This window comes from Oncorhynchus keta, chromosome 3 (genome assembly GCF_023373465.1).
Source record: "Oncorhynchus keta strain PuntledgeMale-10-30-2019 chromosome 3, Oket_V2, whole genome shotgun sequence".
Lineage (NCBI taxonomy): Eukaryota > Metazoa > Chordata > Actinopteri > Salmoniformes > Salmonidae > Oncorhynchus > Oncorhynchus keta.
This window is the reverse complement of record NC_068423.1, coordinates 24,795,472-24,939,650: the sequence shown is the minus strand read 5'-3', so window position 1 is coordinate 24,939,650 and position 144,179 is coordinate 24,795,472. Positions and strand designations below refer to the sequence as shown.

Genomic DNA, 144,179 nt, shown 5'->3' with positions numbered 1-144,179 from the left:
CTGTCATTTATAATAGAGACAATAGATCTAGCTGGTCTGTCATAATATAATAGAGACAGTAGATCTAGCTGGTCTGTCATAATATAATAGAGACAGTATATCGACCTGGTCTGTCATAATACAGAAGAGACAGTAGATCTAGCTGGTCTGTCATAATATAATAGAGACAGTAGATCTAGCTGGTCTGTCATAGTATAATAGGGACAGTAGATCTACCTGGTCTGTCAAAATATAATAGAGACAGTAGATTTAGCTGCTCTGTCATACCATAATAGAGACATAGATCTAGCTGGTCTGTCATAATATAATAGACAGTAGATCTAGCTGGTCTGTCATAATATAATAGACACAGTAGATCTGGCTGGTCTGTCATAATATAATAGAGACAGTACATCTACCTGGTCTGTCAAAATATAATAGATACAGTAGATTTAGTTGGTCTGTCATAATATAATAGAGACACTAGATCTAGCTGGTCTGTCATAATATAATAGAGATAGTAGATCTAGCTGGTCTGTCATAATACAATACAGACAGTAGATCTAGCTGGTCTGTCATAATGTCATATTATAATTGAGACAATAGATCTAGCTGGTCTGTCATAATATAATAGAGACAATAGATCTAGCTGGTCTGTCATAATATAATAGAGACAGTAGATCTAGCTGGTCTGTCATAGTATAATAGGGACAGTAGATCTACCTGGTCTGTCAAAATATAATAGAGACAGTAGATCTAGCTGGTCTGTCATAATATAATAGACCAGAGACAGTAGATCTACCTGGTCTGTCAAAATATAATAGAGACAGTAGATTTAGTTGGTCTGTCATAATATAATAGAGACACTAGATCTAGCTGGTCTGTCATAATATAATAGAGATAGTAGATCTAGCTGGTCTGTCATAATACAATAGAGACAGTAGATCTAGCTGGTCTGTCATAATGTCATATTATAATTGAGACAATAGATCTAGCTGGTCTGTCATAATATAATAGAGACAGTAGATCTAGCCGGTCTGTCATATTATAATAGAGACAATAGATCTAGCTGGTCTGTCATATTATAATAGAGACAATTGATCTAGCTGGTCTGTCATAATACAATAGCGAGAATAGATCTAGCTGGTCTATCATTTTATAATGGAGTCGGTATATCTACCTGGTCTCTCATAATATAATAGAGACAGTACATCTAGCTGGTCTGTCATAATACAATAGAGACAGTAGATCTAGCTGGTCTGTCATATTATAATAGAGACAGTAGATATAGCTGGTCTGTCATATTATAATAGAGACAATTTATCTAGCTGGTCTGTCATAATACAATAGCGAGAATAGATCTCGCTTGTCTGTCATTTTATAATGGAGTCTGTATATCTACCTGGTCTCTCATAATATAATAGAGACAGTAGATCTAGCTGGTCTGTCATAATACAATAGAGACAGTAGATCTAGCTGGTCTGTCATAATACAATAGAGACAGTAGATTTAGCTGGTCTGTCATACCATAATAGAGACATAGAGACAGTAGATTTAGCTGGTCTGTCATAATATAATAGAGACAGTATATCTACCTGGTCTGTCATTTTATAATAGAGACAGTAGATCTAGCTGGTCTGTCATAATATAATAGAGACAGTAGATCTAGCTGGTCTGTCATAGTATAATAGGGACAGTAGATCTAGCTGGTCTGTCATAATGTCATATTATAATTGAGACAATAGATCTAGCTGGTCTGTCATATTATAATAGAGACAGTAGATCTAGCTGCTCTGTCATATTATAATAGAGACAATTGATCTAGCTGGTCTGTCATAATACAATAGCGAGAATAGATCTAGCTGGTCTGTCATTTTTATAATGGAGTCGGTATATCTACCTGGTCTCTCATAATATAATAGAGACAGTAGATCTAGCTGGTCTGTCATAATACAATAGAGCCAGTAGATCTAGCTGGTCTGTCATAATAAAATAGACAGTTTATCTAGCTGGTCTGTAATAATATAATAGACAGTAGATCTAGCTGGTCTGTCATAATATAATAGACACAGTAGATCTGGCTGGTCTGTCATAATATAATAGAGACAGTACATCTACCTGGTCTGTCAAAATATAATAGATACAGTAGATTTAGTTTGTCTGTCATAATATAATAGAGACACTAGATCTAGCTGGTCTGTCATAATATAATAGAGATAGTAGATCTAGCTGGTCTGTCATAATACAATAGAGACAGTAGATCTAGCTGGTCTGTAATAATATAATAGACACAGTAGATCTAGCTGGTCTGTCATAATATAATAGAGACAGTATATCTACCTGGTCTGTCATAATATAATAGAGACAGTATATCGACCTGGTCTGTCATAATATAATAGAGACAGTAGATCTAGCTGGTCTGTCATAATGTCATATTATAATAGAGACAATAGATCTAGCTGGTCTGTCATAATATAATAGAGACAGTAGATCTAGCTGGTCTGTCATATTATAATAGAGACAGTAGATCTAGCTGGTATGTCATAATACAATAGAGACAATTTATCTAGCTGGTCTGTCATAATACAATAGCGAGAATAGATCTAGCTGGTATGCCATTTTATAATGGAGTCTGTATATCTACCTGGTCTCTCATAATATAATAGAGACAGTAGATCTAGCTCGTCTGTCATAATATAATAGACACAGTAGATCTAGCTGGTCTGTTATAATATAATAGAGACAGTAGATCTAGCTGGTCTGTCATAATACAATAGAGACAGTAGATCTAGCTGGTCTGTCATAATACAATAGAGACAGTAGATTTAGCTGCTCTGTCATACCATAATAGAGACATAGAGACAGTAGATTTAGCTGGTCTGTCATAATATAATAGCGACAGTATATCTACCTGGTCTGTCATATTATAATAGAGACAGTAGATCTAGCTGGTCTGTCATAATACAATAGAGACAGTAGATCTAGCTGGTCTGTCATAATAAAATAGACACAGTAGATCTAGCTGGTCTGTTATAATATAATAGAGACAGTAGATCTAGCTGGTCTGTCATAATACAATAGAGACAGTAGATCTAGCTGGTCTGTCATAATATAATAGAGACAGTAGATCTAGCTGGTCTGTCATAGTATAATAGGGACAGTAGATCTACCTGGTCTGTCAAAATATAATAGAGACAGTAGATCTAGATGGTCTGTCATAATATAATAGAGACAGTAGATCTAGCTGGTCTGTCATAATACAATAGAGACAGTAGATTTAGCTGGTCTGTCATAGCATAATAGAGACATAGAGACAGTAGATTTAGCTGGTCTTTCATAATATAATAGAGACAGTATATCTACCTGGTCTGTCATTTTATAATAGAGACAGTAGATCTAGCTGGTCTGTCATAATATAATAGAGACAGTAGATCTAGCTGGTCTGTCATAATATAATAGAGACAGTAGATCTAGCTGGTCTGTCATAATACAATAGAGACAGTAGATCTAGCTGGTCTGTCATAATACAATAGAGACAGTAGATTTAGCTGCTCTGTCATACCATAATAGAGACATAGAGACAGTATATCTACCTGGTCTGTCATAATATAATATAGACAGTAGATCTAGCTGGTCTGTCATAATATAATAGAGACAGTAGATCTAGCTGGTCTGTCATAATATAATAGAGACAGTAGATCTAGCTGGTCTGTCATATTATAATAGGGACAGTAGATCTACCTGGTCTGTCAAAATATAATAGACACAGTAGATCTAGCTGCTCTGTCATACCATAATAGAGACATAGAGACAGTAGATTTAGCTGGTCTGTCATAATATAATAGAGACAGTATATCTACCTGGTCTGTCATTTTATAATAGAGAGAGTAGATCTAGCTGGTCTGTCATAATATAATATATCTAATAGATATAGATATCATAGATCTAGCTGGTCTATATCTAGCTGGTCTGTCATAATATAATAGAGACAGTAGATCTAGCTGGTCTGTCATAATATATTATATTATATTATATTATATTATTATTATATTATTAGAGACAGTAGATCTAGCTGGTCTGTCATAATACAGAAGAGACAGTAGATCTAGCTGGTCTGTCATAATATAATAGAAACAGTAGATCTAGCTGGTCTGTTATAATATAATAGAGACAGTAGATATAGCTGGTCTGTCATAATACAATACAGACAGTAGAACTAGCTGGTCTGTCATAATACAATAGAGACAGTAGATTTAGCTGCTCTGTCATACCATAATAGAGACATAGAGACAGTAGATTTAGCTGGTCTGTCATAATATAATAGAGACAGTATATCTACCTGGTCTGTCATTTTATAATAGAGACAGTAGATCTAGCTGGTCTGTCATAATATAATAGAGACAGTAGAACTAGCTGGTCTGTCATAATACAATAGAGACAGTAGATCTAGCTGGTCTGTCATAATACAATAGAGACAGTAGATTTAGCTGCTCTGTCATACCATAATAGAGACATAGAGACAGTATATCTACCTGGTCTGTCATTTTATAATATAGACAGTAGATCTAGCTGGTCTGTCATAATATAATAGAGACAGTAGATCTAGCTGGTCTGTCATAATATAATAGAGACAGTATATCGACCTGGTCTGTCATAATACAGAAGAGACAGTAGATCTAGCTGGTCTGTCATAATACAATAGCGAGAATAGATCTAGCTTGTCTGTCATTTTATAATGGAGTCTGTATATCTACCTGGTCTCTCATAATATAATAGAGACAGTAGATCTAGCTGGTCTGTCATACCATAATAGAGACATAGAGACAGTAGATTTAGCTGGTCTGTCATAATATAATAGAGACAGTATATCTACCTGGTCTGTCATTTTATAATAGAGACAATAGATCTAGCTGGTCTGTCATAATATAATATATCTAATAGATATAGATATCATAGATCTAGCTGGTCTATATCTAGCTGGTCTGTCATAATATAATAGAGACAGTAGATCTAGCTGGTCTGTCATAATATATTATATTATATTATATTATATTATTATTATATTATTAGAGACAGTAGATCTAGCTGGTCTGTCATAATACGGAAGAGACAGTAGATCTAGCTGGTCTGTCATAATATAATAGAAACAGTAGATCTAGCTGGTCTGTTATAATATAATAGAGACAGTAGATATAGCTGGTCTGTCATAATACAATACAGACAGTAGAACTAGCTGGTCTGTCATAATACAATAGAGACAGTAGATTTAGCTGCTCTGTCATACCATAATAGAGACATAGAGACAGTAGATTTAGCTGGTCTGTCATAATATAATAGAGACAGTATATCTACCTGGTCTGTCATTTTTATAATAGAGACAGTATATCTAGCTGGTCTGTCATAATATAATAGAGACAGTAGATCTAGCTGGTCTGTCATAATATAATAGAGACAGTATATCTACCTGGTCTGTCATTTTATAATAGAGACAGTAGATCTAGCTGGTCTGTCATAATATAATAGAGACAGTAGATCTAGCTGGTCTGTTATAATATAATAGAGACAGTAGATCTAGCTGGTCTGTCATAATACAATAGAGACAGTAGATCTAGCTTGTCTGTCATAATACAATAGAGACAGTAGATTTAGCTGGTCTGTCATAATATAATAGAGACAGTATATCGACCTGGTCTGTCATAATACAGAAGAGACAGTAGATCTAGCTGGTCTGTCATAATATAATAGAGACAGTAGATCTAGCTGGTCTGTCATAGTATAATAGGGACAGTAGATCTACCTGGTCTGACAAAATATAATAGAGACAGTAGATTTAGCTGCTCTGTCATACCATAATAGAGACATAGATCTAGCTGGTCTGTCATAATATAATAGACAGTAGATCTAGCTGGTCTGTCATAATATAATAGACACAGTAGATCTGGCTGGTCTGTCATAATATAATAGAGACAGTACATCTACCTGGTCTGTCAAAATATAATAGATACAGTAGATTTAGTTGGTCTGTCATAATATAATAGAGACACTAGATCTGGCTGGTCTGTCATAATATAATAGAGATAGTAGATCTAGCTGGTCTGTCATAATACAATACAGACAGTAGATCTAGCTGGTCTGTCATAATGTCATATTATAATTGAGACAATAGATCTAGCTGGTCTGTCATAATATAATAGAGACAATAGATCTAGCTGGTCTGTCATAATATAATAGAGACAGTAGATCTAGCTGGTCTGTCATAGTATAATAGGGACAGTAGATCTACCTGGTCTGTCAAAATATAATAGAGACAGTAGATCTAGCTGGTCTGTCATAATATAATAGACCAGAGACAGTAGATCTACCTGGTCTGTCAAAATATAATAGAGACAGTAGATTTAGTTGGTCTGTCATAATATAATAGAGACACTAGATCTAGCTGGTCTGTCATAATATAATAGAGATAGTAGATCTAGCTGGTCTGTCATAATACAATAGAGACAGTAGATCTAGCTGGTCTGTCATAATGTCATATTATAATTGAGACAATAGATCTAGCTGGTCTGTCATAATATAATAGAGACAGTAGATCTAGCCGGTCTGTCATATTATAATAGAGACAATAGATCTAGCTGGTCTGTCATATTATAATAGAGACAATTGATCTAGCTGGTCTGTCATAATACAATAGCGAGAATAGATCTAGCTGGTCTATCATTTTATAATGGAGTCGGTATATCTACCTGGTCTCTCATAATATAATAGAGACAGTACATCTAGCTGGTCTGTCATAATACAATAGAGACAGTAGATCTAGCTGGTCTGTCATATTATAATAGAGACAGTAGATATAGCTGGTCTGTCATATTATAATAGAGACAATTTATCTAGCTGGTCTGTCATAATACAATAGCGAGAATAGATCTAGCTTGTCTGTCATTTTATAATGGAGTCTGTATATCTACCTGGTCTCTCATAATATATTTAGAGACAGTAGATCTAGCTGGTCTGTCATAATACAATAGAGACAGTAGATCTAGCTGGTCTGTCATAATACAATAGAGACAGTAGATTTAGCTGGTCTGTCATACCATAATAGAGACATAGAGACAGTAGATTTAGCTGGTCTGTCATAGTATAATAGGGACAGTAGATCTACCTGGTATGTCATTTTATAATAGAGACAGTAGATCTAGCTGGTCTGTCATAATATAATAGAGTCAGTAGATCTAGCTGGTCTGTCATAGTATAATAGGGACAGTAGATCTAGCTGGTCTGTCATAATGTCATATTATAATTGAGACAATAGATCTAGCTGGTCTGTCATAATATAATAGAGACAGTAGATCTAGCCGGCCTGTCATATTATAATAGAGACAGTAGATCTAGCTGCTCTGTCATATTATAATAGAGACAATTGATCTAGCTGGTCTGTCATAATACAATAGCGAGAATAGATCTAGCTGGTCTGTCATTTTATAATGGAGTCGGTATATCTACCTGGTCTCTCATATAATAATAGAGACAGTAGATCTAGCTGGTCTGTCATAATACAATAGAGCCAGTAGATCTAGCTGGTCTGTCATAATAAAATAGACAGTTTATCTAGCTGGTCTGTAATAATATAATAGACAGTAGATCTAGCTGGTCTGTCATAATATAATAGACACAGTAGATCTGGCTGGTCTGTCATAATATAATAGAGACAGTACATCTACCTGGTCTGTCAAAATATAATAGATACAGTAGATTTAGTTGGTCTGTCATAATATAATAGAGACACTAGATCTAGCTGGTCTGTCATAATATAATAGAGATAGTAGATCTAGCTGGTCTGTCATAATACAATAGAGACAGTAGATCTAGCTGGTCTGTAATAATATAATAGACACAGTAGATCTAGCTGGTCTGTCATAATATAATAGAGACAGTAGATCTAGCTGGTCTGTCATAATATAATAGAGACAGTATATCTACCTGGTCTGTCATAATATAATAGAGACAGTAGATCTAGCTGGTCTGTCATAATGTCATATTATAATAGAGACAATAGATCTAGCTGGTCTGTCATAATATAATAGAGGCAGTAGATCTAGCTGGTCTGTCATATTATAATAGAGACAGTAGATCTAGCTGGTATGTCATAATACAATAGAGACAATTTATCTAGCTGGTCTGTCATAATACAATAGCGAGAATAGATCTAGCTGGTCTGTCATTTTATAATGGAGTCTGTATATCGACCTGGTCTCTCATAATATAATAGAGACAGTAGATCTAGCTGGTCTGTCATAATGTCATATTATAATAGAGACAATAGATCTAGCTGGTCTGTCATAATATAATAGAGACAGTAGATCTAGCTGGTCTGTCATAATACAATAGAGACAGTAGATCTAGCTGGTCTGTCATAATACAATAGAGACAGTAGATTTAGCTGCTCTGTCATACCATAATAGAGACATAGAGACAGTAGATTTAGCTGGTCTTTCATAATATAATAGAGACAGTATATCTACCTGGTCTGTCATTTTATAATAGAGACAGTAGATCTAGCTGGTCTGTCATAATACAGAAGAGACAGTAGATCTAGCTGGTCTGTCATAATACAATAGAGACAGTAGATCTAGCTGGTCTGTCATAATACAATAGAGACAGTAGATTTAGCTGCTCTGTCATACCATAATAGAGACATAGAGACAGTATATCTACCTGGTCTGTCATTTTATAATATAGACAGTAGATCTAGCTAGTCTGTCATAATATAATAGAGACAGTAGATCTAGCTGGTCTGTCATAATATAATAGAGACAGTATATCGACCTGGTCTGTCATAATACAGAAGAGACAGTAGATCTAGCTGGTCTGTCATAGTATAATAGGGACAGTAGATCTAGCTGGTCTGTCATATTATAATTGAGACAATAGATCTAGCTGGTCTGTCATAATATAATAGAGACAGTAGATTTAGCTGCTCTGTCATACCATAATAGAGACATAGAGACAGTAGATTTAGCTGGTCTGTCATAATATAATAGAGACAGTATATCTACCTGGTCTGTCATTTTATAATAGAGACAATAGATCTAGCTGGTCTGTCATAATATAATATATCTAATAGATATAGATATCATAGATCTAGCTGGTCTATATCTAGCTGGTCTGTCATAATATAATAGAGACAGTAGATCTAGCTGGTCTGTCATAATATATTATATTATATTATATTATATTATTATTATATTATTAGAGACAGTAGATCTAGCTGGTCTGTCATAATACAGAAGAGACAGTAGATCTAGCTGGTCTGTCATAATATAATAGAAACAGTAGATCTAGCTGGTCTGTTATAATATAATAGAGACAGTAGATATAGCTGGTCTGTCATAATACAATACAGACAGTAGAACTAGCTGGTCTGTCATAATACAATAGAGACAGTAGATTTAGCTGCTCTGTCATACCATAATAGAGACATAGAGACAGTAGATTTAGCTGGTCTGTCATAATATAATAGAGACAGTATATCTACCTGGTCTGTCATTTTATAATAGAGACAGTATATCTAGCTGGTCTGTCATAATATAATAGAGACAGTAGATCTAGCTGGTCTGTCATAATATAATAGAGACAGTATATCTACCTGGTCTGTCATTTTATAATAGAGACAGTAGATCTAGCTGGTCTGTCATAATATAATAGAGACAGTAGATCTAGCTGGTCTGTTATAATATAATAGAGACAGTAGATCTAGCTGGTCTGTCATAATACAATAGAGACAGTAGATCTAGCTGGTCTGTCATAATACAATAGAGACAGTAGATTTAGCTGGTCTGTCATAATATAATAGAGACAGTATATCGACCTGGTCTGTCATAATACAGAAGAGACAGTAGATCTAGCTGGTCTGTCATAATATAATAGAGACAGTAGATCTAGCTGGTCTGTCATAGTATAATAGGGACAGTAGATCTACCTGGTCTGTCAAAATATAATAGAGACAGTAGATTTAGCTGCTCTGTCATACCATAATAGAGACATAGATCTAGCTGGTCTGTCATAATATAATAGACAGTAGATCTAGCTGGTCTGTCATAATATAATAGACACAGTAGATCTGGCTGGTCTGTCATAATATAATAGAGACAGTACATCTACCTGGTCTGTCAAAATATAATAGATACAGTAGATTTAGTTGGTCTGTCATAATATAATAGAGACACTAGATCTAGCTGGTCTGTCATAATATAATAGAGATAGTAGATCTAGCTGGTCTGTCATAATACAATACAGACAGTAGATCTAGCTGGTCTGTCATAATGTCATATTATAATTGAGACAATAGATCTAGCTGGTCTGTCATAATATAATAGAGACAATAGATCTAGCTGGTCTGTCATAATATAATAGAGACAGTAGATCTAGCTGGTCTGTCATAGTATAATAGGGACAGTAGATCTACCTGGTCTGTCAAAATATAATAGAGACAGTAGATCTAGCTGGTCTGTCATAATATAATAGACCAGAGACAGTAGATCTACCTGGTCTGTCAAAATATAATAGAGACAGTAGATTTAGTTGGTCTGTCATAATATAATAGAGACACTAGATCTAGCTGGTCTGTCATAATATAATAGAGATAGTAGATCTAGCTGGTCTGTCATAATACAATAGAGACAGTAGATCTAGCTGGTCTGTCATAATGTCATATTATAATTGAGACAATAGATCTAGCTGGTCTGTCATAATATAATAGAGACAGTAGATCTAGCCGGTCTGTCATATTATAATAGAGACAATAGATCTAGCTGGTCTGTCATATTATAATAGAGACAATTGATCTAGCTGGTCTGTCATAATACAATAGCGAGAATAGATCTAGCTGGTCTATCATTTTATAATGGAGTCGGTATATCTACCTGGTCTCTCATAATATAATAGAGACAGTACATCTAGCTGGTCTGTCATAATACAATAGAGACAGTAGATCTAGCTGGTCTGTCATATTATAATAGAGACAGTAGATATAGCTGGTCTGTCATATTATAATAGAGACAATTTATCTAGCTGGTCTGTCATAATACAATAGCGAGAATAGATCTAGCTTGTCTGTCATTTTATAATGGAGTCTGTATATCTACCTGGTCTCTCATAATATATTTAGAGACAGTAGATCTAGCTGGTCTGTCATAATACAATAGAGACAGTAGATCTAGCTGGTCTGTCATAATACAATAGAGACAGTAGATTTAGCTGGTCTGTCATACCATAATAGAGACATAGAGACAGTAGATTTAGCTGGTCTGTCATAGTATAATAGGGACAGTAGATCTACCTGGTATGTCATTTTATAATAGAGACAGTAGATCTAGCTGGTCTGTCATAATATAATAGAGTCAGTAGATCTAGCTGGTCTGTTATAATATAATAGAGACAGTAGATATAGCTGGTCTGTCATAATACAATACAGACAGTAGAACTAGCTGGTCTGTCATAATACAATAGAGACAGTAGATTTAGCTGCTCTGTCATACCATAATAGAGACATAGAGACAGTAGATCTAGCTGGTCTGTCATAATACAATAGAGACAGTATATCTACCTGGTCTGTCATTTTATAATAGACACAGTAGATCTAGCTGGTCTGTTATAATATAATAGAGACAGTAGATCTAGCTGGTCTGTCATAATACAATAGAGACAGTAGATCTAGCTGGTCTGTCATAATACAATAGAGACAGTAGATTTAGCTGCTCTGTCATACCATAATAGAGACATAGAGACAGTATATCTACCTGGTCTGTCATTTTATAATAGAGACAGTAGATCTAGCTGGTCTGTCATAATATAATAGAGACAGTAGATCTAGCTGGTCTGTCATAATATAATAGAGACAGTATATCGACCTGGTCTGTCATAATACAGAAGAGACAGTAGATCTAGCTGGTCTGTCATAATATAATAGCGACAGTAGATCTAGCTGGTCTGTCATAGTATAATAGGGACAGTAGATCTACCTGGTCTGTCAAAATATAATAGAGACAGTAGATTTAGCTGCTCTGTCATACCATAATAGAGACATAGAGACAGTAGATTTAGCTGGTCTGTCATAATATAATAGAGACAGTATATCTACCTGGTCTGTCATTTTATAATAGAGACAATAGATCTAGCTGGTCTGTCATAATATAATATATCTAATAGATATAGATATCATAGATCTAGCTGGTCTATATCTAGCTGGTCTGTCATAATATAATAGAGACAGTAGATCTAGCTGGTCTGTCATAATATATTATATTATATTATATTATATTATTATTATATTATTAGAGACAGTAGATCTAGCTGGTCTGTCATAATACGGAAGAGACAGTAGATCTAGCTGGTCTGTCATAATATAATAGAAACAGTAGATCTAGCTGGTCTGTTATAATATAATAGAGACAGTAGATATAGCTGGTCTGTCATAATACAATACAGACAGTAGAACTAGCTGGTCTGTCATAATACAATAGAGACAGTAGATTTAGCTGCTCTGTCATACCATAATAGAGACATAGAGACAGTAGATTTAGCTGGTCTGTCATAATATAATAGAGACAGTATATCTACCTGGTCTGTCATTTTATAATAGAGACAGTATATCTAGCTGGTCTGTCATAATATAATAGAGACAGTAGATCTAGCTGGTCTGTCATAATATAATAGAGACAGTATATCTACCTGGTCTGTCATTTTATAATAGAGACAGTAGATCTAGCTGGTCTGTCATAATATAATAGAGACAGTAGATCTAGCTGGTCTGTTATAATATAATAGAGACAGTAGATCTAGCTGGTCTGTCATAATACAATAGAGACAGTAGATCTAGCTTGTCTGTCATAATACAATAGAGACAGTAGATTTAGCTGGTCTGTCATAATATAATAGAGACAGTATATCGACCTGGTCTGTCATAATACAGAAGAGACAGTAGATCTAGCTGGTCTGTCATAATATAATAGAGACAGTAGATCTAGCTGGTCTGTCATAGTATAATAGGGACAGTAGATCTACCTGGTCTGTCAAAATATAATAGAGACAGTAGATTTAGCTGCTCTGTCATACCATAATAGAGACATAGATCTAGCTGGTCTGTCATAATATAATAGACAGTAGATCTAGCTGGTCTGTCATAATATAATAGACACAGTAGATCTGGCTGGTCTGTCATAATATAATAGAGACAGTACATCTACCTGGTCTGTCAAAATATAATAGATACAGTAGATTTAGTTGGTCTGTCATAATATAATAGAGACACTAGATCTAGCTGGTCTGTCATAATATAATAGAGATAGTAGATCTAGCTGGTCTGTCATAATACAATACAGACAGTAGATCTAGCTGGTCTGTCATAATGTCATATTATAATTGAGACAATAGATCTAGCTGGTCTGTCATAATATAATAGAGACAATAGATCTAGCTGGTCTGTCATAATATAATAGAGACAGTAGATCTAGCTGGTCTGTCATAGTATAATAAATAGGGACAGTAGATCTACCTGGTCTGTCAAAATATAATAGAGACAGTAGATCTAGCTGGTCGGTCATAATATAATAGACCAGAGACAGTAGATCTACCTGGTCTGTCAAAATATAATAGAGACAGTAGATTTAGTTGGTCTGTCATAATATAATAGAGACACTAGATCTAGCTGGTCTGTCATAATATAATAGAGATAGTAGATCTAGCTGGTCTGTCATAATACAATAGAGACAGTAGATCTAGCTGGTCTGTCATAATGTCATATTATAATTGAGACAATAGATCTAGCTGGTCTGTCATAATATAATAGAGACAGTAGATCTAGCCTGTCTGTCATATTATAATAGAGACAATAGATCTAGCTGGTCTGTCATATTATAATAGAGACAATTGATCTAGCTGGTCTGTCATAATACAATAGCGAGAATAGATCTAGCTGGTCTATCATTTTATAATGGAGTCGGTATATCTACCTGGTCTCTCATAATATAATAGAGACAGTACATCTAGCTGGTCTGTCATAATACAATAGAGACAGTAGATCTAGCTGGTCTGTCATATTATAATAGAGACAGTAGATATAGCTGGTCTGTCATATTATAATAGAGACAATTTATCTAGCTGGTCTGTCATAATACAATAGCGAGAATAGATCTAGCTTGTCTGTCATTTTATAATGGAGTCTGTATATCTACCTGGTCTCTCATAATATATTTAGAGACAGTAGATCTAGCTGGTCTGTCATAATACAATAGAGACAGTAGATCTAGCTGGTCTGTCATAATACAATAGAGACAGTAGATTTAGCTGGTCTGTCATACCATAATAGAGACATAGAGACAGTAGATTTAGCTGGTCTGTCATAGTATAATAGGGACAGTAGATCTACCTGGTATGTCATTTTATAATAGAGACAGTAGATCTAGCTGGTCTGTCATAATATAATAGAGTCAGTAGATCTAGCTGGTCTGTCATAGTATAATAGGGACAGTAGATCTAGCTGGTCTGTCATAATGTCATATTATAATTGAGACAATAGATCTAGCTGGTCTGTCATAATATAATAGAGACAGTAGATCTAGCCGGCCTGTCATATTATAATAGAGACAGTAGATCTAGCTGCTCTGTCATATTATAATAGAGACAATTGATCTAGCTGGTCTGTCATAATACAATAGCGAGAATAGATCTAGCTGGTCTGTCATTTTATAATGGAGTCGGTATATCTACCTGGTCTCTCATATAATAATAGAGACAGTAGATCTAGCTGGTCTGTCATAATACAATAGAGCCAGTAGATCTAGCTGGTCTGTCATAATAAAATAGACAGTTTATCTAGCTGGTCTGTAATAATATAATAGACAGTAGATCTAGCTGGTCTGTCATAATATAATAGACACAGTAGATCTGGCTGGTCTGTCATAATATAATAGAGACAGTACATCTACCTGGTCTGTCAAAATATAATAGATACAGTAGATTTAGTTGGTCTGTCATAATATAATAGAGACACTAGATCTAGCTGGTCTGTCATAATATAATAGAGATAGTAGATCTAGCTGGTCTGTCATAATACAATAGAGACAGTAGATCTAGCTGGTCTGTAATAATATAATAGACACAGTAGATCTAGCTGGTCTGTCATAATATAATAGAGACAGTATATCTACCTGGTCTGTCATAATATAATAGAGACAGTATATCGACCTGGTCTGTCATAATATAATAGAGACAGTAGATCTAGCTGGTCTGTCATAATGTCATATTATAATAGAGACAATAGATCTAGCTGGTCTGTCATAATATAATAGAGGCAGTAGATCTAGCTGGTCTGTCATATTATAATAGAGACAGTAGATCTAGCTGGTATGTCATAATACAATAGAGACAATTTATCTAGCTGGTCTGTCATAATACAATAGCGAGAATAGATCTAGCTGGTCTGTCATTTTATAATGGAGTCTGTATATCTACCTGGTCTCTCATAATATAATAGAGACAGTAGATCTAGCTCGTCTGTCATAATATAATAGACACAGTAGATCTAGCTGGTCTGTTATAATATAATAGAGACAGTAGATCTAGCTGGTCTGTCATAATACAATAGAGACAGTAGATCTAGCTGGTCTGTCATAATACAATAGAGACAGTAGATTTAGCTGCTCTGTCATACCATAATAGAGACATAGAGACAGTAGATTTAGCTGGTCTTTCATAATATAATAGAGACAGTATATCTACCTGGTCTGTCATTTTATAATAGAGACAGTAGATCTAGCTGGTCTGTCATAATATAATAGAGACAGTAGAACTAGCTGGTCTGTCATAATACAATAGAGACAGTAGATCTAGCTGGTCTGTCATAATACAATAGAGACAGTAGATTTAGCTGCTCTGTCATACCATAACAGAGACATAGAGACAGTATATCTACCTGGTCTGTCATTTTATAATATAGACAGTAGATCTAGCTGGTCTGTCATAATATAATAGAGACAGTAGATCTAGCTGGTCTGTCATAATATAATAGAGACAGTATATCGACCTGGTCTGTCATAATACAGAAGAGACAGTAGATCTAGCTGGTCTGTCATAATATAATAGAGACAGTAGATCTAGCTGGTCTGTCATAGTATAATAGGGACAGTAGATCTACCTGGTCTGTCAAAATATAATAGAGACAGTAGATTTAGCTGCTCTGTCATACCATAATAGAGACATAGAGACAGTAGATTTAGCTGGTCTGTCATAATATAATAGAGACAGTATATCTACCTGGTCTGTCATTTTATAATAGAGACAATAGATCTAGCTGGTCTGTCATAATATAATATATCTAATAGATATAGATATCATAGATCTAGCTGGTCTATATCTAGCTGGTCTGTCATAATATAATAGAGACAGTAGATCTAGCTGGTCTGTCATAATATATTATATTATATTATATTATATTATTATTATATTATTAGAGACAGTAGATCTAGCTGGTCTGTCATAATACAGAAGAGACAGTAGATCTAGCTGGTCTGTCATAATATAATAGAAACAGTAGATCTAGCTGGTCTGTTATAATATAATAGAGACAGTAGATATAGCTGGTCTGTCATAATACAATACAGACAGTAGAACTAGCTGGTCTGTCATAATACAATAGAGACAGTAGATTTAGCTGCTCTGTCATACCATAATAGAGACATAGAGACAGTAGATTTAGCTGGTCTGTCATAATATAATAGAGACAGTATATCTACCTGGTCTGTCATTTTATAATAGAGACAGTATATCTAGCTGGTCTGTCATAATATAATAGAGACAGTAGATCTAGCTGGTCTGTCATAATATAATAGAGACAGTATATCTACCTGGTCTGTCATTTTATAATAGAGACAGTAGATCTAGCTGGTCTGTCATAATATAATAGAGACAGTAGATCTAGCTGGTCTGTTATAATATAATAGAGACAGTAGATCTAGCTGGTCTGTCATAATACAATAGAGACAGTAGATCTAGCTGGTCTGTCATAATACAATAGAGACAGTAGATTTAGCTGGTCTGTCATAATATAATAGAGACAGTATATCGACCTGGTCTGTCATAATACAGAAGAGACAGTAGATCTAGCTGGTCTGTCATAATATAATAGAGACAGTAGATCTAGCTGGTCTGTCATAGTATAATAGGGACAGTAGATCTACCTGGTCTGTCAAAATATAATAGAGACAGTAGATTTAGCTGCTCTGTCATACCATAATAGAGACATAGATCTAGCTGGTCTGTCATAATATAATAGACAGTAGATCTAGCTGGTCTGTCAAAATATAATAGACACAGTAGATCTGGCTGGTCTGTCATAATATAATAGAGACAGTACATCTACCTGGTCTGTCAAAATATAATAGATACAGTAGATTTAGTTGGTCTGTCATAATATAATAGAGACACTAGATCTAGCTGGTCTGTCATAATATAATAGAGATAGTAGATCTAGCTGGTCTGTCATAATACAATACAGACAGTAGATCTAGCTGGTCTGTCATAATGTCATATTATAATTGAGACAATAGATCTAGCTGGTCTGTCATAATATAATAGAGACAATAGATCTAGCTGGTCTGTCATAATATAATAGAGACAGTAGATCTAGCTGGTCTGTCATAGTATAATAGGGACAGTAGATCTACCTGGTCTGTCAAAATATAATAGAGACAGTAGATCTAGCTGGTCTGTCATAATATAATAGACCAGAGACAGTAGATCTACCTGGTCTGTCAAAATATAATAGAGACAGTAGATTTAGTTGGTCTGTCATAATATAATAGAGACACTAGATCTAGCTGGTCTGTCATAATATAATAGAGATAGTAGATCTAGCTGGTCTGTCATAATACAATAGAGACAGTAGATCTAGCTGGTCTGTCATAATGTCATATTATAATTGAGACAATAGATCTAGCTGGTCTGTCATAATATAATAGAGACAGTAGATCTAGCCGGTCTGTCATATTATAATAGAGACAATAGATCTAGCTGGTCTGTCATATTATAATAGAGACAATTGATCTAGCTGGTCTGTCATAATACAATAGCGAGAATAGATCTAGCTGGTCTATCATTTTATAATGGAGTCGGTATATCTACCTGGTCTCTCATAATATAATAGAGACAGTACATCTAGCTGGTCTGTCATAATACAATAGAGACAGTAGATCTAGCTGGTCTGTCATATTATAATAGAGACAGTAGATATAGCTGGTCTGTCATATTATAATAGAGACAATTTATCTAGCTGGTCTGTCATAATACAATAGCGAGAATAGATCTAGCTTGTCTGTCATTTTATAATGGAGTCTGTATATCTACCTGGTCTCTCATAATATATTTAGAGACAGTAGATCTAGCTGGTCTGTCATAATACAATAGAGACAGTAGATCTAGCTGGTCTGTCATAATACAATAGAGACAGTAGATTTAGCTGGTCTGTCATACCATAATAGAGACATAGAGACAGTAGATTTAGCTGGTCTGTCATAGTATAATAGGGACAGTAGATCTACCTGGTATGTCATTTTATAATAGAGACAGTAGATCTAGCTGGTCTGTCATAATATAATAGAGTCAGTAGATCTAGCTGGTCTGTCATAGTATAATAGGGACAGTAGATCTAGCTGGTCTGTCATAATGTCATATTATAATTGAGACAGTAGATCTAGCTGGTCTGTCATAATATATTATATTATATTATATTATATTATTATTATATTATTAGAGACAGTAGATCTAGCTGGTCTGTCATAATACAGAAGAGACAGTAGATCTAGCTGGTCTGTCATAATATAATAGAAACAGTAGATCTAGCTGGTCTGTCATAATACAATAGAGACAGTAGATTTAGCTGCTCTGTCATACCATAATAGAGACATAGAGACAGTAGATTTAGCTGGTCTGTCATAATATAATAGAGACAGTATATCTACCTGGTCTGTCATTTTATAATAGAGACAGTATATCTAGCTGGTCTGTCATAATATAATAGAGACAGTAGATCTAGCTGGTCTGTCATAATATAATAGAGACAGTATATCTACCTGGTCTGTCATTTTATAATATAGACAGTAGATCTAGCTGGTCTGTCATAATATAATAGAGACAGTAGATCTAGCTGGTCTGTTATAATATAATAGAGACAGTAGATCTAGCTGGTCTGTCATAATACAATAGAGACAGTAGATCTAGCTGGTCTGTCATAATACAATAGAGACAGTAGATTTAGCTGCTCTGTCATACCATATTAGAGACATAGAGACAGTATATCTACCTGGTCTGTCATTTTATAATATAGACAGTAGATCTAGCTGGTCTGTCATAATATAATAGAGACAGTAGATCTAGCTGGTCTGTCATAATATAATAGAGACAGTATATCGACCTGGTCTGTCATAATACAGAAGAGACAGTAGATCTAGCTGGTCTGTCATAATATAATAGAGACAGTAGATCTAGCTGGTCTGTCATAGTATAATAGGGACAGTAGATCTACCTGGTCTGTCAAAATATAATAGAGACAGTAGATTTAGCTGCTCTGTCATACCATAATAGAGACATAGAGACAGTAGATTTAGCTGGTCTGTCATAATATAATAGAGACAGTATATCTACCTGGTCTGTCATTTTATAATAGAGACAATAGATCTAGCTGGTCTGTCATAATATAATATATCTAATAGATATAGATATCATAGATCTAGCTGGTCTATATCTAGCTGGTCTGTCATAATATAATAGAGACAGTAGATCTAGCTGGTCTGTCATAATATATTATATTATATTATATTATATTATTATTATATTATTAGAGACAGTAGATCTAGCTGGTCTGTCATAATACAGAAGAGACAGTAGATCTAGCTGGTCTGTCATAATATAATAGAAACAGTAGATCTAGCTGGTCTGTTATAATATAATAGAGACAGTAGATATAGCTGGTCTGTCATAATACAATACAGACAGTAGAACTAGCTGGTCTGTCATAATACAATAGAGACAGTAGATTTAGCTGCTCTGTCATACCATAATAGAGACATAGAGACAGTAGATTTAGCTGGTCTGTCATAATATAATAGAGACAGTATATCTACCTGGTCTGTCATTTTATAATAGAGACAGTATATCTAGCTGGTCTGTCATAATATAATAGAGACAGTAGATCTAGCTGGTCTGTCATAATATAATAGAGACAGTATATCTACCTGGTCTGTCATTTTATAATAGAGACAGTAGATCTAGCTGGTCTGTCATAATATAATAGAGACAGTAGATCTAGCTGGTCTGTTATAATATAATAGAGACAGTAGATCTAGCTGGTCTGTCATAATACAATAGAGACAGTAGATCTAGCTGGTCTGTCATAATACAATAGAGACAGTAGATTTAGCTGCTCTGTCATACCATAATAGAGACATAGAGACAGTAGATTTAGCTGGTCTGTCATAATATAATAGAGACAGTATATCTACCTGGTCTGTCATTTTATAACAGAGACAGTAGATCTAGCTGGTCTGTCATAATATAATAGAGACAGTAGATCTAGCTGGTCTGTCATAATATAATAGAGACAGTAGATCTAGCTGGTCTGTCATAGTATAATAGGGACAGTAGATCTACCTGGTCTGTCAAAATATAATAGAGACAGTAGATTTAGCTGCTCTGTCATACCATAATAGAGACATAGAGACAGTAGATTTAGCTGGTCTGTCATAATATAATAGAGACAGTATATCTACTTGGTCTGTCATTTTATAATAGAGACAATAGATCTAGCTGGTCTGTCATAATATAATATATCTAATAGATATAGATATCATAGATCTAGCTGGTCTATATCTAGCTGGTCTGTCATAATATAATAGAGACAGTAGATCTAGCTGGTCTGTCATAATATATTATATTATATTATATTATATTATTATTATATTATTAGAGACAGTAGATCTAGCTGGTCTGTCATAATACAGAAGAGACAGTAGATCTAGCTGGTCTGTCATAATATAATAGAAACAGTAGATCTAGCTGGTCTGTTATAATATAATAGAGACAGTAGATATAGCTGGTCTGTCATAATACAATACAGACAGTAGAACTAGCTGGTCTGTCATAATACAATAGAGACAGTAGATTTAGCTGCTCTGTCATACCATAATAGAGACATAGAGACAGTAGATTTAGCTGGTCTGTCATAATATAATAGAGACAGTATATCTACCTGGTCTGTCATTTTATAATAGAGACAGTATATCTAGCTGGTCTGTCATAATATAATAGAGACAGTAGATCTAGCTGGTCTGTCATAATATAATAGAGACAGTATATCTACCTGGTCTGTCATTTTATAATAGAGACAGTAGATCTAGCTGGTCTGTCATAATATAATAGAGACAGTAGATCTAGCTGGTCTGTTATAATATAATAGAGACAGTAGATCTAGCTGGTCTGTCATAATACAATAGAGACAGTAGATCTAGCTGGTCTGTCATAATACAATAGAGACAGTAGATTTAGCTGCTCTGTCATACCATAATAGAGACATAGAGACAGTAGATTTAGCTGGTCTGTCATAATATAATAGAGACAGTATATCTACCTGGTCTGTCATTTTATAATAGAGACAATAGATCTAGCTGGTCTGTCATAATATAATAGAGACAGTAGATCTAGCTGGTCTGTCATAATATAATAGAGACAGTATATCGACCTGGTCTGTCATAATACAGAAGAGACAGTAGATCTAGCTGGTCTGTCATAATATAATAGAGACAGTAGATCTAGCTGGTCTGTCATAGTATAATAGGGACAGTAGATCTACCTGGTCTGTCAAAATATAATAGAGACAGTAGATTTAGCTGCTCTGTCATACCATAATAGAGACATAGATCTAGCTGGTCTGTCATAATATAATAGACAGTAGATCTAGCTGGTCTGTCATAATATAATAGACACAGTAGATCTGGCTGGTCTGTCATAATATAATAGAGACAGTACATCTACCTGGTCTGTCAAAATATAATAGATACAGTAGATTTAGTTGGTCTGTCATAATATAATAGAGACACTAGATCTAGCTGGTCTGTCATAATATAATAGAGATAGTAGATCTAGCTGGTCTGTCATAATACAATACAGACAGTAGATCTAGCTGGTCTGTCATAATGTCATATTATAATTGAGACAATAGATCTAGCTGGTCTGTCATAATATAATAGAGACAATAGATCTAGCTGGTCTGTCATAATATAATAGAGACAGTAGATCTAGCTGGTCTGTCATAGTATAATAGGGACAGTAGATCTACCTGGTCTGTCAAAATATAATAGAGACAGTAGATCTAGCTGGTCTGTCATAATATAATAGACCAGAGACAGTAGATCTACCTGGTCTGTCAAAATATAATAGAGACAGTAGATTTAGTTGGTCTGTCATAATATAATAGAGACACTAGATCTAGCTGGTCTGTCATAATATAATAGAGATAGTAGATCTAGCTGGTCTGTCATAATACAATAGAGACAGTAGATCTAGCTGGTCTGTCATAATGTCATATTATAATTGAGACAATAGATCTAGCTGGTCTGTCATAATATAATAGAGACAGTAGATCTAGCCGGTCTGTCATATTATAATAGAGACAATAGATCTAGCTGGTCTGTCATATTATAATAGAGACAATTGATCTAGCTGGTCTGTCATAATACAATAGCGAGAATAGATCTAGCTGGTCTATCATTTTATAATGGAGTCGGTATATCTACCTGGTCTCTCATAATATAATAGAGACAGTACATCTAGCTGGTCTGTCATAATACAATAGAGACAGTAGATCTAGCTGGTCTGTCATATTATAATAGAGACAGTAGATCTAGCTGGTCTGTCATATTATAATAGAGACAATTTATCTAGCTGGTCTGTCATAATACAATAGCGAGAATAGATCTAGCTTGTCTGTCATTTTATAATGGAGTCTGTATATCTACCTGGTCTCTCATAATATAATAGAGACAGTAGATCTAGCTGGTCTGTCATAATACAATAGAGACAGTAGATCTAGCTGGTCTGTCATAATACAATAGAGACAGTAGATTTAGCTGGTCTGTCATACCATAATAGAGACATAGAGACAGTAGATTTAGCTGGTCTGTCATAATATAATAGAGACAGTATATCTACCTGGTCTGTCATTTTTATAATAGAGACAGTAGATCTAGCTGGTCTGTCATAATATAATAGAGACAGTAGATCTAGCTGGTCTGTTATAGTATAATAGGGACAGTAGATCTAGCTGGTCTGTCATAATGTCATATTATAATTGAGACAATAGATCTAGCTGGTCTGTCATATTATAATAGAGACAGTAGATCTAGCTGGTCTGTCATATTATAATAGAGACAATTGATCTAGCTGGTCTGTCATAATACAATAGCGAGAATAGATCTAGCTGGTCTGTCATTTTATAATGGAGTCGGTATATCTACCTGGTCTCTCATAATATAATAGAGACAGTAGATCTAGCTGGTCTGTCATAATACAATAGAGCCAGTAGATCTAGCTGGTCTGTCATAATAAAATAGACAGTATATCTAGCTGATCTGTAATAATATAATAGACAGTAGATCTAGCTGGTCTGTCATAATATAATAGACACAGTAGATCTGGCTGGTCTGTCATAATATAATAGAGACAGTACATCTACCTGGTCTGTCAAAATATAATAGATACAGTAGATTTAGTTTGTCTGTCATAATATAATAGAGACACTAGATCTAGCTGGTCTGTCATAATATAATAGAGATAGTAGATCTAGCTGGTCTGTCATAATACAATAGAGACAGTAGATCTAGCTGGTCTGTAATAATATAATAGACACAGTAGATCTAGCTGGTCTGTCATAATATAATAGAGACAGTATATCTACCTGGTCTGTCATAATATAATAGAGACAGTATATCGATCTGGTCTGTCATAATATAATAGAGACAGTAGATCTAGCTGGTCTGTCATAATGTCATATTATAATAGAGACAATAGATCTAGCTGGTCTGTCATAATATAATAGAGACAGTAGATCTAGCTGGTCTGTCATATTATAATAGAGACAGTAGATCTAGCTGGTATGTCATATTATAATAGAGACAATTGATCTAGCTGGTCTGTCATAATACAATAGCGAGAATAGATCTAGCTGGTATGCCATTTTATAATGGAGTCTGTATATCTACCTGGTCTCTCATAATATAATAGAGACAGTAGATCTAGCTCGTCTGTCATAATATAATAGACACAGTAGATCTAGCTGGTCTGTTATAATATAATAGAGACAGTAGATCTAGCTGGTCTGTCATAATACAATAGAGACAGTAGATCTAGCTGGTCTGTCATAATACAATAGAGACAGTAGATTTAGCTGCTCTGTCATACCATAATAGAGACATAGAGACAGTAGATTTAGCTGGTCTGTCATAATATAATAGAGACAGTATATCTACCTGGTCTGTCATTTTATAATAGAGACAGTAGATCTAGCTGGTCTGTCATAATATAATAGAGACAGTAGATCTAGCTGGTCTGTCATAATATAATAGACACAGTAGATCTAGCTGGTCTGTTATAATATAATAGAGACAGTAGATCTAGCTGGTCTGTCATAATACAATAGAGACAGTAGATCTAGCTGGTCTGTCATAATATAATAGAGACAGTAGATCTAGCTGGTCTGTCATAGTATAATAGGGACAGTAGATCTACCTGGTCTGTCAAAATATAATAGAGACAGTAGATCTAGATGGTCTGTCATAATATAATAGAGACAGTAGATCTAGCTGGTCTGTCATAATACAATAGAGACAGTAGATTTAGCTGGTCTGTCATAGCATAATAGAGACATAGAGACAGTAGATTTAGCTGGTCTTTCATAATATAATAGAGACAGTATATCTACCTGGTCTGTCATTTTATAATAGAGACAGTAGATCTAGCTGGTCTGTCATAATATAATAGAGACAGTAGATCTAGCTGGTCTGTCATAATATAATAGAGACAGTAGATCTAGCTGGTCTGTCATAATACAATAGAGACAGTAGATCTAGCTGGTCTGTCATAATACAATAGAGACAGTAGATTTAGCTGCTCTGTCATACCATAATAGAGACATAGAGACAGTATATCTACCTGGTCTGTCATTTTATAATATAGACAGTAGATCTAGCTGGTCTGTCATAATACAGAAGAGACAGTAGATCTAGCTGGTCTGTCATAATATAATAGAGACAGTAGATCTAGCTGGTCTGTCATAGTATAATAGGGACAGTAGATCTACCTGGTCTGTCAAAATATAATAGAGACAGTAGATTTAGCTGCTCTGTCATACCATAATAGAGACATAGAGACAGTAGATTTAGCTGGTCTGTCATAATATAATAGAGACAGTATATCTACCTGGTCTGTCATTTTATAATAGAGACAATAGATCTAGCTGGTCTGTCATAATATAATATATCTAATAGATATAGATATCATAGATCTAGCTGGTCTATATCTAGCTGGTCTGTCATAATATAATAGAGACAGTAGATCTAGCTGGTCTGTCATAATATATTATATTATATTATATTATATTATTATTATATTATTAGAGACAGTAGATCTAGCTGGTCTGTCATAATACAGAAGAGACAGTAGATCTAGCTGGTCTGTCATAATATAATAGAAACAGTAGATCTAGCTGGTCTGTTATAATATAATAGAGACAGTAGATATAGCTGGTCTGTCATAATACAATACAGACAGTAGAACTAGCTGGTCTGTCATAATACAATAGAGACAGTAGATTTAGCTGCTCTGTCATACCATAATAGAGACATAGAGACAGTAGATTTAGCTGGTCTGTCATAATATAATAGAGACAGTATATCTACCTGGTCTGTCATTTTATAATAGAGACAGTAGATCTAGCTGGTCTGTCATAATACAGAAGAGACAGTAGATCTAGCTGGTCTGTCATAATACAATAGAGACAGCAGATCTAGCTGGTCTGTCATAATACAATAGAGACAGTAGATTTAGCTGGTCTGTCATAATATAATAGAGACAGTATATCTACCTGGTCTGTCATTTTAAAATAGAGACAGTAGATCTAGCTGGTCTGTCATAATATAATAGAGACAGTAGATCTAGCTGGTCTGTCATAATATAATAGAGACAGTATATCGACCTGGTCTGTCATAATACAGAAGAGACAGTAGATCTAGCTGGTCTGTCATAATATAATAGCGACAGTAGATCTAGCTGGTCTGTCATAGTATAATAGGGACAGTAGATCTACCTGGTCTGTCAAAATATAATAGAGACAGTAGATTTAGCTGCTCTGTCATACCATAATAGAGACATAGAGACAGTAGATTTAGCTGGTCTGTCATAATATAATAGAGACAGTATATCTACCTGGTCTGTCATTTTATAATAGAGACAATAGATCTAGCTGGTCTGTCATAATATAATATATCTAATAGATATAGATATCATAGATCTAGCTGGTCTATATCTAGCTGGTCTGTCATAATATAATAGAGACAGTAGATCTAGCTGGTCTGTCATAATATATTATATTATATTATATTATATTATTATTATATTATTAGAGACAGTAGATCTAGCTGGTCTGTCATAATACAGAAGAGACAGTAGATCTAGCTGGTCTGTCATAATATAATAGAAACAGTAGATCTAGCTGGTCTGTTATAATATAATAGAGACAGTAGATATAGCTGGTCTGTCATAATACAATACAGACAGTAGAACTAGCTGGTCTGTCATAATACAATAGAGACAGTAGATTTAGCTGCTCTGTCATACCATAATAGAGACATAGAGACAGTAGATTTAGCTGGTCTGTCATAATATAATAGAGACAGTATATCTACCTGGTCTGTCATTTTATAATAGAGACAGTATATCTAGCTGGTCTGTCATAATATAATAGAGACAGTAGATCTAGCTGGTCTGTCATAATATAATAGAGACAGTATATCTACCTGGTCTGTCATTTTATAATAGAGACAGTAGATCTAGCTGGTCTGTCATAATATAATAGAGACAGTAGATCTAGCTGGTCTGTTATAATATAATAGAGACAGTAGATCTAGCTGGTCTGTCATAATACAATAGAGACAGTAGATCTAGCTTGTCTGTCATAATACAATAGAGACAGTAGATTTAGCTGGTCTGTCATAGAGACAGTTTAGCTGGTCTGTCATAATATAATAGAGACAGTATATCGACCTGGTCTGTCATAATACAGAAGAGACAGTAGATCTAGCTGGTCTGTCATAATATAATAGAGACAGTAGATCTAGCTGGTCTGTCATAGTATAATAGGGACAGTAGATCTACCTGGTCTGTCAAAATATAATAGAGACAGTAGATTTAGCTGCTCTGTCATACCATAATAGAGACATAGATCTAGCTGGTCTGTCATAATATAATAGACAGTAGATCTAGCTGGTCTGTCATAATATAATAGACACAGTAGATCTGGCTGGTCTGTCATAATATAATAGAGACAGTACATCTACCTGGTCTGTCAAAATATAATAGATACAGTAGATTTAGTTGGTCTGTCATAATATAATAGAGACACTAGATCTAGCTGGTCTGTCATAATATAATAGAGATAGTAGATCTAGCTGGTCTGTCATAATACAATACAGACAGTAGATCTAGCTGGTCTGTCATAATGTCATATTATAATTGAGACAATAGATCTAGCTGGTCTGTCATAATATAATAGAGACAATAGATCTAGCTGGTCTGTCATAATATAATAGAGACAGTAGATCTAGCTGGTCTGTCATAGTATAATAGGGACAGTAGATCTACCTGGTCTGTCAAAATATAATAGAGACAGTAGATCTAGCTGGTCTGTCATAATATAATAGACCAGAGACAGTAGATCTACCTGGTCTGTCAAAATATAATAGAGACAGTAGATTTAGTTGGTCTGTCATAATATAATAGAGACACTAGATCTAGCTGGTCTGTCATAATATAATAGAGATAGTAGATCTAGCTGGTCTGTCATAATACAATAGAGACAGTAGATCTAGCTGGTCTGTCATAATGTCATATTATAATTGAGACAATAGATCTAGCTGGTCTGTCATAATATAATAGAGACAGTAGATCTAGCCGGTCTGTCATATTATAATAGAGACAATAGATCTAGCTGGTCTGTCATATTATAATAGAGACAATTGATCTAGCTGGTCTGTCATAATACAATAGCGAGAATAGATCTAGCTGGTCTATCATTTTATAATGGAGTCGGTATATCTACCTGGTCTCTCATAATATAATAGAGACAGTACATCTAGCTGGTCTGTCATAATACAATAGAGACAGTAGATCTAGCTGGTCTGTCATATTATAATAGAGACAGTAGATATAGCTGGTCTGTCATATTATAATAGAGACAATTTATCTAGCTGGTCTGTCATAATACAATAGCGAGAATAGATCTAGCTTGTCTGTCATTTTATAATGGAGTCTGTATATCTACCTGGTCTCTCATAATATATTTAGAGACAGTAGATCTAGCTGGTCTGTCATAATACAATAGAGACAGTAGATCTAGCTGGTCTGTCATAATACAATAGAGACAGTAGATTTAGCTGGTCTGTCATACCATAATAGAGACATAGAGACAGTAGATTTAGCTGGTCTGTCATAGTATAATAGGGACAGTAGATCTACCTGGTATGTCATTTTATAATAGAGACAGTAGATCTAGCTGGTCTGTCATAATATAATAGAGTCAGTAGATCTAGCTGGTCTGTCATAGTATAATAGGGACAGTAGATCTAGCTGGTCTGTCATAATGTCATATTATAATTGAGACAATAGATCTAGCTGGTCTGTCATAATATAATAGAGACAGTAGATCTAGCCGGCCTGTCATATTATAATAGAGACAGTAGATCTAGCTGCTCTGTCATATTATAATAGAGACAATTGATCTAGCTGGTCTGTCATAATACAATAGCGAGAATAGATCTAGCTGGTCTGTCATTTTATAATGGAGTCGGTATATCTACCTGGTCTCTCATATAATAATAGAGACAGTAGATCTAGCTGGTCTGTCATAATACAATAGAGCCAGTAGATCTAGCTGGTCTGTCATAATAAAATAGACAGTTTATCTAGCTGGTCTGTAATAATATAATAGACAGTAGATCTAGCTGGTCTGTCATAATATAATAGACACAGTAGATCTGGCTGGTCTGTCATAATATAATAGAGACAGTACATCTACCTGGTCTGTCAAAATATAATAGATACAGTAGATTTAGTTGGTCTGTCATAATATAATAGAGACACTAGATCTAGCTGGTCTGTCATAATATAATAGAGATAGTAGATCTAGCTGGTCTGTCATAATACAATAGAGACAGTAGATCTAGCTGGTCTGTAATAATATAATAGACACAGTAGATCTAGCTGGTCTGTCATAATATAATAGAGACAGTATATCTACCTGGTCTGTCATAATATAATAGAGACAGTATATCGACCTGGTCTGTCATAATATAATAGAGACAGTAGATCTAGCTGGTCTGTCATAATGTCATATTATAATAGAGACAATAGATCTAGCTGGTCTGTCATAATATAATAGAGACAGTAGATCTAGCTGGTCTGTCATATTATAATAGAGACAGTAGATCTAGCTGGTATGTCATAATACAATAGAGACAATTTATCTAGCTGGTCTGTCATAATACAATAGGTCTCTCATAATATAATAGAGAATAGATCTAGCTGGTCTGCCATTTTATAATGGAGTCTGTATATCTACCTGGTCTCTCATAATATAATAGAGACAGTAGATCTAGCTGGTCTGTCATAATATAATAGACACAGTAGATCTAGCTGGTCTGTTATAATATAATAGAGACAGTAGATCTAGCTGGTCTGTCATAATACAATAGAGACAGTAGATCTAGCTGGTCTGTCATAATACAATAGAGACAGTAGATTTAGCTGCTCTGTCATACCATAATAGAGACATAGAGACAGTAGATTTAGCTGGTCTTTCATAATATAATAGAGACAGTATATCTACCTGGTCTGTCATTTTATAATAGAGACAGTAGATCTAGCTGGTCTGTCATAATATAATAGAGACAGTAGATCTAGCTGGTCTGTCATAATACAATAGAGACAGTAGATCTAGCTGGTCTGTCATAATACAATAGAGACAGTAGATTTAGCTGCTCTGTCATACCATAATAGAGACATAGAGACAGTATATCTACCTGGTCTGTCATTTTATAATATAGACAGTAGATCTAGCTGGTCTGTCATAATATAATAGAGACAGTAGATCTAGCTGGTCTGTCATAATATAATAGAGACAGTATATCGACCTGGTCTGTCATAATACAGAAGAGACAGTAGATCTAGCTGGTCTGTCATAATATAATAGCGACAGTAGATCTAGCTGGTCTGTCATATTATAATTGAGACAGTAGATCTACCTGGTCTGTCAAAATATAATAGAGACAGTAGATTTAGCTGCTCTGTCATACCATAATAGAGACATAGAGACAGTAGATTTAGCTGGTCTGTCATAATATAATAGAGACAGTATATCTACCTGGTCTGTCATTTTATAATAGAGACAATAGATCTAGCTGGTCTGTCATAATATAATATATCTAATAGATATAGATATCATAGATCTAGCTGGTCTATATCTAGCTGGTCTGTCATAATATAATAGAGACAGTAGATCTAGCTGGTCTGTCATAATATATTATATTATATTATATTATATTATTATTATATTATTAGAGACAGTAGATCTAGCTGGTCTGTCATAATACAGAAGAGACAGTAGATCTAGCTGGTCTGTCATAATATAATAGAAACAGTAGATCTAGCTGGTCTGTTATAATATAATAGAGACAGTAGATATAGCTGGTCTGTCATAATACAATACAGACAGTAGAACTAGCTGGTCTGTCATAATACAATAGAGACAGTAGATTTAGCTGCTCTGTCATACCATAATAGAGACATAGAGACAGTAGATTTAGCTGGTCTGTCATAATATAATAGAGACAGTATATCTACCTGGTCTGTCATTTTTATAATAGAGACAGTATATCTAGCTGGTCTGTCATAATATAATAGAGACAGTAGATCTAGCTGGTCTGTCATAATATAATAGAGACAGTATATCTACCTGGTCTGTCATTTTATAATAGAGACAGTAGATCTAGCTGGTCTGTCATAATATAATAGAGACAGTAGATCTAGCTGGTCTGTTATAATATAATAGAGACAGTAGATCTAGCTGGTCTGTCATAATACAATAGAGACAGTAGATCTGGCTGGTCTGTCTGTCATAATACAATAGAGACAGTAGATTTAGCTGGTCTGTCATAATATAATAGAGACAGTATAAAATCGACCTGGTCTGTCATAATACAGAAGAGACAGTAGATCTAGCTGGTCTGTCATAATATAATAGAGACAGTAGATCTAGCTGGTCTGTCATAATATAATAGGGACAGTAGATCTACCTGGTCTGTCAAAATATAATAGAGACAGTAGATTTAGCTGGTCTGTCATAATATAATAGAGACATAGATCTAGCTGGTCTGTCATAATATAATAGACAGTAGATCTAGCTGGTCTGTCATAATATATATAGACACAGTAGATCTGGCTGGTCTGTCATAATATAATAGAGACAGTACATCTACCTGGTCTGTCAAAATATAATAGATACAGTAGATTTAGTTGGTCTGTCATAATATAATAGAGACACTAGATCTAGCTGGTCTGTCATAATATAATAGAGATAGTAGATCTAGCTGGTCTGTCATAATACAATACAGACAGTAGATCTAGCTGGTCTGTCATAATGTCATATTATAATTGAGACAATAGATCTAGCTGGTCTGTCATAATATAATAGAGACAATAGATCTAGCTGGTCTGTCATAATATAATAGAGACAGTAGATCTAGCTGGTCTGTCATAGTATAATAGGGACAGTAGATCTACCTGGTCTGTCAAAATATAATAGAGACAGTAGATCTAGCTGGTCTGTCATAATATAATAGACCAGAGACAGTAGATCTACCTGGTCTGTCAAAATATAATAGAGACAGTAGATTTAGTTGGTCTGTCATAATATAATAGAGACACTAGATCTAGCTGGTCTGTCATAATATAATAGAGATAGTAGATCTAGCTGGTCTGTCATAATACAATAGAGACAGTAGATCTAGCTGGTCTGTCATAATGTCATATTATAATTGAGACAATAGATCTAGCTGGTCTGTCATAATATAATAGAGACAGTAGATCTAGCCGGTCTGTCATATTATAATAGAGACAATAGATCTAGCTGGTCTGTCATATTATAATAGAGACAATTGATCTAGCTGGTCTGTCATAATACAATAGCGAGAATAGATCTAGCTGGTCTATCATTTTATAATGGAGTCGGTATATCTACCTGGTCTCTCATAATATAATAGAGACAGTACATCTAGCTGGTCTGTCATAATACAATAGAGACAGTAGATCTAGCTGGTCTGTCATATTATAATAGAGACAGTAGATATAGCTGGTCTGTCATATTATAATAGAGACAATTTATCTAGCTGGTCTGTCATAATACAATAGCGAGAATAGATCTAGCTTGTCTGTCATTTTATAATGGAGTCTGTATATCTACCTGGTCTCTCATAATATATTTAGAGACAGTAGATCTAGCTGGTCTGTCATAATACAATAGAGACAGTAGATCTAGCTGGTCTGTCATAATACAATAGAGACAGTAGATTTAGCTGGTCTGTCATACCATAATAGAGACATAGAGACAGTAGATTTAGCTGGTCTGTCATAGTATAATAGGGACAGTAGATCTACCTGGTATGTCATTTTATAATAGAGACAGTAGATCTAGCTGGTCTGTCATAATATAATAGAGTCAGTAGATCTAGCTGGTCTGTCATAGTATAATAGGGACAGTAGATCTAGCTGGTCTGTCATAATGTCATATTATAATTGAGACAATAGATCTAGCTGGTCTGTCATAATATAATAGAGACAGTAGATCTAGCCGGCCTGTCATATTATAATAGAGACAGTAGATCTAGCTGCTCTGTCATATTATAATAGAGACAATTGATCTAGCTGGTCTGTCATAATACAATAGCGAGAATAGATCTAGCTGGTCTGTCATTTTATAATGGAGTCGGTATATCTACCTGGTCTCTCATAATATAATAGAGACAGTAGATCTAGCTGGTCTGTCATAATACAATAGAGCCAGTAGATGTAGCTGGTCTGTCATAATAAAATAGACAGTTTATCTAGCTGGTATGTAATAATATAATAGACAGTAGATCTAGCTGGTCTGTCATAATATAATAGACACAGTAGATCTGGCTGGTCTGTCATAATATAATAGAGACAGTACATCTACCTGGTCTGTCAAAATATAATAGATACAGTAGATTTAGTTGGTCTGTCATAATATAATAGAGACACTAGATCTAGCTGGTCTGTCATAATATAATAGAGATAGTAGATCTAGCTGGTCTGTCATAATACAATAGAGACAGTAGATCTAGCTGGTCTGTAATAATATAATAGACACAGTAGATCTAGCTGGTCTGTCATAATATAATAGAGACAGTATATCTACCTGGTCTGTCATAATATAATAGAGACAGTATATCTACCTGGTCTGTCATAATATAATAGAGACAGTAGATCTAGCTGGTCTGTCATAATGTCATATTATAATAGAGACAATAGATCTAGCTGGTCTGTCATAATATAATAGAGACAGTAGATCTAGCTGGTCTGTCATATTATAATAGAGACAGTAGATCTAGCTGGTATGTCATAATACAATAGAGACAATTTATCTAGCTGGTCTGTCATAATACAATAGCGAGAATAGATCTAGCTGGTCTGTCATTTTATAATGGAGTCTGTATATCTACCTGGTCTCTCATAATATAATAGAGACAGTAGATCTAGCTCGTCTGTCATAATATAATAGACACAGTAGATCTAGCTGGTCTGTTATAATATAATAGAGACAGTAGATCTAGCTGGTCTGTCATAATACAATAGAGACAGTAGATCTAGCTGGTCTGTCATAATACAATAGAGACAGTAGATTTAGCTGCTCTGTCATACCATAATAGAGACATAGAGACAGTAGATTTAGCTGGTCTGTCATAATATAATAGAGACAGTATATCTACCTGGTCTGTCATTTTATAATAGAGACAGTAGATCTAGCTGGTCTGTCATAATATAATAGAGACAGTAGATCTAGCTGGTCTGTCATAATATAATAGACACAGTAGATCTAGCTGGTCTGTTATAATATAATAGAGACAGTAGATCTAGCTGGTCTGTCATAATACAATAGAGACAGTAGATCTAGCTGGTCTGTCATAATATAATAGAGACAGTAGATCTAGCTGGTCTGTCATAGTATAATAGGGACAGTAGATCTACCTGGTCTGTCAAAATATAATAGAGACAGTAGATCTAGATGGTCTGTCATAATATAATAGAGACAGTAGATCTAGCTGGTCTGTCATAATACAATAGAGACAGTAGATTTAGCTGGTCTGTCATAGCATAATAGAGACATAGAGACAGTAGATTTAGCTGGTCTTTCATAATATAATAGAGACAGTATATCTACCTGGTCTGTCATTTTATAATAGAGACAGTAGATCTAGCTGGTCTGTCATAATATAATAGAGACAGTAGATCTAGCTGGTCTGTCATAATATAATAGAGACAGTAGATCTAGCTGGTCTGTCATAGTATAATAGGGACAGTAGATCTACCTGGTCTGTCAAAATATAATAGAGACAGTAGATCTACCTGGTCTGTCATAATATAATAGAGACAGTAGATCTACCTGGTCTGTCAAAATATAATAGAGACAGTAGATTTAGTTGGTCTGTCATAATATAATAGAGACACTAGATCTAGCTGGTCTGTCATAATATAATAGAGACAGTAGATCTAGCTGGTCTGTCATAATATAATAGAGACAGTAGATCTACCTGGTCTGTCAAAATATAATAGAGACAGTAGATCTAGCTGGTCTGTCATAATATAATAGAGACAGTAGATCTACCTGGTCTGTCAAAATATAATAGAGACAGTAGATCTAGCTGGTCTGTCATAATATAATAGAGACAGTAGATCTAGCTGGTCTGTCATATTATAATAGAGACAGTAGATCTAGCTGGTCTGTCATTTTATAATGGAGTCTGTATATCTACGTGGTCTCTCATAATATAATAGAGACAGTAGATCTAGCTGGTCTGTCATTATATAATAGAGACAGTATATCTACCTGGTCTGTCAAAATATAATAGAGACAGTATATCGACCTGGTCTGTCATAATATAATAGAGACAGTATATCGACCTGGTCTGTCATAATACAGAAGAGACAGTAGATCTAGCTGGTCTGTCATAATATAATAGACACAGTAGATCTAGCTGGTCTGTTATAATATAATAGAGACAGTAGATCTAGCTGGTCTGTCATAATACAATAGAGACAGTAGATCTAGCTGGTCTGTCATAATACAATAGAGACAGTAGATTTAGCTGCTCTGTCATACCATAATAGAGACATAGAGACAGTAGATTTAGCTGGTCTGTCATAATATAATAGAGACAGTATATCTACCTTGTCTGTCATTTTATAATAGAGACAGTAGATCTAGCTGGTCTGTCATAATATAATAGAGACAGTAGATCTAGCTGGTCTGTCATAATATAATAGAGACAGTATATCTACCTGGTCTGTCATTTTATAATAGAGACAGTAGATCTAGCTGGTCTGTCATAATATCACAGAGACAGTAGATCTAGCTGGTCTGTCATAATATAATAGAGACAGTAGATCTAGCTGGTCTGTCATAATATAATAGACACAGTAGATCTAGCTGGTCTGTTATAATATAATAGAGACAGTAGATCTAGCTGGTCTGTCATAGTATAATAGGGACAGTAGATCTACCTGGTCTGTCAAAATATAATAGAGACAGTAGATCTAGATGGTCTGTCATAATATAATAGAGACAGTAGATCTAGCTGGTCTGTCATAATACAATAGAGACAGTAGATTTAGCTGGTCTGTCATATGGAAGTAGGCCTTGGGGTTTGGGGTGGGTTTGGTAGTAGGCCTTGGGGTTTGGGGTGGGTTTGGAAGTAGGCCTTGGGGTTTGGGGTGGGTTTGGGAGTAGGCCTTGGGGTTTGGGGTGGGTTTGGAAGTAGGCCTTGGGGTTTGGGGTGGGTTTGGAAGTAGGCCTTGGGGTTTGGGGTGGGTTTGGAAGTAGGCCTTGGGGTTTGGGGTGGGTTTGGAAGTAGGCCTTGGGGTTTGGGGTGGGTTTGGAAGTAGGCCTTGGGGTTTGGGGTGGGTTTGGAAGTAGGCCTTGGGGTTTGGGGTGGGTTTGGAAGTAGGCCTTGGGGTTTGGGGTGGGTTTGGAAGTAGGCCTTGGGGTTTGGGGTGGGTTTGGAAGTAGGCCTTGGGGTTTGGGGTGGGTTTGGAAGTAGGCCTTGGGGTTTGGGGTGGGTTTGGAAGTAGGCCTTGGGGTTTGGGGTGGGTTTGGAAGTAGGCCTTGGGGTTTGGGGTGGGTTTGGAAGTAGGCCTTGGGGTTTGGGGTGGGTTTGGAAGTAGGCCTTGGGGTTTGGGGTGGGTTTGGAAGTAGGCCTTGGGGTTTGGGGTGGGTTTGGTAGTAGGCCTTGGGGTTTGGGGTGGGTTTGGAAGTAGGCCTTGGGGTTTGGGGTGGGTTTGGAAGTAGGCCTTGGGGTTTGGGGTGGGTTTGGTAGTAGGCCTTGGGGTTTGGGGTGGGTTTGGGGTTTGGGATGGGTTTGGAAGTAGGCCTTGGGGTTTGGGGTGGGTTTGGTAGTAGGCCTTGGGGATTGGGGTGGGTTTGGAAGTAGGCCTTGGGGTTTGGTGTGGGTTTGACTTAAGGAAGTGGATGGCTGCAAACGTTCCACCAAGAAACAAAGGGATCTTCTGTTGAATCTGACAATTCATCTTGATGGTTGTACAGTCGTCTCAAATAAAACTGTGAAGGACCTCGGCGTTACTCTGGACTCTGATCTCTCTTTTGATGAACATATCAAGACTGTTTCAAGGACAACTTTTTACCATCTACATAACATTGCAAAAATCAGAAACTTTCTGTCCAAAAATAATGCAGAAAAATGAATCCATGCTTTTGTTACTTCTAAGTTAGACTACTGCAATGCTCTACTTTCCGGCTACCCGGATAAAGCACTAAATAAACTTCAGTTAGTGCTAAATACGGCTGCTAGAATCCTGACTAGAACCAAAGAAATTTGATCATATTACTCCAGTGCTAGCCTCCCTACATTGGCTTCCTGTTAAGGCATGGGCTGATTTCAAGGGTTTTCTGCTAACCTACAAAGCATTACATGGGCTTGCTCCTACCTATCTATTGCTGATTTGGTCCTGCCGTACATACCTACACGTACGCTACGGTCACAAGACGTAGGCCTCCTAACAGTCCCTAGAATTTCTAAGCAAACAGCTGGAGGCAAGGCTTTCTCCTATAGAGCTCCATTTTTATGGAATGGTCTGCCTACCCACGTGAGAGACGCAGACTCGGTCTCAACCTTGAAGTCTTTACTGAAGCCTCATCTCTTCAGTGGGTCATATGATTGAGTGTAGTCTGGCCCAGGAGTGTGAAGGTGAATAGAAAGGCTCTGGAGCAACGAACCACCCTTGCTGTCTCTGCCTGGCCGGTTCCCCTCTTTCCACTGGGATTCTCTGCCTCTAACCCTATTACAGGGGCTGAGTCACTGGCTTACTGGTGCTCTCTCATGCCGTCCTTAGGAGGGGTGCGTCACTTGAGTGGGTTGAGTCACTGACGTGATCTTGCTGTCTGGGTTGGCGCCCCCCCTTGGGTTGTGCTGTGGCGGAGATCTTTGTGGGCTATACTCGGCATTGTCTCAGGATGGTAAGTTGGTGGTTGAAGATATCCCTCTAGTGGTGTGGGGGCTGTGCTTTGGCAAAGTGGATGGGGTTATATCCTTCCTGTTTGGCCCTGTCCGGGGGTATCATCGTATGGGACCACAGTGTCTCCTGACCCCTCCTGTCTCAGCCTCCAGTATTTATGCTGCAGTAGTTTATGTGTCGGGGGGCTAGGGTCAGGTTGTTATATCTGGAGTACTTCTTCTGTCTTATCCGGTGTCCTGTGTGAATTTAAGTATGCTCTCTCTAATTCTCTCTTTCTTTCTCTCTCTCGGAGGACCTGAGCCCAGGACCATGCCTCAGGACTACCTGGCATGATGACTCCTTGCTGTCCCCAGTCCACCTGGTCGTGTTGCTGCTCCAGTTTCAACTGTTCTACCTGCGGCTATGGAATCCTGACCTGTTCACCGGACGTGCTACCTGTCCCAGACCTGCTGTTTTCAACTCTCTAGAGACAGCAGGAATGGTAGAGATACTCTTAATGATCGGCTATGAAAAGCCAACTGACATTTACTCCTGAGGTGCTGACTTGCTGCACCTTAGACAACTACTGTGATTATTATTATTTGACCATGCTGGTCATTTATGAACATTTGAACATCTTGGCCATGTTCTGTTATAATCTCCACCCGGCATAGCCAGAAGAGGACTAGCCATCCCTCATAGCCTGGTTCCTCTCTAGGTTTCTTCCTAGGTTTTAGCCTTTCTAGCTAGTTTTTCCAAGCCACCGTGCTTCTACACCTGCATTGCTTGCTGTTTGGGGTTTTAGGCTGGGTTTCTGTACAGCACTTTGAGATATCAGCTGATGTACAAAGGGCTATATAAATCAATTTGATTTGATTTGATTGGTTTTGTTTGGAAGTGAGCACAGCTGTCCTCAGGAAGGGTTCAGAGTCAAACCCATATGACTGCCTCTACATGGTGAAACCCACGGGTTTCTCTATCATCCTCTTTCACGTCTTTACGTGAATATAGGAAGAGGGGTGTTGAATTCTGTCCTGCGGTAGACACCTTATCCCAGGTTCATTCCTCAAATGTAGAACTTGTGTTACACTGCGTTTACTAGAGTTTAAATATTTGCTATTTGATAACATCATATTGAGATATGATTTCTGTTTGTCAATGATACACAAACATGATTTGAACTTAAAATATTGTACATCACAAACCATATCACAGACTGCAGTACAAAACAATCACATATTGTGTATTTTCTATTTTATTTAACTAGGCAAGTCAGTTAAGAACAAATTCTTATTTACAATGACGGCCTACCCCGGCCAAACCCTAACGACGCTGGCCCAATTGTGCACCGCCCTATGGGACGGTTACTCCAGTTACTGATGGCCTCTCTCTCTCTCTCTCTCTCTCCCTCTCTCTCTCTCTCTCTCTCTCTCTCTCCCTCCCCCTCTCTCTCCCTCCCCCTCCTCTCTCTCTCTCTCTCTCTCTCTCTCTCTCTCTCTCTCTCTCCCTCCCCCTCTCTCTCTCTCCCCCTCCTCTCTCTCTCTCTCTCTCTCTCCCTCTCTCTCTCTCTCTCTCTCTCTCTCTCTCTCTCTCCCCTCCTCTCTCTCTCTCTTCCCCCTCTCTCTCTGTCCTCTATTCCCCCTCTCTCTCCTATCCCCCTCTCTCTCTCTCTCTCTCTCTCTCTCTCTCTCTCCTCTCTCTCTCTCCTCTATCCCCCTCTCTCTCCTATCCCCCGCTCTCTCTCTCCCCTCCTCTCTCTCTCTCCTCTATCCCTCCCTCTCTCTCCTATCCCCCCTCTCTCTCTCTCCTCTATTTCCACCCCCCTCTCTCTCTCCTCTATCCCCCCCTCTCTCTCCTACCCCCTGATATTTCAAACTTTTTTAACAAATCAAAAACTGAAAAATTGGGCGTGCAAAATTATTCAGCCCCTTTACTTTCAGTGCAGCAAACTCTCTCCAGAAGTTCAGTGAGGATCTCTGAATGATCCAATGTTGACCTAAATGACTAATGATGATAAATACAATCCACCTGTGTGTAATCAAGTCTCCGTATAAATGCACCTGCACTATGATAGTCTCAGAGGTCCGTTAAAAGCGCAGAGAGCATCATGAAGTACAAGGAACACACCAGGCAGGTCCGAGATACTGTTGTGAAGAAGTTTAAAGCCGGATTTGGATACAAAAGATTCCCAATGAGCACTATGCAAGCGATAATATTGAAATGGAAGGAGTATCAGACCACTGCAAATCTACCAAGACCTGGCCGTCCCTCTAAACTTTCAGCTCATACAAGGAGAAGACTGATCAGAGATGCAGCCAAGAGGCCCATGATCACTCTGGATGAACTGCAGAGATCTACAGCTGAGGTGGGAGACTCTGTCCATAGGACAACAATCAGTCGTATATTGCACACATCTGGCCTTTATGGAAGAGTGGCAAGAAGAAAGCCATTTCTTAAAGATATCCATAAAAAGTGTTGTTTAAAGTTTGCCACAAGCCACCTGGGAGACACACCAACCATGTGGAAGAAGGGGCTCTGGTCAGATGAAACCAAAATTGAACTTTTTGGCAACAATGCAAAACGTTATGTTTGGCGTAAAAGCAACACAGCTCATCACCCTGAACACACCATCCCCACTGTCAAACATGGTGGTGGCAGCATCATGGTTTGGGCCTGCTTTTCTTCAGCAGGGACAGGGAAGATGGTTAAAATTGATGGGAAGATGGATAGAGCCAAATCCATGACCATTCTGGAAGAAAACCTGATGGAGTCTGCAAAAGATCTGAGACTGGGATGGAGATTTGTCTTCCAACAAGACAATGATCCAAAACATAAAGCAAAATCTACAATGGAATGGTTCCAAAATAAACATATCCAGGTGTTAGAATGGCCAAGTCAAAGTCCAGACCTGAATCCAATCGAGAATCTGTGGAAAGAACTGAAAACTGCTGTTCACAAATGCTCTCCATCCAACCTCACTGAGCTCGAGCTGTTTTGCAAGGAGGAATGGGAAAACATTTCAGTCTCTCGATGTGCAAAACTGATAGAGACATACCCCAAGCTGTAATCGCAGCAAAAGGTGGCGCTACAAAGTATTAACTTAAGGGGGCTGAATAATTTTGCACGCCCAATTTTTCAGTTTTTGATTTGTTAAAAAAGTTTGAAATATCCAATAAATGTCGTTCCACTTCATGATTGTGTCCCACTTGTTGTTGATTCTTCACAAAAAAATACAGTTTTATATCATTATGTTTGAAGCCTGAAATGTGGCAAAAGGTCGCAAAGTTCAAGGGGGCCGAATACTTTCGCAAGGCACTGTATATATATATATATATATATGTATATACACACACTACCGGTCAAAAGTTTTAGAACACCTAGGGTTTTTATTTATTTTTTACTATTTTCTACATGTAGAATAATAGTGAAGATGTCAAAACTATGAAATAACACATGAGGAATCATGTTGTAACCAAAAAAGTGTTAAACAAATCAAAATATATTTAATATTTGAGATACTTTAAATAGCCACCCTTTGCCGTGATGACAGTTTTTCATAGTCTTGGCATTCTCTCAACCAGCTTCATGAGGTAGGGACCTGGAATGCATTTAAATTAACAGGTGTGCTTTCTTAAAAGTTCATTCATGAAGGTCAGTCAATATGGAACATTTCAATGCAGTCACAAAAACCGTCAAACGCTATGATGAAACTGGCTCTCATGAGGACCACCACAGGAAAGGAAGACCCAGAGGTTACTCTGGTGCAGTGGATAAGTTAGAGTAACCAGCCTCAAAAATTGCAGCCCAAATAAGTGCTTCATGGAGTTCAAGTAACAGACACATCTCAACATCAACTATTCAGAGGAGACTGCGTGAATCAGGCCTTCATGGTTGAATTGCTGCAAAGAAACCACTACTAAAGGACACCAATAAGAAGAAGAGACTTGCTTTGGCCAAGATGAGTAATGGACATTAGACTGGTGGAAATTTGTCCTTTGGTCTTGAGTCCAAATTGGAGATTTTTGGTTCCAACCGCTGTGTCTTTGTGAGACACGGTGTGGGTGAACGCATCATCTCTGCATGTGTGGTTCCCACCATAAAGCATGGAAGAGGAGGAGGTGTTATGGTGTGGGGGTGCTTTGCTGGTGACACTGTCTGTGATTTATTTATAATTCAAGGCACACTTAACCAGAATGGCTACCACAGCATTCTGTAGCAATACGCCATCCCATCTGGTTTGGCCTATCATTTGTTTTTCAACAGGACAATGACCCAACACACCTCCAGGCTGTGTAAGGGATATTTTACCAAGAAGGAGAGTGATGGAGTGCTGCATTAGATGACCTGGCCTCCACAATCACCTGACCTCAACCAAATTGAGATGGTTTGGGATGAGTTGGACCGCAGAGTGAAGGAAAAGCAGCCTAGGAAAAGTGCTCAGAATATGTGCGAACTCCTTCAAGACTGTTGGAAAAGCATTCCAGGTGAAGCTGGTTGAGAGAATGCCAAGAGTGCAAAGATGTCATGAAGGGATAAGGTGGCTACTTTGAAGAATCTCAAATATAAAATATATTTAGATTTGTTTAACACTTTTTTTGGTTACTGTATGATTCCATATGTGCTATTTCATAGTTTGGATGTCTTCGCTATTATTCTACAATGTAGAAAATAGCAAAAATAAAGAAAAACCCTTGAATGAGTAGGTGTGTCCACACTTTTGTCTGGTACTGTATATAAATATATATAAATATTTATTTCCAAAAAAATATATGGGTGATTGGAAATGATGAAGATACGTACATAGAAGCCAACATCTATCTGCAATATAGAAGCTGATCTACCCCTTTAAAAATAAAAACAATTGTTCAACGCAGAAACAAGAGACTTCCACCTTGAACAGGGATAATACCACAGTTAATTCAATCCATCCCTCTCTCTCTATCAGGTTTCAGGTAAGACCCAAGTGCAGACTGTGTCGAAGTAACAACGTTTATTGCAACAACAGGGGCAGGCAAACGACAGGTCAAGGCAGGCAGAGGTCGGTAATCCAGAGTAGCGAGGCCAAGGTACAGGACCTCAGGCAGGCCCAGGGACAGGTAAAGCAGAGGTCGGTAATCCAGAGTAGGGGTAAAGTCACAGGATGGTAGGCAGGCTCAGAGTCAGGACAGGCAAGGGTCAAAACCAGGAGGACGAGGAAAAAGAGAGCCTGCGGAAAAGCAAGCGCTGAGACAACCGGTGGTTGACTTGAACAAACAAGACAAACTGGCAGCAGACAGACAGAAAACACTGGTATAAATACCCAGGGGACAAGTGGGGAAGATTGGCGACACCTGGAGGGGGGTGGAGACAAGCACAAAAACAGGTGAAACGGATCAGGGCATGACACTTTCTCTCCCACTCCTTTCTCCCTCCATACCTCCCTCCCAGTCCAGAGTGCTTGTCTCTTCCATAAGGGTGGTGCCAAGTTGATTCTGTGTGGGCCCAGCTGGGACAAGATGTAGTCTCTGTACAACACTTTGGCTGATCCCAGAGTGGTGAGTCATTAACCAGCAGGGCTGATCCCAGAGTGGGGAGTCATGAACCAGCGGGGCTGATCCCAGAGTGGGGAGTCATGAACCAGCGGGGCTGATCCCAGAGTGGGGAGTCATGAACCAGCGGGGCTGATCCCAGAGTGGTGAGTCATTAACCAGCAGGGCTGATCCCAGAGTGGTGAGTCATTAACCAGCAGGGCTGATCCCAGAGTGGTGAGTCATTAACCAGCAGGGCTGATCCCAGAGTGGTGAGTCATTAACCAGCAGGGCTGATCCCAGAGTGGTGAGTCATTAACCAGCAGGGCTGATCCCAGAGTGGGGAGTCATTAACCAGCGGGGCTGATCCCAGAGTGGTGAGTCATTAACCAGCAGTGCTGATCCCAGAGTGGTGAGTCATTAACCAGCGGGGCTGATCCCAGAGTGGTGAGTCATTAACCAGCGGGGCTGATCCCAGAGTGGTGAGTCATTAACCAGCGGGGCTGATCCCAGAGTGGTGAGTCATTAACCAGCGGGGCTGATCCCAGAGTGGTGAGTCATTAACCAGCGGGGCTGATCCCAGAGTGGTGAGTCATTAACCAGCGGGGCTGATCCCAGAGTGGTGAGTCATTAACCAGCAGGGCTGATCCCAGAGTGGTGAGTCATTAACCAGCGGGGCTGAACCCAGAGTGGTGAGTCATTGACCAGCGGGGCTGAACCCCAGAGTGGTGAGTCATTGACCAGCGAGGCTGAACCCAGAGTGGTGAGTCATTGACCAACGAGGCTGAACCCAGAGTGGTGAGTCATTGACCAACGAGGCTGAACCCAGAGTGGTGAGTCATTGACCAGCGAGGCTGAACCCCAGAGTGGTGAGTCATTGACCAGCGAGGCTGAACCCAGAGTGGTGAGTCATTGACCAACGAGGCTGAACCCAGAGTGGTGAGTCATTGACCAACGAGGCTGAACCCAGAGTGGTGAGTCATTGACCAGCTGATCCCAGAGCTGAAGTCATTAACCAGCAGGGCTGATCCCAGAGTGGGTGAGTCATTGAGTCATTGGTGAGTCATTAGCAGGGTGGTGAGTCATTAACCAGCAGGGCTGACCCCAGAGTGGTGAGTCATTGACCAGCAGGGGCTGAACCCAGAGTGGTGAGTCATTGACCAGCGGGCTGATCCCAGGGCTGAACCCAGAGTGGTGAGTCATTGACCATCTCCATCTCCCCTGGTCGAGTCATTCCCAGCAGGGCTGATCCCAGAGGACAGACAATGGCTGATCCCAGGTTATCCCAGGGCTGATCCCAGAGTGAGTCATTAACCAGCAGTGCTCATTAACCAGCAGGGCTGATCCCAGAGTGGTCCTGGGCAGGGCTGATCCCAGAGTCCGGGTGTCCCAGAGTGGGGAGTCATTAACCAGCAGGGCTGATCCCAGAGTGGGGAGTCACAGGGCAGAGCAGTGATCCCAGAGTGGGGAGTCATTAACCAGTGATCCCAGAGTGGAAAAGCAGGGCTGACCCATATGTCATCAACACCAACACTAGAAAGGGGGAGATATGATGATGAGCAAACCAGACTGATCCCAGAGTGTTATGGAGTGATCCCAGGTGAATTAACCAGTGATCCCAGAGTGTGACACCCACCAGCCTTCATTAACCAGCTGATTGGCGCCCAGCAGGGCTGATCCCAGAGTGTCATTGACCAGCGACTGAACCCAGGTGTTCAGCGTTTGCCGGCCTAGCTGCTGCCGAACCTGCCAGCGGGGCTGAACCCCAGGGTGGCAAAAGCCTTTCTCTCATCAATCCCAGAGTGGAGTCATTGTCCAGCGAGGCTGAACCCAGTCATCACAACACAAACCTGCTTCTTATCAAGTTTTATGCCCCACTCTGTCACATGTATAGGACAGACAATATACCCCTCTCTGTCATTTGTATTTGTCGGTCATTGTATCACACCAACACTAGAAAGGGGAGATTGTTTTCCTGAGAGGTTAATCTTTGGCTCCTACTATTTCCTTTGCCGAGGAATCTCAAAAGCCTCTCTCATCACCCTATTTCTCTGAGAGGAATCTCTCCTAATATATCCTGAGAGGAATCTCTCCTACTATTTCCTGAGAGAAATCTCTCCTAATATTTCCTGAGAGGAATCTCTCCTAATATTTCCTGAGAGGAATCTCTCCTACTATTTCCTGAGAGGAATCTCTCCTACTATTTCCTGAGAGGAATCTCTCCTACTATTTCCTGAGAGGAATCTCTCCTTATATTTCCTGAGAGGAATCTCTCCTAATATTTCCTGAGAGGAATCTCTCCTAATATTTCCTGAGAGGAATCTCTCCTACTATTTCCTGAGAGGAATCTCTCCTACTATTTCCTGAGAGGAATCTCTCCTACTATTTCATGAGAGGAATCTCTCCTACTATTTCCTGAGAGGAATCTTTCCTACTATTTCCTGAGAGGAATCTCTCCTATTATTTCCTGAGAGGAATCTCTCCTATTTCCTGAGAGGAATCTCTCCTACTATTTCCTGAGCACTTTATTATTTAGCACTTTGGAGCTTTAATAAATTCAGTATTTCTAAACCTGCGACTGCCTCCACCTCTCTACTTGTGACAGTGTAAGAGGAGTTTAAAGTTAGGGTAAGAGGTTAAATAATCATTTATTTCTAGCACTAGCAAGCGCCAGCTGTCTTTAGAACTTCACACCCATGTTGCTATTGTATTGCTTAATGTAAAGTTGTCCTAACAGTATAAAGTCCCTCTCCTGTCCTTGCTTCTCTCATCCATATGTTATTTTCATTTTGCATCCCTCTTTCCTCTGCTCAGACATTCCCTCCCAAGCTGGTGCTGCTGGACTTCAGTGACAAGGACAGTATGCCTGAGGTGGTGGATGAGGTGGTGGAGTGCTGCAGCTGTGTGGATGTCCCGGTGTGTAACAGCAACACGAAGCTGAAGGCCCCCGTACACACCGTCTCACTTGAGCTGGACAGGAACATCATGGACATCAACTACCACCAGCACATTGGCCAAAGGTAAGAAGGAAAATACAGTAACACGTTGTTTGAGTTGCAGGTGATTGATTCAGTTATTGATTGAATTACTGATTGATTGATGCTGCAGTTGATTGATTCAGTTATTGATTGAATTACTGATTGATTGATGCTGCAGTTGATTGATTCAGTTATTGATTGAATTACTGATTGATTGATGCTGCAGTTGATTGATTCAGTTATTGATTGAATTACTGATTGATTGATGCTGCAGGTGATTGATTCAGTTATTGATTGAATTACTGATTGATTGATGCTGCAGTTGATTGATTCATTTATTGATTGAATTACTGATTGATTGATGCTGCAGTTGATTGATTCAGTTATTGATTGAATTACTGATTGATTGATTGATGCTGCAGGTGATTTATTCAGTTATTGATTGAATTACTGATTGATTGATGCTGCAGTTGATTGATTCAGTTATTGATTGAATTACTGATTGATTGATGCTGCAGGTGATTGATTCAGTTATTGATTGAATTACTGATTGATTGATGCTGCAGGTGATTGATTCAGTTATTGATTGAATTACTGATTGATTGATGCTGCAGGTGTCCTTACAGCTATGATCTCTAGGAGGTCCGGTCACATTCTATTGGTCAACAGCATCCGGGGAGGACTGGTTCCACTTCAGAACCTCCTGTATGGATGTTTTACATAGTTCCCCTTTAGAACCTCCTGTATGGATGTTTTACATAGTTCCCCTTTAGAACCTCCTATATGGATGTTTTACATACTTCCCCTTTAGAACCTCCTGTATGGATGTTTTACATAGTTCCCCTTTAGAACCTCCTATATGGATGTATTACATACTTCCCCTTTAGAACCTCCTGTATGGATGGATTACATAGTTCCATGCCTTTGCCAAACGTTACACCACCCTACTAGCGTCAAAACTCACTTGTTTGGCTCTCACTTTAAATATAATTGTTTCTATTGGATATGCAGTGCAAGCATTCTTTTACTGCCTGCAAGCCGAGGTGGAGGAGTATAGGACACTAGTCAGCACATTTTGGCCACACCTTCATCAACGCAGCTGCCCGCTCCAAGTCCCCTGCTAAACCTCAGAAGAACCAGTTTGCATGTAAGTACACACATACACCGTACTGTACATGCACCATACTGTACAGACACCATACTGAACAGACACCATACTGAACAGACACCATACTGTACAGACACCATACTGAACAGACACCATACTGAACAGACACCATACTGAACAGACACCATACTGAACAGACACCATACTGAACAGACACCATACTGTACAGACACCATACTGAACAGACACCATACTGAACAGACACCATACTGAACAGACACCATACTGAACAGACACCATACTGAACAGACACCATACTGTACAGACACCATACTGAACAGACACCATACTGAACAGACACCATACTGAACAGACACCATACTGAACATGCACCGTACTGTACAGACACCATACTGAACAGACACCATACTGAACAGACACCATACTGAACAGACACCATACTGAACAGACACCATACTGAACAGACACCATACTGAACAGACACCATACTGAACATGCACCATACTGTACAGACACCATACTGAACAGACACCATACTGAACAGACACCATACTGAACAGACACCATACTGAACAGACACCATACTGAACATGCACCATACTGAACATGCACCATACTGAACAGACACCATACTGTACAGACACCATACTGTACAGACACCATACTGAACAGACACCATACTGAACAGACACCATACTGAACATGCACCATACTGAACATGCACCATACTGAACATACACCATACTGAACAGACACCATACTGAACAGACACCATACTGTACAGACACCATACTGTACAGACACCATACTGTACATGCACCATACTGAACATGCACCATACTGTACAGACACCATACTGTACAGACACCATACTGTACAGACACCATACTGAACATGCACCATACTGAACAGACACCAGACTGAACATGCACCATACTGAACATGCACCGTACTGAACATGCACCATACTGAACAGACAGTGTACTGAATAGACAGCTCTCTCTGTCTAGTGTCTCCAAACACATGCATACTGTATGCACCTACTGGTTTCCAAACAAAAGGAGGGTGTGGCAGTATGTGAGTAGACAAATATACAAATATACATTCATAGACTTCAGTCTAGAAAGACGTTCAGTAAAATCATTAGGCTATATGGTATATGTTTTGAGTTTAAAAATTATATATTCATTCTGGACATTCTGAGGTCTCCTTCTCTCCTCAGTTGGCGTGCACCGGGACGATCTGGCCAATGAGATTGTGTGAACAGTGAGCAGGAAAAATAAATACGTTCTGCTGGCCACGCCCATCCCCAGGGTCACTCGCTACCTCCTCTCCTTCTTCCCCTCGTTCTTCTTTGTCACGGTTGCCGGGGGCGCGAAGGACTCTGTTATGGAAGAACAGATGCAGTAGAAGGAAGGAAGGAGAGAAGAAGAGAGTAGAAGGGAAGAGAGAGAACGTAAGAAGGATAATAGAAGGTATAGCATATTACAGCACAGTTCAATACAATGTAATCTAACCCATCAGGGTAGAAGCATATAGTCTACATGTCCACGGCCTCTGATGACATTGCAGTTCGCCTTTGTTCCTGTAGGTGGCAGCATTTAACTGTTCTTGTATTCTTACAATGTGCCTGTGCCAAACGTTACACCACCCCTACCACTATCAAGATTCACTTGTTTGTCTCTCACTTTAAATATAGTTGTTTCTATTGGTTATTTCAGTGTGTAGACTAGCCACATTATATGGCCTCATGTGAAGATGTAGTTCGGTAGGTGATGGTTGTCTTTTCATTTGACATTATTCTTTATCCAATACACTTGTCTGCCTGAATGACTTTATTTGTCTTTTTACAGAAAACATTTCTGTAAATATTTGGTTGACTTCATTTATATTTCAACGCTATTGCATATGGCACTAATGTCGAGCAATAATACAGACTTGGGATTGATTTTGTTTACAACTTGGGGCTGCAGGTAGCCTAGTGGTTAGAGCATTGGGCCAGTAACCAAAAGGTTGGTAGATTGAATCCCTGGGCTGACAAGGTAAAAATCTGTTATTCTGCCCCTGAACAAGGCAGGTCGTCAGTGTAAATTAGAATTTGTTCTTAACTGGCTTACCTAGTTAAATAAAAAAATACAACATGCACACATGTGACCACCATGTCTGGGATGACCCCTCCCTTGCGTGCACACACAAAGCATTGTGATGACCCCTCCCTGTGAAATTGTCATGCAAATTAAGTAGTCAGAAAGAAGGTTGGGCATCCACTAGTTTAGTGGATCCATGTCTGTGACATGTTGTCTATGTTAATTATAAATTAAAATCATACCCCCCAAAAAAACATTTAGTCCGAGACTGAGGTTGTCATCTCCAAGCCTGTGTGTGCTGTATTCAAGTGTGTGTGTGTGTGTGTGTGTGTGTGTGTGTGTGTGTGTGTGTGTGTGTGTGTGTGTGTGTGTGTGTGTGTGTGTGTATCCGTATTTAAGTGTGTGCATGTGTCCCAGTCTGAGGTCCAGCTGGTCTGCAGGTCTCTCTCCCTAGGGAACCCTCTTCTCTCCCTCTGTCCTGGAGAGGAATCTAACTCTGACACACACATGAATAAATGCAACTCGCTGATAGACCAGAGGGATGTATTTGAGTGATCAGCTGGACCTTCCAAATTGGCCTTTTAATCTGCAGTATTTACATCTGTCATGTAAGGATGGTGGAATTATCTATGTTTTATTGTATGCAATAAAGGTTATACAATTCACTTATCCATGTTTCATGAGTGAGAGTGGATCATGTATGAAGAATTAAATGACATACATGTATAGACATTATGGAGAGTATGTGGATAGAATATGTAGTATAGCTGAAGAATACATCGGATGTAGTGGTATATTGAATAGTGGAAGTAGTGGAATATTGAATACGCTATACAAATAGAAACATAAATTTAAAATGCAGAGACTTATTGAGTGTTTTTGAAGTGACAGGTTGGCGCGAAATCTGTAGCCTATCTACGCTGCACTGTATCAACATAAAAGCAGTCATAATGACCAAGATTCAGCAGGAGGCAGGCAGATAGCGGTGCCAATGATTTTGGGATTTATTTACACAGAGATGATGTTTCAAAGATGAAGTTGACAGGCTATTTACAAATATATGTATATACAAAATATTGACTTCAAAAGGTCAGCATTCAAAGAAGAAAAACTCTCCTCAGGTCAAATCTGTTTTAACCAATAAACCATAGGCGGTGTCTACCAGGCTCAAATACAGCCTCCCCTGAATTACCCAAAAGTGAACTAACTACAAGAACATCCTCAAAACCGTCACATAAATACATTTGTGAGCTCTCCAAACAACGTTTCCACTTGGAGAATGAGAATGGTATGAATGTATATTATATTTACTGAATAATCAACATTTCCGTAACCAAACATTCGAAATGAATGGGGTAAAATGTTCGTTTCGGTGCAATTTTATAAATGCTTACAGATAATTTGTTCTTTAGACATGGTGGGATCTTTTTGTGTCTGTAAAACTAAATGCACAAGCATTTCGCTAACCCGCATTAAAATCTGCTAACCATGTGTATGTGACAAATAACATTAGATTTCATTTGATATAGTGACCATCATTTGGAAGTAACCTCCTCCTCTCACTACGACTCGGGGAATACATGCAGTTTATTAGGCTACATATTATATAAATGATGATTAACTTCACAATAGTGAAGTAGTGCACTGTGAACCTCATGCACCTTTCCAATAAATATCAAGGTTCTTACTCTGGTGACTTGACGATCGATGCTAGTTTAACAGGTGTTGTGCCGAAAAGCTCCCCCCTGCCAGAATCTATGTTTAATATTAAAAAAAACATACATTCATTATTAATTTCGGTTGACAAGCCTGACGTGAAGTTTATTCTATAGAAAGTATTTGACTCTGGTGTGTGTCGTAGAAAATATTTGACTCGAGCCACAAAATTAAGGAAATTAGAAGAGGGGGGGATTTCGGCAAGGCCATTTTCTTGCCGCTTGTTTCCTTTCGGGCAATAGTACAGAGTAGGACCGGAAACATTTTACAGCGAATAAGGAAGCGAACTAGCCGGCTAGCAGTCATGTCGAGCAAAAATATATTTCAGACAGAGTTATCCCACATTATGGGGTTATACGTTGAAACAACTGTTAGGGAGATGGAGAGACTCCTCGACGAGTGTGCTGCTGTTTTGGAGAATGAAGAGAATAGTTTACTGAAGAGAGAAATGGAGCGTGTGAATACAACCAACACGGTGAGTCCATCATTAGCCCTACTGCCGCCAGTATTATTAATATTATTCCTTACGTCGTTTGTAATTTGTTTGTAATACGTTATCCGTATTTCAGTCAGTTGTTCTCAATCTTTCAGATGAAATTTGCGTCATTCGTGGAAGTGTTGAGTGAAGGCTTGATGGAGAAAATATCCCTGCTGATGATGGTGGACGAAACGGAGGTAAAAACTGTGGAGAAGACTGGTGGAGGTGGTGAAGATGGGCGCTTCATTCGGGAACTAGCAACACAAAAAGTAGCAGTAGAGGGTGAGTAGCTTTTATTTAGATTTTTGTATTTATTGTTGGGTGTTCCAAGTACCCATTTCAAACATAACATTTCCGTTTCCTGTGTAAATTCAATGATATCATGACAGTGTTTTACTCTTCTTTTTTTTTCAACAATCAGATGATTTATCTTAGTGTTTTTTTTCTGCATGTGCACAGCAACAACCAAGATGACCCTCTCTGTTACAGATGTGGTGTCTTCTTCTTGGTCTGATCATCAGGAGGAGGACCTTGACCCCTTGTCCTCACCTTCATCGGACGAGGAATGCCTGGTTGAGGTTGATCCCAGTCAGCATGCTGACCCATCTGCATCAGACCCAGATAAACAAGGCCCAGCTCGGGATGGAGAGGATGTCCAATGTGGGGATTCTGGACCCCTCACCTGTTCCCATTGTGGAAAATGTTTCAGGAAGAAAGGGTTTCTGACGAGACACATTCAGTCCCGTAAAAAACCCTACAGCTGTTCTCCGTGTAGGAAAGGTTTTGATCTGGCCAAACAGCTTGAGGAGCATTCTGTTAAACCACGCATAGAGAACACCTTCAGTTGTAACGACTGCAGTGCGGTGTTTCACCGTAAATGTACTTTGCAGTCCCACTTGAAGGGTCACCTAATGGAGGAAACGGTCACATGTACAGTTTGTGAAAGAAAGTTTCTAGGGGAAAAAAGACTGGAGTTGCACAAGTGCAATGGACGGAAAATATTCAGCTGCTCATCCTGCCCGGAGATCTTAAAGACCAGGGAAGGGTTGTCTTATCGTGAGGAGACTCATTCAGAGGAGAGGAAATATAGCTGTGAAACATGCAGCAAAACGTTCTTAACCACTGTGTCCTTAAAAACCCATATGATGTCTCATAAAGAGAAGGATCATAGTTGTACTGTATGTAGCCAACATTTCAGCCATGCACCTGCTCTCAGAAAGCATATGTTGGTCACCCATCCTGGAGAAATGCCTGAAAAACATTGCATCTGCAGTGTGTGTGGTAGATGTTTCACCAAAAGGAACAATCTGTATAAACACATGAGGACACACAAGGAAGAGAGGCCTTTTTCTTGCCACATTTGTGGCAAGAAGTTTAATTCTTCTGGTAATCTCAGCAGACACAATAGAACTCACACGGGTCAGAAATTGTATTCCTGTGACCTTTGTGACAAAAGCTTTACCCAGTCCGGAACCCTGAAGACTCATAAACTAAACGCTCACACTGAAGGTGAAGAAAAGCCTTCTTTCAAGTGTGAGATTTGCGGGGATGTTTGTTCAAGTCGTTATACTCTAAAGAATCATATGGTCACTCACACAGGGAAGAAACCCTATCATTGTAGCGTGTGTGGCAAAGGTTTCTTTAGCAATCATCTTCTTAAAGTTCACATTCACATTCACACAGGGGAGAAACCCTTTGAGTGTGATCAATGTGGGAAGAGGTTCAGTCAGAAAAGTCATCTAAAATATCACGAGCGTGTGCACACTGGTGTCAAAGCATTCGTGTGCGGCGTGTGTGGGAAGGCCTATGCTAATAGACAGAATCTGAAACTCCACAAGTGCAGCATTTCTGCAAAACTGTAGTTCTTTAGCGCCACAGCTAATTAACCATTTTAATTTTTTTCAATTGGACTCGTTCATTCATGTTCCTCCATTGTGAAGTGAAAATACAGAGGATCAATCTAAGGAAAATGATTGGTTGTTCCTGTTGTCATGACTGCTCCATTCTGTGTCCTAGCGCCAGACAGACGGTGCAGTAGCTTGCTCTTTATCGCAATGTCACTGTGGGTCACTGTGAATGTATTGATCCTGCTGATTCTAATAAGAGACCTTTCATATTGTTGGAGTCTCTTATTGATTATTTTTGTTCTGTACTCATTATCAATCAATATTTCAGCTCAATTTCCAATGTCATCCAGTCGGCGTGTATTTTGTTTTACTGAGGTTATGAATTTAACTCTCTTAGGCTGATGTCTTGTTTGCTTTGTTATCTAGATGATAGCAATGTTTTCCTGCTTAAATATATATATTTTTATTTTTTGACAATCAACAGAGAAATCAGATGACAGCATTAGTGATTTTTACCCCAGTGTCATTGGTTAGGCTTTAAAGTATTATTTGTAAATAATGCATAAACCAATTATTCTTTTTATTCATTTATCCTTCAAGTCACACTGTATTGAGTTATCTCTCGCAGCGTGTTATGAGTACAATGGGATTCTATAAGATCTCTGGCAACATATTATACTGAACAAAAATATAAACGTGACATGTAATGTGTTGGTCCCATGTTTCATAAGCTGAAATAAAAGATCCCAGAAATGTTCCATGTGCACAAAAAGCGTATTTATCTCAAATTTTGTGCACAAATTTGTTTACGTCCCTGTTAGTCAGCATTTCACCTTTGCCAAGATAATCCATCCACCTGACAGGTGTGGCATATCAAGAAGCTGATTAAACAGATGATTCCACAGGTGCACCTTGTACTGGGGACAATAAAAGGCCACTCTAAAATGTGCAGTTTTGTCACACAACACAATGCCTCAGATATCTCATGTTTTGAGGGAATGTCCACCAGAGATGTTACCAGAGAATTGAGTGTTAATTTCTATACCAGAAGCCGTCTCCAAATGTCATTTTAGAGAATTTGGCCAGCTGGCCTCACAACCATGTGTAAACTCGCCATCCCATGACCTCCACATCCGGCTTCTTCACCTGTGGGATCGTCTGAGACAAGCCATCCGGACAGCTGATGAAAATGTGGATTTGCACAAACTGAAGAATTTCTGCACAAACTGTCAGAAACCGTCTCAGGGAAGCTCATCTGCATGCTCGTCGTCCTCACCAGGGTCTTGACCTGACTGCAGTTCGCCGTCATGACCGACTTCAGTGGGAAAATGCTCACATTCGATGGTCACTGACACGCTGGAGAAGTGTGCTCTTCATGGATGAATCCCGATTTCAACTGTACCGGGCAGAGTGTGTCGTGTGGGTGAGTGGATTGCTGATGTCAACGTTGTGAACAGAGCACCGCATGGTGGCGGGGGGGTTATGGTATGGGCAGGCATAAGCTACGGACAACACACAATTGCATTTTATGTTGCAATGATCTGTACACAATTCATGGAAGATGAACATTTCCCAGTTCTTCCATGGCCTCCATACTCAGCAGACATCTCACCTATTTGAGCATGTTTGGGATGCTCTGGATCGAAGTCTACCACAGCATGTTCCAGTTCCCGCCAATATCCAGAAACTTTGAACAGCCATTGAAGAGGAGGTGGGACAACAATCAACAGCCTGATCAACTCTATGTGAAGGAGATGTGCTGCGCTGCATGAGGCAGATGGTCGTCACACCAGATACTGACTGGTTTTCTGATTTTACGCCCCTCACTTTTTCTTAAAGATACAGTATCTGTAACCAACAGATGCGTATCTGTATTCCAGTGGAGGCTGCTGAGGTGAGGATTGCTCATATTAATGGCTGAAACTGAGCAAATGTAAACCATGTATTTGATACAATTTCGCTCTAGCCATTACCACAAGATCGTCCTCCCCAATTAAGTTGCCACCAACCTCCTGTGCTGTGTTCCCAGTCATGTGATTAGGGACAGAGATTAGGGCCTAATTAATTTATTTCAATTGACTGATTTCCTTATATGAACTGCAACTCAGTAAAAATCTTTGAAATTGTGGCACATTGCATTTATATTATTGAATAGAAGGGCCACTGAGCTGGGAAACCTGGTTAGAGTGTAGGGACAGCAGGTAGCCTAATGGTTAGAGTGTAGGGGGGGCAGGTAACCTAGTGGTTAGAGTGTAGGGGGGCAGGTAACCTAGTGGTTAGAGTGTAGGGGGGGCAGGTAACCTAGTGGTTAGAGTGTAGGGGCGGCAGGTAGCCTAGTGGTTAGAGTGTAGGGACGGCAGGTAACCTAGTGGTTAGAGTGTAGGGACGGCAGGTAACCTAGTGGTTAGAGTGTAGGGACGGCAGGTAGCCTAGTGGTTAGAGTGTAGGGACGGCAGGCAGCCTAGTGGTTAGAGTGTAGGGACTGCAGGTAGCCTAGTGGTTAGAGAGTAGGGACGGCAGGTAGCCTAGTGGTTAGAGAGTAGGGACGGCAGGCAGCCTAATGGTTAGTGTAGGGACGGAAGGTAGCCTAGTGGTTAGAGTGTAGGGGCGGCAGGCAGCCTAGTGGTTAGAGTGTAGGGACGGCAGGCAGCCTAGTGGTTAGAGTGTAGGGACGGCAGGTAGCCTAGTGGTTAGAGTGTAGGGGCGGCAGGCAGCCTAATGGTTAGTGTAGGGACGGCAGGTAGTCTAATGGTTAGAGTGTAGGGGCGGCAGGCAGCCTAGTGGTTAGAGTGTAGGGACGGCAGGTAGCCTAGTGGTTAGAGTGTAGGGACGGCAGGTAGCCTAGTGGTTAGAGTGTAGGGACGGCAGGTAGCCTAGTGGTTAGAGTGTAGGGACGGCAGGTAGACTAGTGGTTAGAGTGTAGGGACGACAGGTAGCCTAGTGGTTAGAGTGTAGGGACGGCAGGCAGCCTAGTGGTTAGAGTGTAGGGACGGCAGGCAGCCTAGTGGTTAGAGTGTAGGGACGGCAGGTAGCCTAGTGGTTAGAGTGTAGGGACGGCAGGTAGCCTAGTGGTTAGAGTGTAGGGACGGCAGGTAGACTAGTGGTTAGAGTGTAGGGACGGCAGGTAGTCTAATGGTTAGAGTGTAGGGACGGCAGGCAGCCTAATGGTTAGAGTGTAGGGACGGCAGGCAGCCTAATGGTTAGAGCGTAGGGACGGCAGGTAGTCTAATGGTTAGAGTGTAGGGGCGGCAGGCAGCCTAGTGGTTAGAGTGTAGGGACGGCAGGTAACCTAGTGGTTAGAGTGTAGGGACGGCAGGTAGCCTAGTGGTTAGAGTGTAGGGACGGCAGGTAGCCTAGTGGTTAGAGTGTAGGGACGGCAGGCAGCCTAGTGGTTAGAGTGTAGGGACGGCAGGCAGCCTAGTGGTTAGAGTGTAGGGACGGCAGGCAGCCTAGTGGTTAGAGTGTAGGGACGGCAGGTAGCCTAGTGGTTAGAGTGTAGGGACGGCAGGTAGACTAGTGGTTAGAGTGTAGGGACGGCAGGTAGCCTAGTGGTTAGAGTGTAGGGACGGCAGGCAGCCTAGTGGTTAGAGTGTAGGGACGGCAGGTAGCCTAGTGGTTAGAGTGTAGGGACGGCAGGTAGACTAGTGGTTAGAGTGTAGGGACGGCAGGTAGACTAGTGGTTAGAGTGTAGGGACGGCAGGTAGCCTAATGGTTACATTACATTGCATTTATATTATTGAATAGAAGGGCCACTGAGCTGGGAAGCTGGGAATAGGAAGCCTTGCAGCCTGTCTGAGTTGTACGATCTGATTTTCAAACCAGAAGGTCATCCTTAATAGGAACAAATATGATCAAATACAGACATCACCATGTCAAATCTGCAATAGCTCCAACAAACTAAATTCCTTTTGTTGTCAGTAACCTACTGACAACAAAAAGGCTGCCTGCCGTCCTACACTCCTTCTGTAGCTCAGTTGGTAGAGCATGGCGCTTGTATCGCCAGTTGTCAGTAAAAAGCCTGCTAAATGGCATGAGGTCTGCAGTAACCTACTGAGGTCTGCAGTAACCTACTGAGGTCTGCAGTAACCTACTGAGGTCTGCAGTAACCTACTGAGGTCTGCAGTAACCTACTGAGGTCTGCTCTGTTGTACTCTTCAAGGCTGTGTTTGGATTCATCAGCGTTGAATTGGTGCGACTCAGCCCAAAGTACAGTTGACTGACTGGGCCTGTCATAACGGACACAGTGCATTCGGAAAGTAAAAGTAAAATGCAAATTAATTACTTAAAAATCATACAATGTGATTTTCTGGATTTTTGTTTTAGATTCTGTCTCTCACAGTTGAAGTGTACCTGTGATAAAAATTACAGACCTCTACATGCTTTGTAAGTAGGAAAACCTGCAAATTTGGCAGTGTATCAAATACTTGTTCTCCCCACTATATATATATAGATATATAGATAGGTAGTCTGAGAGAGTGTGTGTATGTAGCCAGAACAGGGGGGGGGGACACATTATAACGTGACACCAGGTCATATTAAAGGTGAATCCAGAGGAGGACAAGCAGGGATTACCACCCATATCGCCACACTCCCTAATCTACCTAATCAGATAACAGATTTATCTGGGATAACAGACGTGTCGTGACCTCGTCTCCCCCTCCCTGAGCTCCTTGTAATTCTCTCTCTCTCCATGAGAGTAACATTATACAAGGCTAGCAGATGTGTTATGAGTCCCAGGAAATCAGGGCAGACATTTCAGCAGGTAGTAATCCTGTTCTAACTCTTAATGGAGATTAGTGAGCTCTGAGCCCTGAGCTTGGAACAGACATTAACCTGCTTTCTACTGGGGCTGCATGGGGTCCCACTGTGTGTGGGTTCATGTGGTGAGGTAGGTATGTGTATGTTGAATTGAAAATTATTCTATTCTATTCGTGTACCTAAAGAAAAGTGTTTAGTCCTGACCGATACTGGTCTCATGTGTTGGTCAAACGAGTCTAATCCATCCACTGTCACTAACCTAAAGAGGTTGGACTCTAGATTCTCTGGGTCTCTGGATCTTTTCACAGAAGTGCAGATCAGATAAGGTGATTAGTCTCTGCCCTACTGCAGCCTGGAGACTCAGCCATGATAACCTGGCAAAGGGCCTTATGGCCGATTAGGGTCAGCCTAGCCAATTAGCCTCCAGTCTGTCTCTGAGACTGAAGGAGATGACGTGGAGAGACATGGATCCGATGGGCTGATAGGAAGGATGGCCATCTACTGGAAGAGACGATGGCTTTATGAGGTCAGGGAGAAAGGTATATACTGAGCAAGGATGTAGGTAAGGAAGGATATATAAGGAAGGATGTGAGGAAGGAGGGATTTAAGGAAAGTTGGGGAGATATGAGGGATGGAAGGAAGGAAGGATATAAGGAAAGGATGTGAGGAACTACACTAGTTCTGCACTACATGGCCTAAAGTATGTGGACACGTGCTCGTCGAACATCTCATTCCAAAATCATGGGCATTAATATGGAGTTGGTCCCCCCTTTTCTGCTATAACAGCCTCCACTCTTCTTGGAAGGCTATCCACTAGATGTTCACTGGAACTAAGGGGCCAAGCCCGAACCATGAAAAACAGCCCCAGACAATTATTCCTCATCCACCACTCCAGCCGACGCTTGGCATTGCTCATGGTGATCTTAGGCTTGTGTGCGGCTGCTCGGTCATGGAAACCCATTTTATGAAGCTCCCGACGAACAGTTCTTGTGCACGGTAGTGGAACTCGTGAGTGTTGCAATCGAGCGATTCTTATGCGCTACGCCCTTTAGCTCTCAGCGGCCCTGTTCCGTTCTGTGAGCTTGTGTGGCCTACCACTTCGCAGCTGAGCCGTTGTTGCTCCTAAACACTTAAGAGTTGACCGGGGCCACTCTAGCAGGTCAGAAATTTAACGAACTGACTTGTTGGAAAGGTGGTATTCTATGGCGGTGCCACTTTGAAAGTTACCAAGCTCTTCAGTACGCGCCATTCTACTGCCAATGTTTGTCTATGGAGATTGCATGGCTGTGTGCTCGGTTTTATACACCTGTCAAACGGGTGTGGCTGAAATAACCGAATCCACTCATTTGAATTGGTGTCCACATACTTTAAGGACTGAATGCAAACTCAAGTTATGGTTCGGCCCATAGTAACGAACGACTTATGATTGTCATTCATTTATTCACTAAGAATATGATTGAATAAGCCAGCAAATTAGGAATGGCCCTTGGCTTTGTTCAAACAGAAACATCCCAGTTGATTGTTGGACCGTGACCTGTATTTCCCTACAACACAATGAGACCGCTACAGCGGATATGATTGGTTTGGAGAGGAATACACCTCCCTCATTATAAACCCCACCCATAAACACACAAGATGTGGATGACGGATGACAGGATCTACAGGGTAACCATGGACACGTTTATGGCTAAAAGCACACCCCCTTCCCCCCACAGTGGCATAAGAAGAGCTTATCCTTTCTTATCCTTTCCTTAAGTGTCTGGTTTTATCTCTTACCTCTTCACTTCACACCAGTTTCATCTGGTGCACACACACACACACACACACACACACACACACACACACACACACACACACACACACACACACAGTGTGTTTGGCACACTCTCTGAACCCTCTGTGAATCTCTAAAACTAATTCAGGTTAGGAGCAGCCCCCCCACTGGCTGCTCCAGGGTGTGTCTCTCTGGATGGAACAGCCTTCGAATATTATTATAGATAATTAGTTATCTAGTCTGATGAACTCCAGGTCCATATTATTATAGAGACTATAATTAGTTACCAGTTTGAATGCTGATGCCGCCCTGTGATAAGCGGTGCCCACTTTGTCAAAGGCAGGGCCGCAAAATGTTTTGCTTGTCCATTCCAACCCGCGTCTTGCTGGGTGCTGTTGGAGAGACCCATCGCTGTGGCGCTCCACCAACGTTCTGGAGAGACCCATCGCCGTGGCGCTCCACCAACGTTCTGGAGAGACCCATCGCCGTGGCGCTCCACCAACGTTCTGGAGAGACCCATCGCCGTGGCGCTCCACCAACGTTCTGGAGAGACCCATCGCCGTGGCGCTCCACCAACGTTCTGGAGAGACCCATCGCCGTGGCGCTCCACCAACGTTCTGGAGAGACCCATCGCCGTGGCGCTCCACCAACGTTCTGGAGAGACCCATCGCCGTGGCGCTCCACCAACGTTCTGGAGAGACCCATCGCCGTGGCGCTCCACCAACGTTCTGGAGAGACCGCTCCACCAACGTTCTGGAGAGACCGCTGTGGCGCTCCACCAACGTTCTGGAGAGACCCATCGCCGTGGCGCCCACCAACGTTCTGGAGAGACTCATCGCTGTGGCGCTCCACCAACGTTCTGGAGAGACCCATGGCGCTGTGGCGCTCCACCAACGTTCTGGAGAGACCCACCCGCTCCACCAACGTTCTGGAGAGACCCATCGCTGTGGCGCTCCACCAACGTTCTGGAGAGACCCATCGCTGTGGCGCTCCACCAACGTTCTGGAGAGACCCATCGCTGTGGCGCTCCACCAACGTTCTGGAGAGACCCATCGCTGTGGCGCTCCACCAACGTTCTGGAGAGACCCATCGCCGTGGCGCTCCACCAACGTTCTGGAGAGACCCATCGCTGTGGCGCTCCACCAACGTTCTGGAGAGACCCATCGCTGTGGCGCTCCACCAACGTTCTGAGAGACCCATCGCTGTGGCGCTCCACCAACGTTCTGGAGAGACTGCTGTGGCGCTCCAGAGACCCATCGCTGTGGCGCTCCACCAACGTTCTGGAGAGACCCATCGCTGTTCTGGAGAGACCCATCGCTGTGGCGCTCCACCAACGTTCTGGAGAGACCCATCGCTGTGGCGCTCCACCAACGTTCTGGAGAGACCCATCGCTGTGGCGCTCCACCAACGTTCTGTCAAAAAAAATCACAGAGCAGAAATTATGTGGCAGAAACAGCCCATGGTAGAAAGAGTATTTTGTATTTTCTCTAGCTTATCCTGGAGATAATATTGGATGACAATATAATGAGACACTCACTTTCTTTACATCATGCAAGTTTCTCAGATCAAATAGCTTAACCTAAATGGTTCCCAGCGCGACATGTTAACAAACACATTATGCTTAAAGCAGGACAGGTCAAAGTCAAAGGGACGTGTGTGTGTGTGTGTGTGTGTGTGTGTGTGTGTGTGTGTGTGTGTGTGTGTGTGTGTGTGTGTGTGTGTGTGTGTGTGTGTGTGTGTGTGTGTGTGTGTGTGTGTGTGTGTGTGTGTGTGTGTGTGTGTGTGTGTGTGTGTGTGTGTGTGCGTGCGTGTCTATAAATGACATATTTTCACCTTTCATTCAGAACAGAAAATGAACCTGATTTCAATGTCCGAAAATACCTGTTTTCACCTTCCAGAAAATATGTATTTTCAACGTCAGGATAAAGATGAATTTTAAACGTTTGGAAAATGAACCTGACTTCAACATCTGTAAAATACGTATTTTAGATGTATTTTCAAAATCATTTTCCTTACTTTGACTATTCTAGTTTTGCAAGGGTGGAATTGTTTTTTAGTTGTTTTCTTGCTTATTGTGTCAGAATGGCCAGGACAGGCAATTTATGGCTGATTTCACATGAAATCATCAACCCTGTTGTGGTCAATCCTATTACTAGACACTTACTATAGTATTTTCAATTTTTATTTAACCTCTTGAGATGGGAAAACATGTTTTTTATATGATGTTGAACATGTGCTCTTTTTGACAGAAAGTTCAAATCAATTTTTTATTTATTTTTAAACTTTTTTTTTTAACCTCTTTTCACTTCTCAAAAGGCACCGAATTGGTAGAACGACCCTCCTAGTTAATCTCGAATCCCAATAGACCTCAGAGTCTCAGTGTGGCTCTCAGAGAGAGAGATAAATACAGTAACTGGAACTTGGAACTCAGAACTACTGATGGCTCCATGTCTGCGTTCCATAATGTCTCCATCCGCTGTCTGTAGGATCATAAATCACTCCGTCACACTCCAGCCCTGACCTCAGGGTCATTCTTTTATAGACGACCCCTTCATCACGGAACAATCTGCTCCACAGAACGGCTGCAGACAAAAGACACATAACCTGGATGCTGTCCTCCCCTCCTCGCCCCTCCCCCTCTCCTTTCCGCTCCTCTCCGCTCTCCTCTCCTCTCCGCTCTCTACTCTGCTCTGACCTTGGTCTCTCATCCATGGAGGCAGGTCAAAACATAACATCAACAAGGAAACTGAGCATAAAATATCTCTGAATCAATTTGATCTGTAACTTTAATCTAAATCTATAACCTGTCTTCACTTCTTTATGGATTCAGCGATGTTGTGTTAATCAAAGGAAAAGTTGCAGCGATGAGGGGATATGATGGTGGTATTGAAATATCGTACGGGTGATTACGGTCTTATTTCAGGGTCAGTTGAGAGTTGCTGAGCGCTTTTATTTGGCTTGATAGACCACAGCCCGTATCCGTGTGTGACATCATCGTCATACATGATCAGAACAGTCAACATCGGTGTCTCTCTCTTCTCCCAAATGTTCATAGCCAGAGATGAGCAGAGATTGTACCTGTTATTCACAAAAAAAATATGAACACATTATTAAAGGAAGAACAAAAAAGGGGGAACAAAAAAAATGTACAATAAAAGTTACTGTTCTTAAAACACATTTTTTATTCCTGATTTGATTTGATTTGAAGTAAATAACAGGAAAAAGTCTCTGTCTTTACGTGTCTCTCTCTGGAAATTAACGTGTTAGCGCGCCGGGGGTAGACTTTTCAATAAATCTTTAGTAAGACAGGAAATGGGATTTTGACAGGCTTACTTTTGTCACTCCGTGATCTTATCAAATCTCACCGTAACCCTCAATGATCCAGTTATGGAATAAGTCATCAAAGACTCCCCCGATCATAATATTTGATCTGTTTTTTTTGCATTAATGTCTGTGTTGTGTTCTTGCAAAAGAGATGCAAATCAAGTGATTTTATCCAGCACAAATCTTTTAATATATAACAATGAATATTGCATCGGTTATTGGTTTTGCACTTTTACAGTCCAAGACAACGTACAACCTAATGACTTAGATCACATCTGCTGTGGTCTGATGACTGGGATAAACCATGTGTAACATAAAGTGTGTGTGTGTGTGTGTGTGTGTGTGTGTGTGTGTGTGTGTGTGTGTGTGTGTGTGTGTGTGTGTGTGTGTGTGTGTGTGTGTGTGTGTGTGTGTGTGTGTGTGTTACAACCCTAACGACTCTCCAATGAGCTCTTAACTGTACCTTCAGTCCAGCTGCCTTTATTTTACAACAATAAAACGTAATGGCCCGTAAGTAGCTCCCTAACCTCCTGTAACATCAGCACTGCTACAGAGACCTGCTTAAACAGGATAGAAAAGAACACACATATCAACATGTATTGCTTCATATCAACATGTATTGTAATATCACAATAAGCTTTTGATTTATGACTCTGCACTGTGATTTCTGTTCTTTCAATAAAAACGCACAACCTTGTTGTCATGGGGCGGCAGGCAGCCTAGTGGTTAGAGTGTAGGGGCGGCAGGCAGCCTAGTGGTTAGAGTGTAAGGAGGCAGGCAGCCTAGTGGTTAGAGTGTAGGGGCGGCAGGTAGCCTAGTGGTTAGAGTGTAGGGGCGGCAGGCAGCCTAGTGGTTAGAGTGTAGGGGCGGCAGGTAGCCTAGTGGTTAGAGTGTAGGGGCGGCAGGTAGCCTAGTGGTTAGAGTGTAGGGGCGGCAGGCAGCCTAGTGGTTAGAGTGTAGGGGCGGCAGGTAGCCTAGTGGTTAGAGTGTAGGGGCGGCAGGCAGCCTAGTGGTTAGAGTGTAGGGGCGGCAGGCAGCCTAGTGGTTAGAGTGTAGGGGCGGCAGGCAGCCTAGTGGTTAGAGTGTAGGGGCAGCAGGTAGACTAGTGGTTAGAGTGTAGGGGCGGCAGGCAGCCTAGTGGTTAGAGTGTAGGGACGGCAGGCAGCCTAGTGGTTAGAGTGTAGGGGTGGCAGGCAGCCAAGTGGTTAGAGTGTAGGGACGTTAGGTAGCCTAGTGGTTAGAGTGTAGGGACGGCAAGTAACCTAGTGGTTAGAGTGTAGGGACGTTAGGTAGCCTAGTGGTTAGAGTGTAGGGACGGCAGGTAGCCTAGTGGTTAGAGTGTGGGGACGGCAGGCAGCCAAGCGGTTAGAGTGTAGGGACGTTAGGTAGCCTAGTGGTTAGAGTGTAGGGACGGCAGGTAACCTAGTGGTTAGAGCGTAGGGACGGCACGTAGCCTAGTGGTTAGAGTGTAGGGACGGCAGGTAGCCTAGTGGTTAGAGTGTGGGGACGGCAGGTAGCCTAGTGGTTAGAGTGTAGGGACGGCAGGTAGCCTAGTGGTTAGAGTGTAGGGACGGCAGGTAGCCTAGTGGTTAGAGTGTGGGGACGGCAGGTAGCCTAGTGGTTAGAGTGTAGGGACGGCAGGTATCCTAGTGGTTAGAGTGTAGGGACGGCAGGTAACCTAGTGGTTAGAGCGTAGGGACGGCACGTAGCCTAGTGGTTAGAGTGTACTGACGGCAGGTAGCCTAGTGGTTAGAGTGTGGGGACGGCAGGTAGCCTAATGGTTAGAGTGTAGGGACGGCAGGTAGCCTAGTGGCTAGAGTGTTGGGCCAATAACCGAAATGTTGCTAGATCTTATTCCTGAGCTGACAAGGTAAACATGTGTCGTTCTGCCCCTGAACAAGGCAGTTGTGTCAGGGTTTACCAGAATTGGACCCAGAAGCAGACCAGGACAAGGTGAGTATACGGAAGGAACCCGCTCCCGAATCGGCAGGTGATATGGGTGAAACAGGTGGTGGATGATCCGCCGGCAACCTGAGCTGATCCTGGATACTCATTGATCTATCCGATAAGTTCCGGATTGAACCCGCTATCTCGTGTAGCGCCGTGTTGTGTTGTCCCAACATCTTCTCCTGCTGGGTAATTGTATGGCAAACGGAGTCCAGGTCCGCTGGGTTCATCACTGGCCGGATCGTTCTGTCAGGGTTTACCAGAATTGGACCCAGAAGCAGACCAGGACAAGGTGAGTATAAAGATGGTGAGTATTTATTAATCAATGAGAACGTGGAGGTAGATAGTTCTGGGTGGAGGAGCGGGCAGCGGAGGTGGGTTGATGGGAGTGGATAGGCTGATCCAATGGATAACAACACACTGGTGACGAGCAGACAGGGATGGGGTATGTCAGGGATGGGGTATGACAGGGATGGGGTATGTCAGGGATGGGGTATGTCAGGGATGGGGTATGACAGGGATGGGGTATGTCAGGGATGGGGTATGACAGGGATGGGGTATGTCAGGGATGTGGTTTGACAGGGATGGGGTATGTCAGGGATGGGGTATGTCAGGGATGGGGTATGTCAGGGATGGGGTATGTCAGGGATGGGGTATGACAGGGATGGGGTATGTCAGGGATGGGGTATGACAGGGATGGGGTATGACAGGGATGGGGTATGTCAGGGATGGGGTATGACAGGGATGGGGTATGACAGGGATGGGGTATGACAGGGATGGGGTATGTCAGGGATGGGGTATGACAGGGATGGGGTATGTCAGGGATGGGGTATGTCAGGGATGGGGTATGTCAGGGATGGGGTATGTCAGGGATGGGGTATGTCAGGGATGGGGTATGACAGGGATGGGGTATGTCAGGGATGGGGTATGTCAGGGATGGGGTATGTCAGGGATGGGGTATGACAGGGATGGGGTATGACAGGGATGGGGTATGTCAGGGATGGGGTATGTCAGGGATGGGGTATGACAGGGATGGGGTATGACAGGGATGGGGTATGTCAGGGATGGGGTATGACAGGGATGGGGTATGACAGGGATGGGGTATGACAGGGATGGGGTATGACAGGGATGGGGTATGTCAGGGATGGGGTATGACAGGGATGGGGTATGACAGGGATGGGGTATGACAGGGATGGGGTATGTCAGGGATGGGGTATGACAGGGATGGGATATGACAGGGATGGGGTATGTCAGGGATGGGGTATGACAGGGATGGGGTATGACAGGGATGGGGTATGTCAGGGATGGGGTATGTCAGGGATGGGGTATGACAGGGATGGGGTATGTCAGGGATGGGGTATGTCAGGGATGGGGTATGACAGGGATGGGGTATGTCAGGGATGGGGTATGACAGGGATGGGGTATGTCAGGGATGGGGTATGACAGGGATGGGGTATGTCAGGGATGTGGTATGACAGGGATGGGGTATGTCAGGGATGGGGTATGACAGGGATGGGGTATGTCAGGGATGGGGTATGACAGGGATGGGGTATGACAGGGATGGGGTATGGGTTCCGGGTGAATGGTGTTCATGGCTAACGATCCGGCAGGGAATGGATGTGTGAGGTCAGAGCTTTTGAAGGGGAGAGGTGATGATCAGGACAGGTGTGCAGATTACTGATGGGATACAGGTGCGGGTGAACATCGATCTCCCAACAAGCTAATTCGCCCGGCAACCAGACAGGGTGCGTTCCAGGACACCGGAAACACACTCCAGGACAGAAACACAGGCAAACACAGACTCAGGAAGCGGGATTCGTGACAAGTTGACCCACTGTTCCTCGGCCGTTATTGTAAATTAGAATTTATCCTTAACTGACTTGCGTAGTTAAATTTAAAAAATGTTTTTGTTCAAATGTGTTAAGAGAGAATATCTATGTTAATTTACCGGTACCCTCCTGTTTCCTTGTTGTCTGATTTATCTAAGGTTTTTAAATTGAACCTTTGTTCTTTAGTCTCATGAGACTGGAGATTTGGTCGATAGGACTTGGGAGTGTCCATGCCAGGACAGAATCAGAAGGCTTTGGCCAATGCCAGTCACAGCAACTCGACTAAAACTAACCAATAAACCCATGGTGTTCTCAGCTATGTCCTCGCTTATAAAGGGACTCGCCACCATTGGGATGTGATAGACTCTATATCGCCCTATATCCCATTTTGCAGACTAATGAGGTTGTGTGTTTTTGTGAATAAAATATGTACACCGTAATCCCCAATGTATCATTAGGTACATTTTTTTTTTTTATTAAATCCGTTGCACTTACTATGTTTGAGTAGTTACTTAAAGTTATGTTGTAGTCATCAATCAAACCGAAAGAGTCACTGTGACCCTGTCGGGCACCTGTCAAACTCATTCCACGGAGGGCCGAGTGTCTGCGGGTTGTCGCTCCTCCCTTGTACTTGATTTACTAATTAAGGTCACTAATTAGTAAAGAACTCCCCTCATCTGGTTGTCTAGGTCTTAATTTAAAGGAAAAAACCAACAACCCACAGACACTCAGCCTTCCGTGGAATGAGTTTGATATCCCTGCTGTAGGGGGGTCCAGATATGAGTAACGCCCCTACTAAGCCACGCCTCCAACACAAGTTCCAGTGAATGGTAGAGTCACCACTCGTGACTGTATTTGTTTGTGACAGAGACATGGTTGTTAAATTCATTAGTGAGTCCCGAGGTCGAATGTTAACATTATAATTAAACTCGTTATGACAATACCTTAAATATCTCATATATCAAACGCTCTAATCTAAGGCCATATTTTGAGGCCTAGTTTTACCCTTATACATTGGCCTGAAACTCCTGGTTTATAGACCACATCAGGCCTGCAAGTAGGGTTGCAAAACTCCAGTAACTTTCCAAAAATGTACAGATTTTCAACAAATCATTGGTTGAAGGAATTCCAGGAATCTTCTAACCTAGATTTCAGGGACACCTGGGAAATTGACCAGAATATTGCAAATTTACCTGCGAGTCCCCGTTATGCAGGCTTGCAAAGTGATGTGTTGTTCCTATTGGAATCCAGCCAGGATATACAACAGTTGGAAATTCTAGTCACCCGCAACTTGCATTCATAATGACTGCCAGGGTTAGGAACAGTGTGAGCCAGGGGTTCCCAAACCTTTTTGGCCCACGACCCCATTTTAATATCTGTAAGTTCTCGTGACCAAAACCATGTGAAAAAAAATGATGTAATTAACAGCCATGTTAACTTTTTTTGAAAAACATTCTATTCTAACATTCTCTTTTTTCACATCACCATCATATACTTTTAATGTGGTGCTATCACAGTCAAATTCAAATGAGTCTGACATAATGTATCTGATCTCACCACCACTAATGAGATGGGTGTGTTTGATCGCATCAGAGCTTCTCAAAGTCAGGGGGCGTGGCTTCTCAAAGTCAGGGGGCGTGGTCGACAGTGAGCACCACATCTCTGCTGTCACATCCAACCTGGATCCATATTTGGTTTTAATGCAGACGAAAGCACTGAATCCAGCTTCACACAGATATGAGCTGGTGAAGGGTACCATGAGTTTTATGGTGCTTTCAAGACAACTGGGAACTCTCTATTTTGGAAATGAATTTTCTCAATGTACATGCAAAAACACAAATATATATATATACAAATATATATAATTTGTTATAACTTTAAAACATTGAGTTGCTTTGAGTTCTCATTTAGTTCTGAGTCAGTACCACATAAACATTTTAATAAGTAATAGTGAGTTTTCCTGGACTTTGAGATCAATTTACTAGAAGTATTTTAGTTAAAAATGCCTTGGGGTTTACAGTGTATAGTTTGCTAGTTAAAATCATGAAATGGCTCTCTAAAGTGACAACCAAGTTAACTGTGTAGACTATGACATGTATTGCACAACTGGTTGTGAATAAACTGGAGAACAGGTCTACATAAAACTCAAAATGCCAACAAAAACAATCAGTGGATAAATGATGACTTATTACATTGAAAAGCGTCATGATCTGTCGGGTACGCGCAGCATAACCACTCTCTCCTCTCCTCCGCGTGCACGCGCATCGTATTCATCTCCGTTTTCCAATAAAATCCGTTGGAATTAAATAATCAAAGACGGTTAAATGCGGAGTGCAGCGCACACTTTCCTGAATGATTGACACTAGAGAGAGAGAGGGAGAGAGAGAGAGAGAGAGAGAGAGAGAGAGAGAGAGAGAGAGAGAGAGAGAGAGAGAGAGAGAGAGAGAGAGAGAGAGAGAGGGGGGGCGAGAGGGAGAGAGAGAGAGAGAGAGAGAGAGAGAGAGAGAGAGAGAGAGACCCCATGACGCGCAGTCTCTGGAGACCCATGGAGGGAGACAGCGGGTAATCCCAGGGAAAAGGATCACTCCAGCCATGCGCCGCGGATATTAAAAGCCTTAGACTATACTACATGCCGGTGGGATCAACTAAGTGGGTGGATATTTGGACATAACACAGGAATTGATCCCTTGACGCGCAGAATGAACCGCGAAAGGGACAGATGGGACGCGGGCAAACCGGCGACTTTGTTGGCAATTTTGTGGAATCCACGTAGCGTCACTATGGAGCCTTTATCTTCTCTGAGCTGCTCAGAAAGCCTTCGTGTCTTCACAGAGGTGAAGGAAGTTAAGTGAGCTGAGCTTGTAGTAGAATGGTCCTCCTCGGCTGGGACTCTGAGGGAAGGCGATGGCAGCTTTTCACCACAGCAACCCAACGGACAGGGACATCAGGAGGGTTCTCCAAAAACTTCTAATCATGCTCTCTCTGGGAATAATCTGTGTCTCTCTTTTCTACTTCCTCGCGGGATGCTGCGAGTCGGACATAAGGGACAACTCCATCTCTCAAAGACCCGCCAGTGAGTTTCTTTTATCAGGATGGTATCATGACAGAAACGGGACGTTGTATAAGGACGTTGTAATGGTACAGAATGAAGATGGATACCCAGTAGCCGGGGAGAGGAGCACAATAACTCCGGTTTTGGAGACGAATAACTCGGTTAAAGATTTGACGGCGACACGGCGGTTACCCCAAGCCCTCATTATAGGGGTAAAGAAGGGTGGCACGAGGGCTCTTTTGGAGTTTCTCAGGCTGCACCCGGACATCCGCGCGCTGGGCTCTGAACCGCACTTCTTTGACCGGCATTACGCACGAGGTTTGGACTGGTACAGGTACATATCATGGTTGTCACTAGTTACCACAGCCACAAAGTCATGAACCCCGCCCATTTATACAATTCAGTTTCTTAAAAGTAATTATTTTTAATCCTAACCTTAACCTTAAATTAAGACCAAAACGAAAATGTAAGTTTTCATCAATTCTTAAGATATTGCTAATTTGACTTTGTGGCTGTGCTATCTAGTGGAAACCACATCGTATGGACGTGTCTGTTTTTTATAGAATGGGAGTTGATGTCCAATGAATTTTGGTTGAGTGCATTTCAGTACATATAACTCCATAGACTCAGTGCCTCAGTGCACCTGCACTTGTAAATCAGAAGGTTATTGTTTATTGCTGTATAATGCATGCATGGTAGAATTGGTCGGTCTTTCATTTTTACACAACGATTTGCATATACAGTGCCTTCAGAAATTATTCACACCTCTTACAGTTATTATGACATTTAGATGTTTTGTCGATGGCCTAAACATAATACCCCATAATGTCAAAGTGGAATTATGTTTATTATGTTTTTTTGAGTCAATAAGTGTTCAACTCCTTTGTTATGGCAAAGCCTAAATCGGTTCAGGAGTAAAAATGTGCTTAAGTCACATAATAAGTTGCTTCACTTCCTGTTTAAAGAGGAATGAGGGAGAGCTCGGTTTGTTGTTTTGGAAAGTTTTGAAAGTCTATTGTCTGTTGGCATCAGTTTCTGGACCCACAACTATCTGTCAACTGATTCTGCCGACCAAGGCCAGGTCTGAGGAGCTGTTTGGCATGGCAGCTAGCCTAGCTGCTAACTAGCTGCCTATTGTGGCTGGAACTGCAGATTGTCCCTGGCTTGTGGCTGTCTAGATCCCTGCTGTTTATTGTTGTTGTTTTCCATCTTCCCTGTGACCTGCCCTGTCTGAAACTATGACGAGTAACAGCATAACCTATGTTGCTACCATGACAACGACCAAAGCTGGCGGGAGTACCGTTGAGGACAGTGAAGGTGAACGATCTTTTAAATGAACAAAAATAGTTCCACAAGCAGTTGTTACAAAAACAAGAAAATAGCTTCAAGTGTTTTGTCCAAATACTTGTGGAGTCAATTGATAAAATAATGGACGACCTGACCAGAGAGGTCCAGGACCTGAAGAACAGTTTGCAGTTCTCCCAGGGTCAGCTCGATGAGTTGAAACTGGAGAACGGCAAGATGACAGCAATCTGTAAATCATTGAGAGAGGACATCAGTTCTGTCCGTGACTCTATGATAACAATGACAGAGAAATCAGATTATCTTGAGGAACAATCAAGATGTGACAACTTTGTTGTGGACGGAATTGCAGAATTTCCACATGAGACCTGGATGGAGTCTGAGAACAAAGTGAGGGACATTATCTTGGAGAAACTGATGATGGACCAAAGGAAAAATTGAGGTGGAGCACACCCACAGGACTGAAAAACCCACCACCAGCACAAGTGACAGGCCCAGGCCAATAGTGGTCAACTTCCTGACGTTCAAGGACAAGGTAGCTGCTCTGGAAAGAGCCAAGAACTTGAGAGGAACGTATATCTTCCTCAACGAGGACTATCCTAAGTGTGAGGATCGACGCTGGAGACAGGAAACAGGTACATGGAGAACATTTAATAGAAAACGGACATGAAACAGGACAGGACTAGCGTCTGGACAGGGGACAAAATAACAACATCAATGTTGACACAGGGATGCAACAGAGGAAACAGACAGATAAGGCAATCAAATAATGATGGAGTACAGGTGGGTCCAATGAGGTGCAGGTGCGCGTAACGAAGGTGCAGGTGCGCGTAATGAAGGGGACAGGTGTGCGTAATGATAGGCAGTCTGGCGTCCTCAAGCGCCAGTGAGGGAGAGCGGGAGCAGGCGTGACACTAAAGCTGCCAGAAGGCTCCACCCTCCCTCCCAAAAGCCTAGAAGGATGAGGGAGCCAAGCTAATGGGTTCATAGCTTCAACCCCTTAGCACACACACACGTACATACACCAACTGATTAATGGACTGCTGAATGGATATTGTTTTCTCTTGCTTTGTTTTCTCTTTTCCATATTATTTCTATCTCTGAGGCTTCCCAGGAAAGGATTGAAAATAGCCAATATTAATATATGTAGCCTTAGAAATAAGGTTTTTGAAATCAATAATTTGCTAACATCAGATAATATTAATAAAGTAGCAATTTCTGAGACTTACTAAGATAATTAATTTGATAATACAGCAGTAGCAATACAAGGATATAACATATATAGAAGAGACAGGAATGTTTATGGGGGAGGTGTTGCTGTATATATTCAGAGACACATCCCTGTATTGCTTAGAGAATATCTTACATCAATTGTTATTGAAGTGTTGTGGTTGCAGGTTCACTTGGCACATCTAAAGCCGTTTCTTTTGGGGTGTTGCTATAGGCCACCAAGTGCTAACAGTCAGTATCTAAATAATATTTGTGAAATGCTTGATAGTGTATGGGATGTGAACAGACTACTTTCTTGAGGACCTGACTATTGACTGGTTTTCATCAAGCTGTCCAATCAAGAGGAAGCTTCTCACTGTAACCAATGCCTGTAATCTACCTACGAGGGTGTTTACAAACACTACAGGAACAAGATAATCCACATTCATCGATCACAGTTTTACTAATACCATAGAAATCTGTTCTAAAGCTTTATCCATACCCATTGGATGCAGTGATCACAGTTTAGTGGCTATATACAGGAAAACCAAAGTTCCAAAAGCTGGGCCTAAAATAGTGTATAATACAAAATATTTTGCTGTGACTCTTATGTGGATGATGTAAAACACATTTGTTGGTCTGATGTGATCCAGACGCTGCACTTGATGCATTTATGAAATTGCTTCTTCCACTTATTGATAAACATTCATCTGTTAGAACTGTTAAGGCTCCATGGATTGACGAGGAATTGAAAAACTGTATGGTTGAAAGAGATGGGGGGAAAAGGAGTGGCTAATAAGTCTGGCTGCACATCTGACTGGCTGACTTACTGCAAATGGAGAAATGATGAGACTAAACTGAACAAAAAGAAGAAGAAACTGTATTATGAAGCCAAGATCAATGATATGTTTACATACCCTACATTATTCATCTCATATGTCTACGTATATACTGTACTCTATATCATCTACTGCATCTTTATGTAATACATGTATCACTAGCCACTTTAAACTATGCCACTTTGTTTACATACTCATCTCATATGTATATACTGTACTCGATACCATCTACTGCATCTTGCCTATGCCGCTCTGTACCATCACTCATTCATATATCTTTATGTACATATTCTTTATCCCTTTACACTTGTGTGTATAAAAGGTAGTAGTTTTGGAATTGTTAGGTTAGATTCCTCGTTGGTTATTACTGCATTGTCGGAACTAGAAGCACAAGCATTTCACTACACTCGCATTAACATCTGCTGTGTATGTGTATGTGACAAATAACATTTGATTTGATTTGATTTATAAATAATGATGGGGGAAAAAAACAATGTTTTAAATACAATTATGGTCAGAAAGACAAATACAACTTTCATCGAATCAGATGGCTTATTTATCACACTTCATTGGCAAAGTGGGACGATTTAGGCAGGGAATGTCAACAGCGAGCAGTGACTCAAATATTATAATTATAATTATAATATCGTACTCAAATATTGTTATCGGTCAGAAATGACAAACATCCTGGCGTTGACAACTCAGATGGAAAGCTACTGAGAATGGTAGGTGACTCTATAGCCACTCCTATCTGTCATATCTTTAATCTGAGCCTAGATAGTCTTTGTTCTCAGGCCTGGAGGGAAGCCAAAGTAATTCCGCTACCCAAGAATAATTAAGTGGCCTTGACTGGTTCTAACAGCAGACCTTTCAGCTTCCTGCCAGCTCTTAGCAAACTGTTGGAAAAAATTGTGTTTGACCAAATACAATGCTATTTATCTGTAAACAAAGTAACAACAGACTTTCAACATGCTTATAGAGAAGGGCGCTCAACATGTGCTGCACTGACACAAATTGAAAGAAATTTATAGTAAGAAGATTGTGGGAGCGGTACTGTTAGATTTCTGTGTGACCTTTGATATTACTGACCATAACCTGTTGTTGCAAAAACCTATGTGTTATGGACTTTCAACCTCTGCCATATCGTGGATTCAGAGCTATCCATCTAATATACGTAACTCGGACGGTTTTCTTTAATGGAAGCCTCTAATGTCAAACATGTAAAGTGTGGTGTACCGCAGGGCAGCTTTCTAGGCCCTCTACTATTTTCTATTTTTACCATTGACCTGCCACTGCCATTAAACAAAGCATGTGTATTCATGTATGCTGATGATACAATCATATACACATCAGCAACCACAGCTAATGAAGTCTATGAAACCCTTAACAAAGAGTTGCAGTTTGTTTTGGAATCTTTGGCTTGTAATAAACTGGTCCTGAACATCTTTAAAACTAAGAGCATTGCATTTAGTACAAATCATTCCCTAAGTTCTAGACCTCAAGTCTTCCGAGTGGCTCAGCAGTCTAAGGCGGTGTCAATACAGGTCCGGGTTCGATCCCGGGCTATGTTGTCGCCGGCCGCGACCGGGAGACCCATGAGGCGGTGCACAGTTGGCCCAACATCGTCCGGGTTAGGGGAGGGTTTGGCTGGCCGGGATGTCCTTGGCTCTAGTTTTATCTTGTCTTCATTATTGTCCAGTCATTTGGTCAAGCGCTGCAAAGAAAGGCCTAGGTAAGCTGCAGCTGGCCCAGAACAGAGCGGCACGTGTTGCTCATCATTGTAATCAGAGGGCTGATATTAATACTATGTATGCCAATCTCTTTTGGCTAAGAGTTAAGGAAAGACTGAGAGCGTCACTTCTTGTTTTTAGAAGAAATGAATGTGTTGGAAATTCCAAATGGTTTGCATAGTCAACTTACACACAGCACTGATACACAGCAGATATGCCACCATGGGTCTTTTCACAGTCTCCAGGTCCAGAACACACTTACCCCACCAGATATGCCACCATGGGTCTTTTCACAGTCTCCAGGTCCAGAACAAATTCAAGAAAACATACAGTGTTATACAGAGCCATGAGTGCATGGACCTCCCTCCCTTCCATCTTATATATCGGAAGTGAACAGCAAACCTGGTTTCAATAAACAAATAAAGCAACCCCTCTCCCCCATGTGACCGACTTGTTGCGTGTATATACTGACATATATGTGTAACTGGTAGATCCGCACACACTACATGTAAATTGTGAAGTCTTTTGTCTGTAATGTCTTTTTGGTTATGTGTCGGACTAGCTGTTACTATTGGAGTTGGCTAATGGGGATCCTAATAAATCAAATGCATGGACTCACTCTGTGTGCAATAATAGTCTTTAACAAGATTTCTGAATGAGTACCCCATCTCTGTACCCCAGACATACAGATAATTGTAAGGTCCTTCAGTCGAGCAGTGAATTTTAAACACAGATTCAACCACAAAGACCAGGGAGGTTTTCCAATGCCTTGCAAGAAAGGACACCTATTGGTTGATAGGTAGAAATAAAAAAGCAGACATTGAATATCCCTTTGAACACAGTGAAGTTTTTAATTACACTTTGGATGGTGTATCAATATACCCAGTCATTACATAGATAAAGGCGTCCTTCCTAACTCAGTTGCCCGAGAGGAAGGAAACCGTTCAGGGATTTCAACATGAGACCAATGGTGCCATTAAAACAGTTACAGAGTTGAATGACTGTGATAGGAGAAAACTTGAGGATGGATCAACAACATTGCAACAAGGCAGTAATGTAAATACTGCAAATAATGTGGCAAAGTAATTCATTTTTGTCCTGTGTTTTGTTTGGGGCAAATCCAACACAACACATTACTGTATACAACTCTTCATGTTTTCAAGCATAGTGGTGCCAGCATCATCTTATGGGTATGCTGAAAACGGTTGCCTAGCAGTGATCAACAACCAATTTGACAGAGCTTGAAGAATTTGAAAATAATAAATGGGCAAATGTTGCACAATCCAGATGTGGAATGTTCTTAGAGACGTACCCAGACAGACTCACAGCTGTAATCACTGCCAAATGTGATTTTGTGTGACTACTTATGTAACTGAGATATTTCTGTATTTCATTTTAAATACGTTTGCAAACATTTCTTAAAAACATATTTTCCCTTTGTCATTTTGGGGTATTGCTGTAACACAACAAAATGTGGAATAAGTCAAGGGTAATAACTACTCTCTGAAGACACTGTACAACCACTGTACAACCACTGTACTACCATTGTACAACCACTGTACAACCACTTTACAACCACTGTACAACCAATTTACAACCACTGTACAACCACTTTGCAACCACTGTACAACCATTGTACAGCCACTGTACAACCATTGTACAACCATTGTACAACCACTCTGCAACCACTGTGCAACCACTGTACAACCACTGTACAACCACTGTGCAACCACTGTACAACCACTGTACAACCACTGTACTACCATTGTACAACCACTGTACAACCACTTTACAACCACTGTACAACCACTTTACAACCACTGTACAACCACTTTGCAACCACTGTACAACCATTGTACAGCCACTGTACAACCATTGTACAACCACTGTACAACCATTGTACAACCACTCTGCAACCACTGTGCAACCACTGTACAACCACTGTACAACCACTGTACAACCACTGTACAGCCACTGTGCAACCACTGTACAACCACTGTACAACCATTGTACAACCACTGTGCAACCACTGTACAACCACTGTACAACCATTGTACAGCCACTGTGCAACCACTGTACAACCACTGTGCAGCCACTGTGCAACCACTGTACAACCACTGTACAACCACTGTACAGCCACTGTACAACCACTGTACAACCACTTTACAACCACTGTACAACCACTTTACAACCACTGTACAACCACTCTGCAGCCACTCTGCAGCCACTCTGCAGCCACTCTGCAGCCACTCTGCAGCCACTCTGCAGCCTGCAACATGGAAAGATCTCATGAATAATGTTTGTTGTTGTTGGCGTATTCAAACATACCCACTGCAAGCTGGTCTAGGTGACAGGCAGAGGGAGACACTGCCAGCTGGCCATGCTAATCGGAATGTGGGTGTGTGGGTGTGTGTGTGTGTGTCTATGTTTGTGTGTATGTCTATTCTTGTGTGTGTGTGTGTGTGTTTATTCGCAGGGAGGGTCAGGATGAGTTATCACAGAGCAATCATCTCTCCAGCTGAGGCCAGATGTTACCATAGTCAGCTCCTACTGATCCTAGAGTCACACACACACACACACACACACACACACACACACACACACACACACACACACACACACACACACACACACACACACATAATTTACATTCCCCAACACAGGGTTATAGTGTGTGCATGTAACATAAACTCTAACTACATAACAGATGAAACACAGGATTAAAATCTCATCATCTAGGTTAGAGAGGTTGCGTGGAACTGAACGGTTGGTTTAGGATGCAGTGATGCACATTGGTGTAAAGTACTTAAGTAAAAGTACTACTTAAGTAGTTTATGGGGGTATCTGTACTTTTAGTTTGACTCCTCTACATTCCTATAGAAAATAGTGTACTTTTTACTGCCTATACATTTTCCCTGACACCCAGAAGTAGTTGTTACATGTTGAATGCTCAGGCAGAATTATGGTCCAATTCACACACCTATCAATGCATTGTCATCCCTACTGCCTCTGATTTGGCAGACTCAATAAATACAGGGTAGCAGGGGCAGAGCAGGGCAGCCTAGTGTTTTTTTAAATTTTTATCTTTATTTAACCAGGCAAGTCAGTTAAGAACATATTCTTATTTACAATGACGGCCTGGGAACAGTGGGTTAACTGCCTGTTCAGGGGCAGAACGACAGATTTGTACCTTGTCAGCTCGGGGGTTTGAACTCACAACCTTCCAGTTACTAGTCCAACACTCTAACCACTAGGCTACGCTGAGGTGGACTGACTGGTTGTGGACTTTGCCCCTGAACATGCAGTTAACCCACTGTTCCTAGGCCATCATTGAAAATAAGAATTTGTTCTTGACTTGCCTAGTTAAATAAAGGTCAAAAAAAAAAATATTGAGTTCTTAAATTATGTCTGGGTGTTGGAGTGTGCCCGTCTGTCCATTACATTTTTGAAAACATTTTTTTTAGTTTTTACAATCGCTAGGACCCATTTCTCAATACTTAGGTCACTTTCTCAAAACTCTTCACACAGTTCTCCTAATCCAACTTTCAGCCTGGCACAACAGTCCATTTCACATCCAAAATGCACTAAAACGACCAAAACACTTCATACAGGTCTCAAATCAACTCATTCTTACAGAACACTTTTTGTCAAAACAAGCACACTTTGTCACTCATAAAACAATGAGCTTTTAGCATTACACCATGTTTAATTTAGTGACATTTCTTTACAAAACAAGAATGACACCTTTCTACTGTTTAGAATTCACTGCAGTATATGTTACAGGAATGAATCAGACATGTTGCAATATGCTTCAATATCTTTTATGTCATTTTTTGGCATTGAGTGATTCCAAAATACAATAATTTGTATATACACCATCTACCGATACAGATCAGTAGCAATGCTAGTCAACCCTGTCTTCTGCATTTGGCAGGTTCTCATCCACATCACATCTTATGTCATCTTGGGCAATACACCTAGGAAATAATCTTTTGGCATGCACGGTCCATCCCTGGCAATCTTCTGCAGATATGTCCAGGCATCCAGCATTCCTTGCGTCCAGGAGGGACATCATGTGGATGGTGGTCATAAACCTTCCACCTCAATGAGGAAAATAATTCCTCTATGGGGTTGAGGAATGGAGGGTAAGGTGGGAGGAAAAGTGACATCATCCTGGGATGGGCTGTAAACCACTTTGTGACTGCATGGGAGTGGTGAAACGCCACATTGTCCCATACAATTACAAACGTTGGCTGATTTCGCCTCACTGCAACCCTTTCCTCACCTGACCCAACCCTTCCATAGAGGTCATCCAGGAATGTAATGAGACGCTCGGTGTCGTACGGCCCAACCCTTCCATAGAGGTCATCCAGGAATGTAATGAGACGCTTGGTGTTGTATGACCCAACCCATCCATAGAGGTCATCCAGGAATGTAATGAGACACTCGGTGTTGTACGGTCCAACCCTTCCATAGAGGTCATCCAGGAATGTAATGAGACACTCGGTGTTGTACGGCCCAACCCTTCCATAGAGGTCATCCAGGAATGTAATGAGATGTGTTGTAAACCCTTCCATAGAGGTCATCCAGGAATGTAATGAGACGCTCGGTGTTGTACGGCCCAACCCTTCCATAGAGGTCATCCAGGAATGTAATGAGACGCTCGGTGTTGTACGGCCCAACCCTTCCATAGAGGTCATCCAGGAATGTAATGAGACGCTCGGTGTCGTACGGCCCAACCCTTCCATAGAGGTCATCCAGGAATGTAATGAGACGCTCGGTGTCGTACGGCCCAACCCTTCCATAGAGGTCATCCAGGAATGTAATGAGACGCTCGGTGTTGTACGGCCCAACCCTTCCATAGAGGTCATCCAGGAATGTAATGAGACGCTCAGTGTTGTACGGCCCAACCCTTCCATAGAGGTCATCCAGGAATGTAATGAGACGCTCGGTGTTGTACGGCCCAACCCTTCCATAGAGGTCATCCAGGAATGTAATGAGACGCTCAGTGTTGTACGGCCCAACCCTTCCATAGAGGTCATCCAGGAATGTAATGAGAAGCTCAGTGTTGTACGGCCCAACCCTTCCATAGAGGTCATCCAGGAATGTAATGAGAAGCTCAGTGTTGTACGGCCCAACCCTTCCATAGAGGTCATCCAGGAATGTAATGAGAAGCTCAGTGTTGTACGGCCCAACCCTTCCATAGAGGTCATCCAGGAATGTAATGAGAAGCTCAGTGTTGTACGGCCCAACCCTTCCATAGAGGTCATCCAGGAATGTAATGAGAAGCTCAGTGTTGAACCCTTCCATAGTCATCCAGGAATGTAATGAGAAGCTCAGTGTTGTACGGCCCAACCCTTCCATAGAGGTCATCCAGGAATGTAATGAGAAGCTCAGTGTTGTACGGCCCAACCCTTCCATAGAGGTCATCCAGGAATGTAATGAGAAGCTCAGTGTTGTACGGCCCAACCCTTCCATAGAGGTCATCCAGGAATGTAATGAGACGCTCGGTGTCGTACGGCCCAACCCTTCCATAGAGGTCATCCAGGAATGTAATGAGACACTCGGTGTTGTACGGCCCAACCCTTCCATAGAGGTCATCCAGGAATGTAATGAGACGCTCGGTGTCGTGCCCAACCCTTCCATAGAGTCATCCAGGAATGTAATGAGACGCTCGGTGTTATGCCCCAACCCTTCCATAGAGGTCATCCAGGAATGTAATGAGACGCTCGGTGTCGTACGGCCCAACCCTTCCATAGAGGTCATCCAGGAATGTAATGAGACGCTCGGTGTTGTATGGCCCAACCCTTCCATAGAGGTCATCCAGGAATGTAATGAGACGCTCGGTGTTGTACGGCCCAACCCTTCCATAGAGGTCATTCCAGTGTTGTACGGCCCAACCCTTCCATAGAGGTCATCCAGGAATGTAATGAGACGCTCGGTGTTGTATGCAGGGAATGTAATGAGACGCTCAGTGTTGTACGGCCCAACCCTTCCATAGAGGTCATCCAGGAATGTAATGAGAAGCTCAGTGTTGTACGGCCCAACCCTTCCATAGAGGTCATCCAGGAATGTAATGAGAAGCTCAGTGTTGTACGGCCCAACCCTTCCATAGAGGTCATCCAGGAATGTAATGAGAAGCTCAGTGTTGTACGGCCCAACCCTTCCATAGAGGTCATCCAGGAATGTAATGAGAAGCTCAGTGTTGTACGGCCCAACCCTTCCATAGAGGTCATCCAGGAATGTAATGAGACGCTCGGTGTTGTACGGCCCAACCCTTCCATAGAGGTCATCCAGGAATGTAATGAGACGCTCAGTGTTGTACGGCCCAACCCTTCCATAGAGGTCATCCAGGAATGTAATGAGAAGCTCAGTGTTGTACGGCCCAACCCTTCCATAGAGGTCATCCAGGAATGTAATGAGACGCTCGGTGTTGTACGGCCCAACCCTTCCATAGAGGTCATCCAGGAATGTAATGAGACGCTCGGTGTTGTACGGCCCAACCCTTCCATAGAGGTCATCCAGGAATGTAATGAGACGCTCGGTGTTGTACGGCCCAACCCTTCCATAGAGGTCATCCAGGAATGTAATGAGACGCTCGGTGTTGTACGGCCCAACCCTTCCATAGAGGTCATCCAGGAATGTAATGAGACGCTCGGTGTTGTACGGCCCAATTAGCGGTTTGTGTAACAGCCATCCAACAGAGGATACTGCTGGACACATTGTGATGTTGTCCCCTCTGGCCCGGGACATCCACTGTGGCTCTTTTTCCAATCACATTCCTTCCTCGCCGTCGTGTTCTGGCCAAGTTGAAACCAGCCTCATCCACAAAGATGAATATGTGGGGTGTTTGCAACATAAGAGTTAGGCTTTTACGGTAGTTTCATTATACCTAAAAACATGCCGTTGTTGTGTCTCTGCCCTGTTTGGTTTAGTTCTAAACCAGTTCTGTATTTTATAGTCATCTTACCTGGACTTATTGGTTCCTGAGTTGCTTGACTCGTTCAGAGTTCCTCTCCAAGGGGGACAGTGAACAACTGCTTCATCCTGACTTTATGTTGTTTCAGGACTCTAGAAATAGCTGTTATGCTTACATTGTGAATATTTACAAATGTAATGTTGTCTGCCGACACTGTCTCGAATCTCTGTGAGTTTTATGCCATTGTTTCTGATGACAATATCAACGATTGCACTTTCCTGCACAGCAGTGAAAATCCTACCTCCTGCCTGTAGGAGGTAACCGTTGGGTCCCAGGCAGAAATACAAAAACAATTACACACAAGTTGGTTTGGAGGATTTGCTCAATTGACTTCTGTAATGTGCAGTTCAGTCAGATGCCCTTGCAGAATGCACATCTTACCTGGTGTTTTGCCAGAAATTTCTCACAATAGATGCCACTGTTGAGCGTTGCAGATTTGTCTGCACTCTCAGACCAGCCTCTCTCATTGATAGACCATGATCTATTACATGATCACTTATAGTAGCTCTAATCTCATCTGAGACGACAGCTCTTGATCTTCCTCTCAGTCTTCTTCCACCACGCATACGTACTCCTCTACCTCTCGCAGCCACTCTTCTTCCTTTGTAAGCCACTCTTCTTCCTCTGTCAGCCACTCTTCTTCCTCTGTCAGCCACTCTTCTTCCTCTGTCAGCCACTCTTCTTCCTCTGTCAGCCACTCTTCTTCCTCTGTCAGCCACTCTTCTTCCTCTGTCAGCCACGCTTCTTCCTCTGTCAGCCACTCTTCTTCCTCTGTCAGCCACTCTTCTTCCTCTGTCAGCCACTCTTCTTCCTCTGTCAGCCACTCTTCTTCCTCTGTCAGCCACTCTTCTTCCTCTGTCAGCCACTCTTCTTCCTCTGTCAGCCACCCAAATTCCTCTGTCAGCCACTCTTCTTCCTCTGTCAGCCACTCTTCTTCCTCTGTCAGCCACTCTTCTTCCTCTGTCACCCACTCACCTTCCTCTGTCAGCCACTCTTCTTCCTCTGTCAGCCACTCTTCTTCCTCTGTCAGCCACTCTTCTTCCTCTGTCAGCCACTCTTCTTCCTCTGTCAGCCACTCTTCTTCCTCTGTCAGCCACTCATCTTCCTCTGTCAGCCACTCTTCTTCCTCTGTCAGCCACTCTTCTTCCTCTGTCAGCCACTCTTCTTCCTCTGTCAGCCACTCTTCTTCCTCTGTCAGCCACTCTTCTTCCTCTGTCAGCCACTCTTCTTCCTCTCCCAGCCACTCTTCTTCCTCTGTCAGCCACTTCTCTATCTCTGTCTGGGTCCATGTTTACAATACACTACAGCATTATTCCTAATATGTCCCCTTTTGTATAGATGGTAATGTGATTGAAAGACTAACACCTGGGTAGGTGTTCTGCTACAATGGGAATCAGCTGTGGTTGGTCTAATTGTTTTGATAGTATTTCATTTTTTACATTTGGAATATATTTCAAAACGGTATTACTGCAGAAATGTAGCAAATTGCTTTCTTATTCAATGTTGTGTTATGTTAGGTTTTGAACTTAAGTTTAACAGTTTTGAAAAGAGTATGTAAACATGTGCAAATTGGCCAATAGGTACACAGGGTTTTGTGTCTGAGTGAGAAAAGAATTCATGACATTTGAAAGATGTAGTCATTGAATGTGTTTTGAGCCAAAGCAATGAAACACGATCCACAGTTTAGCCCACATAGACTGCTGTTGTGCTCACTGTGTGAAGGGTTTTGAAAAAGTGACCTAAGTATTGAGAAATGGATCCTAGCGATTGTAAAAAAATAAATAAAAACCTGTGTGCCGTCTGGCTTGCATTAATATAAGGAATGTGGTGTAGAGCATTTACTTCTGTTTTTACTAAAGTATGACAAAGTAGTCCTTTTTCCACCACTGTACTAAAGTATATTTAAAACCAAATACTTTTAGACTTTTACTCAAGTAGTATTTTACTGGGTGACTTTCACTTTTACTTGAGTCATTTTCTATTAAGATATCTTTAATTTTACTAAAGTATTAATGTTCGTACTTATCTACCACTGGTGATGCAGTATTGGTATTCTGTAACCTCTGACAGTGTGATTTAATGGTTACAGGGTCAGTAGGTGAGATTGATTGAAAGTCAGAGGTGTGTTTTCTGTGTTTTACCAACATGATATTGGTCACAAACACGTATGGACGCACACACACACACACCTCTTTTTCTCTCTTTCTCACACACACACACACGCACACGTGCACACGCGCACACGCACGTGCACACGCACGCACACGCACACACAAACACACACACGCACACGCACGCACACACACACACACACACACACACACACACACACACACACACACACACACACACACACACACACACACACACACACACACACACACACGTACCATGTCTCCATTGTGCGTGTGTGTATCAGTGACGTCCCAGAGTGACAACAGATTGTCCCATCCCCAGGACCAGATGGGGCTCTGAGAGTGTCAGGCCACTTGACATCGCTGCCAGGCCTGGCAGGTTGACCCCTGACACCAGGTCAGTTTACGCTCACAGATAATGATGAGCTCCCAATTACACCACATAATTAACCATATATCATTATGCTTATGCTTCATATATCATTATGCTTCTGGATGAGCATTTTCTTGTTTGCTTATATACAGCTCGTTGAGCGCAGTCTTAGTGCCACCATCGGTTTGTAGTGGTAAATAGACAGCTATGAAAAATGTAGGTGTGAACTCTCTTGGTAGATAGTGTGGTCTACAGCTTATCATGAGGTAACTACCTCAGGTGAGCAATACCTCGAGATGTCTTTAATATTAGACATCGCGCACCATCAGTTATTGACAAATAGATACACAACCCCGCCCCTCGTCATACCAGATGTAGCTGCTCTGTCCTGCCAATGCACAGAGAAGCCAGCCAGCTCTATATTACCTGTGTCGTTGTTCAGCCACGTTTCAGGGAAACATAAGATATTACAGTTTTTAATATCTGGTTGGTAGGATTAGCCTTAATCGTAAATCGTCCAGTTTGTTTTCCAATGCACGTTAGCCAATAATATGGAGTGAAGTGGTGGTTCATCTGCAAATTCTAACAAGGCACCCCGCCCTCCTCCCATCTTTTCCTTCGTCTTTTATTCACGCTGATGATGGGGATTTGGCCCTTATCTTGACAAAGCAGTAAATCCTTTGCGTTGCACTCACTGAAGAAAAAATCCTTGTTCAGTTTGAGGTGAGTGATCGCTGTTCTGATGTCCAGAAACTCGTTTCGGTCATAAGAGACTGTAGCAGCAACATTATATTCAAAATTAGTCACAAACAATGCGAAAAACTAACAAAATAGCACAGTTGGTTAGGAGCCCGTAAAACGGGCAGCCATGCGTTACTTTAATAAGAAATAAAGAATATTGAGGATAGGTTGGTGTGACTGTGCAGATGAAAAGCAGAGATTAGAGGTTAAAGGGTAAACTTAGTGTTACCACAACCACACATATCTCCACCGACCTTTTGACCTTTCCCTCACCCCAGGGGAATATCATGGGAGGTCTACTCTATACCCCCAGGGCTGGAGACTGACTGGTTGTTCAGTGCTGTCTGTCTGTGTGGAGACTGGCTGGTTGTTCAGTGCTGCCTGTCTGTGTGGAGACTGGCTGGTTGTTCAGTGCTGTCTGTCTGTGTGGAGACTGGCTGGTTGTTCAGTGCTGCCTGTCTGTGTGGAGACTGGCTGGTTGTTCAGTGCTGTCTGTCTGTGTGGAGACTGGCTGGTTGTTCAGTGCTGCCTGTCTGTGTGGAGACTGGCTGGTTGTTCAGTGCTGTCTGTCTGTGTGGAGACTGGCTGGTTGTTCAGTGCTGTCTGTCTGTGTGGAGACTGGCTGGTTGTTCAGTGCTGCCTGTCTGTGTGGAGACTGGCTGGTTGTTCAGTGCTGTCTGTCTGTCTGTCTGTGTGGAGACTGGCTGGTTGTTCAGTGCTGTCTGTCTGTGTGGAGACTGGCTGGTTGTTCAGTGCTGTCTGTCTGTGTGGAGACTGGCTGGTTGTTCAGTGCTGCCTGTCTGTGTGGAGACTGGCTGGTTGTTCAGTGCTGTCTGTCTGTGTGGAGACTGGCTGGTTGTTCAGTGCTGCCTGTCTGTGTGGAGACTGGCTGGTTGTTCAGTGCTGCCTGTCTGTGTGGAGACTGGCTGGTTGTTCAGTGCTGCCTGTCTGTGTGGAGACTGACTGGTTGTTCAGTGCTGTCTGTCTGTGTGGAGACTGGCTGGTTGTTCAGTGCTGCCTGTCTGTGTGGAGACTGGCTGGTTGTTCAGTGCTGTCTGTCTGTGTGGAGACTGGCTGGTTGTTCAGTGCTGCCTGTCTGTGTGGAGACTGGCTGGTTGTTCAGTGCTGTCTGTCTGTGTGGAGACTGGCATTGTTGTTCAGTGCTGTCTGTCTGTGTGGAGACTGGCTGGTTGTTCAGTGCTGTCTGTCTGTGTGGAGACTGGCTGGTTGTTCAGTGCTGTCTGTCTGTGTGGAGACTGGCTGGTTGTTCAGTGCTGCCTGTCTGTGTGGAGACTGGCTGGTTGTTCAGTGCTGTCTGTCTGTGTGGAGACTGGCTGGTTGTTCAGTGCTGCCTGTCTGTGTGGAGACTGGCTGGTTGTTCAGTGCTGCCTGTCTGTGTGGAGACTGGCTGGTTGTTCAGTGCTGTCTGTCTGTGTTCCTGTGAGGTCATAGGATAACATTCTGTCCTGCTGCAGTGACATGTATTGATGCTAAATGACCACACTGTAAATACAGTAAATATACAGTGCATTCTGAAAGTATTCAGACCCTTTGACTTTTCCCACATTTTGTTACGTTACAGCCTTATTGTAAGGGTTTGCGGAACTGGTGGCAGTGAAGTCAGACACAGGAGAGCAGAAATAGCAGGAGCGGGTTCATTTCAAAACCAACGGCAATAAAAAAAAGAACCTACATGGGTACAACACCCGGCGCACCAGTAACATAGTACACAAGCACTTACGAACAAACAATTACACACAAGGACATGGGGGGGCAGAGGGTTAAATACCCAAAACTTAATGAGGGAAATGGAAACCAGGTGTGTAGGAAAACAAGACAAAACAAATGGAAAATGAAAAGTGGATCGACGATGGCTAGAAGACCGGTGATGCCGACCGCCCGAACACCGTCCGAACAAGGAGAGGAAACGACTTCGGTGGAAGTCCTGACACTTATTCTAAAATAGTATATATCAATTGTTCTTCCCCTAATAAATCTACACACAATAACCCATAATGACAAAGCATTATTTTTAATAAATCTGCAAACAAATCTTAAACCTGTTTTCGCTTTGTCATTATGGGGTATTGTGTGTAGAGTTTTAAGTTTGAATCAATTTTAGAATAAGGCTGTAACATATCAAAATTTGTAAAAAGTCAAGGGGTCTGAACACTTTCTAAATCCACTGTAATCACTGAACAGAAATGACTGGGAATGATTGGTCTGTTAGTCACAGATACCTTTTTAAGAAATATAGGAGCATGGATCAGAAATCCAGTCAGTATCTGGTGTGACCACCATTTGCCTCATGCAGCCTGTCACATCTCCTTCGCATAGAGTTGATCAGGCTGTTTATTGTGGCCGGTGGAATGTTGTCCCACTCCTCTTCAATGGCTGTGTGAAGTTGCTGGATATTGGCGGGAACTGGAACACGCTGTCATACACGTCAATCCAGAGCATTCCAAACATGCTCAATGGGTGACATGTCTGGTGAGTATGCAGACAGTGGAAGAACTGGGACATTTTCAGCTTCCAGGAATTGTGTACAGATCCTTGTGACATGGGGCCGTGCGTTATCCTGCTAAAACATGAGGTGATGGTGTTGGATAAATGGCATGACAATGGGCCTCAGGATCTCATCACGGTATCTTCAAATATCTGTTATAACTTAACCAAGATAGACCACAGCCTGTCGTGTCAAATGGGAACACATTTGTCATAATGGGCAGAACAAGCAAGGAGGTGGGCAGAGCCAAGCATGAGCTGGCGAGATCCTATTGGTGTGTTCTAGCATTAATTAGCATATTTCCGTTAGGGAACGTCTACTCTGTGAGGTGCGCGTGTGTAATAACTCAGTTCGCCTTTGCACTCCTTCTAAATAACACACGTTTAAAAAACTTTGGCTAAGGCTAAAGTCTTCAAAATGTAGTACACTCTGTTCGTAACATATTCTAGCTTTGGGAACAGAAAACTGTACTGAGATCAAATGTTTCATCGATGAGAAAATGTGCAGAACGTCGGCCAAAATCTGTCTGGTTCCATCTTCTCCCACTGCCGGCCACTGGGCTTCCTCTCAATACCATATTTGGTAGTGAGTGGAAACACCAAGCGGATGCTTCATATCTATACATCCGGTGAAATATCTCTCATTGTTCTATCTGTGGTATCTGTGCATTCAAATTGCCATTGATGAAATGCAATTGTGTTCGTTGTCCATAGTTTATGCCTGCCTGCACCATAACCCCACATCCACCATGGAGCACTCTGTTCAAAACGTTGATATCAGAAAAATTGCTTGTCCACTTGTCCACACTACAGTTGAAACCGGGATTCATCCGTCAAGAGCACACTTCTCCAGCGTACCAGTGGCCATCGAAGGTGAGCATTTGCCCACTGAAGTTGGTTACGACACCGAACTACAGTCAGATCAAGACCCTGGGGAGGACGAGCATACAGATGAGCTTCCCTGAGATGGTTTCTGACAGTTTGTCCAGAAATCCTTCAATTGTGCAAACTCACAGTTTCATCAGCTGTCCGGGTGGCTGATCCCGCTTGTGAAGAAGCCAGATGTGGAGGTCCTGGGCTGGCGGGGTTACACGTGGTCTGCGAATGTGAGGGCGGTTGGACGTACTGCCAAATTCTTTAAAACAACATTGGAGGCAGATTATGGTAGAGAAATAAACATTCAATTCTCTGGCAACGGCTCTGGTGGACATTCCTACAGTCAACATGCCAATTACATGCTCCCTCAAAACATGAGGCATCTGTGGCATTGTGTTGTGTGACAAAACTGCACATTTTAGAGTGGCGGTTTATTGTCCCCAGCACAAGGTGCACCCGTGTAATGATCATGGTGTTTAATCAGCTTCTTGATACACCACACCTGTCAGGTGGATAGATTATCTTGACAAAGGTGATATGCTCGCGGACAGGGATGTAAACAAATTTGTGCACAAAATTGGAGAGAAATAAGCTTTTTTCGTGCGTATAGAACATTTCTGGGATCTTTTATTTCAGCTCATGAAATATGGGACCAACACTTTACATGTTGCGTTTAAATATATTTTTTTTGTTCAGAGCTACCTTTAGAGATAACGGATTGTATAGTTTTGTCTCATCCTCTTAACCAGTCATTAAATATGTTGCTGTATTTGTCTTTTGATATAGGAATTGTGTTTCTCTTACTGTGTACGAATCTGTCTTTACAAATCCTGTGGTCAGTATCACAAGTATAGATGACAGTGTTGCAATCAATTTGTTGTTTACTAATAATTCAACATGGCAGCCATTCAGAGGTTTAGATAGGTAGTTCTGTTCACATCCGGAGAAGAAGGCATCCCCGATGACGGATTCCAATTCATCGGTCTTTCCCACAGTCAGATGTTCTCACGTGGGCTTAGGTTCATTTGCAATTCAGATTAACTCGTTAAAAGCAGCGTATCAATTTATACCAATGGATTCCCTGTGCTTGACGTTGCACATGTGTTTTTACACAGGAATATAATTGCCGTGCAAATGGCTGAAGAACGGCTGCCAAAACATGCGATCTTCAGAAGTGGTGTGTTAGGTGAGATCACGTCTGACAGGAAAGGGAATCTAGTGGATTCTTTGAACGCAGGGTTTTGGAATGGGAGAGTGAAACCTGGGCTAAGAGTAGGGGAGTCTGATTTCTGTTATGACATAGACATAGTGTCATAAAGGGGGAAAACAAAAGTGTCTCTTGATTACTGTGTGTGTGTGTTTGTGTGTGTGTGTGTGTGTTTGTGCTCCAACACATGTATATATCTATATTAAATCAGGTGTGGCCCATCCAGCCATCCCATCCCAGTACTGTACAGTGTGATCTGATCTCCATAAGGCCTAGACGACCGGGGTGATCTAGCCCTCATTAAGGCTCTCTCTGGGGGGTTGAAGAGGGGAGGCAGGGCGGTCTGGGCCCAGCTATGATGGATGTCTGCTGGAAGTGGACAGGGCAACGCTACAATGGATTGGAGGGTCCCCAGTGCAGCGAAATGGATGAGTGGGCGCTCAGTCCAACACACACACATATATATATACACACACACACACACACACACACACACACACACACACACACACACACACACACACACACACACACACACACACACACACACACACACACACACACACACACACACACACACACACACACACACACACACACACACACACACACACACACACACACACACACACACACACACACACACACACACACACACACACTCATTCACTCACACATACGAATGCACACACTGTGTTGGTATCAATAAGAGAACAATTTCAATGTTTTGACACATTGGTTGTTAATGTACTATATACAGACTAAATAGATTTGGTAGTTGATGCCAGTTTATTCTGTCACATAAAAAAATGTCTTTATGTAGTTTTACTCCACCATCCCACATCTGTTCTCACACACACACACACACACACACACACACACACACACACACACACACACACACACACACACACACACACACACACACACACACACACACACACACCACCCAGCATGGGGGTGATGGGACTCCAGAGGCTTCCCCGAACCCCACCTGCTACCCTCGGCCCAGCTGAGACCCAGGCTCATCGTTCCCCCAACTCCCACACACTTTACCCCCCACTCCTCCAGGATCAATACCTATGGCTGCTTGGGCTTGTCCCCGTGGCCTAGGAGTGTGTGTGTGTGTGGGGGGGGGGTATGGAGCTCAACAGAGAGATGGAGAAAGGGATGATTAAAGATTGCTCTTCAAAGACAAAAACAAGTGACAGGTTGTAAACATGCTAAATCTCTCTTTTCATCCAGAGCATCTACAAAATGGATGCCACGATTACTGCAACACAATAGACATGGAGAACTGGGTCTCTATGACAACAATAGAGAGAATACAGAGGGATATGCTCTGTGATAATGTTAAGGTATCGTAATGCTAAGGTGATGGAGTTCTGTTCCATTCTCACTCCATGGTCCTCTATGAGAGCAGCCTAATGGAAGCAGGGTTGAAATGCAGAAATGGATTGTTGACAATAAGTCTGTGGCCTTATCTCATTCTAGCTCACAGATCTGGTGGTGTAGCTGCACTGTAGCAGGAAGTTGCTAGTAACCATGAGGTTATGATTTCAAATCCCATTTAAGGCTAAGTCCCAATTTTGTTCACAGTACAAAATTATACAAGATCTTAGAGTAATTTATATCATACTACAGCAGCATACAGTCATTTTATAGAGAAGACACCTTCAAGTTGTTGTATATATTTAATTTATTTTTTACAAAAGCTTTAGGCAAAGTGCAGAAATATTTTCTTGGCAATAGATATATGCACTAACTTTCCCTTAGACCTGGTGGCTCAGCATGATAGTTTGCACTCAAGAGGTTGTGAGTTCAAATCCCAAGGGATATTGAGTACCAAGTAATCATTATGCTGTCAATTAACACCTTAATTTAGCTGTAAAAATACAAGAATGTTGTAGATGTACCATATTTTCACCGCAACTAGACAAAAACCTCCATGGGACAATGACACAACGTTCTAGCGGCATCCCTGGAACAAAGCGGGAACTAGACAGAACCTGCGGGGACCTTTACTGTTTAAATTAAATTAATATCAATAATGCCAATTAAAGTAAAGTATTCTAATTGGCATATGACATCTCGGCTTTCACATGTGCTCAGATGTTGTCACGTAATTTCATGTTGTCACATGTGGAAATGTTGCATCCCTGATGCTGTAAACAATAACAATCACAAGAGATTGTGTTTTCAAATGTGCTCAAAAGTTGTCACATGTGTAGTGTCATGGTATCACCTTGTCACATTAATTTCACATGAGATCGTGTTTTCACATCTGCTCGCTCACATGTTGTCACACTATCACGTTAACTTCACATTAAATCATATGTGTTTTTCTCCTTAAGGGGTGTGTGTGTGTTAGGGTTAGGGGTTAGGGTTAGGAGTTAGGGGTTAGGGGTTAGGATTAGGGTTAGGGTTGGGGTTAGGGTTAGGAGTTAGGGGTTAGGGGTTAGGATCAGGATCAGGGTTAGGAGTTAGGGTTAGGGGTTAGGATTAGGGTTGGGGTTAGGGTTAGGAGTTAGGGGTTATGGTTAGGGGTTAGGGTTAGGGGTTAGGGTTAGGGTTAGGAGTTAGGGGTTAGGTTTAGGGGTTAGGGTTAGGAGTTAGGAGTTAGGGACAAGGGTTAGGGTTTTTAATGGTCAAACATGTTTACAACCCAAAAGGTCTTGACATTTTACAAAAATAGAGTTGTGTGTGTATCTGTGTGTGTGTGTCTGTGTGTGTGTCTGTGTGTGTGTGTGTGTGCGTGTGTGTGTGTCTGTGTGTGTGTGTGTGTGGGGGGGGGGGTATAAAATCAAATAAAAATCTAATCAAATATTATTGGTCGCATACAAATATTTAGCAGATATTTTTGCGTAATGCTTATGTGTATATGTGTTTGTAGGTAGACTAAAGTGTGTGTGTGTGGTGTGTGTGTGGTGTGTATGTGTGTGTGTGGTGTGTACGTGTGCGTGTGATGGGGCCAGGTTGGGGGAATGGATCTATTGATAGAAGGTCATATTGCAAGGGAGGCAGAGGGGGGTGGTAGACTTTTCAGTGCTGAAACCTGATTCACAAGCATCCTGTCCTCTGTTTGTTCCCTCCATCCCTCCATCTCTCCATCTCTCCATCCCTCCATCTCTCCATCTCTCCATCCCTTCATCCCTCTATCCCTCTATCCCTCCATCCCTCCATCTCTCCATCCCTCCATCCCTCCATCTCTCCATCTCTCCATCTCTCTATCCCTCTATCTCTCTATCCCTCCATCTCTCCATCCCTCCATCTCTCCATCTCTCCATCTCTCCATCCCTCCATCTCTCCATCTCTCTATCCCTCTATCCCTCCATCTCTCCATCCCTCCATCCCTCCATCTCTCCATCTCTCCATCCCTCCATCCCTCCATCTCTCCATCCCTCCATCCCTCCATCCCTCCATCCCTCCATCTCTCCATCCCTCCATCCCTCCATCCCTCCATCTCTCCATCCCTCCATCCCTCCATCCCTCCATCCCTCCATCCCTCTATCCCTCCATCCCTCCATCTCTCCATCCCTTCATCCCTCCCTCCATCCCTCTATCCCTCCATCCCTCCATCCCTCCATCCCGTCATCCCTCCATCTCTCCATCCCTCCATCCCTCTATCCCTCCATCCCTCCATCCCTCCATCCCTTCATCCCTCCATCTCTCCATCCCTCCATCTCTCCATCTCTCCATCCCTCTATCCCTCCATCTCTCCATTTCTCCATCCCTTCATCCTTCCATCCCTCCATCCCTTCATCCCTCCATCCCTTCATCCCTCCATCTCTCCATCTCTCCATCCCTCTATCCCTCCATCTCTCCATTTCTCCATCCCTTCATCCTTCCATCCCTCCATCCCTTCATCCCTCCATCCCTTCATCCCTCCATTTCTCTATCCCTCCATTTCTCCATCTCTCCATCCCTCCATCCCTTCATCCCTCCACTAGGCTACCCTGGGGCAGCAGGGTAGCCTTGTGGTTAGAGCGTTGGAAGGTTGCAAGTTCAAACCCCTGAGCTGACAGAGTGCAAATCTGTCGTTCTGCCCCTGAACAGGCAGTTAACCCACTGTTCCTCGGCCCTCATTGAAAATAAGAATTTGTTTTTAACTGACTTGCCTAGTTAAATAAAGGTTTTAAAAAAATAATCTCTTCATCATCCTGTCCTGTCTCTGTCCCCCCACCATCTCCTCAAAAGGGATCCCATAATTCTTAGTGAAATATGACGCAGCAGCCGGGGGGGAAAACAGATGTGGTCAGCGAGGTGTGTGGCAGCTGTACCTGGGTCTCCATGAGGTCTGGTGGGGCCCAGGAGTCATTGCTGCTAAATGAGGTCCATCTGTCGAGGTGATAGAATGTGGTGTGATGTTTATATAGCCCTGTGTGTGTGTGAGAGAGTTTACAATACTAAGACCAGGGCGTGACAGTCTTTTTGTTTTTGTATATATTTCAATATATTTCAATCTCTTTTTCCATTTTTAAATGAAATATTCCTTCCGGCAACCCGCCTCACCCAATGTGATACGGATCTGCTATTTTTTAGACGTTATAGCTAGAACCTCCATCAGAAGCTAACCAGCTAATTAGCTACTAGCTATTTAGTAATTGTTAGCCACTGGTAGAGGCCTTTACCTTTAACTCAGACACCAGACGCTTTTAGCCTGGATAATACAGTACAAACTTTTTCCAACATCAGCTTTAACCTGGTTGTACAGGTTTGGGATTTCAGGCTTCGGAAAATAATGTTTGTGATGGCCACTTTGTAGTGAGGCACGGCAACCTTCATCAGCCTCAGAAAGACAGGACTCTCAACAATATGAAATGGCATCATGTCCTTTGCAATGTAATATGAAAGGGCTGCAGTGAGGTCTTGAGCATGTTTTGATGTGGGTCCATAACCAGCCTGCCTTTTAAATGCTTGCTGGAGTGTCTGTATCACAGCTGTAGATGAGGAGGGACCAATAGCATCGCTGGGTTTGCCTGCTGCACGCCTACTCTGTAAACAAGGGAATAGCAAATGTATTATTATTATTATTGGTGTTGTTACATTGTAATTATTCACTCACTCACTCACTCACTCAAACTAACAAACACACACACACACACACGCACGCACGCACACGCACACGCACGCACGCACGCGCACGCACGCACGCACGCACGCACGCACGCACACACACACGCACGCACGCACGCACGCACGCACGCACGCACGCACACACACACACACACACACACACACACACACACACACACACACACACACACACACACACACACACACACACACACACACACACACAGGAGTCTGGTAGAGGAGTCTGGTAGAGGAGTCTGGTACTGGGGTCTGGTACAGGAGTCTGGTAGAGGGGTCTGGTACAGGAGTCTGGTAGAGGAGTCTGGTACAGGAGTCTGGTAGAGGAGTCTGGTACAGGAGTCTGGTACAGGAGTCTGGTACAGGAGTCTGGTAGAGGAGTCTGGTACAGGAGTCTGGTAGAGGAGTCTGGTACAGGAGTCTGGTACAGGAGTCTGGTAGAGGAGTCTGGTAGAGGAGTCTGGTACAGGAGTCTGGTAGAGGAGTCTGGTAGAGGAGTCTGGTACAGGAGTCTGGTAGAGGAGTCTGGTAGAGGGGTCTGGTACAGGAGTCTGGTAGAGGGGTCTGGTACAGGAGTCTGGTAGAGGAGTCTGGTAGAGGGGTCTGGTACAGGAGTCTGGTAGAGGAGTCTGGTACAGGAGTCTGGTACAGGAGTCTGGTAGAGGAGTCTGGTAGAGGAGTCTGGTACAGGAGTCTGGTAGAGGGGTCTGGTACAGGAGTCTGGTAGAGGAGTCTGGTACAGGAGTCTGGTACAGGAGTCTGGTAGAGGGGTCTGGTACAGGAGTCTGGTAGAGGAGTCTGGTACAGGAGTCTGGTACAGGAGTCTGGTAGAGGGGTCTGGTACAGGAGTCTGGTAGAGGAGTCTGGTACAGGAGTCTGGTACAGGAGTCTGGTACAGGAGTCTGGTAGAGGGGTCTGGTACAGGAGTCTGGTAGAGGAGTCTGGTACAGGAGTCTGGTACAGGAGTCTGGTAGTCTGGTAGAGGGGTCTGGTACAGGAGTCTGGTAGAGGGGTCTGGTACAGGAGTCTGGTACAGGAGTCTGGTAGAGGGGTCTGGTACAGGAGTCTGGTAGAGGAGTCTGGTAGAGGGGTCTGGTACAGGAGTCTGGTAGAGGGGTCTGGTAGAGGAGTCTGGTAGAGGAGTCTGGTACAGGAGTCTGGTAGAGGGGTCTGGTACAGGAGTCTGGTAGAGGGGTCTGGTACAGGAGTCTGGTACAGGAGTCTGGTAGAGGGGTCTGGTACAGGAGTCTGGTAGAGGGGTCTGGTACAGGAGTCTGGTAGAGGGGTCTGGTACAGGAGTCTTGTAGAGGAGTCTGGCACAGGAGTCTGGTACAGGAGTCTGGTACAGGAGTCTGATACAGGAGTCTGGTACAGGAGTCTGGTAGAGGAGTCTGGTAGAGGGGTCTGGTACAGGAGTCTGGTAGAGGGGTCTGGTACAGGAGTCTGGTACAGGAGTCTGGTAGAGGGGTCTGGTACAGGAGTCTGGTAGAGGGGTCTGGTACAGGAGTCTGGTAGAGGGGTCTGGTAGAGGAGTCTGGTAGAGGGGTCTGGTACAGGAGTCTGGTACAGGAGTCTGGTACAGGAGTCTGGTAGAGGGGTCTGGTACAGGAGTCTGGTAGAGGAGTCTGGTACAGGAGTCTGGTACAGGAGTCTGGTAGAGGGGTCTGGTACAGGAGTCTGGTAGAGGGGTCTGGTACAGGAGTCTGGTAGAGGGGTCTGGAACAGGAGTCTTGTAGAGGAGTCTGGCACAGGAGTCTGGTACAGGAGTCTGGTACAGGAGTCTGGTACAGGAGTCTGATACAGGAGTCTGGTACAGGAGTCTGGTACAGGAGTCTGATACAGGAGTCTGGTACAGGAGTCTGATACAGGAGGTGAGCTCCATGAGCCTCCTAGGTTTTGAATTGAAGTCAATGTACCCAGCTACACCATGGTGCTACCCTACAGAGTGCTGTTGATGCTACTGTAGACCTTCATTACAAAACAGTGTGTTTTAATCAATTATTTGGTGACATATATATATATATATATATAGTATGTTTAAAAATGTTAACTTTTGAAATGGTTCAATATTTGTATTTTTATGAAATTCACTAAGAAAGATCGTCCTCCCCTTCCTCCTCTGAGGAGCCTCCACTGTGTGGAGTATAGAGATGTGGTAGTCATGAAAATAAATATTATTGCGTACAGAGTGCGTCCAACTTATTACGTGACTTGCTAAGCACATTTTTACTCATGACCTTATTTAGGCTTTCTATAACAGAGGGGTTATAATTCAATTTACGGGGTATTGTGTGTAGGCCAGGGACACAACATCTCAATGGAATCCATTTTAAATTCAAGCTGTAACACAACAAAATGTGGAAAAAGTCAATGGGTGTGAATACTCTTGAAGGAGTACAACCTATAGCATATATAGATCTAGGAATAATAATTGTTGTTGTTGGCATAGCCGAATATACCCATGGCCAGGACATAGATATTTAGGTGACAGGCATGTTAATGACATCCTCCATTACTGACATGTACAGATGGCTTTAATACTCAAAAGTTACACCATTTAAACATACTTTATCTCTCTCTTTTTCTTTTTTCCTTTCTCTCCCTCCCTACATCCCCCAGGAGTATGATGCCCAGGGCCTTGGATGGCCAGGTTGTCATGGAGAAGACACCGCGTTATTTTGTTACCGTGGAGACCCCGGGGCGTGTACACTCCATGTCGCGTGACGTGAAGCTGATTGTGGTGGTCCGAGACCCTGTGACCCGGGCCATCTCTGACTACACTCAGATCATCTCCAAGACCCCCCACATCCCCACCTTCGAGACCCTCGCCTTCAAGAACCGCACCAATGGTCAGAATCATAGTGATACATTTTTATTTGTACAGACCTATGCATAAAGGAATGAATGGATGGATGAATGCATGAATTAATTAATTAATTGATGAATGAATTACACAAAAACATAGTTTTTCCCTAGTCAAATGCAGTACCCACACAAATACTCTATTCTTTAATCCTGTCTTCAATCCTGTCTTCAGTCGTGTCTCCAGTCCTGTCTTCAGGGTCTTAAACCAGTATCTTGTTTTGGTCTCAGGTGAGATCGACTCTCTGTGGAGCCCTCTATGGATCGGACTGTACGCCCAGCACCTGGAGCGTTGGCTGGCCTGGTTCCCCCGGGCCCAGATCCATCTGGTCAGTGGGGAGGGCCTCATCTCCGACCCAGCCGGAGAACTAGGAAAGGTCCAGGACTTTCTGGGCCTTCAGAGGATTGTGACGGACAAGCACTTCTACTTCAATAAGACTAAAGGTTTCCCCTGCCTGAAGAAACCGGAGGGCAGCAGCAAGCCCCACTGCCTGGGGAAGACTAAAGGCAGGACACACGCCTCCATTGATCCGGAAGTGATCCGGAGACTGAGGGAGTTCTATAGGCCGCACAACCAGCGGTTCTATCAGATGACTGGCCAGAACTTTGGATGGCAATGAGGACTCAGTAGGGATACCAAGGTAAAACATGCATCCAGAGTAACAAAGACACTCAGGCATGGTTCACAGGGACAGGGACAGACATTAATGCCATTTTGGACATGCAGGACAAATCTAATAAGACCAACTACAATCCACAGCATGTGCGCTCTGATTACAACCTCATTGGTGCCCAAAGCGAAAGAGTACACTTTCTACTCAAACAGGCATAAATCCTTCTCACAAATCGATTTTCATACTATTATCTACACCTCCATTTTCTATAATCAAGAAAATAGAAATTGGACATATGAGCTTGTCTGACCACCATGCTTTACCACTGCCAACTGCCAACTGTCAGAATCTCCTAAAATACCCACAAGATGGCGTTTCAACGTTTCTTTCACACAAAACCCTACATTCTGTAATCAATTTGAAATTGAGATAAATTAATTCATAACGATCAATAAAAAAAAGTGGTCGATGACCCCAGGATTCTATGGGATGCCAGCATAGGTTTTTGCTAAAGATAATGCATTTGTATCTGTTTTGAATAAATCACAATCAAAAAAAGATATCAGATTTGGAAATGTTGTGCACTTTTAGAGCATTCTAAACAAACACTATTTCCAGACCAGGTAACTATTACTCTTTCCAAAGTCATGACAGAACTTTGTTTATTGATAAAGACAGAGTGCAGAACTTGCCTTCCATCGAGTTCGATTCAACCAGTACTTCCATGGTCCCATTCGTTTACTGGCTGACAAGCTACGCAGTAACAAACAATTAGCTGACAAAGCGGCTATTGAATCTGAAACAGTGAAATTACTATCAGAACCCAAATGAATCAATCAAAGATTCTTCCGCTTTTATAAATAACTGTAAACCTCTGATTATAAATCCACACCAAGTTCTTTATAAAAAAATAATAATGAAGAACTCTTCTCTCAACAGAGAAAAACACCTTGCCGGGATCCCAAATCTCTCTCACTGAACTGAAAGGGGAGTTGGATGGCATGAATAAAGGAAAACCACCTGGATGGGTGGTTATTCCTCCTGAGGTCTATTTAACATTTTGGAAACAATTAGGTCCACTATTCCTTGAAATGTTTAATATGTTCACAAGGGTTCATTTGGACGAGATGTGAACACAGCACTAATTTCACTTTTATTTTAAAAAAAAGGTAAGGCTGCCACCCATTGTTCTCATTATCGCCCCCTATCTTTGATCTGCATACAGAGTAATGACATAGCCACGTACAGAGTAATGACATAGCCACGTACAGAGTAATGACATAGCCACGTACAGAGTAATGACATAGCCACGTACAGAGTAATGACATAGCCACGTACAGAGTAATGACATAGCCACGTACAGAGTAATGACATAGCCACGTACAGAGTAATGACATAGCCACGTACAGAGTAATGACATAGCCACGTACAGAGTAATGACATAGCCACGTACAGAGTAATGACATAGCCACGTACAGAGTAATGACATAGCCACGTACAGAGTAATGACATAGCCACGTACAGAGTAAGAGTAATGACATAGCCACGTACAGAGTAATGACATAGCCACGTACAGAGTAATGACATAGCCACGTACAGAGTAATGACATAGCCACATACAGAGTAATGACATAGCCACGTACAGAATGACATAATGACATAGCCACGTACAGAGTAATGACATAGCCACGTACAGAGTAATGACATAGCCACGTACAGAGTAATGACATAGCCACGTACAGAGTAATGACATAGCCACGTACAGAGTAATGACATAGCCACGTACAGAGTAATGACATAGCCACGTACAGAGTAATGACATAGCCACATACAGAGTAATGACATAGCCACGTACAGAGTAATGACATAGCCACGTACAGAGTAATGACATAGCCACGTACAGAGTAATGACATAGCCACGTACAGAGTACATTTACATTTACATTTAAGTCATTTAGCAGACGCTCTTATCCAGAGCGACTTACAAATTGGTGCATACACCTTATGACAACCAGTGGAACAGCCACTTGCATCTAAATCTTGTTGGGGGAGAAGGGGGGTGAGAAGGATTACTTACCCTTACTTACCCTATCCTAGGTATTCCTTGAAGAGGTGGGGTTTCAGGTGTCTCCGGAAGGTGGTGATTGACTCCGCTGTCCTGGCGTCGTGAGGAGTTTGTTCCACCATTGGGGGCCAGAGCAGCGAACAGTTTTGACTGGGCTGAGCGGGAACTGTACTTCCTCAGTGGTAGGGAGGCGAGCAGGCCAGAGGTGGATGAACGCAGTGCCCTTGTTTGGGTGTAGGGCCTGATCAGAGCCTGGAGGTACTGAGGTGCCGTTCCCCTCACAGCTCCGTAGGCGAGCACCATGGTCTTGTAGCGGATGCGAGCTTCAACTGGAAGCCAGTGGAGAGAGCGGAGGAGCGGGGTGACGTGAGAGAACTTGGGAAGGTTGAACACCAGACGGGCTGCGGCGTTCTGGATGAGTTGTAGGGGTTTAATGGCACAGGCAGGGAGCCCAGCCAACAGCGAGTTGCAGTAATCAAGACGGGAGATGACAAGTGCCTGGATTAGGACCTGCGCCGCTTCCTGTGTGAGGCAGGGTCGTACTCTGCGGATGTTGTAGAGCATGAACCTACAGGAACGGGACACCGCCTTGATGTTAGTTGAGAACGTCAGGGTGTTGTCCAGGATCACGCCAAGGTTCTTAGCGCTCTGGGAGGAGGACACAATGGAGTTGTCAACCGTGATGGCGAGATCATGGAACGGGCAGTCCTTCCCCGGGAGGAAGAGGAGCTCCGTCTTGCTGAGGTTCAGCTTGAGGTGGTGATCCGTCATCCACACTGATATGTCTGCCAGACATGCAGAGATGCGATTCGCCACCTGGTCATCAGAAGGGGAAAGGAGAAGATTAATTGTGTGTCGTCTGCATAGCAATGATAGGAGAGACCATGTGAGGTTATGACAGAGCCAAGTGACTTGGTGTATAGCGAGAATAAGAGAGGGCCTAGAACAGAGCCCTGGGGGACACCAGTGGTGAGAGCGCGTGGTGAGGAGACAGATTCTCGCCACGCCACCTGGTAGGAGCGACCTGTCAGGTAGGACGCAATCCAAGCGTGGGCCGCGCCGGAGATGCCCAACTCGGAGAGGGTGGAGAGGAGGATCTGATGGTTCACAGTATCGAAGGCAGCCGATAGGTCTAGAAGGATGAGAGCAGAGGAGAGAGAGTTAGCTTTAGCAGTGCGGAGCGCCTCCGTGATACAGAGAAGAGCAGTCTCAGTTGAATGACTAGTCTTGAAACCTGACTGATTTGGATCAAGAAGGTCATTCTGAGAGAGATAGCGGTAGAGCTGGCCAAGGACGGCACGCTCAAGAGTTTTGGAGAGAAAAGAGAGAAGGGATACTGGTCTGTAGTTGTTGACATCGGAGGGATCGAGTGTAGGTTTTTTCAGAAGGGGTGCAACTCTCGCTCTCTTGAAGACGGGAGGGACGTAGCCAGCGGTCAGGGATGAGTTGATGAGCGAGGTAAGGTAAGGGAGAAGGTCTCCGGAAATGGTCTGGAGAAGAGAGGAGGGGATAGGGTCAAGCGGGCAGGTTGTTGGGCGGCCGGCCGTCACAAGACGCGAGATTTCATCTGGAGAGAGAGGGAGAAAGAGGTCAGAGCATAGGGTAGGGCAGTGTGAGCAGAACCAGCGGTGTCGTTTGACTTAGCAAACGAGGATCGGATGTCATCGACCTTCTTTTCAAAATGGTTGACGAAGTCATCTGCAGAGAGGGAGGAGGGAGGGGGGAGGATTCAGGAGGGAGGAGAAGGTGGCAAAGAGCTTCCTAGGGTTAGAGGCAGATGCTTGGAATTTAGAATGGTAGAAAGTGGCTTTAGCAGCAGAGACAGAGGAGGAAAATGTAGAGAGGAGGGAGTGAAAGGATGCCAGGTCCGCAGGGAGGCGAGTTTTCCTCCATTTCCGCTCGGCTGCCCGGAGCCCTGTTCTGTGAGCTCGCAATGAGTCGTCGAGCCACGGAGCGGGAGGGAGGACCGAGCCGGCCTGGAGGATAGGGACATAGGGAGTCAAAGGATGCAGTAAGGGAGGAGAGGAGGGTTGAGGAGGCAGAATCAGGAGATAGGTTGGAGAAAGTTTGAGCAGAGGGAAGAGAAGATAGGATGGAAGAGGAGAGAGTAGCGGGGAGAGAGAGCGAAGATTGGGACGGCGCGATACCATCCGAGTAGGGGCAGTGTGGGAAGTGTTGGATGAGAGCGAGAGGGAAAAGGATACAAGGTAGTGGTCGGAGACTTGGAGGGGAGTTGCAATGAGGTTAGTGGAAGAACAGCATCTAGTAAAGATGAGGTCAAGCGTATTGCCTGCCTTGTGAGTAGGGGGAGGGTGAGAGGGTGAGGTCAAAAGAGGAGAGGAGTGGAAAGAAGGAGGCAGAGAGGAATGAGTCAAAGGTAGACGTGGGGAGGTTAAAGTCGCCCAGAACTGTGAGAGGTGAGCCGTCCTCAGGAAAGGAGCTTATCAAGGCATCAAGCTCATTGATGAACTCTCCGAGGGAACCTGGAGGGCGATAAATGATAAGGATGTTAAGCTTGAAAGGGCTGGTAACTGTGACAGCATGGAATTCAAAGGAGGCAATAGACAGATGGGTAAGGGGAGAAAGAGAGAAAGACCACTTGGGAGAGATGAGGATCCCGGTGCCACCACCCCGCTGACCAGAAGCTCTCGGGGTGTGCGAGAACACGTGGGCGGACGAGGAGAGAGCAGTAGGAGTAGCAGTGTTATCTGTAGGAGTAATGACATAGCCACGTACAGAGTAATGACATAGCCACGTACAGAGTAATGACATAGCCACGTACCGAGTAATGACATAGCCACGTACCGAGTAATGGCATAGCCACGTACAGAGTAATGACATAGCCACGTACAGAGTAATGACATAGCCACCTACTGTTGATACAATGTAATGACATAGCCACGTACAGAGTAATGACATAGCCACGTACAGAGTAATGGCATAGCCACGTACAGAGTAATGACATAGCCACGTACAGAGTAATGACATAGCCACGTACAGAGTAATGACATAGCCTCATACTGTTGATACAATGTAATGACATAGCCACGTACAGAGTAATGACATAGCCACGTACAGAGTAATGACATAGCCACGTACAGAGTAATGACATAGCCACGTACAGAGTAATGACATAGCCACCTACTGTTGATACAATGTAATGACATAGCCACGTACAGAGTAATGACATAGCCACGTACAGAGTAATGACATAGCCACGTACAGAGTAATGACATAGCCACGTACAGAGTAATGACATAGCCTCATACTGTTGATACAATGTAATGACATAGCCACGTACAGAGTAATGACATAGCCATGTACAGAGTAATGACATAGCCACGTACAGAGTAATGACATAGCCACGTACAGAGTAATGACATAGCCACGTACCGAGTAATGACATAGCCACGTACAGAGTAATGACATAGCCACGTACAGAGTAATGACATAGCCACGTACAGAGTAATGACATAGCCACGTACAGAGTAATGACATAGCCACATACAGAGTAATGACATAGCCACGTACAGAGTAATGACATAGCCACATACAGAGTAATGACATAGCCACGTACAGAGTAATGACATAGCCACATACAGAGTAATGACATAGCCTAATACTGTTGATACGGAAGTGGCTCTGTGCTGGGAACTAAATCCAATGTTTATAGACCTCTGGGTAGCGAGGGAGACAATGCAGAAAGACCAGCTCTATGCTAGTTACCTTTCAGGATCTACTAGATGTTCAACGAAAGTAAGAAAGTGGCATTGTTTGAAAACACCTGGCGTTCTTGTCTTAAATACACGGTGGCCCGCCAGGAGTGAAGGACATTGTTATGGGATGTGTAGTCTGCAGTGGAGGCTGATGTGTAGTCTGCAGTGTAGTCTGATGTGTAGTCTGCAGTGTAGTCTGATGTGTAGTCTGCAGTGTAGGCTGATGTGTAGTCTGCAGTGTAGTCTGATGTGTAGTCTGCAGTGTAGGCTGATGTGTAGTCTGCAGTGTAGGCTGATGTGTAGTCTGCAGTGTAGGCTGATGTGTAGTCTGCAGTGTAGGCTGATGTGTAGTCTGCAGTGTAGGCTGATGTGTAGTCTGCAGTGTAGGCTGATGTGTAGTCTGCAGTGTAGGCTGATGTGTAGTCTGCAGTGTAGGCTGATGTGTAGTCTGCAGTGTAGGCTGATGTGTAGTCTGCAGTGAAGGCTGATGTGTAGTCTGCAGTGAAGGCTGATGTGTAGTCTGATGTGTAGTCTGCAGTGTAGGCCGATGTGTAGTCTGCAGTGTAGGTTGCAGTGTAGGCTGATGTGTAGTCTGCAGTGTAGGCTGATGTGTAGTCTGCAGTGTTTGCTGATGTGTAGTCTGCAGTGTAGGCTGATGTGTAGTCTGCAGTGTAGACTGATGTGCAGTCTGCAGTGTAGGCTGCAGTGTAGGTTGCTGTATAGTCTGCAGTGTAGGCTGATGTGTAGTCTGCAGTGTAGGCTGATGTGTAGTCTGCAGTGTAGGCCGATGTGTAGTCTGCAGTGTAGGCTGATGTGTAGTCTGCAGTGTAGGCTGCAGTGTAGGTTGATGTGTAGTCTGCAGTGTAGGCTGATGTGTAGTCTGATGTGTAGTCTGCAGTGTAGGCTGCAGTGTAGGCTGATGTGTAGTCTGCAGTGTAGGCTGATGTGTAGTCTGCAGTGTAGGCTGCAGTGTAGGCTGATGTGTAGTCTGCAGTGTAGGCTGATGTGTAGTCTGCAGTGTAGGCTGATGTGTAGTCTGCAGTGTAGTCTGCAGTGTAGGCCAATGTGTAGTCTGCAGTGTAGGCCGATGTGTAGTCTGCAGTGTAGTCTGCAGTGTAGTCTGCAGTGTAGGCTGATGTGTAGTCTGCAGTGTAGGCCGATGTGTAGTCTGCAGTGTAGGCTGATGTGTAGTCTGCAGTGAAGGCTGATGTGTAGTCTGCAGTGTAGGCTGATATGTAGGTTGCAGTGTAGGCTGATGTGTAGTCTGCAGTGTAGGCTGCAGTGTAGGCTGCAGTGTAGGCTGATGTGTAGTCTGCAGTGTAGGCTGCAGTGTAGGCTGCAGTGTAGGCTGCAGTGTAGGCTGATGTGTAGTCTGCAGTGTAGGCTGATGCGTAGTCTGCAGTGTAGGCCGATGTGTAGTCTGCAGTGTAGGCTGATGTGTAGTCTGCAGTGTAGGCTGATGCGTAGTCTGCAGTGTAGGCCGATGTGTAGTCTGCAGTGTAGGCTGATATGTAGTCTGCAGTGTAGGCTGCAGTGTAGGCTGATGTGTAGTCTGCAGTGTAGGCTGCAGTGTAGGCTGCAGTGTAGGCTGATGTGTAGTCTGCAGTGTAGGCTGATGTGTAGTCTGCAGTGTAGGCCGATGTGTAGTCTGCAGTGTAGTCTGCAGTGTAGTCTGCAGTGTAGGCTGCAGTGTAGGCTGCAGTGTAGGCTGATGTGTGCTGTATTAGCAACGTCCTGCAGATGAAAAACTAAACAAAACAAAAACAAGATAGTTGTCTTACGATGCTTCATGCAATTAGACATTCCTTATGCTCCCCCATTTTTTCATACAACTTAGCTTGTTTCAGTCCGTGCTTAGGCTCTGAATAAAAATAGTTGTAGGCAATCAATACACAGTATACAGGAGGAGGAATGATGGAGAGAGCAGCGAGTGGAAGTATGAGTAGCATCGTTATAAGTGCTCAGATTCCACTGAGTGGTTTTGTATCGTTGTTGAATAATGAATGTGCATAAAGTGGATTAAGAGGAGCTCACATGTATCAGGCCTTTCTGGGTAGAGGTTGCCCATAGGCACAGATCTAGCATCAGTTTAGGCAAGGAAACACTAAACTGACCTTAGGTCACTGGCTACGGGCATCTTCATCCTAACCTGGGTAGAGGTTGCCCATAGGCACAGATCTAGCATCAGTTTAGGCAAGGAAACACTAAACTGACCTTAGGTCACTGGCTACGGGCATCTTCATCCTAACCTGGGTAGAGGTTGCCCATAGGCACAGATCTAGCATCAGTTTAGGCAAGGAACACTAAACTGACCTTAGGTCACTGGCTACGGGCATCTTCATCCTAACCTGGGTAGAGGTTGCCCATAGGCACAGATCTAGCATCAGTTTAGGCAAGGAAACACTAAACTGACCTTAGGTCACTGGCTACGGGCATCTTCATCCTAACCTGGGTAGCCCACCATAGGAGGACGACCAAAATATAACAAAGGATGAATCTGACATCTTAAACCAATATATTGGCTCCAACGGGCTGCTGTAGAACCCGCCTCCTTTTTGGCTCCAACGGGCTGCTGTAGAACCCGCCTCCTTTTTGGCTCCAACGGGCTGCTGTAGAACCCGCCTCCTTTTTGGCTCCAACGGGCTGCTGTAGAACCCGCCTCCTTTTTGGCTCCAACGGGCTGCTGTAGAACCCGCCTCCTTTTTGGCTCCAACGGGCTGCTGTAGAACCCGCCTCCTTTTTGGATGTATTTGCACTAGTTTGAGAAAAAAAAAACGTAAAACAACAATTAAACAGATTTTGAAGCAAATGTCACATTGCATCTTTGTACTGTCAAAACGACTCTGACTCCCGTGTGGCTCAATTAGTATAGCACTTGCAACACCCAAGGTTGTCAGTTTAATTCCCATCGGGGACCAGTTTGAAAATGTATTCTCTCATTGCTCAGGTTGAAATGTATATGAGGTTGATGAAATGAAGAGAGTTGTGCGAGGAAGAACAGAGCGTTTTGAGTTGATCGATCTCAGTGAGCAATAAGGCAGACCACCATAGTGACAGAAATGTGTTAACATTGCCCTCCAATGGCCATTAGAGGAACTGCACAATCTTCACATCTCCAACACGATTGTGTCCCCTCGTGTTTAACTGCAAACCCAGATCTGAAAAATACTTAATAATAATCGAATGAAAATGTTTGTTATGAGTTCTATGGTAGTTATATAGGCATTTAGACTTTGTATAAAAATGTCTTCTTTTATTTCTGTTATCAACACTGAACCTTATTAGTACGTAACAATATAAACAATTATATTTGGCAATAAACAAGTTACTAAACAACTGACTTTATGTTTCATAATTTGCCCGAGTATCTTTGATATAAAATGATGAATATTCTGTACAACTTAACATATAACTCCTATCATTTAAGTTAATCATTGCAATTAATCACACACATAAATTTACCAAAATAGCACTTAATAAGACAAAATAAATGACTGAAAAATAAATATCTGACACCAACACACACAGAAAGGAGCATAACTGTCTGTACCTTGAAACCTATTGGAAACACACGAAGAAGAACATTTTTAACTTGGCTGGAAAATGTGAAATATTTTTTAAAAGAGCCACTTATTTCAACACTTCAATTAAATAAATGAATTTGAGTGTTAATAGATACATAAGGAAACAGTATATACACAAATCCATAATAAAATGAACTTCAAGCCAGGTCCTTATACTAACTAGGAAAGTATAAATCCTACGTATCTTAAATACTGTCTTGAAATACATTTCTCTGATGCTGGTTCATTCAACTTGGAGTCTATAATGTGTACAATTCTAGGACATTTACAGCTGTAGCCTTCCGTATTTCACTACAATTGTCAAGTAAACCTTTTACTTTCCTAGAAATCCTCATAAAAGCAATACATCTCAGTGCACATGGAAAGAAAGAGCAGGATATGATAACGGTGTTGGCCGTTTGCACAGATACAAGCCACATAGCGGAATCTCCCGTGTCTCATTAGAGACACAACAATAGGAACAGAACATGGCCTTTGTAACTTGTAACAGCGAGTCTCCCTCTCGGCACATCTGCAGGCTGTTTGAAGTTGATCACAATACAGCAGCCGGAATCGAAGGCATTCAGCATGGCCTGGCAAATATCTCCACCCTCATCCTTTATCTACAGTGCCTTCGGGAAATATTCACACCCCTTGACTTTTTCCAAATGTTGTTGTGTTACAGCCTGAATTTAGAATGGATTAAATGGAGATTTGTTCTGTCACACACACACACACACACACACACACACACACACACACACACACACACACACACACACACACACACACACACACACACACACACACACACACACACACACACACACACACACACAATACCCAGTGATGTCAAAGTGGAATTATGTTTTTTGAAATGTTTACAAATGAATAAAAAATCAAAAGCTGAAATGTCTTAATAGGTCAATAAGTGTTCAACCCATTTGTTATGGCAAGCATAAATAAGTTCAGGAGTACACATTTGCTTAACAAGTTTAACAAGTCACATAATAGGTTGCATGGATTCACTCTGTGTGCAATAATAGTGTTTAACATTATTTTGAAATGACTACCTCATCTCTGTACCCCACACATACAATTATCTGTAAGGTTGAGCAGTGAATTTCAAACACAGATTCAACCACAAAGACCAGGGGGGTTTTCTAATGCCTTGTAAAAAAAGGGCACCTATTGGTAGATGGGTAAACATTTAAAAAAAAGGGCACCTATTGGTAGATGGGTAAACATTAAAAAAGGGCACCTATTGGTAGATGGGTAAACATTAAAAAAGGGCACCTATTGGTAGATGGGTAAACATTAAAAAAAGGGCACCTATTGGTAGATGGGTAAACATTAAAAAAAGGGCACCTATTGGTAGATGGGTAAACATTAAAAAAAGGGCACCTATTGGTAGATGGGTAAACATTAAAAAAAGGGCACCTATTGGTAGATGGGTAAACATAAAACAAAGGGCACCTATTGGTAGATGGGTAAACATTAAAAAAAGGGCACCTATTGGTAGATGGGTAAACATTAAAAAAGGGCACCTATTGGTAGATGGGTAAACATTAAAAAAAGGGCACCTATTGGTAGATGGGTAAACATTTAAAAAAGGGCACCTATTGGTAGATGGGTAAACATAAAAAAAGGGCACCTATTGGTAGATGGGTAAACATTCAAAAAAAGGGCACCTATTGGTAGATGGGTAAACATTAAAAAAAGGGCACCTATTGGTAGATGGGTAAACATAAAAAAAGGGCACCTATTGGTAGATGGGTAAACATTAAAAAAGGGCACCTATTGGTAGATGGGTAAACATTAAAAAAAGGGCACCTATTGGTAGATGGGTAAACATTTAAAAAAGGGCACCTATTGGTAGATGGGTAAACATTTAAAAAAAGGGCACCTATTGGTAGATGGGTAAACATTAAAAAAAGGGCACCTATTGGTAGATGGGTAAACATTAAAAAAAGGGCACCTATTGGTAGATGGGTAAACATGAAAAAAAGGGCACCTATTGGTAGATGGGTAAACATTAAAAAAAAGGGCACCTATTGGTAGATGGGTAAACATTAAAAAAGGGCACCTATTGGTAGATGGGTAAACATTTAAAAAAAGGGCACCTATTGGTAGATGGGTAAACATTTAAAAAAAGGGCACCTATTGGTAGATGGGTAAACATTAAAAAAGGGCACCTATTGGTAGATGGGTAAACATGAAAAAAGGGCACCTATTGGTAGATGGGTAAACATTAAAAAAAAAGGGCACCTATTGGTAGATGGGTAAACATTAAAAAAGGGCACCTATTGGTAGATGGGTAAACATGAAAAAAAAGGGCACCTATTGGTAGATGGGTAAACATGAAAAAAAAGGGCACCTATTGGTAGATGGGTAAACATGAAAAAAAGGGCACCTATTGGTAGATGGGTAAACATTAAAAAAGGGCACCTATTGGTAGATGGGTAAACATTAAAAAAGGGCACCTATTGGTAGATGGGTAAACATTAAAAAAAGGGCACCTATTGGTAGATGGGTAAACATTCAAAAAAAGGGCACCTATTGGTAGATGGGTAAACATGAAAAAAAGGGCACCTATTGGTAGATGGGTAAACATTAAAAAAGGGCACCTATTGGTAGATGGGTAAACATTAAAAAAAGGGCACCTATTGGTAGATGGGTAAACATTAAAAAAAGGGCACCTATTGGTAGATGGGTAAACATTAAAAAAAGGGCACATATTGGTAGATGGGTAAACATTAAAAAAAGGGCACATATTGGTAGATGGGTAAAAACAACAAAAAAGCAGTCATTGAATACTTTGAGCATGATGAAGTTATTCATTACACTTTGGATGGTGTATCGATACATCCACTATATACAGGCGTCCTTCCTAACTCAGTTGCCGGAGAGGAAGGAAACCGCTCAGTGATTTCACCATGAGGCCAATGGTGACTTTAAAACAGTTACAGAGGTTAATGGCTGTGATAGAAGAATATTGTGATAGAAGAATATTGTAGAATATAGAATAAATAATATTGTAGTTACTCCACAGTACTAAACTCATTGACATAGTGAAAAAGAGGAACCAGTTTGCAACAACGCACTAAAATAATATCACAATAAAATGTGAATTAACTTTTGGTCCTGAATACAAAGTGTTATGTTTGGGGCAAATCCAATACAACACATTACTGAGTACCACTCTCCATATTTTCTAGCATAGTGGTGACAGCATCATGTTATGAGTATGGTTCTAATCGTTAAGGACTGGGGGAGTTTTTCAGGATAAAACATAAACGGAATGGAGGTAAGCACAGGCAAAATCCTAGAGGAAAACCTGGTTCAGTCTGCTTTCCACCAGACACTTGGAAATCAATTCAACCTTCAACAGGATAATAACTTAAAACACAAGGCCACATCTACACTGGAGTTGCTTAGCAAGAAGACAGTCAATGTTCCTGAGTGGCCGAGTTACAGTTTTGACTTAAATCTACTTGAAAATCTATGGCAAGACCTGAAAATGGTTGTCTTGCAATGATCAACAACCAACTTGACAGAGCTGGGTTGTGTTGCACAACCAGGTGTGGAAAGCTCTTAGAAACTTACCCAGAAAGACGCACAGCTGTAATCACTGCTAAAGGTGCTTCTACAAAGTATTGACTCGGTGGTGTGAATACTGTTTCATTTTCAATACATTTGCCAACATTTAAAAAAACATGTTTTCACTTTGTCATGATAGGGTATATTGTGTGTAGATGGATGAGGGAAAAACATATGTAATCTATTTTGAATTCAGGCTGTAACACACCAAAATGTGAAATAAGTCAAAGGGTGTGAATACTTTCCAAAAGCACATGTATATATACTTTCTGAATGGATCAATTTGGACCATCTCCCTCCACTATCCATCCCTCCTCTATCCAATCATCCATCTCTATCTCATCCATCTCTCCCCTCTATCCATCTCTCCTCTTTCCATCTCCTCTATATCCATCTCCCTCCTCTATCCATCTCTTTCCATCCCTCCTCTATCCATCTCTCCTCTTTCCATCCCTCCACTATCCATCTCTCCTCTTTCCATCTCCTCTATCCATCTCTCCTCTATCCATCTCTCCTCTATCCATCTCTCCTCTATCCATCCATCCCTCCACTATCCATCCCTCCTCTATCCATCTCTCCTCTTTCCATCCCTCCACTATCCATCTCTCCTCTTTCCATCTCCTCTATCCATCCATCCCTCCACTATCCATCCCTCCTCTATCCATCTCTCCTCTATCCATCTCTCCTCTATCCATCCCTCCTCTATCCATCTCTCCTCTATCCATCTCTCCTCTATCCATCTCTCCTCTATCCATCTCTCCTCTTTCCATCTCCTCTATCCATCCATCCCTCCACTATCCATCCCTCCTCTATCCATCTCTCCTCTATCCATCTCTCCTCTATCCATCTCTCCTCTTTCCATCTCCTCTATCCATCCATCCCTCCACTATCCATCCCTCCTCTATCCATCTCTCCTCTATCCATCCCATTTGGATCTCCTCTAACATGAAGTCACTGTTGCTAAATGCAATTTGGTTTTGTAAACTAGGAGCATGACGGAAATCATTCCAGAGGAGAGGAAATGTCTCTGTGTCAGTCTATTGAAGTATATCAGAGCAGTGTCTCAAAGTGGCATCAGCTCAACAGTGTTTCCACAGAGGTATATGCTGTAGGAAAATATGTCTCTCTTAGTGTTATGTTCTCAGTAGAAAAGGCAAATGAGGAGTTTTCATGATAAAATTCACGCTCACACACATACACACACACATAGACACACAAAAGCACAGATTCAGCAAACCAATGCACACATGTAATACTGCAACAAATAAACTCTTAAACATAGTTACTAGATACTTAATAAAGGGAAACAGTGACTGAAGCCCATATTGAAGTGTTGTCAGGACAGAAGCACCCTGAACAGTAAGAGCACATCACTGAGCCAAGCGGCTGAACAGTAAGAGCACATCACTGAGCCAAGCGGCTGAACAGTAAGAGCACATCACTGAGCCAAGCGGCTGAACAGTAAGAGCACATCACTGAGCCAAGCGGCTGAACAGTAAGAGCACATCACTGAGCCAAGCGGCTGAACAGTAAGAGCACATCACTGAGCCAAGCGGCTGAACAGTAAGAGCACATCACTGAGCCAAGCGGCTGAACAGTAAGAGCACATCACTGAGCCAAGCGGCTGAACAGTAAGAGCACATCACTGAGCCAAGCGGCTGAACAGTAAGAGCACATCACTGAGCCAAGCGGCTGAACAGTAAGAGCACATCACTGAGCCAAGCGGCTGAACAGTAAGAGTACATCACTGAGCCAAGCGGCTGAACAGTAAGAGCACATCACTGAGCCAAGCGGCTGAACAGTAAGAGCACATCACTGAGCCAAGCGGCTGAACAGTAAGAGCACATCACTGAGCCAAGCGGCTGAACAGTAAGAGCACATCACTGAGCCAAGCGGCTGTGGAGAGGGGGTGCATGAGGTACCCCAAACAAGAGGTGGAATCTATTGTCTCTGGTGGGATAATGTCCTGGTTTGGAAAGAACTGTGTGTGTGTGTGTGTGTGTGTGTGTGTGTGTGTGTGTGTGTGTGTGTGTGTGTGTGTGTGTGTGTGTGTGTGTGTGTGTGTGTGTGTGTGTGTGTGTGTGTGTGTGTGTGTGTGTGTGTGTGTGTGTGTGTGTGTAATTGTGTGTTCCTTGGTCAGTCCCCTAGTCCTCTCTCAGAAGTACTCCTCTCTTATCGGATCTGGCAGATCGTTCAAGTCCAGGAACACTGATGCGTTGGACAGCTTCCTGCCGTTGCTGGAGAGATCCAGTAGTTCCTCAGCCGTGTTGGGCACTGAGCTGATGTACATGTCCCACACTTGCTCCACATGACCCCCATGACCCCCATGACCCACCCCGACCCCTGGTCCAGAGTCCAGCTCCAGAAGCTTCTGCTTGATCTTCAGGTTCTTCTGGACGTTCCTGCGCTTGTGTTTAAACTCCAGAATGGTCTTGGTGTAGCGATTGATGATGGTGACCGAGGAGGCCATGCAGGCTGTGAACGAGCTCCACGCCAGGCTAGAGAAGAAGAAGGAAGGAAATGGTAGACATAAAGTGAATAAAGAAAATGTGTAACAAATTCTGAAAAAAATGTATCTATGAGAAGTATGGTCTTCCAACCTGAGGCGACGGAACCCCCCTCCCATACAGTGTATAGAGCATAGAATCTCTCTCTGTGTGTGTGTGTGTGTGTGTGTGTGTGTGTGTGTGTGTGTGTGTGTGTGTGTGTGTGTGTGTGTGTGTGTGTGTGTGTGTGTGTTGTGTGTGTGTGTGTGTGTGTGTGTGTGTGTGTGTGTGTGTGTGTGTGTGTGTGTGTGTGTGTGTGCTTACATGTATGACCAGCTGTAGTCCCATGACTGAGGCTTCCAGTCCTCTGGCCCCAGACTGACTGTCAGCTGAAAGGCTGTGGTGAACATCATGTGGGCCACCATGCCAAGCAGACCTGGAATGTCAAGAGAAGTTAAATGAGTCTAGTGCTGTAGAAAGGAGCGTCAGAGACAAGTGGGTGAGTTCTATTTTCCACCACAGGGTGACAGTATTGAGCTATAATGTCATGATAACCACTGTCGTCCTTGAGCACTACAGGGTGTGCAGCCATTTCTTCCATCCCATATTCAGCTACACTAATCTTTAATCTAATCCCGAATCTTAATCCTAAACTTCTTGATGATGAGTTGATTTGTTGAATCATCTGTGTTAGTGCTGGGCTGGAACAAAAGACTGCTCCATCTGTAGCAGCGTTCCTAGACCTGAAAACACCTGAAAAACAGCACTGAGTTAAACTGAGAAGAAGAGCTTTGCCAGCATAGAGGACTGGCAGAATGACCAATCAACTGGACTATTGGCTAACTTGCAGCTGTTTTTCTGCACTCTTTCCATCTCTCTGCCAAAAACCGCAAATCTCTCTGACAATCATCCAGTGATAAAAATGAAGTTGAAAATACATAAACGCAGCAGAAGAAGAAACGTGTCCTCACTTTCAACTGCATTTATTTTCAGCAAATGTAACATGTGTAAATATTTGTATGAACATAACAAGATTGAACAACTGAGACATAAACTAAACAATTTCCACAGACATGTGACTAACAGAAATTGAATAATGTGTCCCTGAACAAAGGAGGGGGGGGGTCAAAATCAAAAGTAACAGCCAGTATCTGGTGTGGCCACCAGCTGCATTATGTACTGCAGTGCATCTCCTCCTCATGGACTGCACCAGATATGCCAGTTATTGCTGTGAGATGTTACCCCACTCTTCCACCAAGGCACCTGCAAGTTCCTGGATATTTCTGGGAGGAGTGGCCCTAGCTCTCACCCTGCGATCCAACAGGTCCCAGACATGCTCTATGGGATTGAGATCCGGGCTCTGGCCATGGCAGAACACTGAGGGAGGATGATGTCTTCCCTGTAACGCACAGCGTTGAGATTGCCTGCAATGACAACAAGCTCAGTCCGATGATGCTGTGACACACTGCCCCTGACCATGATGGACCCTCCACCTCCAAATCGATCCCGCTCCCGAGTACAGGCCTCTGTGTAACACTCATTCCTTCGACAATAAATGCAAATCCGACCATCACCCCTGGTGAGACAAAACCGCGACTCGTCAGTGAAGAGAACTTTTTGCCAGTCCTGTCTGGTCCAGCGATGGTGGGTTGTTGCCGGTAATGTTTGGTGAGGATGTGCCTTACAACAGGCCTACAAGCCCTCAGTCCAACCTCTCTCAGCTTATTGCAGACAATCTGAGCACTGATGGAGGGATTGTGCGTTCCTGGTGTAACTCGGTCAGTTGTTGTTGCCATCCTGTAATGTCTCACAGGTGTGATGTTCGGATGTACCGATCCTGTGCAGGTGTTGTTACACGTGGTCTGCCACTGCAAGGACGATCAGCTGTCCGTCCTGTCTCCCTGTAGCGCTGTCTTAGGCGTCTCGCAACACGAACATTGCAATTCATTGCCCTGGCCACATCTGCAGTCCTCATGCCTCCTTGCAGCATGCCTAAGGCACGTTCACACAGATGAGCAGGGACTCTGGGCATTTTTCTTTTGGTGTTTTTCAGAGTCAGTAGCAGGGCCTCTTTAGTGTCCTAAGTTTTCATAACTGTGATCTTAATTGCCTACCGTCTGTAAGCTGTTAGTGTCTTAACGACCGTTCCACAGGTGCATGTTCATTAATTGTTTATGGTTCATTGAACAAGCATGGGAAACAGTGTTTAAACACTTTACAATGAAGATCTGTGAAGTTATTTGGATTTTGACAAATTATCTTTAAAAGACAGGGTCCTGAAAAAGGGACGCTTATTTTTTTTTGCTGAGTTTAGTTATATGTACATATTCTTATTACTTTAGATGTCTTTTCCAGACATTGAAACCAGGTGCATTTTAGGTCCTGAGTGTAAGGTGAAAAAAAGTATCTTCCAGATGTTCGAAAATACCTATGAAAAACAAACACATGCAAGGCACGCTGGGTATTATTCTGTAGAGCTCCGCCTCAAAAAACAAGTACAGATTTGTTCGGAACAGATCCAATTCTGAACGAATCATAAATGTTTAGGCCGGGGCTCTCCTGGAGAACTACCGTCCTGTAGGTTGTCTCAGACGTTTTAACATCACAGTAGAGTACAGTACATTATGATATGGTACAGGACAGTAGAGTTTTATTCAGTAGAGTACAGTTGAGTACGGTATAATTTAATTTAGTAGAGTAGTTTAGAGTACAGTACATTAATGGTATGATTAGTACAGCACAGTAGAGTAGAGTACAATACAGTTTAGTTCAGTGGTATGCTATGTTCAGTACAGGACAATAGAGTTTTATTCAGTAGAGTACATTACATTATGCTATTGTTTACAGGACAGTAGAGTTTTATTCAGTAGAGTACATTAGAGTACGATATTGTTTAATTCAGTAGAGTACATTAGAGTACGATATTGTTTAATTCAGTAGAGTACATTAGAGTACGATATTGTTTAATTCAGTAGAGTACATTAGAGTACGATATTGTTTAATTCAGTAGAGTACATTAGAGTACGATATTGTTTAATTCAGTAGAGTACATTAGAGTACGATATTGTTTAATTCAGTAGAGTACTCTACAGTACAGTTTAGTTCAGTTGAGTACAGTACAGTACAGTATAGTTCAGTAGAGTGCATTAGAGTATGATATTGTTTAATTCAGTAGAGTACATTAGAGTACGATATTGTTTAATTCAGTAGAGTACATTAGAGTACAATATTGTTTAATTCAGTAGAGTACATTAGAGTACATAGTTCAGTTTAGTACAGTAGAGTACTCTAGTTCAGTACAGTATAGTTCAGTAGAGTACACTACAGTACAGTTTAATTCAGTAGAGTACATTAGAGTACGATATTGTTTAATTCAGTAGAGTACTCTACAGTACAGTTTAGTTCAGTTGAGTACAGTACAGTACAGTATAGTTCAGTAGAGTGCATTAGAGTATGATATTGTTTAATTCAGTAGAGTACATTAGAGTACGATATTGTTTAATTCAGTAGAGTGCTCTACAGTACAGTATAGTTCAGTAGAATACTCTACAGTACAGTATAGTTCAGTAGTAGTACATTAGTTCAGTAGAGTGCATTAGATATTGTTTAATTCAGTAGAGTACATTAGACAGTATTGTATAGTTCAGTAGAGTACACTACAGTACAGTTTAATTCAGTAGAATACTCTACAGTACATTAGAGTACGATATTGTTTAATTCAGTAGAGTACTCTACAGTACAGTATTGTTCAGTAGAGTACACTACAGTACAGTTTAATTCAGTAGAGTAGTACATAGTTCAGTAGTACAGATATTGTTTAATTCAGTAGAGTACATTAGAGTACGATATTGTTTAATTCAGTAGAGTGCTCTACAGTACAGTATAGTTCAGTAGAATACTCTACAGTACAGTATAGTTCAGTAGAGTACTCTACAGTACAGTATAGTTCAGTAGAGTACTCTAAAGTGCAGTATAGTTCAGTAGAGTACTCTAAAGTACAGTATAGTTCAGTAGAGTACAGTACAGTATAGTTCAGTACTCTATAGTACAGTATAGTTCAGTAGAGTACAATACAGTACAGTATAGTTCAGTAGAGTACACTACAGTACAGTATAGTTCAGTAGAGTACACTACAGTACAGTATAGTTCAGTAGAGTGCATTAGAGTAAAGTAGGGTACAATACAGTACACTATATTTTACTTTTCTTTATTGTACTGTACTCTACTGTGTTGTAATGTACTCTACTGTGTTGTACTGTACTCTACTGTGTTGTAATGTACTCTACTGTGTTGTACTGTACTCTACTGTGTTGTACTGTACTCTACTGTGTTTTAATGTACTCTAATTGTCTTTATTGTACTGTGTACTGTAATGTACGGTAATGTGCTGTCAAAACTTGCGAGACAAATACTGAACAAAAATAATAAATGCAACATGCGACAATTTCAAAGATTTTACTGAGTCACAGTTGATCAGTCAATGTCAGAAAATCAGTCAATTGATATAAATTCATTCACATGACTGGGCAGTGGCACAGCCATGGCTTGGCCAGGGAAGGCATGGGCCCACCCACTTGAGAGCCAGGTCCACCTACTGGGGAGTTAGGCCCAGCCAATCAGAATAGTTTTTTTTTCCCACAAAAGGGCTTTATGACAGACATATATACTCCTCAGTTTCATCAGTTGTCTGGGTGACGGGTCTCAGACGATCACGCAGGTGAAGAGGCCGGATGTGGAGTTCCTGGGCTGGCGTGGTCTACGGTTGTGAGGCCGGTTGAACGTACCGCAAAGATTCTCTAAAATGACGTTGGAGGCGGCATATGTTAGAGAAATTAACATTAAATTCCCTGGCAACAGCTCTGGTGGACATTCCTACAGTCAGCATGCCAATTGCACGTTCCCTCAACATTTTAGACATCTGTGGCATTGTGTCGTGTGACAAAACCGCACATTTTATTGTAATTATCATGCAATTATCATCTTCTTGATATTCCACACCTGTCCGGTGGATGGATTATATTGACAAAGGAGAAATGCTCACAAACAAGGATGCATAAAATTTGAGAGACATTTCTGTGATCTTTTATTTCAGCTCATGAAATCTTTATCTCTCTCTTTCTCCCACATCACTCTTTCTCTCTCTCTCTCTCGCTGTTTCTCCTACATCTCTCTCTCTCTCTCTCTCTCTCCCCCCACTCTATTTCCGGCTGGGCTAGTAACATGACAGCCGAAGCAAGGGATCTCCTCAGACTCCCAAAAAAGTGAGGGAACAGAAAAAACATGAGGAATAACAAACAGACTCTGTACCAATCCGATTAGTGGTTAAGCCCCCCAAATCTCAGACTGAACAAGAGCAGAGCTAATAGCGGCAGAGAACGTGTTCTCAGCATCCCCCTTCTCCCATTCACTCTCATGATAATTCTCAGCATATTTCTACATATGTTAATCAATCATGTCAGACATCCTCTTTACAAACTACCGGAGCTTCAGTCCGAATCCACACACTTAGCATGAAGAGCCTTGTACGGTGTAACCTAGCCTTCCTTGACAGAGTCAGGGCTGGAATTCTGCTGACGTTGGTCATATCTGACTCGTTTCAGGAAACTAGGCGTATGTCGCGCGTCACCACTTCACAGCAGAGCCATTTGAACGTAAACTTTTTTTTGTTTATTTTATCAAAATGCATTTTTTTTTGTAGCTAGCTACATGTTCAGATATTACATGTTTCTAATTTTGTCAGAAAGTCCATTTCATTTCAAGTTAAAGTGATGTCATAAGGTGAATGCACCAACTTGTAAGTCGCTCTGGATAAGAGCGTCTGCTAAATGACTTAAATGTAAATGTAATGTACTGTTAATGTTAACTGGTTGGCTAGCTAGCTAACGTTACGTGTATGAACTTATTATTCGGTATCTCAGAACCATTTGCTTGGCTAGTTATAGCCTAATGTTAGACAAATGTTGCCATTTCAAGTTAAAGTGTACTGCTAGCTAGCTAGCTAATGTTAGCTTGCTCGCTAGCTAAAGTTACGTATATTATAATAATGATCTGTGTAGTAATATTCATATTCATATCTCAGAGAGCCATTTGTATTGCTAGTCATTACCTACTGTTAGCTAGCTAACATTGAACCTGGTTGGTTAGCTACCTGCAGATTCATGCAGGGTAGTAACGTCATGAGTTGGGATTATGTTTCATTGTTTAGCTTGCTACTATGCAAGTAACCATTTCAATAGAATGTTTATAATGTCACTGCGACAACTGACGATTGACGTAGATGGTAAATTCCCTCTGGCTATCTACTACGATTTCAAAGCACTCTCGTCTGAATGTGCCAGAGCACATAATAACTGACACATTTACGAACATTCAACACCCGTTTAATATGGCCAGTGTTAGTAAATGTTGGCAAAACAGCATAATTCAATTGTTGCCAGCAGCACAGTTGCAGTCCCCAACACTATAGATAACATGTAAAGTGCCTAACCAGCTCTGCTAGGGCGATTAAAATGGACAGAGTGAGGTGTTCTCTCATTTGTGTCTGAAAGTAGCTACAGTAGCAAGCTAGCCAACGTTAGCCTGTTAGCTTGGGTGCTTGACTGCTGTTGTTAGGTCAGAACACTTGGATCAACCCTACTCCTTGGCCAGAGCGCACTCTGAATGCTCTGAGAGCGAAACGCTCTGAATTTACGAAGGGACAATCTGACAACGCTCTCAGTTTACGACCGCCCAGAGCACACTCTGGCACTCCAGATAAAATGTACGAACACACCCGTAGTATAAACCAGTCTTTAGTTTTGAAATCTTTTGTTGTTTAGTATATGTGAATCCTTAAAGAGATGGGTGGGGCTGAGGCCTAAGAGGGTGTTCGCTGCTCTGGCCCCCCAATGGTGGAACAAACTCCCTCACGACGCCAGGACAGCGGAGTCAATCACCACCTTCCGGAGACACCTGAAACCCCACCTCTTTAAGGAATACCTAGGATAGGATAAAGTAATCCTTCTCACCCCCCTTAAAAGATTTAGATGCACTATTGTAAAGTGGCTGTTCCACTGGATGTCATAAGGTGAATGCACCAATTTGTAAGTCGCTCTGGATAAGAGCGTCTGCTAAATGACTTAAATGTAATGTAATGTAATGTAATGTAATGTAAATGTAATGTAATGTAATGTAATGTAATGTAATGTAAATGTAATGTAATGTAATGTAATGTAATGTAATGTAATGTAAATGTGTGAACGATGCTGAATGGGTGTAGACAAAGAAGAGCTGTCTCAAAAGTGAGGTTACAAGTTTATCAACTTTCAAAGCAGAATTACTTTCCCATTGTTCCTCAACTGCAGTGTACCATTGTCTAGCTCTGAGTTTCTACTTTTATCCCATGTAGAATACACCATCTCAAATTTTGCTACATAAGACCGAATCGAGCCGGTCGGTCATGATACATTTCCTACAGATTTAATAATATGCTTTTCAGTGGCAGTGTTTGATTGGAGTTCATTCCACATCAAGCATTTTGGATTTTGGACATGAGATAATTCTGCTCCCCTGTAGTTTCCATCTGTCTTGTATGTGTATGGAGAGCCAGGCAGCACCTCTACTTGCACACCACCTTATCTTTCCTCTCTAAAACTTAGCCAGGCTTATTACCCAGACTGGTGTGTGGGGTTGTTCTCTTCTTGGTAATGGTAAAGCATGAAATTAATCACCCATATGGGCTGTTTGTGCTAAAACAAAGACCTGAGATAGTAAAAGTGTATTTTCCCTCTCGCTCTCTCTCTCTCTCTCTCTCTCTCTACCTCTCTGTCTCTACCTCTCTCTCTACCTCTCTCTCTACCTCTCTCTCTCGCTCTCTACCCCCCTTTCTCTCTACCCCCACCTATCTCTCTCTTCATGCCCCCATCTCTCTCTTTACCTCTCTCTCTCTCTCTATCTCTACCCCCCCCCCCTCTCTCTACCCCCACCTATCTCTCTCTTCATGCCCCCATCTCTCTCTTTACCTCTCTCTCTCTCTCTCTATCTCTACCCCCCTCTCTCTACCCCCATCTATCTCTCTCTTCATGCCCCCATCTCTCTCTCTCTCTCTCTCTCTCTCTCTCTCTCTCTCTCTCTCTCTCTCTCTCTCTACCTATCTCTCTACCCCATCTATCTCTCTTCATGCCCCCATCTCTCTATCTCTCTCTCTCTCTCTACCTCTCTACCTCTCTCTCTCTCTACCCCCCTCTCTCTACCCCATCTATCTCTCTCTTCATGCCCCCATCTCTCTCTCTCTCTCTCTACCTCTCTACCACTCTCTCTCTCTACCCCCCCCTCTCTCTCTACCCCCATCTCTCTCTCCCTTCATACTCCTCTCTCTCTCCCCCCTCGCACCCTTTTTGTCTCTCTACATTCCCTCTCTCTCCCTCTCTCCATACAGCCCACAATCAATTCGTTTAATAAGGGTTTCTCTAGTTTCTGGCCTCTAGCATTCCTGTAGAAACCATTACAACAAGATGCTGAGCTAGGTAAACTGTTTAAGCTTCTCTATAACCTAGATTAACACAATAAAAAACAGTCACAAAGGAAAACCCTTTTACTGATTTATTTGGATCAGGGATTGGCAACTGGCGGCCCCCTTTCTCTAGGCCGGCAGATCATTTCTACAAAATAAATACACATATATATATATACACTGCTCAAAAAAATAAAGGGAACACTAAAATAACACATCCTAGATCTGAATTAATGAAATATTCTTATTAATTACTTTTTCTTTACATAGTTAAATGTGCTGACAACAAAATCACACAAATTATCAATGGAAATCAAATTTATCAACCCATGGGGGTCTGGATTTGGAGTCACACTCAAAATTAAAGTGGAAAACCACACTACAGGCTGTTCCAACTTTAATGTAATACCCTTAAAACAAGTCAAAATGAGGCTCAGTAGTGTGTGTGGCCTCCACGTGCCTGTATGACCTCCCTACAACGCCTGGGCATGCTCCTGATAAGGTGGCGGATGGTCTCCTGAGGGATCTCCTCCCAGACTCCTGGGCAGTCTGTGGTGCATCGTGGCGTTGGTGAATGGAGTGATGTCCCAGATGTGCTCAATTGGATTCAGTTCTGGGGAACGGGCGGTCCATAGCATCAATGCCTTCCTCTTGCAGGAACTGCTGACACACTCCAGCCACATGAGGTCTAGCATTGTCTTGCATTAGGAGGAACCCAGGGCCAACTGCACCAACATATGGTCTCACAAGGGGTCTGAGGATCACATCTCGGTACCTAATGGCAGTCAGGCTACCTCTGGCGAGCACATGGAGGGCTGTACGGCCCCCCAAAGAAATGCCACCCCACACCATGACTGACCCACCGCCAAACCGGTCATGCTGGAGGATGTTGCAGGCAGCAGAACGTTCTCCACGGCGTCTCCAGACTCTGTCACGTCTGTCACATGTGCTCAGTGTGAACCTGCTTTCATCTGTGAAAAGCACAGGGCGCCAGTGGCGAATTTGCCAATCTTGGTGTTCTCTGGCAAATGCCAAACGTCCTGCACGGTGTTGGGCTGTAAGCACAACCCCCACCTGTGGATGTCGGGCCCTGATACCACCCTCATGGCAGTGCTCCTCCTGCTCCTCCTTGCACAAAGGCGGAGGTAGTGGTCCTGCTGCTGGGTTGTTGCCCTCCTACGGCCTCCTCCACATCTCCTGATGTACTGGTCTCCTGGTAGCGCCTCCATGCTCTGGACACTACGCTGACAGACACAGCAAACCTTCTTGCCACAGCTCGCATTGATGTGCCATCCTGGATGAGCTGCACTACCTGAGCCACTTGTGTGGGTTGTAGACTCTGTCTCATGCTACCACTTGAGTGAAAGCACCGCCAGCATTCAAAAGTGACCAAAACATCAGCCAGGAAGCATAGGAACTGAGAAGTGGTCTGTGGTCACCACCTGCAGAACCACTCCTTTATTGGGGGTGTCTTGCTAATTGCCTATAATTTCCACCAAATGTATTGTCAATCAGTGTTGCTTCCTAAGTGGACAGTTTGATTTCACAGAAGTGTGATTGACTTGGAGTTACATTGTGTTGTTTCAGTGTTCCCTTTATTTTTTTGAGCAGTGTATATTTAGGAACTCAGTCGGTGTATCAACCTCCTGTTGAGAGTTAGAATCATAGAATAGACAAGGTGCAAATTTCGACCGCCCGTTTAGTGTTCCCTTTATTTTTTTGAGCAGTGTATATATATATATATATTAATATGTGTATTTATTTTGTAGAAATGATCTGCTGACTGCATGTGTGGGTATAGATGTGGGTATAGATGTGGGTATAGATGTGGGTATATATCTGGGTATAGATCTGGGTACATATGTGGGTATGGATGTGGGTATAGATGTGGGTATAGATCTGGGTATAGATCTGGGTATATATCTGGGTATAGATCTGGGTATAGATCTGGGTATAGATCTGGGTATAGATGTGGGTATAGATCTAGGTATAGATCTGGGTATAGATCTGGGTATAGATGTGGGTATAGGTGTGGGAATAGATGTGGGTAGAGATGTGGGTATAGATGTGGATATAGATGTGGGTATAGATGTGGGTATAGATGTGGGTATGGGTGTGGGTATAGATGTGGGTATAGATCTGGATATAGATCTGGGTATAGATGTGGGTATAGATCTGGGTATAGATGTGGGTATAGATGTGGGTATAGATCTGGGTATAGATGTGGGTATGGATCTGGGTATAGATGTGTGTATAGATCTGGGTATAGATCTGGGTATGGGTGTGGGTATAGATGTGCATATAGATCTGGGTATAGATGTGAGTATAGATCTTGGTATAGATGTGGGTATGGGTGTGGGTATAGATGTGGTTATGGATGTGGTTATGGATGAGGGTATAGATGTGGGTATGGGTGTGGGTATAGATCTGGTTATGGGTGTCATTATAGATGTGGTTATGGATATGGGTATAGATCTGGGTATAGATGTGGGTAGAGATGTGTGTATAGATGTGGGTATAGATCTGGGCATGGATATGGGTATAGATCTGGGTATAGATGTGGGTATGGGTGTGGGTATAGATGTGGTTATGGGTGTGGGTAGATGTGGGTATAGATCTGGGTATAGATGTGGGTATAGATGTGGGTATAGATCTGGGTATAGATGTGGGTAGAGATGTGTGTATAGATGTGGGTATAGATCTGGGCATGGATATGGGTATAGATCTGGGTATAGATGTGGGTATGGGTGTGGGTATAGATGTGGGTATGGATCTGGGTATGGATGTGGTTATGGGTGTGGGTGTGGGTATAGATCTGGTTATGGGTGTCATTATAGATGTGGTTATGGATATGGGTATAGATCTGGGTATAGATGTGGGTAGAGATGTGTGTATAGATGTGGGTATAGATCTGGGCATGGATATGGGTATAGATCTGGGTATAGATGTGGGTATGGGTGTGGGTATAGATGTGGTTATGGGTGTGGGTAGATGTGGGTATAGATCTGGGTATAGATCTGGGTATAGATGTGGGTATAGATCTGGGTATAGATATAGGTATAGATCTGGGTATAGATCTAGGCATGGATATGGGTATAGATCTGGGTATAGATCTGGGCATGGATATGGGTATAGATCTGGGTATAGATGTGGGTATAGATCTGGGTATAGATATAGGTATAGATCTGGGTATAGATCTAGGCATGGATATGGGTATAGATCTGGGTATAGATCTGGGCATGGATATGGGTATAGATGTGGGTATAGATATAGATGTGGGTATAGATGTGGGTATAGATGTGAGTATAGATGTGGGTATAGATCTGGGTATAGATCTGGGTATGAATCTGGGTATAGATGTGTGTATAGATCTGGGTATAGATCTGGGTATGGGTATAGATGTGGATATAGATCTGGGTATAGATGTGAGTATAGATCTGGGTATAGATGTGGGTATGGGTGTGGGTATAGATGTGGGTATGGGTGTGGGTATAGATGTGGTTATGGATGTGGGTATGGATGAGGGTATAGATGTGGGTATGGATCTGGGTATGGATGTGGTTATGGGTGTGGGTAGAGATGTGTGTATAGACGTGGGTATAGATCTGGGCATGGATATGGGTATAGATCTGGGTATAGATCAAATCAAATCAAATGTATTTATATAGCCCTTCGTACATCAGCTGATATCTCAAAGTGCTGTACAGAAACCCAGCCTAAAACCCCAAACAGCAAACAATGCTGTATAGATGTGGGTATGGGTGTGGGTATAGATGTGGTTATGGGTGTGGGTAGATGTGGGTATAGATCTGGGTATAGATGTGGGTATAGATCTGGGTATAGATGTGGGTATAGATCTGGGTATAGATATAGGTATAGATCTGGGTATAGATCTAGGCATGGATATGGTTATAGATCTGGGTATAGATCTGGGCATGGATATGGGTATAGATCTGGGTATAGATGTGGGTATAGATGTGGTTATGGATATGGGTATAGATCTGGGTATGGATGTGGGTATAGCTGTGGTTATAGATGTGGGTATGGATGTGGGTATAGATGTGGGTATGGGTGTGGGTATAGATGTGGTTATGGATGTGGGTAACTCTCCTGAGATGAGACTATGTTCATTTGAGAACAGTTTAACTGTATTTTCACATGCCAGTTAAATCAGTAGTTGATTTGAGGTGGTTTGGTCATCCATTCCATCAATGGGGAACATAAAAAAAAAAGGTTTTCTGCTATTTCATTGTTTACTCTTGGTTTATATCTGCAAACCAATTTCTACCTACAGTAGTCTTTAGTGATGACCCCCATTTCAGCCAACATTGCCGATGAAATCATCCCTGTTACGTTTCAGAGTTCAGTTCGATGGTACATTTTGTGGATTTCTGAGGTTACTGTTAATGCCTTCATCAAGCACAAAAACATTGAATTACCAATATCAGACGAGTGCCAAACAACCGCAAATGACCTGGACGCAAGACAAGAAGTTTGGAGACAGCCAAGAGGTTTGGAGACAGCCAAGAGGTTTGGAGACTGCCAAGCGGTTTGGAGACACCCAAGCGGTTGGGATGACAGCCAAGAGGTTGGGATGACAGCCAAGATGTTTGGAGAGTGCCAAGAGGCTTTAAGCCTATTCCTGGATGGACAAGCATTTGCGCATAGTCCAGGAGAATCTAAACCAGACCGGAGGGTCCAAAGTCTAGACAATCACGTAGCCAACAGAACATATAGACCAGCGGTGGGCAAACTTTTTGACTCGCGGGCCACAATGGGTTCTAAAATTTGACAGAGGGGCCGGGCCAGGAGCATTTGGAGGGAGTGTTTGGGCCGGATATACTAAAGCATTAAATGTAGTGTGTGCAAACCTCATAGCACAGTAAGAACACTACAACCCAATTTATTAACTGTCTTTCAAATGTGAAAAATAGCCCTTATCAGTTAATAAATTTGTCTCAAGGAATATGCAAGATATGGCATTTACATACTATTTCGCAGATACTGGGAGGAGGAAATGTAAATAGATTAAAATAACATACGCACTGTGATTTATCAAGATTGCGTCTGTTTTTAATAAGTTTCAATCGAAGGTGCAAAGTTAAAGAAATCAACATTTATTGAAAAATGGAATCACTTTCAACATTCAAAACATATTATTACACAACGAAATACTCAAGCTCAATAATATCTACTTGTGTTAAACTCCGCAAAATCATGGATGGATTGTCCTGACCGCGCGCTCTACAAACTCGCCACGGACGCCCTCGCCTTCACGCGCAAACAGTACACGTGTATCGTTGCCAAGCACACAGACATAGGCTGTATTAAATATCCTACCTGCAGCTGAAAATTTAAATTTAAATTAAGAGCGATGTGCGGCGTGTTAATTAAGCTACTGTACCGCTGCTGTGCGTAAATGCGCATTGCTCTTAATTAAAAGACACACTTCCAAACTTTCCATATGCATTTTTTCATAACGCAGCAGAAAAACTCACCATTTCAGTGGGAACAGTGTTGGTCTCCCTTTTTTGCCAGTGCATCAAAGTCTGGAGTTAGTTTTGTTGTGGCAATTTTCAGGACAGATCTGAGGTGTTGGTCAGTTAACTTGGATCTGTGATGGGCTTTGTTGATTTTCATGACGCTAAACGCCTGCTCACACACGTAGGTCGAGCCAAACAACACCAGCATCTTCTGCGCCGTCCTCCGGAGGTTTGGAAACGCGGTCTCGTTAAGTGAAGCGTAAAAGTCATTCAGTTTAAGAGACTTGAACTTCTCCTTTGAGACGGAGTCAGACTGAAGATCGATCAGTTCCAATTGCAGCTCCTGCGGTGCTGATTCGGGGTCTTGTGACAGGGGACAGGACACCAGTTGAAGTGACTTGTCAATTTTTTCAAAATCACAGAACCGACGGCAAAATTCTCTGTGCAGATCGTCCTCTCCTCGCGTTTTCCCTTTCAGTGATTCCATGCTCAAAAGCTCCTCCGTTATCTCAAAACTGTCGTTAATCCCTCGGATAAAAATTAGGAGCTGAGCAGTGTCTTTTATGTCGTTACTTTCATCCAGTGCTAGTGAATATAACTTAAAAGACTCCGCCTTTTTGTTTAACTCGCTGACTATATCTTCGTCAATCAGTTCCACGCGGTGAGTCACTGTCCTGCGTGCTAAACTGATTTTTTCAAACTTGGCTTTGCTCTCCGGACACAAGAGACCTCTGTCTCTACCATGCACTCTTTCAAAAACTCGCCTTCGGAGAAAGGCTTGCTAGCCTTTGCTAATTTGAATGCCAGCAAATAACTTGCCTTGGTACTTGACTCTTAAATTGCAGTTTGTCGGTGAAAAAAGTTATGTTGACTCTGTAAATTAGCTGCCAACCTCTGAGCAGTAGCCGCCCGTTCTTGTGTTGACTGCTTCCTAGCATAGTTTGCATGCTTCGTGGCAAAGTGACGGCTGATATTGTACTCTTTGAAAACGCAACAGCTTCTTGGCATATCAGACATACAGCCGTTGATCGGACTTCAGTGAAGAAGTATTTTGTTGTCCACTCCTTATTAAACACTCGGCATTCGCTGTCCACTTTCCTTCTCTTTGGTCCGCTCATTTTCACAGAAGGGCTTAATGGTGACGTGAAACGAAGTGAAAATTAAAGTGAAATAAAGAGAAATACGCGCCACTCCAACAATGGTCAATGTGTTTTGAGTGCGCCATCTATTGGGGAAACGTGGGCATTGCAGGGAAAGGGGAAAAAAGGAGGCTTTTACTATAATTTGGACAAGTTCGGCGAGCCGGATTAAAAAGCCTAACGGGCCGTATGTGGCCCGCGGGCCGTAGTTTGCCCATGTCTGATATAGACCATCACGTAGCTAATAGAACATCTAGATCATCACGTAGCCAATAGAACATATAGACCATCACATAGCCAATAGAACATATAGACCATCACGTAGCCAATAGAACATATAGACCATCACGTAGCCAATAGAACATATAGACCATCACGTAGCCAACAGAACATATAGACCATCACATAGCCAATAGAACATATAGACCATCACGTAGCCAATAGAACATATAGACCATCACGTAGTTAGGCCGTAGTTTGCCCATGTCTGATATAGACCATCACGTAGCTAATAGAACATCTAGACCATCGCGTAGCCAATAGAACATATAGACCATAGAGCCATCATATAGACCATCACGTAGCCAATAGAACATATAGACCATCACATAGCCAATAGAACATATAGACCATCACGTAGCCAATAGAACATATAGACCATCACGTAGCCAATAGAACATATAGACCATCACATAGCCAATAGAACATATAGACCATCACGTAGCCAACAGAACATCTAGACCATCACGTAGTCAACAGAACATCTAGACCATCACGTAGTCAACAGAACATATAGACCATCACATAGCCAACAGAACATCTAGACCATCACGTAGCCAATAGAACATCGAGACCATCACATAGCCAACAGAACATATAGACCATCACATAGCTAATAGAACATCTAGACCATCACATAGCTAATAGAACATCTAGACCATCACGTAGCCAATAGAACATATAGACCATCACATAGCCAATAGAACATATAGACCATCACATAGCCAATAGAACATATAGACCATCACATAGCTAATAGAACATCTAGACCATCACATAGCCAATAGAACATATAGACCATCACATAGCCAATAGAACATATAGACCATCACATAGCCAACATAACATCTAGACCATCACATAGCGAATAGAACATCTAGACCATCACATAGCTAATAGAACATCTAGACCATCACGTAGTCAACAGAACATCTAGACCATCACATAGCCAACAGAACATCTAGACCCTCACATAGCCAATAGAACATCTAGACCATCACATAGCTAATAGAACATCTAGACCATCACATAGCCAATAGAACATCTAGACCATCACGTAGCTAATAGAACATCTAGACCATCACATAGCTAATAGAACATCTAGACCATTACGTAGTCAACAGAACATATAGACCATCACATAGCTAATAGAACATCTAGACCATCACATAGTCAACAGAACATATAGACCATTACGTAGTCAACAGAACATATAGACCATCACATAGCCAACAGAACATCGAGACTATCACGTAGTCAACAGAACATCTAGACCATCACGTAGCCAACAGAACATCTAGACCATCACATAGCCAACAGAACATCTAGACCATCACATAGCCAATAGAACATATAGACCATCACATAGCTAATAGAACATCTAGACCATCACATAGCCAATAGAACATATAGACCATCACATAGCCAATAGAACATATAGACCATCACATAGCTAATAGAACATCTAGACCATCACATAGCTAATAGAACATCTAGACCATCACGTAGCCAACAGAACATCTAGACCGTCACATAGCCAACAGAACTTCTAGACCATCACATAGCTAATAGAACATCTAGACCATCACATAGCCAACAGAACATCGAGACCATCACATAGCCAACAGAACATCTAGACCATTACTTAGCCAACAGAACATCTAGACCATCACATAGCCAACAGAACATCTAGACCATCACATAGCTAATAGAACATCTAGACCATCACGTAGCCAACAGAACACTGGAGTATTGTGTCTGCAGACAAACTCAGACGACAGGACCAGATGAATACTAATCCAGATAAAACGAGACAAGCTGTCTGAAAAAGACAATGGAAGAGTAGATTTCAAGTCCAGCCCAGTCTGCAGACCCACAGATAGCAGTGAGCAGTGCTCCATGGGTATAAGTAAGTCACTGTTTTAGGGCCCCTCACTGAGTAAAGCTGCCTAAAGCTGCCAGCATGAAGACCGTGTTGATCGAAAGGGTTTCTGTAGTCCCAATCAGCAACAAGCAAACAAACTAAACACTTTTCTACCTGAGAGGAATAATGAGGAGAGGAGAAAAGTGACTGATTCAATAGCAAGAGTCACGCACACACACATAAGAGAGCATGTAAAGTGTTACCTGACAGGACAGTGAACATGGCAGCGAAGGCGTTGAGTTTGAGTCCGTTGATGACGTTTCCTAAGTGACATGCCTCTATGGACATGAGGATGCCTCCGGTGGCCAGGAGGAGAATATAAAGACACTCTGCCACGATACACAGCCACAGCACTCCTACAGAAAGAGAGAGAGAGAGAGAGAGAGAGAGAGGGAGAGAGAGGCAAGGGGATGGGATAGAGGGACAAATGGGAGAGGAGAGGGAGGGAGGTGAGAAAAGGGAGGGAGAGAGCAATGAGGGAGGGAGGGAGGGGGAGGGAGGGAGGGAGGGAGGGAGGGAGGGAGGGAGGGAGGGAGGGAGGGAGGGAGGGAGGGAGGGAGGGAGGAGTATAGAGACACATACATTGAGGGGGAGGTTAGGAAAGGGAGTTGGACCAGTGACCCATTCACCATATCATTAACCTCCACTGTAAAGGTGAAGATTCATCTGTCTCTAAGAGACAGACAGACACACCACCTGACTTACATTCGCTGCCTGGGTTATGGATGATGGGATGAATGGTCCTTGATATGATTGCGGGCTTCTAACACTAAAAATAAAATAAAAAAGTGCAATAAGTGATGTTGTTACTAGGGTTTTTACTGTAGTTATTACTGAGTTGTTACATAGTAACAGGGGGCAACTTAATGTAGCGTTTTAACGTTGGCATGACAATAATAACTACATGTTATTACTAACCAGTTACAGTGTAATTACATATATTATAACACTGTTAGTTACTGTGCCTTAAGACCTGTAGAAAAAGTGCTGCCCAAAAAATAGTTAGAATTTAAAAGTTAAAAGTAGGCCTAGACCTAGATGAATAATTGAATCTATTAATATCTCTTAGCGATAGACCAATCCTTTTTACTTGTTCTGACCAAACTCTTAAATGGGATTTCAATGATTAATCAAAGGTGATGATTTTGTATTACACCGCAGGATTAAGGTGTTTAAAGAGATGAAGGCAGTCTGTGATTTATTCAAGTGAATCTCACATACGTGCCTCTTTCGCAGTTTGGTACTTTTTGTTGTTGTCTACCTGAGACTATCCCTTTAGCTATTACTATAACTTATGCTTCCTAGCCAACATATCCCCCGTCACAAAAGCACAGAGAAAGGATTTATTGGATGAAATCAGAACTGAGATCAATTACATTAAAACGAACAAAACTCAGTTAGAAATGTATCATGATAATGCCCATTTTGGGTACGGAGACAGTGACATTGGACTCGAATTAGGCACAGAGAGGGTGTGTGTGTGTGTGTGTGTGTGTGTGTGTGTGTGTGTGTGTGTGTGTGTGTGTGTGTGTGTGTGTGTGTGTGTGTGTGTGTGTGTGTGTGTGTGTGTGTGTGTGTGTGTGTGCGTGCGTGCGTGCGTGCGTGCGTGTTGAACAGTATTTTGTATTGAAGTGAATTAGGCACGGAAAGAATGTGCCGACACGGAGGAGGTAAAACTAATGAAGGAGGGATGTCTGACTGACATGCACGCTGCTTCTAGAGGCAGTTTGGAACTCGGTGGTGAATGTTGCAACCGAGGACAGACGATTTTTACGCGCTACGTGCTTCAGCAATCGGTGGTCCCGTTCTGTGAGCCCGTGTTGGCCTACCACTTTGCGGCTGAGCCGTTGTTGCTCCTAGATGTTTCCACTTCACAACAACAGAACACACAGTTGAAAGGGGCAACTCTGGCAGGGCAGAAATTTGACGAACTGACTTGTTGGAAAGGTGGCATCCTATGACGGTGCCACGTTGAACGCCACTGAGCTCTTCAGTAAGGCCGTTCTACTGCCAATGTTTGTCTATGGAGAATGCATGGCTGTGTGCTTGATTTTATACACCCGGTGTGGCTGAAATAGCCAAAGCCACTCATTTGAAGGTGTGTCCACATACTTTTGGCCATGTAGTCTCAGTCACAGCAAGTAAAACGCTTCTGTAACCGTCACTAGGAACATTGCTGTAATTTAACAATAGGTAGGTCTTCAAAATACCCTACATGGCTTAATATTCAACATAAACAGTTTAGGAGTTATTATCACATTATAATTGGTCCCCTACATGCATTACATTATTATGGCATTATCACACATCCCTTGAATTGGTACAGAATTCTCACTAACGGGGGCAACAAATATAGCCACTTCCATGGCAAGCCTCCAAAGATGCTAATGAGCCAGCGATTCTTTCCCCCTCCCCAAACATTTTACCGCAATGCACTATAATTTACAGAATGCTGCAGGAAATATACAGTAAAACAGCAATAAAGTACTTTGATAAAAAAGTATTTTAATAAAACTGCAGCAATTGCTAACAGTTATGTAATTCTATATATACAGTATACCAAATAATAATTTGTATTTTATATCACTACCAGATATAGTAGAGGGCTTAAGGGGTAAATATTCAACCATTAAACAATTTAAAGGTCCTGAACAGTCATTCTAAAAAGTACTTTTTCTCTCATGGCTAACAACCAGGAAGTTTGAAAAGACAGGCAGAGTGGGTGGGGACCTTATATTCATGAGCTCACCTTGACTGACAGCTCTTTGAAACGCCTCTATCAAGCAACATGGATACAGTGAGCAGTGTTGCAGTAAAATCATCTCAAGCTAATTTGGTGACACAAAACAACTCAGACAACATTAACATTGCATCAATGAGATTGTATATATATATATATATAGTCTCCCAGTCTCTGCCGCAGAAAAACATCCCCACAGCATGATTCTGCCACCACCATGCTTCACCGTAGGGATGGTGCCAGGTTTCCTCCAGACGTGACACTTGGCATTCAAGAGTTCATCAGACCAAAGAATCTTGTTTCTCATAAATTAGGTGTTTTTTTGGCAAACTCCAAGCAGCAGTGATGGAGCAAGTACTCAATTGTCATACTTGAGTAAACGTAAAGTAAAGAGGCTGTAATCGCTGCCAAAGGTGCTTCAACGAAGTACTGAGTAAAGGGTCTGAATACTTATGTAAATGTAATATATCATTTTACATTTGTTTTAATAAATTAGTAAACATTTCTAGATATGTGTTTTTTCTTTGTCATTGTGGGATATCGTGTGTAGATTGAAGAGGGAAAAAAACAATTAAATTACTGGGGACAAGTAACTTTATGATCAAACTTTATCAATGTAGAAGCAACAGTTATTTTTCATAATTTTATCAAGTTTACTTAAAATATCATGCAATGATGACCTGTAAGAAAATCTTCTAAACTGACAGTGACTACAAGCCAAAACAGATCAAAAAGACATGGCTAAACGCTCAACCATTATTTAAGGTTTGAGACTTGCTGCCACTCTGATCTAATTCTGATATGCAGTTTATTGTTAATTAAGGCACTACTACTACATATCACTTAAATTGCTATAGCACTCTTACTAACAGGGCAACAAGTATAGCCTCTTACAAGGAACACATCAACATGTGTTAATGAGCCACATCAAAACCATGCAGCAACAAAAGGCTGGGTGGAACTGAATTACAGTAAATTACTGTAGATTTACAGAAGAACGTTTTTAGACTGCAAAAACACAGTATGATAATGTATTATGTGGGGGTGTTACTGAATTACAGTACTGTAGATTTACAAGATTAATTTCAGAAATAAATATGAAATTGTAGTTTATTCAGTGGGGTACAGAATTTTCACTAATGGTTGCAACAAATATAGGTTCTTACAAGGTTCGCCTCAAAATAATGTTAATGAGACGGAGATTATTTCGCCACCCACAACATTTTCCTACAATGCACCATAATTCACAGTATGCTGCTGTAAAAACAGCAAAACAGATCATACAGTAATTTAATGTAAAATTGTATTATGAAAGTACAGCAATTGTTGTAAATTTACAGGAGTTTAGAGGAATGGTAATTGAGCCCCGAAAATGCATTGGCCTTTACAGCACTGTACTGTAATATAGAGTTACTGTAAAAGTGTTGCTGTAAATGTACAACAATTTGTTACAGTGCAGTAGCTCCCCAGGAAAACCCAGCATTTCTAATCCTCTTAAATTATGCTACTGTAGGTTTTCACTTTTTTTTTTAATTCACACTTTCAAATAAATCTAAGAATAACTTCAATCTCAGTAGAGCCCAGCATGAGACCATACTCCAGGACTATTATGTGACTGGGTTCAATTGGCACCCTTCGAGCAAGTTGCACCCTTCGAGCTGCACTTGCAATTCCTAATATGAGAGATGACTGGAATGTTGAAATAAAACAACAACACCCATAGCAATTCACAGATTCATAGAAAAAGGTGTAATGACATGTTATTAAGCAAAACCTACCTCTTTCGTGTGAGGGCGCAACATAAATGAAACTTCTGCAGTTTTCACCTGAAATAGAATATGCCACACAATCAAACACAATATACAATCAAACACTCAATCATCAGCTTTGTAAGGCGCATGTCTGGGTAAACGGGTGGCTAACCCGGTGCAGTCTTTAGCTCCATCCCCGATGAAACACCTGATTCTACTACTCAGCTTCTCGTCAAATCAAATCGAATGTTATGTGTCACATGCGGCGAATACAACAGGTGTACCGTGAAATGCTTACCTACAAGCACTTAACAAACAATGCCGTTCAAGAAAGAGTTAAGAAAATATTTAATAAATCAACTAAAGTAAAAATGAAATAAAAAAGTAACGCAATAAAATGACATAACAATAACGAGGCTATACAGGGGGTACCGTTACGGAGTCAATGTGCGGGGTATAGGTTGGTCAAGGTAGTTTGTACATGTAGGTTGGAATAACAAACAGCGAGTAGCAGCAGTGTAAAAAACAAAGGGATGGTCAATGTCATTAGTCTGGGTGGCTATTTGATTAATTGTTCAGCAGTCTTATAGCTTGGGGGTAGAAGCTGTTCATAATGTGCCTTTTGGACCTAGACTCCGTGCTCTGGTACTGCTTGCCGTGCGATAGCAGAGAGAACCGTCTATTTACAGGACCTTGACCTAGAATGTTGATATCATGGCTGGTCAGTCCTTGCATCCATAGTCCCGTCTATGATTTTGAGAGCGGTTACATTTCTCCAGCCCCGTCCCTCAGTTTTTTAACAAAATCGTGGCGGGGTTGCAGCTTTGTTATAGTTTGAACTGTAGATTTTCCCTTTAAAATAAACCGGTAAATTAAATATGCTTTTTCTACTTTCTCGTATATTTTTTAAAATACGTTTTTGTTAGGTTTTTTTTGTATGTAAAATGCATAATATTCATAATATGATTATGACATTCTCAGAGTAAAAACAACCACAGTCACATTTTTAAGGATTTTGCGTTTGTGCGTAATTAAATACAGACGATCGTTTTAATGTGTGTGTGAGTGAGTGTGCTGGCAGCTGACAGAAAATCATTGGATATTTCACTCAAAAGACAAGGACAATTACATAGGTCTAGACTAAAAATTAGCATAGTCTATAATTCTGAGAACCCAATTCTAACTTTCCATTAAAAAGACGGGCTAGTTCCATGCGTACAGCTGCGTCACATCGCAGTGCGCGATAAAAAGTTTTGTTCCCGGAGTTTATCTCTCTTACCTGTCATATTAACGTTCTCCTCGCACGAAAACCAGATCCCGGTGTGGAACTTCCTCATAAGGTACTTGTCCTCACCGGTCTCCCAGATGTACTGGACCAGTCTGCTGTCATTAATGTTCGAGCTGTTGAACCTGATACAGAACGACTGTCTGGTGGTGGAGACCGGTCCCGTACAGAAAGGTTTCGCCACTTTCCGTGTCCCCTCGCACCAGTAGCTTGTAGTCAACGCGACAACGGCTAGAATCAGCGCGAGGAAGTTCAACGTAATAGCCAGAGATACTCTCCGCCGCCGGTCTATCCCCCCCATAACAGCAACCGGGAAAGGGAGACGCGCTAATCCCAACGTTTAACACAGTATATGGCGATTTTTCCTTAGATCCTCCTAATGTAGGATAATCGGGAATTCCGTTACCATACTGCGGATAATTACAGTTGCGCGAGACTCCTGCATGACGAGCTAATCCTCAAATATGTTTTTCTGAGCCTGGTACTCTGAGACTTTGTAGCTAACACTCCTCCTCATCATCATATCCCCCCTTCTCCCCGCCTCTCTCTCTCATTCCCTCTCCCATTTATTTAGTACCCCCCCCTCTCTCCTCCCATCATGTCAATTATGGTGTGTGTGTGTGTGTGTGTGTGTGTGTGTGTGTGTGTGTTTGTGTTGTGGAATTGGATGAGTCCCTTGGCATCAAAGTCAGCATTCCTTTCCCCCAACCCTCCTCCCTCTATCATGACCTCCCCACACATGACACACACACGAGGACATTCTATGAGTGTACTGATGTGTCATCACCCATGGCAACACACACTAGTTTCCACACACTCACACTCATACACACTCACTCGCATCAAAACCAAATTCATTACAGCATTAATGACAGTAATGTATGAAACCAGATTCATTACAGCATTAAATGAATGAAAGTAATGTATGAAACCAGATTCATTCACTTGCGACGCATGGGTAAAATCATTGGGGAAGCCAATCCAGGAAGGAAATCCATACTAAAACCTATGTGTTGTGATAACTGCGTTGTTTGCTCTATAACCTGTTAGTTCATGTCTTGACACCGTGATATATAGGCATAAGGCCGAGACAATAAGAAGACACAGTGTAGAATACATTCAACCACACATTTGTTTAATTCCAAAACCGGAGAGCAGGGTTGAAAGTCAGGTGGTACGGTCCTGTATGGTACCGCATCCCGGCAAAATAAGTAGTGGGGGTTACACAGTACAGGTCAAACCTGAGCTTATCACAGTTAATACAACATGCCCCAAAAAACTGTAGGCTATTACACCATTTTTTAACCCTACTGCATGTCAGCCGCATGAGCATGTTTCTAAATGACTGGAAACCGGGTGGTATTTGCTCCAAATTGCATTGTGGTTTGAGGAGAACACTCGAGGCGAGATGAGTGGCCGAGATCGAGGCGCGCGTGGACAACGGTGGATGCATCAATTCAGACTACAAGTGTGGGTCTAATGACAATCTCAGAATGTCACTACAATACACGAGGGTGTTTAGTAACACATGTCTCTTTTCATTTATCAAATTGCAGGTTGGTGTTTGGATGCTGCAATTATTTTGTGAGTGAACGAACGTGCACAGTTAGCCTACAGGAGCGCCATTGTGTGACAATCAGATGAAAACATCATGACTGGTTGTGTTTATGCCACATTAAGAATCATAGGCGGTGTGGTGTGTCCATAAGCTTTCCCTAAAGTAAATTGCCAAAACGATAGTATAGCCAAATTAGCTTACTCCTGCCTATACATAAATACATAAAATCATTGAATACGGGCTACTACAACAGAAAGCATGATTTGGCCACAGGGGATCATTAGCTTCTAAAAAACGTATCTGTGGATTGTTTTAAATCGCATAGACTACAGTCGGGAGGGCCCGTAATGTGGGCAGCGCGCGCAGCAAATACCCAATAGATGATTGTTGAGTTGCGACTGTCAGTGAAAAGCAGAGAGAACAAGTCAGGCATATGGCGATATTTAAAAATACAATTCCTAAAAACTGTTGAAAATGAAAAGACTTCAATCTGTCTTTTAGTTATCAAAATTCTTAACTTACTTGAGCGAACAGTATCCTATCTTATTGACACCAGCGGAGAGCATCGGCCATATCCCCGGTGTGTGTGCTATTCACTGTCTTTATCGTTGTGTCAGTATCACTTGACTTGTTTGCTTTTGGACAATTTTTTGGTAATTTTTGTAGTATAAAAAAATATGTGCGTGGACTTGGGTGTCCCTTACCGGTAAGAAATTAATTCTACTTTCGCCCTGGAGAGCAACATCTTCCCGTTAAGTCTTTAAAACATATGGCTTATAACAAACAGTTACATTACCTACAGCGTGGTCAAGCAAGGTAATGTTTCTGACATTTTCAGACTATTAAACAACTATTGATTTAGAACCACAGAGAGTTACCGCAAGTCCCAAAGAAAACAGGAGCTGCCTCCACTATTCCAGCATCATTTTAACTACAACATTTTAACATCATCAAATCACCTCTGCCGAGTCTAATACAGTGACAACTAAAAGATTCACAAAACAATTTAGTCCATTCAATGTATGCTAAATATGATTTGGCTGTCCATGGTACTGATCTCTCTCTCTCTCTCTCTCTCTCTCTCTCTCTCTCTCTCTCTCTCTCTCTCTCTCTCTCTCTCTCTCAAATAGAAAAAACATGTTGACTCACCCTACCTGTCGAGAAACGGCCATGCCATCCTCCTCTTTCATGCTGCCTAAATGTCTATGACTCAGTCATACAGTACACACTTTTAGTTGTTGTTGTCCAAGGCTACCTGGCTAAAATGCTTGCTCTCTAGCCTAACTTCCTTTCATGGGCAACAATGCTAGCAAGCTAGCCACCGGAGCACAACAAGACAACAAGATGCAACAATTTAAAAAAAATCTTGAAATTTGACTTTTGATGTGATTGGTCTGAAGCCAAATCCAAACTGGCTTCTCTTGAAAATTATTTTTTTTGGTGCCCCAGGAACTTTCACAGCTGAGCTCACTCAGTTAAGCTCACTGCTGATGGGCTATTGCTGTATATATATTTTTTTTTACCAAGGAGGTCAAATGTTTCGTCCGGTCAGTGAGATACATTCAACCTCTTGCGAATTGAAGGACATTTACAAGACACAGAGAGATGAAAGATACAATATGTTGTATGTTCTTTTCTTGGTACATTTTTTGGGGTAAGCCTGGCTTCCCTTGGCATCCACGAATACACACCACTTGATTCATTACAGCTTTAATGACAGTTCTGGATGAAGGTTGAACACCAGACGGGCTGCGGCGTTCTGGGGTTTAATGGCACAGGCAGGGAGCCCAGCCAACAGCGAGTTGCAGTAATCCAGACGGGAGATGACAAGTGCCTGGATTAGGACCTGCGCCCCTTCCTGTGTGAGGCAGGGTCGTACTCTGCGGATGTTGTAGAGCATGAACCTACAGGAACGGGCCACCGCCTTGATGTTAGTTGAGAACGACAGGGTGTTGTCCAGGATCACGCCAAGGTTCTTAGCGCTCTGGGAGGAGGACACAATGGAGTTGTCAACCGTGATGGCGAGATCATGGAACGGGCAGTCCTTCCCCGGGAGGAAGAGCAGCTCCGTCTTGCCGAGGTTCAGCTTGAGGTGGTGATCCGTCATCCACACTGATATGTCTGCCAGACATGCAGAGATGCGATTCGCCACCTGGTCATCAGAGGGGGAAAGGAGAAGATTAATTGTGTGTCGTCTGCATAGCAATGATAGGAGAGACCATGTGAGGTTATGACAGAGCCAAGTGACTTGGTGTATAGCGAGAATAGGAGAGGGCCTAGAACAGAGCCCTGGGGGACACCAGTGGTGAGAGCGCGTGGTGAGGAGACAGATTCTCGCCACGCCACCTGGTAGGAGCGACCTGTCAGGTAGGACGCAATCCAAGCGTGGGCCGCGCCGGAGATGCCCAACTCGGAGAGGGTGGAGAGGAGGATCTGATGGTTCACAGTATCGAAGGCAGCCGATAGGTCTAGAAGGATGAGAGCAGAGGAGAGAGAGTTAGCTTTAGCAGTGCGGAGCGCCTCTGTGATACAGAGAAGAGCAGTCTCAGTTGAATGACTAGTCTTGAAACCTGACTGATTTGGATCAAGAAGGTCATTCTGAGAGAGATAGCGGGAGAGCTGGCCAAGGACGGCACGTTCAAGAGTTTTGGAGAGAAAAGAAAGAAGGGATACTGGTCTAGTTGTTGACATCGGAGGGATCGAGTGTAGGTTTTTTCAGAAGGGGTGCAACTCTCGCTCTCTTGAAGACGGAAGGGACGTAGCCAGCGGTCAGGGATGAGTTGATGAGCGAGGTGAGGTAAGGGAGAAGGTCTCCGGAAATGGTCTGGAGAAGAGAGGAGGGGATAGGGTCAAGCGGGCAGGTTGTTGGGCGGCCGGCCGTCACAAGACGCGAGATTTCATTACAATTACAATTACGATTACAATCTCGATGCAACCCAAAACGATTTAGTCCAATCAATGTAAGCTAAATATGATGTGGCTCTCCATGGTGCTGATTTCTGTGTGTATGTGCGTGCGTGGTGTGAGTTTATGTGTGCATGTGTGCACATGAGCACCCAAGTGTTTGTGTGTAGCCTACACAATAAATTCCCTAGTGTTAAATTAACACTGAAAGTGATATTTTACAGTGATGACTTAAAGCACGGCTTAGCGTAATGCTTTATTTGCATATTTCCCAGAGTGCCCTCGCATTGAAGTGAATTGTACAGTTACAACCCATGACTGAATTTGTTAGTGACAGAGACATGGTTGTTGCATTTGTTTGTATATAATCCAATGTCCTTAGTGAAGTAAGGTTCTAAGTGAACATGTTATTCTAATGTAATTGTAAAACACAACACTGTGTATTTAATAAGGCCTTGTTTTAAGGCTTTACACAAACAAATACTTGGTTGACCCCAACTGCTGGGTTGAAGGCATTGGGTCACTTACTTATTATTATTAATTTTTTTAAAGAGCAAAAGGTTAGCTTGTTGATGCTGGATTATTGAGCTGTGATCCAGTGGGTCAGATCAGAAGACTAGAGGCTTGGTTTAGTAGGGGTGTGGCTTTCAGGACGTTATTTTTGGCTACCTGTGAGCGTAAATGTCATTCTGGTTCATTCGTTCTGTTGAATTGTTATCACATGACACAGTCAAACGCTGATACCTTTATCACATTGATGAAGTGAACAGAAGTGTATGAAAATCTTAGAAACGTATCCATATTACAATCGATTAGTAACTACTTTATTGCAGTATGTAAATTCATTTGTATTGGAATATGTAACGTGCAATAATATTAATTAAAGTAAAATGTTACATTGCAGTGTACGAAGGTAACATTCTCTCAGAGGTGGCCAAAAATAAATATATAATGGCTTTGCCCCTAATAAACCACACTGCTTGGTCAACTCAGAATAAAAACCCAATTCATCATTAAATTAACCCATGTTTGGGTAAACCTAGCCTCGTCGTCAACCTAGCCTCGTGAGGTGGGATGTGCTGATGGCTTGAGTTTGAAGTGGAGGGAGTACAGAGCTTAGCATGTCTCTCAAGGAGACTAAAAAGAGATTTCGGCTGGGAAAAGTTGAATATTTTCAGAAGGAGTCGGGTAATTGGCTAAGGGAGGAGGATTGGAGGGAAAGAGAGAAGAGGTTGAAAACACTGAGGGAGGCAGAGGATGAGTTTGAATCTGTTGAAGTTAGCAATAACAAGGGAGATGGTATGTCGAGGGAGATGGTATGTCGAGGGAGATGGTATGTCGAGGAAGATGGTATGTCGAGGGAGAGGGTAATTCGAGGGAGATGGTATGTCGAGGGAGATGGTATGTCGAGGAAGATGGTATGTCGAGGGAGAGGGTAAGTCGAGGGAGATGGTATGTCGAGGGAGATGGTATGTCGAGGGAGATGGTATGTCGAGGAAGACGGTATGTCGAGGGAGACGGTATGTCGAGGGAGATGGTATGTCGAGGAAGGTGGTATGTCGAGGGAGACGGTATGTCGAGGGAGATGGTATGTCGAGGAAGGTGGTATGTCGAGGGAGACGGTATGTCGAGGGAGACGGTATGTCGAGGAAGACGGTATGTCGAGGGAGACGGTATGTCGAGGGAGATGGTATGTCGAGGAAGGTGGTATGTCGAGGGAGACGGTATGTCGAGGGAGACGGTATGTCGAGGAAGACGGTATGTCGAGGGAGACGGTATGTCGAGGGAGATGGTATGTCGAGGAAGGTGGTATGTCGAGGGAGATGGTATTTCGAGGAAGATGGGGTCAAGTTCAAACAGAGTGAGCCTTGCATTGATGGACATGGTTATGATAAAGATGAGTTTGGCCCAGTGGGAGTAAGATTTTTGAAAAGGGTGGATCCAGGCCTTTTGGCTGATCCATGGGTGGTTTGAGGTTGGGAGGAAGAGATGGTGGGTGCTGTGGAGTCGGTGAAGGTATCCCAAAGTGGACTTGTGATGTTTGTTTGTGTTTCTTAAGATCAGAGGGAGTGGGGGCTCTGTGTGATGCAACTTGGGGAAAGACCTGTATCTTGCTTTGCACTTAGGTACAGGACACAGTTTAAGGGAGTGATTTCTGGGTTAGTGTTAATTAAGTGTGGAGGTGGAATAATATAAGTTGAAGCTTCCTGGT

The 144,179-nt window shown here is 42.1% G+C and overlaps 4 protein-coding genes, 1 long non-coding RNA gene and 1 pseudogene across 6 annotated transcripts; 3 read left to right on the top strand and 3 right to left on the bottom strand.

Annotated features, from left to right (window-relative positions):
• Nucleotides 1-42,874: 42,874 nt before the first annotated feature.
• Nucleotides 42,875-49,115, top strand: LOC127913591 (dehydrogenase/reductase SDR family member 7C-B-like; annotated as a pseudogene).
• Nucleotides 49,116-51,546: 2,431 nt separating this feature from the next.
• On the top strand, nt 51,547-54,590 carry LOC118370342 (oocyte zinc finger protein XlCOF6-like). Of its 2 annotated transcripts, none has more exons than XM_035755292.2 (3): nt 51,547-51,983; nt 52,100-52,268; nt 52,446-54,590. In XM_035755292.2, exons 1-3 carry the CDS (start codon nt 51,813-51,815, stop codon nt 53,846-53,848), a joined length of 1,743 nt encoding a protein of 580 aa, XP_035611185.1. In that variant the 5' UTR covers nt 51,547-51,812; the 3' UTR covers nt 53,849-54,590. The 2 variants fall into 2 exon arrangements, with proteins under 2 accessions (XP_035611185.1, XP_035611186.1); XM_035755293.2 differs by having other exon boundaries at nt 51,549-51,983; nt 52,476-54,590.
• A 15,461-nt stretch (nt 54,591-70,051) lies between these two features.
• LOC118370343 (heparan sulfate glucosamine 3-O-sulfotransferase 6-like) lies at nt 70,052-100,490 on the top strand. Its single transcript, XM_052485550.1, has 3 exons — nt 70,052-70,851; nt 98,127-98,356; nt 98,601-100,490. The coding sequence occupies exons 1-3, from the start codon at nt 70,370-70,372 to the stop codon at nt 98,987-98,989; spliced, it is 1,101 nt and encodes a 366-aa protein (XP_052341510.1). The 5' UTR covers nt 70,052-70,369; the 3' UTR covers nt 98,990-100,490.
• A 2,910-nt stretch (nt 100,491-103,400) lies between these two features.
• On the bottom strand, nt 103,401-107,813 carry LOC127913589 (mucin-22-like). The gene is made up of 4 exons (XM_052485918.1): nt 107,808-107,813; nt 107,313-107,519; nt 104,576-106,512; nt 103,401-104,189 (listed from the first exon to the last, which is right to left on the bottom strand). The coding sequence occupies exons 1-3, from the start codon at nt 107,811-107,813 to the stop codon at nt 104,788-104,790; spliced, it is 1,938 nt and encodes a 645-aa protein (XP_052341878.1). The 3' UTR covers nt 103,401-104,189; nt 104,576-104,787.
• A 2,975-nt stretch (nt 107,814-110,788) lies between these two features.
• On the bottom strand, nt 110,789-112,211 carry LOC127915063 (uncharacterized). Its single transcript, XR_008090083.1, has 3 exons — nt 111,063-112,211; nt 110,920-110,990; nt 110,789-110,846 (listed from the first exon to the last, which is right to left on the bottom strand). It is a non-coding gene; the product is annotated as an uncharacterized LOC127915063 (long non-coding RNA).
• A 1,871-nt stretch (nt 112,212-114,082) lies between these two features.
• Nucleotides 114,083-137,952, bottom strand: LOC118370341 (germ cell-specific gene 1-like protein). The gene is made up of 5 exons (XM_052485907.1): nt 137,500-137,952; nt 136,248-136,295; nt 131,933-132,085; nt 114,738-114,849; nt 114,083-114,425 (listed from the first exon to the last, which is right to left on the bottom strand). The coding sequence occupies exons 1-5, from the start codon at nt 137,804-137,806 to the stop codon at nt 114,083-114,085; spliced, it is 963 nt and encodes a 320-aa protein (XP_052341867.1). The 5' UTR covers nt 137,807-137,952.
• Nucleotides 137,953-144,179: the final 6,227 nt, after the last annotated feature.

Bases quoted from the DNA above. Each gene is read 5' to 3' on its own strand.
- LOC118370342 (XM_035755292.2), top strand. From the start codon at position 51,813: ATGTCGAGCAAAAATATATTTCAGACAGAGTTATCCCACATTATGGGG. The intron at 51,984-52,099 runs GTGAGTCCATCA...TCAATCTTTCAG, and splicing joins GTGTGAATACAACCAACACG to ATGAAATTTGCGTCATTCGT. The intron at 52,269-52,445 runs GTGAGTAGCTTT...GCATGTGCACAG, and splicing joins ACAAAAAGTAGCAGTAGAGG to CAACAACCAAGATGACCCTC.
- LOC118370343 (XM_052485550.1), top strand. From the start codon at position 70,370: ATGGCAGCTTTTCACCACAGCAACCCAACGGACAGGGACATCAGGAGG. The intron at 70,852-98,126 runs GTACATATCATG...TACATCCCCCAG, and splicing joins CGAGGTTTGGACTGGTACAG to GAGTATGATGCCCAGGGCCT. The intron at 98,357-98,600 runs GTCAGAATCATA...TTTTGGTCTCAG, and splicing joins CTTCAAGAACCGCACCAATG to GTGAGATCGACTCTCTGTGG.
- LOC127913589 (XM_052485918.1), bottom strand. The intron at 106,513-107,312 runs GCGGGTTCTACA...TGTTTTGTTTAG, and splicing joins CCGTTGGAGCCAAAAAGGAG to TTTTTCATCTGCAGGACGTT.
- LOC118370341 (XM_052485907.1), bottom strand. From the start codon at position 137,806: ATGGGGGGGATAGACCGGCGGCGGAGAGTATCTCTGGCTATTACGTTG. The intron at 114,850-131,932 runs GTAACACTTTAC...TTGACATTCCAG, and splicing joins CATGTTCACTGTCCTGTCAG to GTCTGCTTGGCATGGTGGCC. The intron at 114,426-114,737 runs GTAAGCACACAC...CTTCTTCTCTAG, and splicing joins GACTACAGCTGGTCATACAT to CCTGGCGTGGAGCTCGTTCA.